The sequence below is a fragment of the Mesoplodon densirostris genome, chromosome 5 (genome assembly GCF_025265405.1).
Source record: "Mesoplodon densirostris isolate mMesDen1 chromosome 5, mMesDen1 primary haplotype, whole genome shotgun sequence".
NCBI lineage: Eukaryota > Metazoa > Chordata > Mammalia > Artiodactyla > Ziphiidae > Mesoplodon > Mesoplodon densirostris.
Window position 1 is genome coordinate 85,670,650 of NC_082665.1, and position 144,179 is coordinate 85,814,828.

The 144,179-nt window shown below is 38.2% G+C and overlaps 1 protein-coding gene and 1 pseudogene across 1 annotated transcript; both read left to right on the top strand.

The window, feature by feature from the left end:
- Positions 1-883: 883 nt before the first annotated feature.
- LOC132490481 (small ribosomal subunit protein uS2-like) lies at positions 884-19,637 on the top strand (annotated as a pseudogene).
- A 2,009-nt stretch (positions 19,638-21,646) lies between these two features.
- On the top strand, positions 21,647-64,835 carry NMD3 (NMD3 ribosome export adaptor). Its single transcript, XM_060100014.1, has 16 exons — positions 21,647-21,746; positions 22,299-22,355; positions 23,460-23,594; positions 25,743-25,839; positions 29,869-29,949; positions 30,709-30,837; positions 31,111-31,201; positions 38,742-38,820; positions 39,508-39,604; positions 42,685-42,802; positions 49,036-49,181; positions 55,368-55,480; positions 56,289-56,361; positions 62,040-62,146; positions 63,075-63,145; positions 63,465-64,835. The coding sequence occupies exons 2-16, from the start codon at positions 22,312-22,314 to the stop codon at positions 63,593-63,595; spliced, it is 1,512 nt and encodes a 503-aa protein (XP_059955997.1). The 5' UTR covers positions 21,647-21,746; positions 22,299-22,311; the 3' UTR covers positions 63,596-64,835.
- The last annotated feature ends 79,344 nt before the right edge of the window (positions 64,836-144,179 follow it).

Below are 144,179 nucleotides of genomic sequence, written 5' to 3' on the forward strand. Positions count from 1 at the left end.
AGTCTAATGGCTTCCTTGTTTAATTAATTTAACTTTACAAAGAAGAGGGGTATCCCTCTTACATAACCACAGTGCTGTTATCAACTTTAGTACACTTAACACTGATATAATTATATTTCCTAAATCTACCATTCACATTCCAATTTTGTTAATTGACCCAATAATATATTTATAGCAATTTTATCGTTTCCAGCAGAGGATCCAATCTAGGATCAGGTATCATATAGCAGACCCTTGAATAACATGGGTTTGAACCGCATGGGTCCACTTATACAGGGATTTCTTTCACTAAATACATATACAGCAACGGTCCCCAATCGTTTTGGCACCAGAGACTGGTTTTGTGGAAGACAATTTTTCCACAGACAGGAGGGTGGGGGATGGTTTCAGGATGATTCAAGCACATTACATTTATTGTGCACTTTATTTCTATTATTATTACATCGTAATATATAATGAAATAATTATACAACTCACCATAATGCAAAATCAGTGGGAGCCCTGAGCTTGTTTTCACTCACTGATGGGCTTTTGATATGAGTCTGCAAGCAATTGATTTATTATGGTCTCTGTGCAGTCAAACCTCTCTGCTAATGATAATCTGTATTTGCAGCCACTCCCCAGCACTAACATCACCGCCTCAGCTCTACCTCAGATCATCAGGCATCAGATTCTCATAAGGAGTGCGCAACCTAGATCCCTCGCACATGCAGTTCACAGTAGGGTTCACCCTCCTATGAGAATCTAATGCCGCCGCTGATCTGACAGGAGGCGGAGCTCAGGCAGTAATGCGAGCGATGCGGAGCGGCTGTAAATACAGGTGAAGCTTCGCTCGCTCGCCTGCCACTCACCTCCTGCTGTGCGACCCGGTTCCTAACAGGGCATGGACGGGTACCAGTCTGTGCATGGCCTGGGGGTCAGGGACCCCTGTACTACAGTACTACATGATCCGCAGTTGGTTGAATCCGAGGATACTGAACTGCAGATATGCATGGCCCACTGTAAAGTTATATGCAGATCTTCGACTGTGGGGAATGTTGTTCCCCTAACTCCCTCATTGTTCAAGGGTCAACTGTACTTAGTTGTCTCTTTAGTCTCTTTTAATATGGAACATTTCCTTGGCTTTTCATTGTTTTTTATGACATTGACATTTTGGGAAAAAATAGTCCATTTTAAAAAAACAAGTAGAATACGTCTTATTTTGAGCTTGTCTAATATTGTCTCATCATTAGTTTCAGATTATGCATCCTGGCTAGAATAGTACATTAGTGGCGTTGCATCCTCAGGAGACCACACCTGGAGGCACACAATATGTGTGCGATCTGACCCTCATTTGTGGTGTTAATTTTCATCTTCTGGTCAAGGTGTTGTTCACATAGTTAGCCGATTTTTTTTTTTTTCTCGTTACCAATAAGCAACCTGTGAGAAGAATTATGTGCAGTAGCACACCTTTGGTGGATATCAGAATCTAGTCCTGTTAATTGTTTGAGGTTTTGTTATATACCTGTAAACTGGGCTGTATCCTGAATTCTTCTAATTTCCTCAAGTATCTGGCTCCAAACTAACTTCTAATTTCTTCCATCCTTCTGACTTGAAGTCACTAAGAACAAAGGCTGCCCTTTTCTCTTCAAAGTGAAGCTGGACAACTTGATATAAACTTCAGAAAAATCACTGCAACAGCTTATGTATGGACAACCTTTATGCCTACTACTGTATGGGCCACGCATAAGGTTCCCTGGAACACCTGATAAAATCACCAGAAAGATTCAAACCACAAAATATTCTGCAAGCCCAACATCTTGAAATCACTGGCTGCCCTCAGAACTCAGAAACTGGACTCACAGTCTGCTCTAATCATTAACCTTTCTTTTTATTTTGTTTCCATAGAAATACCTCTTATTAAATACCTGGTTGCTTGAACCATATAAGCCTAACTTTGGGAGCCCACCTGTATCACTGCTATAAGTGTTCAGAATTTGTCACCCCAAAATGTGCCATGTTAGTATATTGATTATTTTGAACTAACGTTACTTGAGAAACAACTGGTACAAGAAGGACACTCTGACCCTCCTTTGTCCCCCTAAAAGTAGGAGATAAATCTCCCATGAAAGGTACCCCCCCTGTACCAGGAGGGTAGAAGGCATTCTTATCAACAGAGATAGGGAATTTAGGGCCAAGAAGGCTGTGTAAACAAACGTTGCTACTTCATCATTTTACTAACCCAAGCCCAAACCCTCTTGTCTTGTCAATCTTCACAAATTATTGTTTCTTTGTCTAAAATGTATAAAACCACCCTGCTTTGTTTACTTCTTTGTGGGGCTCCCATATAATTACATTTGTTTATCTCCTATTAATCTTTTTATTACGGGTGGGTCTCAGCCAAGAACCTAGAAGGGTAGAGGAGAAATTATTTTTCCTCCCTTACACCGCCTCCTGAAATGAGACACAACTCTTTAACCGAACTGACCTATTCTCAGTACGAAGAGACTGGTTCAGTAAGATGGAGGAATCTACCAACTTCACAAGGGCTGTGAAACTTAGCAGGGAAGTTTCAAAGGCAGGAATGAAAAATAGCAGAATATGCCCCACTAAAATATACCTCTTTGGCATAAGGTTTATTCTGAGCTGATTATTTTTTTTTTTAAAGTAGACACAGGAGAAGCTCCGAAAACAGAGTTGAATTTACCCCTTTTTAAGGGAAATCTCCATTGGTTAGGATGTCTCCCTCTCTGTACCAGGAAGAGAAGAATGACTCTAAATCACAAAAGACTCATGCATGAAGAAGGTGCTGGCTTAAATCTGCATAACAACCTTACCCTGTTTACTGTGTCTTTCCTGATAACCTCCCATAACTGCCCCCTCTACTCCCCCATATCTTTCTTTTGTCTTTAGCTGAAGATAGTACTTAAAGTGATGGCTTGGGCCATTTCGGGGCTTTTTACTCAGTTTTCCTGGATATCTCCCATGTATACATGAGGTATTTGTGTTAATAAACTTCTGTGTGTTTTTCGCTTATTAATCTGTCTTTTATTACAGGGTGTCTTATCACAGAACCTAGAAGGGTAGAGGGAAATTTGTTTGAAAAGGGCTTTTTTTTTGTGGAAAAGAGGAGGATAAAGAAGAATGACAGTTAGTTCCAAAGATAATTTCATAATAGTAACAGTTATTAATGCTAGAGCTGTTAATGAAAAAGATAGTGTGCGTGTTTCTAAGAGTTCTTTTAATATGAGGATCATTCACAACTTTCTCTTTAGGGTCAGGAGTAGTTAAAAGGTAATATGACAACATTAAGCAAAGTATTAGCTGCTGTTGTTCATTTTTACAAAAGACCAAATGGAGTAAAGACACCCTCTAGTGGAAGGTTAGGTCCTTTCTACAATCAAACTGAAAGAACAGAAAATCTATCCGCAGTTAACATTGCAATTGCGATGTGGGGATTTTGCTTTCTTCTGAACAATAGAATCAATAACAGAATTAAGAAATGAATTCCCTTATGTAAGAAATTAATTCTCATTCATATGTTCTTTTTTTAAATAAATTTAATTAATTAATTAATTTTTGTCTGCGTTGGGTCTTCGTTGCTGCGCATAGGCTTTCTCTAGTTGCCACAGCAGGACCTACTCTTTGTTGCGGGGCGCGGGCTTCTCATTGTGATGGCTTCTCTTGTTGCATAGCACAGGCTCTAGGCACGTGGGCTTCAGTAGTTGTGGTGCACGGGCTTAGTTGTTCTGTGTCATGTGGGATCTTCGCAGACCAGGGCTTGAACCCGTGTCCCCTGCACTGGCAGGTGGATTTTTAACCACTGTGCCACCAGGGAAGTCCCATATGTTCTTCCTGAATGAACTTTATTTATTTTAATTACTTTTAGGGTGCATTATCCTGTAAGTAGGAATAACCAAATTGTCATGGTCCAGGAAATCTGTTGTTTTCTATTTTGAAAAAAACTGTTAGTCACTCTGTATTGACAAATAAATCGACTCTCTCTCACAAGTTTATACAAATAAATATTGACTTGTTCAATAGATAATCTGAATGTGTTATCAAAATTTGCTTTAATTTTATAAAAGAAATTAATATTTGAAAGAGAATAGTTTGCAAAGTTATCAAAAGATCTAATAATAAATATCTAGAAAAATAAGATGTTGACAGAAATGTTTAGTTTATGACTTTCAGTGTCAAGGTGCTTGAGAAAGAGAAAAGAATGAAGGGACTGAGTGTGTAGAGCTGGTGGGGGTGGTGGGCAGGAGATTATACTCTCAGAGTCTAGCCCAGGGTCTTGTTCACAGTGGAAATCAATAAACATTGTTGACTGGAGGTGAGAAAAGTTGTACCCTAACCAACTGAAATAAAATCTCTTCTGGATGAATTGCTAAGATGATTGCAGTGGTTAAATATCTGTAAAATGAAAAAATCCATTGTTTCATGATTTAAAACTGTCCTGTAAGACTTACGTGTTGACATTCCCTTGGTTTTGACAAAAGAAATACTGAAATACAATGGTGGAAAGATGGTCTTTTCAACGAATGGTTCTGGGCCTATTGGATAGCCATCTGGACAAAAAAGATAAATCTTAGCTTCTACCTCACACCATAAAGAAAAATCAATTCCAAGTGGATTGCAGATCTAAATGAGAAAGGTAAAACAGCAAAGCTTCTAGAAGAAAACACAGGCACCTCAGGGACAGCAAATATTTCTCAAACTGGACATGAACAGCACTAACCACAAAGGAAAAGGTTGATAGGTTGTACTAACTGAAAATTAAGTACTTCTCTACATAGGGCTTCCCTGGTGGTGCAGTGGTAAGAATCCGCCTGCCAAGGCAGGGGACATGGGTTCAAGCCCTGGTCCAGGAAGATCCCACATGCTGCGGAGCAACGAAGCCCATGCGCCACAACTACTGACCCTGTGCTCTAGAGCCCATGAGCCACAACTACTGAGCTCACGTGCCACAACTACTGAAGTCCACGTGCCTAGAGCCTGTGCTCTGCAACAGGAGAAGCCACCACAATGAGAAGCCTGCGCACCACAACAAAGTAGCTCCTGCTTGCCGCAACTAGAGAAAGCCCGTGCGCAGCAACAAAGACCCAATGCAGACAAAAATAAATAAATCAAATAAATAAATTTAAAAAAGAACTTCTCTACATAAAAAACACCACTAGAAGACATTTGCAATACATATAGTCAATAAAGGACTTTTATCAAGAATACGTAAAGAAGGGACTTCCCTGGTGGCACAGTGGTTAAGACTCTGCGCTCCCAATGCAGGGGGCCTGGGTTTGATCCCTGGTCAGGGAACTAGATCCCACATGCATGCCGCAACTAAGAGTTCGCATACTGCAACTAAGGAGCCCACATGCTGCAACTAAGGAGCCTGACTGCCACAACTAAGACCTGGCACAACCAAATAAATAAATAAATAAATATTTTAAAAAAAGAATACGTAAAGAATTCCTACAAATCAGGGGCTTCCCTGGTGGTGCAGTGGTTGAGTGTCCGCCTGCCGATGCAGGGGACACGGGTTCGTGCCCCGGTCTGGGAAGATCCCACATGCCGCGGAGCGGCTAGGCCCGTGAGCCATGGCCGCTGAGACTGCGCGTCCAGAGCCTGTGCTCCGCAATGGGAGAGGCCACAACAGTGAGAGGCCCGCGTACTGCAAAAAAAAAAAAAAAAAAAAAAGAATTCCTACAAATCAATAAGAAAATGAACACAGTAGAAAAATGACCAAAAGACTTAATAGGGACTTTATAAAAAAAAGACATTCTATTGATTGATAAACTTATGAAAATGTGTTCAACTTTCTTAGTCATCAGGGAAAGAAAACTTAAATCACAGTGTGACAGCACTATGACTAACGGTATCCTGGTAAATATTCGACAATTGGCTTTCCAGAGGGTCAAAAAAGTGTGTATGTGTGTGTATCACAAATTGACAAATAATAATAAAATATACAACATAATATATACTCTTTATTGTAAATTCCATATAGCCAATTAATTCTAACAGAATGCTTCTGTTGATTTTTGGTGAACTTCTGTATCCTTATCTACAGTTGTAATTCAACCATGCTTCGATAATTTTTTTTAGCTATTCACAAGATATCAACTACAAACATGACACTTTTAAGTTTAACCTGCATTATTAACGTTTCCCCCATCCCTATCTTAAGCCTATATAAATCATCAGAACAATAAATCAAGCTCTGATTAGTAGCAATTCCTAGTTTCCATAGTGTAAATACTCCACTGTGGTCAATTTCAAACTACCTAGAGGATATCGCTGAAGAGATGCATATAGTATTATGCACTATATAGTATTTCCACCATACAGATACACTTACTGTAAATAACCTTAATAGCATAGATGATAGTCAAATGTAGTAAAATAATTAAGAGGTGGTGAATTTTGAATACTTATTATTTTTGTTTTAATATAACATTTATATTTATGTAAGTTAATTTTTTAATAATGGTTGTGTTTAATAATGAGCTCTCAAAATTACTACAAATTTAACCTTTGGCCCCTGAGAGACGATCTGAGCCAACTCCAACAAAGGTGAACACAAGGTAGGTTCACCTTTGAACCTACCAGAATGAAAAGATAGCCAATACCACATGAGGCCCTATGACCTGACAATTCCTAGATATATCCCCAACAGAAATGAACACATATGTTCACCAAAGACATGTACAAGAATGTTCACAGCAGTACTATTCATAGTAGCCCTGAACAAAAAGCAACCCCAAAGTCTATCAACAGTAGTGCAGATAAGTAAATCATACTATATTCAATGAGAATGAACAGACTATTGTTACATGTGCCAGCATGGATGAATTTCATAAATGTAATGTTGAGTGAAATAAGCCAGACCCAAAGGTATACATGCTGTTTGTTTCCATTTATATAAAGTTCAAAAGCAGACAAAAGTAGTCTACAGTGTCAAATCAGGAGAGTGGCTACCTCTTGGGGTCAGGGCATAAGGGAGACAACCGGGGGTCTGGTCTTTTTCTCAGCTAGCACTGTTTCCACAGGTGTGTCCGGTTTGTGAAAATTCATTAAACTGTACAGCTTAAGATCTGTGAGATTTTCTGTGGATGTTGCATTTCAGAGTTTTAAACATTTTTAAAAACCCACTCCCTAGATTTAAAAAAGTAAAACTGACCTAACTGATAATTCCAAGGTAAAATTAAGTTGGCTAATTTAATTATCCATAACTAAAGGAGTAGGGGAGTAGAAACCAGAAGGTTACGTCATGGAGTCCCATTGTCTCACCATGAGACCCTGTGAAAGGATTTTTATTCCTTTTGTGACTCAATCCTTTCTACTGCAAAAAAGCAGTGAATTACAAAAACCAGAAAATTACTGAAAGACAGAGCTTACCAAATCTCTATACTAATCTTAAAAATAGTTAAACTCTTTATGAAGCTGGATTATGTCAGAGAGTAATATATCCTAAAAAAATCTACATTGTCCTTAAAAATATGACTCTAATGTTGAGAGTGATATAGTCTTTTAAAGGGTTTTCAAAGATATAATAACCTTGTTCATTTTTTTCCTTTGGCCTGGATCCACAGACAGAAAACAGGTGCAATCTAATAAAATAAAAAATGAAAGGAGTACTTCCCAGTAAAAGATATGGGTAAATGGTTAAATGAATATTGGAAATGGAGTGAGGGCTCCATCAGCCATAAGCCCAGTGGAAGGCAAGGAGCAGCTCTCTGCTGAGTACAAGTTAATTTAACATTATATGTTGCAGATAAATATGTTTGCCAGAGATTATTAATCCCTATAGATCTATACCTAGATCTTCAAATTATTATCAAATTACTTTTGAAGGTTTTCTCCTTCCATACATAGCATATCAAAATATTACATACAAAAAGACATTACACTCTGTTGCTACATAAAGACCCTCCTTCTAGAAGTTTTACTGGTATAGCACATTTCACATTTCATGAATTTTCATGTCTGTTTTGCCCTAGACTTTCCTTTCTATGTGAGTTACTTAGCAGAACTTAGTTTAAGAATATGTGATATGTCTAAAAGAGGAATCATTTTAGATGGATGTGATAGAAAGAGATCCTTTCTTGAAGGTTTGTTCCTGTGAGCCTTACATTTTGTTCAAGGATAAGAACCATCACTAGAGCATCAGTTTCACCATAAATCTACCCATCTCCTTTGAAAAGAGTCTATAACCAGCAATCAAAGATCTTAGAATTATTCTAGTCATTTGGCTCTGCACACACACCGACTTGACAGATGTGAATAATAGGCTCAGACTGACTGGACAACCAGAAGAAGACAACATTTGGGTAAATCAAACAAGGTTTACATATTTAAAGGTGCAGCATGAAGTCAGAACAGGTAGGCCGTGCACGAGAGAGATCAGCTCTCATTTCCTATTAATGGACAGAAGTCCTTTCACTTGAGGACCCCTCAAAGGGGCCACACCAGCAGATACACAGTTGGGGGTGGTAAGTTTGAGCAAATGAGGCTCACATCAGACCTTGCAAAGATCAGCTGCCTCCTTCAGACCTAGTCTTGCATACACAGTGCTAAAGCAGTCCAAGATGTGGTCTTGGTCTTGCCTGGGTACACACTGGAGACAACTGCACCCTGGCCAGGTGTACTGCATCTATCAGGGAGTCATAGTACACACCCCAGGTTTGCAGGAGTACATAGGGCTCCATTGGACTGGATATAATACTGAATTCTATTCCATGGAGCTAGAGTAAGGATTTGTCACCCATATGGCCCTGGGAGTCATGCTAATGTACCCTTGGACCAGTTTTAGGATCTAATCTACAAGTCCAGACTTATGTTGACAAGGAATCATGAGATTGAAGAAGGAAAAAAAAGACTGCAAAATATATGCCCCAACCATAGACGGTCCAATTATGTAGTCACTAAGCATTGTAAGATAACTTTTCTACATCATAATGTTTTACATGTGTTTTTATTTTGCTTATTTGTTTTTGCCTTCTAAACCTACACACTGAGATATGAGAAGGTTTCTATCTAGCCATCCTTCATCATCTGGGGGCATCCTTTCAACAGGTGGAACATCCTTTTGCTTTGGATGGTGTCCTTCCTTTCAACTCAGTTTTGAATGATAGGATGCCAAATTGCAGCGTCACAATGAAATCCCTGCAATTTGGGCTTAATCCATGACATTTTAATTAGGGAAGAATTACTAGATGTTACACGTCTCTGCCTAAAGCTTAATCTATCTTAACTGCTCCTTTATGCTGAAACCCTTACTCACCCTGGATCATTCTGCTGAGGCAGAGAGCTGATTTAGATCAGGAGCCAGGCTCAAACCCTGGCTTTACCATCTACTAGGCTTGTGATCTTCAGTAAGTCCCATAGACCTCGAGCTTTGCTTTCCTCATCAGTGAAGTGGGATTTTAATCTACCTCATGAGTTTGTAGCGACAGTTCAGAGAATGTTTGTAACCTTGCCTTGAACGGTGCTTGACAGCCTGTGCTCAATAAATATAAATTGAGTCTAAATCTGACAGTTCAGTATTTGAAATATCTCACGTGTAAAAATTCTTTATTGTCTATAATTTTTACTGACATGCATGGGTTTTACTGAAAAGTCTCTAAATTTCAGCAATAAAATAATTGCTAGGATTTTAGAGGATGAGTTTGTTGTGCTCTGAACAGACATTAAAGTGCTTGCAGCTAAAAGCATTTCCTTGTATGTGAACTTAAGGCTTGCGACTACATGCCAAGCAACTCACGAATCAATATCATATTCTGGGGCACCACTTACCCTCTTGGAAGCTTTTTCAGAAAATTAGTAAGTGTAACCAAGAATTTGTTGAACTCAAGCAAATTTTCACTGAGCTGTTTGATTGCTCAGTCTTTTAGACGGATTTAAAGGTTATTAGAGAAGGGCTGTGGTTGACAGTGCTGCTGATGGACCAGGAAGCAATAAGCCTGCACAGTAATGAAGAGAAGGAAAATCATGCCATGCAGGGATTAAGATTTTAATTGGTTTCTCAAGGCACTTGCAGACTCTGTTCAGGAGCTAATTCTGAATTTTAAAAGAATACTGAAAGAGTGCAATCATGACCATTTAGGGCTTTCTGTTTTACATTTATAAATATTAATTGAATGCATCAGTACTGTCTAAAAATAGCCCAGTAAACATTTACCAAGAACATCTGGCTATTAGACTTCTTAATGCATCCAACCATGTTAATTTTGGCAATGAATGTGCAAATTGCTAAGCTTGTTTAGGGATTCTAAACTTGGAAGGGGCAAAGGTTGGGGCGTAGGAGGTAGTTCTTTGAAAATTAGCAAGAAAGGGACTGGACTGTAGTGGTCAGTGGCTCAAACTCTGACTCAACCTCTAGTTACTGCCCCATCTCCTTCATCTGCCCACATGATCTAGGCTCTGCTGATTACAGGTGCCAGCTCTGAACTTCTGAGTTAATGATGCAAAGAATCAGGACTGCAGGAAGCCTTATGGTAGCCACACAGAGTTCCTAGGGAAGCAGGGACTGAGGTTCTAGCAGCAGTAGCTGTGTCTGCAGGGCAGGCTGCAGTGTGTATCCTGTGGGAGTGATGTCTGTGTGGTTTTGACTGGATGAGTTGTGTGATTTTGAGTGGTGTTCCTGGCTGCATGACTCTGAGTCTTGTCCTCCACCTTCCTTTGGATTCTGAGGCCTACCAAGAGCATGTCACAAATTCCTTTCTGCTAACTAAGCCACAGTCAGTTTCTCATGCTTGTATTTGAGAATATTATACGAGAAAGCAATTCATTCAATTTTTTAAAAGCCAATGTTAGACATTGTCAAAAATTCCCATGCATTGGATTTGCTGTAGTACACCACTTTGAGTCCTCCCTTCTAAATTATAAGCTCCTGGGAATTCCCGGGTGGTCCAGTGGTTTGGACTCTGCTCTGTCACTGCCATGGCCTGGGTTCAATCCGTGGTCAGGGAACTAAGATCCCACAAGCCACATGGTATGGCTAAATAAATAAATAAATAAATAAATTGTAGGCTTCTTCATAAATAAAGTGGGAGAAGAGAAAATATGAAGAGAATTCATACAAGTTGGGTTTCTTCATTTTCCCCCTCATTATCAAAGTAATACATCATCCTATTTTTTTTTTTTTTTTTTTGCAGTACGCGGGCCTCTCATTGTTGTGGCCTCTACTGTTGCGGAGCACAGGCTCTGGACGCGCAGGCCCAGCGACCACGGCTCATGGGCCCAGCCGCTCTGCGGCATGTGGGATCTTCCCAGACTGGGGCACGAACCTGTGTCCCCTGCATCGGCAGGCGGACTCTCAACCACTGTGCCACCAGGGAAGCCCCACATCATTCTATCTTTTTAAAACAGTATTTTTAACAGAGTAATAATTATAAAGTAATTCTTTAACAAATTTATAGGATCAAAGAAAAGGCAAAGGTTAGGGGGAAAATGGCTGGGTCATAGGGCACATCTAGTTTGCCTGAGTCCTTGACATACCATGCTGACAGGAAAATGCATATTCCATAATGTTTAGAACAATGGGGTAGCCTGGTGAGAAAGACAAAGGAGGCTTTTCCCTTTCCTTCTTTTAACACATGCCAATTAGTAAATGTTGTTTACTTTGGGCAAAACATTGTGCTAGCAATCTGAAGAAACTCAAAGAAGTATGAATCACCTGACTGCCCTTCAAGGAAACTCATTCATTCACTCATTCATTCATTCATCTTTCAAATGTTTATTAGACTCTCCTATATTAGACCTGATGGATATAAAGGCCTACAAGGTATAGTCCTTGTCTATTGAGGCTTATGGTTAATAGGTATAATCATCCACATGACTAGAGACCTGTGTGGCCTTGTGACACACAGGCACCTATTAGATATATTTATATATATATATATATATATATATATATTTTTTTTTAGCTTATTTATTTTTGGTTAACATTTTAAGCATGTACAACCAATTATCATAACCTGTGGTGTTTTTTTTGAAATTGATATTCATTGCATATCTTGAGTTTACAGATTTAAGCAGTATATAATCAGAAAAGTTATAAATAAACTCAGATTATACAGGCAAAGGTATGTTCCCAAAGGTGACACGTACAAGTACATTATTAAAAGCAGGCATCTAAAATTGTGACCGAGCTCTTTTTAAAATGCAGAAATGTAAAATTACACTTTTTTTTTTAAATGAAGAGATTATATATACACTTTAAAAATCAAATGTGGCTTATATCAGAGACGGATGACAGCTATAGGATTGAACTCATCAAAGCCAATTACCTAAGATTTTTCTTGTTACCTAAACAATAGCAATGGCATTAGAAGAAAATTACACCTGCATTTTAATTGCCAATCTAGCATTAAGCTAGTTCTGCAAAAAGGTAATGCAAACAAAAGACTTCCAAACTCCAAATTAAAAATCTGCTAGGCCCAGATTAAATTATGGAATGTTGCAGATGAAAAATAAAGATAAAATTGGATTATTGAATGGAATAAAAAATTGCTGACATTTCTCTGAACCTTGGAACTACTAAATTTCATTTCTTTAAATATGTCCATTATTTTTTCTTAGTGGTGTGAGCTATCTCAAATAGCTTACAAAGTTATTCTCTACAAAGCACTTTTGTTTGCTGCTGTTCAGATAGAACAAAAACTGTTCTGCATTAACTTAACAATATATGTATATTTGTTACAAGATTTTATCATGATGGATATCTAATAGTTTTTCCATTAAGACAAAACAGTAAAATATTTTTGTTCCATTAGCACTGAATCTTAAAAATGTTAACATTAAATACAAAGAACCATTATCTTATTTGGCTATTAGATATTGAGTTGGAAAAACCTACAGTTCTGTGTTTCTCCTTTACTCTCACACTACTGCCACACTCATAACACTTCTGACACTTCCGGTCACCAAATGTTTGCGTTTTTTTTTTTTCCCACACCAAGCAATTCTCCAGGAAGCCAGCTGGGTTTATGATTTAATTGAATTCTGGCACTGTCTACCTGGAGATAGAGTCAGATTCCACAGGTTAAGGGTTCAATCCCACAAAACTGCTCCCGTCCCACTTCAGATGTCAGTTTCAAGTACTAGGTCCCTAGGTTACCGACATCTATGAAGTGGGGTGTGTCAACCTCTGGTATGGTATGTGGATGTTCACCCACCTGGAAGCTTTGTGAACCCCTAACTATTGAGATTTTATGAAGGCTTCCTCACATAGGGATGGTCAATTATTAACTCCATTTCCAGTCCCTCTCCCCTCTCTGGAGGACGGGTGGTGAGGCTGAAAATTCCAAAATTCTAATCATGGTTTGGTCTTTCAGTTGACCACCCTTCATGCAGAAGCCAGCCAGAAGCCTACCCAGAGTCTCCTGAATGGAATGAAAGATGCTTCTAGTGCTCTTACCACTTAGGAATTTACAAGAGTTTTAGAAGCCCTGGGTCAGGGATTGGAGATGAAGACCAAATATATATTTCTTATTATAAATCACAATATCACAGATATATTTTAAATCTCTTACTAGAGAGAAAGCCTATGAAGAAAATGCAGAATATCTTGAAGTTTAAAGGTTGAAGAACCCCCAAAGGCAAAATCCAATCAAGTGGTTTAGCAGCCTAGAAGGAGGTTAAAGACACTTAAATATCTTAAGACCTGGGTCAGAATGGGCTTCTTCTCTCTCTAGGTATTGTACTGATGATAAATTGAAATTATAGTGGAGTGATCACAGTTCAGGTATACAAAAATGGGGTTGGGCAGCCATGGAGGTTCTGGTCTCAGACATATTCCTGAACCAATGAGAACTGAACATTCTTTAAACTGTACCAGATCCAAGGACACAACCAGCTGTATTCAGAACAATACCTACCAAGTGCAACTTTATGTTCTCAAGGTCTCCCCTTATAACTATGAAACCATTTCAGACCCCAACCATTCCTTACTTAACAATCACCCTTACTTCTTGCCAGCTCCAATTATAATTCTTGATAAACAACTCATGTAATTAACTGTAACCTTGTGGTTTTTGCCTTTATAAGCCTCTCCCATTTTGTAGACTGGTGGAACACAATTCAAGTGCTTCTTGGATCTGTGCCTCATGGGATGCAGTCCTAACAAACCTCAAACGAACACCTTTTTATTTCAATCAGGTCTCCATTTCATAGGATTGTTGTGAAAATTAAACAGTGAGTGTCAGGTGTCTGGCTTATAGGAGGTAACTTAAATACTTACTCATTTTTCTTTTCTCTAGGAGCTTAAGATCTAGTTGGGATGATAAGCTGTAAACCCCTGAAGAGGTAAAGAAAAATCCAAGATTTAAGCCACAATTCACATGCAGTGAGGTGGCTGGAGAAGATGATTTTTAATGTCATGTCCAGCTCTAAACATCGATTATTCTATGACAGCTGTATGAGAAGTGTCATGGGGCAGTGCATGATGAATTGGCAGTTGGGAGGTGCAGACAGTAAGTGCTATGAGGTCAAAGAAGGGAGCAACTGCCTTGGGCTGGGATGGTTTAGGAAGACTATTAAAAAATTCTGAGCTGTCTGAGCTAGAACAAAAGTCCAATTCAATTAGGAGAGTGACTGGCAAGGGTCTGTTTATAATACAAATTTAGCCCAAGCTGAGGAGAATAAGAAACATGAGGAAAAGGCAGTATCAGCAATTTGGTTTCTGAAACACACAGAGAATATAAAGCAGCTATCTTGTTTTTCATCCTTATAATAGTCTTATAATAGGTGAAGTGTATCAGCCCTGCTGAGAATCTCCTGAGTAAGGAATCTGTTAGAAGTGTGTTTGGTTACAAATAATAGAAAACCTGGCCAATGGTGGCTTACACAAATAAAGTGTTTTGTTTTTTTTTTTCTCCTTCAAGAGAAAGAACTCCAGGGTTGGTGCCACCACATAATAACACAGCCAAGACACAGGCTCTTTCTATCTCTCTTCTGCCTCACCATACTCTGCTTGATAGCATTTGCCCTTTTTGCTCTTTGCCTTATGGTCAGGAAATGGCTGCTGTGCCTCCAGGCATCACATTTGCATTCCAGACAAGAGGCAGACAAAAGGGCAAAGGAACGGAGTGAGGGCAAAATGGCTTACCCACTGAGTCTGTGCCTTTTTATTAAGAAAGCTAAAGTTTTCTGGAAGATTGCCCAATAGATTTCTCCTTGTAAACTGCTGGCCAAAACTGTGTCTTGTGGTTGCTCCTAGTGGTAAAGAGACTGGGGAGAAGGGGAATGTGGATGGGGTTAAGTCAGCCAACTGACCATGAAGAAAAAAGTGTTGAAGCCTTGTGAAAAAAATTACTACAAATTCAATTTTCTTAGTAGTTATCAGGTTATTCAAACTATCTACTTCATTTTGTGTGAGTTGTGGTAGTTTGTGCTTTTTGAGGAATTGGTCTATTACACCTAAGTTTTCAAATTTTTGCGTGGAAATTTTTTCGTAGTATTCCCTTATCAATATCCAACTATTTCCCAGATGTCTAACTCTTCAAGATATTCAGAAACATTGTATATGTCATCGATTTTTAGTTTCTTGTAGAGATCTCTCTCAGAGCCATCTGATTGCTCCAATCCAGATGAAGCTCCCTTTGTGTAGCATATAAGTATCCCCTTGGGATTTTACTTAACTTTTCTCATGTTTCCTGAGTCCTGTATCTTCCTTTTTCTTGGTTTACATCTGTCAGTAACTTCCTCAGAAGGGTGAAACTAAGAATATCTTTATTCAATCCTCACACTTTATTGACAGTTTGGTCTAGGATAGAATTCAAGGTTGGAAATAATTTTTCTTCAAAATTTTCAAAGTATTTCTTCATTGCTTTCTTGTTTCTGTTGTTGCTGTTGAGAAGTCTGAAGGTATTCTGATCCTGATCCTCTGTATGTGACCTGTTTTTTTCTACTTGGAAACTTCAAGGATCTTTTCATCACTAGTGTTCTAAGCCTCATGACAATGATCTCTGGTGTGTACCAATTTTTTCCATTTTGATGAGAATATGGTGGATTCTTTCAATCTGTACATTCTTGTCCTTATGTGCTGCAAAAATATTTCTTGTATTATTTCTTCAATAATAATAATTTTTATAATAATTTGGGAAGTTTATTAGGAGGTCATGGTTCGACTAACTGAAAAGTATCCTAAAGTAAATCAGCTACAGAGCCAGACATTTTAGAAAGTGCTTTTTTCTGACATCCAAATTTGCTTACATACACTCCCTGTACATCCTTGGCAACTCCCCTGAAACTCAACTTCAGGTGTTATAAAATGCTGACATAGGCAAAGTAAGTTTATTTCTAAACAGTTTTGGCAGGAAAATTCTCCCCATCACCTCCAGACAAGTACAGTTTTGTGTGTCTTTTCCATTCTTGCTACAGGAGTGAAATAAAAAACAGAGCACCAAGCATCTTTGAGATCATCTGAGAGGAAGAGGTGAGCAGGCTTTTAGACCACTGAGACACCGACATGGTAGCAAGTACTGAAAAGAAGGATCAGAGCAAAAATGTCAGTTTCATATCCCCCAATTCTTAGTTCATTGGGACCCAGTGCATATACAGTTTTATTCTTTAATTTTTTAATTTTTATTGGAGTATAGTTGATTTACAATGTTGTGTTACTTTCTGCTGTACAGCAAAGTGAATCAGTTATACATATGCATATATCAACTTTTTTTTAGATTCTTTTCCATATAGGTCACTATCGAGTACTGAACTGTACTGTGCTATACAGTAGTCCTTATTAGTTATCTGTTTTATATATAGTAGTTTTATTGTTGAAAGTTATTTTGGTGCATCTAAATTTGTTCATGTTTTTTTCTTTGTTCATCTTCTCTTTTAAAATACCTATAAAATTTATTTTTGTAAAATATTTCCTCATCTACTACTATAGTAGTTCTCTCCCATCACTAACATCTAAAGCGAGAAGTCAGTGATTACATCTTTGAAAAACTACAGAACATTACAAATTTAATCTCCAATATTTTGCAATTTGAAAAAGTGGGGAAATTTCTCAAGTACTATTATAGTAATTTTATTATTTTATTTTTTCTGTTTTATTTACTGAGATTCTATGTGAGAGTTTATTTGTATTTTTAAAACTTTTTGTTAAGTATAATACACATGCAGACATATGCACGGATGTTATAGGTGAATGAATTTCACAAAATGAACACTCAAATTTTATTTTGTTTATAATTTCTTTATCTGTAAATTAAGAGTGAAGCAAGATCACAAGTGTGATGTTTCAAATTCTATACACTGGATGTATCAAATACTAACCATTCCTTGCCATTTAACTCAATTGCTGTTAAGGAGCTTCACCTGAGAATAACATAACTCTGTCCATAACAGCTTTTTATAGTTTACTAAGCACTTCTTTTTGCAGCTTACTAACATTTCTACATACCTTATCTCAATCATTTCTCACAATACTTTATGAGGAACAGATTATCACATAGTTTTAGAAAGAAGGAACCAACAAGGGCCTACTGTATAGCACAGGGAACTATACTCAATATCTTGTAATAACCTATAATGGAAAAGAATCTGAAAAAGAATCTATATATATGTTTATATGAATAACTGAATCACTTTGCTGTCCACCTGAAACTAACACAAAATTGTAAATCAACTACAATATATTTCAATAAAAATTAAAAAAAAAAGAAGGAAACTAAGGCTCAGAGAGGTGAAGCAACCCCTTGGGGGCAGAGGGTCTATAAGTCGCAAGTCATGGACAGGAAGCAAGGCCCTGAGAGTCCAGGTCTAGTATCAATTCTATAGATAAACTGCTTTTGTGTGGTGCATCCCAGATCCCCTTTCAGGAATGAAGGACTTATTCCTCTGAATGACTTATTCCTTATGCCTGCTGCCGGCAGAAAGCTCTAAGTCTCACCCACTTCTGGGACTGCCTTGGCTGAAGAGGGAAACCTCACCTGAGGTTACGCCTCCTTCCTTGAGCGGTCACATCCAATGACTCATCAATGAACAATGGCCCAGCCCCCTCAAGAAAACTCTCAAGTCATCTCAGCTTCAGAACTTCCGGCATTATGGTTGCTGAGGCCTCCATCAGACTGCAAGGCACCTCGGCTTCTCCCTCTACCCACTTGTGGTTCCCCTCCTTCCTTTGCACAGGTATTGATTCTAAGTGAACTCCCTAATAAACCTCTCCTGCGCTAATCTCCAGCCAATGAGATCTTGATATCCCACACGTGCTATCACATTTGATGGTGTGAAAAAAACCACACTCTGCATCTGAAAGTTCTGTGTAGAATTTCAGTGATTAACAGATATGAATGGAGCATTTACTACTTGCTAGGTATTGAAGATATTTAAAATTAATAAAACTCTACTTTTAAAACACTTATTCAGTCTGTCTCCAAGAAAATTATGTTGTAATCTAAAACAAAACAGATGAAAATCAATATTTATATTTACCTTAATTGGTTGAGAAAGAGATTTTATGGATTCTGATCTAACCTTTTTTTTTTTTTTAACGAGTTTGTGGGTGATGAATCTGGTGAAACTGTAACTTCCTAGGAGGTCTGAATTTAAGTTTATAAAAACAAATGAAAACTAAGATTCGAATAAGGACAGATATCCTCACTGAAAGGACTATGGTACAAGAGAACACATTTTTTCAAGGTGAGATTTGAGGATTAAATAAAAAGTACAAAATGAGTTTCTCTCAGGTGTAATTTGCCTATATTATCCCACTGTGAGACCAGTCCTAGCAAGGTCATCCTGGTTTGTGGCAGACATTTAACAGCAAGCACTTCTCACATCTGGAGATCTTAGTACTGAGGGGTGGGAAGTGGGAGGAGAGATATAGGTATGTATTTCATTTATCAAAAGCCTGTGAATCAACTATACTCCAAAAAGAAAAACAAGCCTGTGGCCTTTCTGCATTAACCAGAGAGGGGTCCAGATGGCGGCGTTGTTCTGGGCTCCCCCTTGTAACTTACAGGGAAATTTTCATAATATCCAGAGCCCTTGATGTCCTGCAAATGAAGGAGGAGGGTGTCCTCAAATCCCTCACAGCAGAGCCCACTTAGGTGGCACCAACCTGACTTCCAAATGGAACAGCACATCTACAAAAGGAAAAGTGATGGCGTTACCTCATAAATCTGAAGAGAACCCGGGAGAAGCTTCTGCCAGCAGCTCGTGCCATATTCGACATTGAAAACCCAGCAGGTGCCAGTGTCATACCCTCCAGGAATGCGAGCCAGCGATCTGTGCTGAAGTTTGCTGCCGCCACGGGAGCCTCTCTATTGCAGGTGCTCCATCCACTCCTGGCAGCTTCCCTAACCGGATCCAGGCAGCCTTCCGCTGTGTGTTGTGCGGTTATCAGGGGTGACCACCAGCCTCACAGAGGCGTCTTATGGTAACCCGCCTACTGTTGCTCCATGTCACACAGACTCTCCCCTTGTGCTTTGTGGACGCTGCCATCCCTGCAGCACGAGGGGAGCTCCCGGCAGGTCTGATGTGGTGGTGCTGGCCTGGGGATTGTGCGCCTGCGCGGCTCCATCTCCGGTGCGCGCTCGTGGGAGGTCAGGTCGTGTTTCTGCTTCTACAGGGATCCTGAAGAGACTGAAAAGGAAGAGCAGGCGGCTGCTGAAAAGGCTGAGACCCTGCAGGAATTTCGGGGTGAATGAGCTGCTCCAGGTCCCGAACTTATTGCTACTCAACCCGAAGTTGCAGACGGGTCTGAAGGCGCAGGTGGCCTCAGCATCTTCCAGCAGCTCCTCCGGAAGGACCGCGGCGCGCAGCCAGCCTCTGAAGGCCGGTCTGCCGCCGCTGCTCAGACCACTAAATGGGGAGAAACAACCAGAGTGGTCTCAAAGCTGCTCTTCCACAGACTCTTTTTTTTTTTGCGGTACGCGGGCCTCTCACCGTTGTGGTCTCTCCCGTTGCGGAGCACAGGCTCCGGACGCGCAGGCTCAGCGGCCATGGCTCACAGGCCTAGCCGCTCCACGGCATGTGGGATCTTCCCGGACTGGGGCACGAACCCGTGTCCCCTGCATCGGCAGGCGGACTCTCAACCACTGCGCCACCAGGGAAGCCCTTCCACAGACTCTTAAACAGAAGATGGAAATAAGGTCGATGGAAAATAAAGTTTCTTTAAAAAAAAACGAAAAAAAGCCCACGAATAGGAATAGCTGACCCGAGCCTCAGAAGGCTGGCAGCCTGGTACGCTGGTACATGTACACAGAGTTAGACAGACTGTTGCTCACGTCCTGGTTCTGCCACTTACTTGCTACAGAACTCTGAGCAAATTACCTAGTTTTTTGGAATATCAGCCTCATCTGTAAAACATAAGCTCCATCAGGGCAGGGACCATGTCTGTGTTGATCCAGTGCCTAACAAGACTGGCACTGTGGCACTTGGTGCCAAATCAAACAGGGTATGGAAGGAGTGTATTGAGAAAGAAAAAAGGAACAGCCCCAGACATTCAGAAGCTGGCCTGTACTCACAGGTAGGCCAGCAAAGGAAGATTAGTTCCTGCAGAACCTGCCAGTTGGTTTGAAAGGCTGTGTGCTTAGGAATGTGACAGGTTACGTCAGGGTCAGATCCTGAAGGGTCTTTTTTCTATGCAGAGAAACTGGAAATAATCCAGAGTGGAGACCACTGAAGGATTAGAAGCAGGGGAGAGTAACAAAATCAAATTTGCATTTTAGAAGGATGGATTGGAGTGTGGAAATAAGGAGAAGGAATGGGAGACTACTTAAGTACTCTACGCAAGAAATGGGAGGCCTTCTTTAATGACCTTCTATAAGGCAACCTTGCTTATTCCTTGAAATTTGGGGTGAGAAAACAGAAAAAGAATATGGTTGCACTCTTCAAATATTTGAAATTCTGTCATAAGAAAGAGTGATTAGACTCTTTCTGAGCTGCTCTAGGATCAAGGTATAAAGTCATAAGGAAATATTAAGTGCACTATGGGGAAACACATTCTAATAATTAGAGTGGTCTGAAAATAACAGACTTCTTCACAAATAGTTATTTCTTACATTTCTTTCTTTCGTCTATTCAACAACTATTCCTTGGAGCAGTTAGGATGTGGCAGGCATTAGGCATATAACGGTGAACAAAATAGACAAAGGCACTTGCCCTCGATGAAGGTTACTGTAATTTTTGTCCAATGTGGTACCGTTTATAGATAACTTTTATATAATCATTTAACCAAGAAGCAAGCTCCCAATAGGGGTATCTGAAAAGTGGCTCTGAGTGAACTCTGGCCAAGAAGATCGGGAAGGACGACAACCAAATACAAGAGTTGTAAGGTCTGTGTGAGTCTCAGGCGCCATTGGACGACAAAGCCAGAGAGCCCGCTGCTTTCTCTCCCTGATCTTTTCCACCGGCCAGGCCTCCTCTCCGCTCCGCCCCGCCCTCTCCGCCCGCCGCTCGCCAGCACCCTCCCCTTTCTCGGTTCCCCACCCGCCGCTGTGATTCGCGCTGTCGGCCCGCGAGATTTCGAGCTCTTCTCTCGCGAGATCTTCAGCATACTGGAGTCAGCTGTGGTGGGCCGCTGTGATTCGCGCTGTCGGCCCGCGAGATTTCGAGCTCTTCTCTCGCGAGATCTTCAGCATACTGGAGTCAGCTGTGGTGGGCCGCTGTGATCCGCGCTGTCGGCCCGCGAGATTTCGAGCTCTTCTCTCGCGAGATCTTCAGCATACTGGAGTCAGCTGTGGTGGCCGCTAACTGGGCGGTAGAAGCTCGTCTTGCTGCAGTTTTTCGGCCCATCTGAGTCTGCCCCAGAGGCGGTAAGTAGGTTCTGGGGGCCAAGACCCGGCTTGCAGTCGTGCGGGGTCCCTAAGGAGAGAGGGCGACGGACTCTCTGGGCTCGGGCGACCTCGGGCCGCTTGCGCGCAGCGTGTGTGCCGCCGGCGGGAGCCCGCGTGAGGTCTCGCCCGCGGGGTGCGGGGTCGGGGTGGGGTGGGGTTGGTGGGTGGCCCACAGGTGCGGTGACACCGCCCGCGGACTCTTACAGTGAGGTTCGAGGCACGCCTGCGGCAGGGGTGAGGGCGTGAGGTGTCCGGTGCGGCCCCGGCCCCCTTTGGCCCCTCCTTGGGTTCGCCGGGTTGGCGTCCAGGTGCCGCCTGAGGTCAGCGCGCAGTTTAGTGGCTCGAGGGTCTTGCAGACTGGAATTCGCTTCATTCTGTTATCAGAGAAATTACTTCTTCCAAAGGTTCCAGGTGGAATTGGTTTTTCTTATTTGCGGCTTTACGAGGCTTGTCTGCCTTGTTCAGAGAGGCAGAAGGAAGATGAGTAACAAATGCCTTAAATCTTACTATTCTCTCTCTTTTTAAAATCAGGATATACAGAAAAATGGAGTATATGACAGAACCCGTGAAGCACACACCTGGACACATGTGAGTCACGTCCCTTTTCCCCCATCCCCCTTAAGTTTAAAAATGTTAAAAGTGACTCTTTGAAACTTACTGTGGGGAAAGCTTTTCTTTGCGGGGTGGGGTCGGGGGGATTCCTTTGTCTTAAGTGGGAAAAATGAAAAGCCTTGTTTCCTGAGAAAAACGAGTTCATTTTTCGCTGGGAAGTTTGTGGTAGTAAATACTGGTTTAAGAATGTTAAAATATTCACTGTACATTCTTCTAGGTTGGCACCAGCCATTGACTTTTAAGTTTAGGGTAATTAAAATGTAATAAAATTAAGTATTCAGTTGTTCCGTCTACTACCCACATTTCAAGTCCTCCGTAGTCACATGTGCCTGGTGGTTACCATAGTGGACATCAGAGGTTATAGAACTTTCATTTTGGGTAACGTCAATGGTTCTTAAATATTTTGTGTTCCCAGTACACCTAGGGTTATGACATTCCTATCATAGTGAGTCACTAGACATGATAGTCTTTCCATCCTCTAAAAATTTTTCTCCTTTGGGTAAATGTTTACATTTTGGCAGTCCCTGTGCTATACTGAGGCTTAAAAAAAATTTGCCTTTGGACTATAAAGCTGTCTGATGATTACTATTAGCAGTTATTTTGCCTCTCTAGACCCTTTGTACATTGGCCATATTTTGAGGTTTTTTGGAATTGCGGCCATCCTTGGTTTTTTTTCGCCTCAATAATCCAAGGTTTTTTAATCTACTGCATCTTTGAAGTCAGTTTTTTAAAAAGGGCAGAGATATTATGGCCTAACTTGAAGGCTTTGGTTTGTTTGTTTTTTATTTTTTTATTATTATTTTTTGTTGAAGTGTAGTTAATTTTTCAATGTTGTGTTAGTTTCTGGTGTACAGCAATGTAATTCAGTTTTATATATATATATATATTTTATATTCTTTTCCATTATTGTTTATTACAGGATATTGAATATAGTTACCTGTGCTATACAGTGGGACCTTGTTGTTTATTTTATATATAGTATTATAGTTTGTATCTGCTACTCCCTGTTTGATAGTTTTTTAATTTAACCTGTGCACTTATGAAATCTAATTTGAAAAACGTATGCTTTGTTTATTTAAGCTTGTGCTGCGATTGCGGTGTCCCGATCAGTCCAAATCCTGCCAATATTTGTGTGGCTTGTCTGCGAAGTAAAGTAGATATCAGCCAAGGCATTCCGAAACAAGTCTCTGTATCTTTCTGCAAACAGTGCCAAAGGTACGGTGTGGTACTATTTTATCCTGCTTAAAGTTGAGATTTGTATGTGGGAGAGCCACCAGGATATACTGACAATATTTTAAGAGTGTTAAGATATTCACTGTATATTCTTCTAGATTGGCATCAGCCATCGGCCATACGTGGCTTTTTAAGTTTAAAGTAATTAAAATGTAATAAAATTAAGTATTCAGTTCTGTCTGCTACCCAGATTTCAAGTCCTCAGTAGTCACATGTGCCTGGTGGTTACCATAGTGGACATCAGAGATTATAGAACTTTCATTTTGTATAATGGCAATGATTCTTAAACATTTTGTGTTCCCAGTACACCTAGGGTTATGACACTCCCATCATAGTGAGTCACTAGACAACGATAGTCTTTCCATCCTCTAAAAATATATGCAATAAGATACATGTAATAAAGTGCATGTAATTGAGATTTAAGTTTTATTTATGTTGGCCTAGCTAGAGATTTTAGAATTTGCAATTTTGTAGTGTTCTTTTCTAGTTTTCTCTGCTAATTTGGTAAAGTTAGTGCAAAGGTATTTGAATCTGTTCTTTTTCTGTTAAGGGATTAATAGGTTTGATGTATACAATTAATAGATACAAGTTGATGTTTTTAAGGGTGAGAGCAGATTTTAAAGACATATTGCTATCAATTACCATGAAGCTTTTGTTTTCCGCTTCAATCATATAGAAGCCATGTATGATAAAAAGCACCTTATTTTTTAAGTAATTTAGTGGTGTGTTTTAAATAAAACATCATGTATTAATGTTCCCATGTAACTAAAATGACTATAGCTGATGGAAAAACAGCTCAGTATATCATATCTAGGATGGTCTGAAATGAAGACTGGATTTTAAGGCAGACTTCTTCTGAAAGTTAATGTTTTATTCCTTTTATGTTTTCTTTAGTTGTTGGCATAAACAGCTCATGTCTAGGAGGCCACTGAGTAATACAAAACTACCCATTGAAACTATCCATAAAATTACATACCTGTGATTTCCCAAATGGGTTAGGACTCTAGTGGCTCTTAACTTTTTTGGGAGGGAGGGGTTCATGAATCCCTTTAAGAATTTAAAAACTGCGTCTTCCCAGAAAAATACATAAAACAAAGACATGAAACTTGTGTACTGTTTCAGGGAGTTTATAGTTTGTAAGCTTGGCAGGTGTGAGGATTAATCTATAATAAATATTTGCTATTCTTAAGAGCGTCGGTGGAGTGAAAAAAACACTGGACAAAGAATCAGGAGACCCAGTTTATCATGGATTTCTCACAAACTAGCTCTTTGATACTCTTGGCCAGTTCACCTCTCTAAGCCTTAATTTCCTCATCAGAATGAAGGGGCTTTATTAGATGATATACGAAGCCCTTTCTAACTCCAAAAACATGCTTATAACAAAGGGACCTATATAAATATTTTTTTTCAGTGAAACTTTAAAAGTGAAAATTAGAATATTTACTTAACAAGTAAGGGGAAAAAAAAGCATTCACATAATACATTTAGAAGTATTATGTATTTAACAAACATTTATTGAGCATTTACTGTATGCTAGGCACTGTCCTAAGTCCTGAGCTGACTGGGCTAAAAAACTTAAAGTACATACATAAGGGATTTAAATTTTAATTTAGTCAGGTTTTATATAAGATTTTAAATTTTACAATTTAAAATTTGAAAAGGGACTTTGAAGTAGATAAATAGTCTGAGCTATTATTGATACATAGTATTAGGTACTAATTTACCTTTTCTGTGTGTGAGAAATAAGCAGTTCTTAAGCATTTTAGATGTACATTATAAACCATTTTAATGCTATTTGGAGGTGATATTTTCACCTGTGTTTCAAAGTATAGCTTCAAGGAACACTGGGGCATTTTGTCATCCTCACTGGAATGCTTACTGGTGCTTGAAGTAATAAGACCTTTTAATAAGTTATTTCAGATTGACTTTCTCAAATACTCAGAATTTTATTTAACTAAATTACTTGTCTAACTGAAAGTTTTCTGGAACTTTTAAAATATATTTTGATTAAGTGCCTCAGATCAACCTTGGGTATTATTATATTTGATTAATAATCATTGTTATGTCTGCATATTCACATGGAAAATTTTTTTTCTGAGAGATCCTGAATTTCAATATATTTTCTCTCAGATATTTCCAGCCACCAGGAACTTGGGTACAATGTGCATTAGAATCTAGGGAACTTCTTGCTTTGTGTTTGAAAAAAATCAAAGCCCCTCTGAGTAAGGTAGGTCAAATAGCTAAAATCAGTTTTTGTGTGGGGGGGGTTCTGTGTGTGTGTGTGTGTGTGTCTAATCTCTCATTTTCAGATAATCCTTGTTTGAGTAGATTTTCCAAAATAACTATTAAATGCTACTATTGGTAAGCACACTACTACAAATGCTGTTTTCATTTTTAAAGTTGTATAAATTCTTTTTTAATAGAAATGAAAATCTTTTTGCTTTAAAAGATTTAGTATAGAATCAAATTTTTTTCATTCATTATATGAGAACCTCTTATGTGCAATAATCTTTTTCTGAAAATGTTTATATAAAGCCATTGCTAAACATAATTTGGAGGCTATAGTATTAGGGCTATGGTATTCGGTTTTAAAAAATTTTTCATTACTGCTCTGGAAAGAAAATATTTGTGCCTTTTACTTAAAGTCAGTGTTTAAACATCTTCAAAAAATAAATAGGGTTTGTTAGTGTAGTTAGCCTCTCTACATAACACTTTCAGTTTTCTTTATGCTAAACTTTATGACTTATTTCCACCAGGTATGTTTGTAATTGAAATGGCTCTTTTGGTTTGAAGAGCTTCAGATTCTCTTAAAACTCTGATAAAATTACCTGTAAGAGTTCTTTGAAGTTTCTCCCTTTATTTTCTTTGTTATGCTCCTTGGAATTTGTATCAGTCAAATGTTGGCCCTAGTAGCTGAAAACTTTGCCTTTTTGCCCTTGTATTGTTTTTAATCTTTTTTTTCCTGTGTTCCTGACAGTTTCCTTTATCTTCCAATTTTTGTATTAATTTTCTTGCAGTAGTAATATTTTAAGTTTAGAGTTTTTAATGTTCTTGATACAGTCTGTTGAATATTTCTGAAGGTTTAAAAATATGCTGTTATTGTTTTTTACTTTCCTTCTGTTCCCTGATTTGTCTTAGGTTTTTTTTTTTTTTCTGGAGTCAGTTTTTGTGTAATTTGGTCTTTTGTTTTCATACTTCCGGCTTTTGTCAGATGTTCATTAATAATTCATTAGCATTCAACAGACGTTTATTAACTCAACTCTGTGCCAATCTACTTTTGGTGTTAGGGATATGGAAGTAAATGAGAGAGACGAAATCCCTGTCTTAGAGCGCTTTTATTTTAGTTGAAGGGGAGGGTGTGGAGTAGTCAATGAACAAAATAAATAGGTATATTAAGAGGTATAAATTCTGTGGAGGAAAAAGCCAGAACTGTGCAGGGAAGAGTTGCAATTTAAAATAGAATGGTTAGGGGAGGCCTCATTGATGAGGTGATACTTGAATAAACATTAAAGGCAGTAGGGGAGGGAGCCATAATCTGGAGGAGAAGAGCTGTATGGGTAGACAAAACTAGTGTAGAGGCCAAAGGCAGGAGAATACCTGTGTGGTTAGAGTGGAGTGGGGAGGGAAAAGTAATTGGGGATGAAGCCAGGGAAGGCATGGAAAGTCAGTAGGTCAGGCCTTGTAAGCCCTCTTGAGGCCTGGTTTTTATTCTGAGTATAGTGGGTGTAGAGCAGGGGTCCCCAACCCTCAGGTTGTGGACAGGTACTGATCAGTGGCCTGTTAGGAACTGAGCCGCACAGCAGGAGGTGAGCAGCGGGGGTGGGTGAGCGAGCAAAGCTTCATCTGCTGCTCCCCGTTGCTCCCCATTGCTGGCATTCCTGCCTGAACAACCCCCCCACCCCCGTCTGTGGAAAAATTTCCTTCCGCAAAACCAGTGCCTGGTGCCAAAAAGGTTGGAAGGTTGGGGACCGCTGGTATACAGGGTATAGGGCAGAATAGTGAGATGAATGATTTACAGTTTATCAGCTTCCCTCTGGCTGTGTTTAGAATAGATGTGAGGGGCATGGGCACCTTTAGGAAGCGATTGTAGTAATCATGAGAAGTGATATTTGGATCAGTAGTAGAGGAAGTGAGAAGTGGACAGGTTCTGGCTGTATTTTGAAGGTAGTCAGTAGGATTTACTCATGAAGCTGGATGTATGTTTATGAGTTGGAATAGTCAAGGGTGACTTCCATGGTTCTTGACTTGATCAATCAGAGGAGGGAGTTACTGATAGTGAAGTAGGAAAGGCTTTAAGAGGAGCAGGTCAGGGGACTTCCCTGGTGGTCCAGTGGGTAAGACTCCTTGCTCCCAATGCAAGGGGCCCAGGTTTGATCCCTGGTCGGGGAACTAGGTCCCGCATGCGTGCGGCAACTAAGAGTCCACATGCCACAGCTAAGACCTGGCACAGCCAAAATAAATAATAAATAAATAAAAATTTTAAAAAAAGGAGCAGGTCAGGTGGGAGAGATCAAAGCTCATCTCAAAGTGGTACTTAGATGTCCATTAGACATGGAAGTAGAAATAGTGGGGAGCTGGATAAATGAGCAAGGGAGTGGTCCAGACCAGAGATAATAAATTTGGGGTGTGATGGTATTTAAAGCTGTAATATTAGATGAGATTTCCTAGAGAGTTTAGAGAAAGGAAGAAATTTCAGGACTGAATCCTGGGATCCTTTAATGATAAAAGTTTGAGAAGATGAGAAAAAAACATCAGTCATTACTTCTAATTAGCTGCAGGGAGAGCAATATGTATAATCGGGAGATCTAGAAGGTGAAGGGAATGTTCAGGAAAGAGATTGAGGATTTTGGAGGTTTTGTTGTTAGTGAATGTTGAATTCCAGATGCCAGTAAAAGGTTTTCGGGATTTGGGTAGGAGTGTTAGATGGGATAGAAAAGGGCATATGTGGAACCATATGGAGATCGGAGTGTGGGAGATGAGGGAGTGACTGAGGTAATGGTAAAGAAGGATTAAAGGGCTCGATAAGATGGATTAGTCCTGGTTGTCTGAGGACAGATGGTGTGGTGAGGCTGAGGAATGGGGAATGCAGATGGAGGCTGAGGGAATAAGAAGCTCTCTGTCACACTCTGTACCTGGTGTCGCTTGTTGACTACTAGGCTTTGCTTTAGGGAAGCCACTCGAATGAGCAGGGTTTTACTCTGGACTGCTGTACCTATACTAGCTTATCTAGTTCTCACCAGAAAGGTCTTGATAAAATTATATGCCTGCTCATGTCTTCCAAATCTGTTATCTACAGCTCCGATTTCTCCATAGAGCTCCAGACCAAATATATATCTCACTAACCATTGAACAGCTTCACTTGGATATCTTAGATAAATCCTCTTAAACTTAAATGTCTGAAACCAAATATAGCACATTCCTCCCCATTTAATCTGTTTTTTATTTGTGTCAGAAAAATAGTGTTACCTAGATGCCCAAGCTGGATACTTGACCATCATTCTAGAATCTTCTTTTCTTCCTTCCCATATCCAGTTATTACTAAATCCTATAGATTTTATCTCCTAAATAGCTCTTGGCTTGGATCTTTCTGCTGCTGTTATTTCCAACCCCTCAGTTCAGGTCACCTACAACTCTTGCCCAAATTATTGAAACAACCTCCATTTTTGTTCTCCCACCCCCTTCCTCAGAACACCCATTTTAGCCATATTGAGCTACATTCAGTTTGTCACATATGGCAAACTGTTTCTGGCCTCTGCTGATTTAGCAGTGAGTTACCATTGTTGATTCAGTATTCAGTGCATGAGACTCCCTGTAATGAATGTTCATTCTTTTTTTTTATTTAAGCCACATACATATTATAGTGAGAATAATGAAAGTAGAAACCTTTGTTCATGAGATTTCTAGTAGATGATGAGGTCATCAGGTCTTTCTTTTCTTCTAAAAAGTGTAATTTCCATTCAAAAAACTGTATACTGTTTTTAGGGGAAAGGAGTTTTTTTCTATGCAAGTATTTTAATTTTTGCTTGAATTATACCAGTTTCATTAATATAGTCATTAGATTTTCCCTTTATTTGCTGTTTTTGTTGCCATACCTCTGATGATAAATCTTTTTTTTTTTTTTAAACTGGTGATGTTGGGTAGATTAATCATGGATTCCTTAAGCATCTATGAAATCTGTTTATTAATGAGTTATTCTCTCATCTCTTTTCTCCTCAGATGGGAACTTACATTTCTTTTTGTTTGTGTTTTGTTGAAGGTACGGCTTGTAGATGCAAGCTTTGTTTGGACTGAGCCCCATTCTAAGAGACTTAAAGTTAAACTAACTATTCAGAAAGAGGTAAGCTATACATAATTTTCTCAGCATGGTTTAAAGTATAGTTAGGAGAATGAGGGGCTATTGGTAAATTATATTATGACTTGAACAGCTTAAAAGGAAACAAATGCATTCTTAATTTTAACCCTTTGTTTTCTTTTGGATCATCTGCACAGATGATCAGGTTGATAGTAAGAGCAGCCATTGTTCATGATTAGTGGGCTAAGTTAATCTTCTCAAAGTCATTTTTATTTGGAATAAGATTGAAGTAAAAACATGAGCTAAGGCAGTGCTTCTCAAACTTGGCTGATCATTTGACTCACAGTGACTGAATCAAACTGGATTCAACTGGATGTAAGATCCAGGAATCTATTAAAGCTTCCCAGGTGATTTCTGATGATTGCCTATGTTTGGGGACAATTAAATTAAGGAATATCTTCTTTTTTGAGAGTTTTATTGGTCTCCTAAGGAAGAACTTTATACACACACACGCATATACATGTATATATAGTTATAAAAATTCTTCAAAGAATATCCTTACAACACTTCAACTAAAGGTAAATTTGAAATGTTAATCTAATAAATCCTATGAATTAAACCTATATATCTTTCTTGAAATAGTATGACATAGGATTTTAAATGTAACTCATTTGTTGTTGATTTCCTCAAAGCATTCATAGAAGAAGATTTTAAGTTAAATATTGAAGGATCTTCTTTTAAGAAAACTATTTGTTATTAAACAGAAAGGAAAGAATGAAGGAGTGTGATTGTTTTCTTCATCAGGTGATGAATGGTGCTATCCTTCAGCAAGTGTTTGTGGTGGATTATGTTGTTCAGCCTCAGATGTGTGGAGATTGCCATAGAGTGGAAGCTAAGGATTTCTGGAAAGCTGTGGTTCAAGTCAGGCAAAAGGTAATGAGAGAAAGATGATGTGTGAATCCTCCATCTTGTATCTTTGTCGGTTATAAATAGCGAGTAAAACCTTTCTCCTTTCCCGTCTTTCCAAATCTTTCAGGCACTAGGGATATTCCAGGTCTCTGGGGCATTCACCTTTAGAAAGAGATCACTGCCACATTTTAGATAATCTTTAAAGATTGTTTTTGTTTTAAAAATCAGTGTCCTATATCTGTAGATGGCTTTTTTTTTGCATTTCATTTATTAATCTAATAATGCATTTATGTTTAGACTTTGCACAAAAAAACTTTCTACTATCTGGAACAGTTGATTTTGAAATATGGCATGCACCAGAATACACTTCGTATCAAAGACATTCATGGTGAGTTAAAATTTAAAGCATTTGAAATGATGTCAGAATTTTATTTCAGCTATCCTAAGGAGTCTTTTATCTTTACTGATAGTATCTAGAATAGTACTGTCCAAAAGAAATTTCTGTTAGGAAGAAAAAAATCTTAGCTCTTTATCTGCACTGTCCAACCAGTATGGTAGCCTCTAGCCATATGTAGCTATTGAATATTTGAAATGTGGTTAGTGAACCTGGGGAGCTGAATTTTTAATTTTTTTCTATTTTAATTGAAATTTACACTAAATAGCTAACAGATGAGTAAACCAGTAACTACATTAATAGAATGTAAAGTGGTATGATAGAAATTCATCAAAAACTTATTTTATGTAGAGGTCAGTTTCTGATTGAAAGAAAATTATTTTTGAGATCTGTAAGTTGTAATATTTTTGTTTTTCATATGCCTAGCGGCATTTGTGCTGGATACATTAAATCAAAAGGCTAAACTCAGTAATAATAAATAGTGATATACAAATGATATAATTAGATTTCTTGAAGATGGAATTTAAAAATGTTTGTGTAATTTCATAATGGCTCCTCAGAGCGTGTCCTGTCTTAGCACTTACTATTGATGTAGCATACTTTTATATACTAGCTGATGGATGAATATTTCTTTAATAATAGAAAAAATAAATATTCTTTAGCAAACGCTTAAGTCTCTTGCTAAAAGTTAATATTTTTAGTTGTAGGAGATGTGTATAATTTTTCTGGTTGTTAAAGTACAGGTTTAGAGATAGCTATTCTTGAAGGAATGACCAAATTCTTGTACTACTTATTTCAAAAGTGTAAGTTCCTCTGTTACTGATCTGTTAGTCATTTATCTCATATGTCTTGAGGAAAGTAATTAGAAGTGTGATTTTGGGTCCTTACATGGGAAGAAGTGAATATCAGTTATGTCACCTGGAGAAAATCTTTTAAGCTTTGTATCTGATTTGAGTGCATTACCAGTATAAGGTTAACAGTCTAAATCTGTAAAACATAGCTTACTGAATACTTATCGTGGGGAAGGTACTTTGCAGCCTGTTTAACATGGTGCCTGGCTATTTGTGGCTAGCCATCAGGCAAAAATACACCTTTGTCCTGAGTAACTTTGTTTTGAGTAACTTTTGGGGATTAGGGGATCCTAATATTCTAGCAAAGGAAACAGAAAACTGATTATCGTTCATCACCAGGGCAGAAATGTCCTTACACAGAATTTTTTGTAGCAAAAGACTTGGATACATTCTGGTACATGCCTTTGCTGTCACTTTAAAAATCAAAAATGCTGGAAGTTTAACAATGCTTTTTTTCATCTAGAGGAATTAATCTATTTTTTCCCCCTACTGGTTCTTGGTTTGATGTAAATGAATCTTTTGTTTGATTGCTTGTTTGTTTGTAACTTTGTTTTTAAAATCATAACAATTGTAAAAATTTAAACAAGTATATATGAATGAAGGACCTCTGTCCCATTTATCCACTTGTTATTCCCAGATGTAGCCCCTTAAAACAAGGTATTACAATATGTACTCTGTATATAAATTGTGATAGCATTGGTTTCCCCTCATACATGAGACTGTTCTGTAATATTCTGTGACTTGCCATCTTAATATATTTAGAAACGTTTCCAAGTCATTGCATATAATCCTATTTTATTATTTTTAACCACTATGGTTGTGTATTTGTTAATCAGTATGTTTTTAATTATTTAGTTGTTTCCTATTAACTGGTTTACAAGATGCTCTAGTTTTTTTGCTGCTACAAACAGTACTGTAATAAACATCCTTACGTTTGTGCATAGTGGTTTTTCTGTGGGACTGAGTTCAGGAATTGAAATTACTAGGCAAAAGTATACAAATGTTAAATTTTATATATGTGCTGCTAGATTGTTTTCCAAAATGGTGCCAGCTTACAGTCCAATCACTTGTGAGAATTCCTCTTTTTCCAAACACTTGCCAACACTGCATAAGATTGTATTGGACTTTCTAATTTTTGCTGTTCTGATGAAGAGAATAAAAGCATCTTGTTTTTATTTTCATTTCCTTGATTACTAATGAGGGTTAACATTTTCATATGTACTGGCCATTTATGTTTATCTAATGTGAATTGTCCTGCATATATCTGTTTTTTCCTTATATATTTTGTGTCTGTTATTCAGGATATGAATCTCATTACGTGTGTGTATTATTATATATATATATAGAGGAGCATGCAGAGCATGTGTTTGAGTGTGAACCTGAGAGAGCAGATACTTTCTTAAAATGTCTCATGTCTTTTATCATCTAAATTTTTCATTTTTTAGTTTTATATAGCTATGGCTTTTGACTTTCTGTCTTGCATAGGAAAGTTTTTTATACTCCAAAAATTAGTTTTAGAAAGTAAATTTTTGTTTTACTTTTGGATCTTTAATCTTACCTGGTAAGAGTTTTTCCCAGAAAGTTAACTTGCATTGTCTCAATACTTACCTACCAAGTAGTCTGTCCTTTCCCCACTGATTTGAAATATCTCCTTTCTTATATATACTAAATTCCTTTGTACACATGGCTCAGTTCTGACTTATTTTGTCCCACTGCTTTTATTACAATATGTAAATTTACTTTACAGTATGTGCCCTTTTATTAATTCTTTTGTAAACCTTGGTTGATAGTGAGTAAGAGCATGGGTTTTGGAACCAGATTTTGTGAATTTGAATCTCTCTTCCACCAGTTTTTTGCTGTGTGACCTTAGGCAAGTTATCTAACTTACCTGAGCCTCAGTTTTCCCATTAATAGAATAGAGAGGATGATAATAACCCTACCTCATAGGATTATAGTGAGGATTAAATAATTTGTGTAAATCACTTAGAACTGTGCCTGGTGCATAATCATGTTTATTTAGTTCTTTTCTGTATTTCAGTGACATGTTATTGTTTTCTTCATCAAGATTTTGAATGTTTCTAGTTTTTTTAAGACTATTCTATGCTTTTTGTTATTGTGGATGGCAACTTTTTTCATTATATTTTCTAAGTGATTATTGCTAGTATTTTGGAAAACTGTTGATTTTGTATGTTGATCTTTCTGAAATTTCTTAATCACTAATAGTTTACATTATATTCTTGTGTCATATATATGATAATTTACTAGGTAAATTATTATCTGTACACAATGATAGTTTTATTTCTTCCTTTGCAGTATTATTCCCTCTTTTTTTCCCCTTTGGCTAGGAGTGGAGAATAGCATTGAGTGGTAATGTATCAGGCATTACCATCTTTCTGTGTTTCACCCCTAAATAGAATATTTGTTGAGATTTCTATCTGATACATATGCATATATAGTTATATTTGAACTGTTCTGTCCCATCATGCTATCAGTTACGTTAGTGACATTGAAACAGTCGGAGTTTTTCCCTCTTTCTGCATACTGTTAATCAACATGTTGAAGTTTTGTAAGAACCTGCCCATTAAGCCATCCAGTTTGGTATGAGGAAAGGGGGTAAAGGCTTTTCAACTCCTTTTATTAAGACGTTAGTCCTTCAGGTATTATACTGCTTCTTGAATCAATTTTAATAGCATTTTCCAAGGAAATTCACCATTTCGTCTAGCTTTGCACATACTTGGCATAAAATTGAACATGGTATATATATCATAGTGTTAAATCTCATCCATAACTATCGTTGTCTTCTTTATTGTTGCTAATGTTGTTTGTCTTTTTTCATCTCCCTTCACTTCCTCTCTCTCCCTGTTCCCATCAGATTTGCCAAAGTTTTGTCTATTCTAGTTTTTTCAAAGAGTTAGCTTTAGTTTTATCAAAAAAGTCTTACTTTTTCTTAATTTTTGCTTTTGTTACTAATCCTTCTATTTAAAATTTTTTTTAATTGAGATAGAATTGTAGAATTCACATAAAACATTATATTAGTTTCAGGTATACAACATATTGATTGAATATTTGTGTATATTGCTGAATGGTCACCCTATTAAGTCCAGTTAACGTACATCACCATACATAGTTATACAATTTTTGTTTGAATTAATTGAAAGCTTAGTTTATTTTCAATTTCTAATATGTAGACTTAATAAATTTTCTGAGTATCATATTGGCTCTGTAGCTGGTACTTAAAGCAGTCTTTTTCCACTACCCATTGCATATTTCTTTTTTTTCTCAGCAAGTATCTCAGCTATTTGATTCTCTTGAGTACATACCTAGGTGTAGAATTGCTGAGTCATATGGCAAATTTATATTTATCTTTTTAAGAAACTACCAAAGTGTTAAAGTGGCTGTATCATTTTATATTCCCATCAGCAGTGTTTGAGGGTTCTAGTTTCTGCATATCCTCATCAACACTTGCTATTGTTTCTTTTTATAAATAGCCATTCTAGAGGATAATTTGAAGTGGTATCTCATTGTGGTTTTAATTTGCATTTCCCAAATGACTAATGTTGTTGATTATCTTTTCATGAGCTTATTAGCCATTTCTGTATCTTTTTTGGTGAAATGGCTGTTTAAGTATTTTGCCCAGTTTTTGATTGGGTTGTCTGAAGTTGTAAGAGTTATTAAAATATACACTGGATACAAGCCCCTTATCACATATGATTTGTAAATATTTTCTCCTAGTTTATCTTTTCATTTTCTTAATGGGGTCTTTTTTAAAAATTGTGAAATCTACCCTCTTAAGTTTTTAAGTGTATAATACATTATAGTTGACTGTAAGTACAGTGTTGTACAGCATATCTCTAGAGCTTAATCTCTTGCTTAACTGAAACTTTATGCCAATTAACTAGTCACTCCTCATTTCCCCCTCCTCTCTGGCAACCATCATTGCACCGTTTAATTCAATGAATTTGACTATTTTAGATATCTCATATGAGTAGAATCATGCAGTATTTGTCTTTCTGTGACTGGCTTATTTCACTTCGCATAATGTCCTCAAAGTTAGTCCATGTTTTTTAATTTTTTTAATTTTTTTAATTTTTTGCTTTATAACAAATTTAATCAGTTATACATATACATATGTTTCCATATCCCCTCCCTTTTGCGTCTCCCTCCCACCCTCCCTATCCCACCCCTCCAGGCGGTCACAAAGCACCGAGCTGATCTCCCTGTGCTATGCGGCTGCTTCCCACTAGCTATCTACCTTACGTTTGGTAGTGTATTTATGTCCATGCCGCTCTTTCACTTTGTCACAGCTTACCCATCCCCCTCCCCATATCCTCAAGTCCATTCTCTAGTAGGTCTGTGTCTTTATTCCTGTCTTACCCCTTAGTCCATGTTTTTGTACATTGTAGAATTTCCTTCCTTTTTAAGGCTGAATAATGTTCCATTGGAGGTATATATCACATTTTAACCATTCATCTGTTGTGGAAACAACCTAAATGTCCATCATCTTGGCTGTAGTGAATAGTGCCGCAGTAAACATGGGAGATCTTGATTTCACTTCTTTTGGATAAATACCTAGAAATAGGATTACTGGATTATATGGTAGTTCTATTTTTAATTTTTTGAAGAACATCTGGACTATCTTCCATAGTGGCTGCACAGTTTTAAAGGGTTCCAGTATCTCCATGTTCTCTCCAGTACTTATTGTCTTTTGTGGGGTTTTTTGGTAATAGCCATCCTGACAGGTGTGAAATGTAAACTCATTGTGGTTTGGATTTGCATTTCCCTGACGATTAACAACATTGTGCTTTTTTCATATACCTATTTGCCATTTGCACATATTCTTTGGAGAAATGTCTTGTTCCTCTGCCTGTTGCTTAATTGGGTTATTAGGGGTTTTTTTTGCTGTTGAGCTTTAGGAATTCCTAATAGATTTTGGAGATTAACCCCTTTGCAGATACATGGTCTGCAAATATTTTCTCCAATTCTGTAGGTTGCCCTTTCATTGTGGTGATTGTTTCTTTTGCTGTGTGGAAGCTTTTTGAGTTTGATGTAGTCTCAGTTGTTTATTTTTGTTTTTGTTTTGGTGTCATCTGTGAAATCATTGCCAAGACCAGTGTCATGAAGCTTTTTTTGTATGTTTTCTTGTAGAAGTTCTATAGTTTCAGGTCTTACATTTGAGTCTTTTAAATCTGTTTTGAGTTGATTTTTGTAAGACGAGTTCAGTTCATTCTTTTGCATGTGGATAGCCAGTTTTCCCAATGCTGTTTGTTGAAGAGACTATCATTTCCCCACCGTGTATTTGTGGCACACTTGTTGAAGATCAGTTAACTGTGTATGTGTGGATTGATTCTATAGACTTGTCTTTTTGTTGATACCATACTGTTCTGATTACTGTAACTTTGTAATATATTTTGAAATTAGGATGTGTGATGCCTGCATGAAATGGTGTCTTTTGAATTGTGAAACTTCTAAATTTTGAAGTCTAATTTATCATTTTTTAAATAGCATGCTTTTGGTGTCATGTTTAAGAACTCTTGTCTAATTGATATCAGAAAGATTTTCTCCTGTTTCTTTCAAATGTTTTATAATTTTAGCTCTTACATTTAAGTCTAATCCTTTTGAGTTAATATTTATGCATGGTGTAAGGGTCTAAATTCATGTTTCCCCATGTGGATAGCCTGTTTTCCTAGTGAAAAGACTATTCTTTTCCCAATGAATTGCCTTGGATGCTCTGTCAAGGATTTATTGACTATAAATGTAAGGGCTTATTTCTGGATTCTCAAGTCTGTTCCATAGATCTATATAATTTATCCTTAATATACTAGTACCTCACTGTCTTGACTACCTAAAGTTATTGAGTTTTGAAATTGGGAAGTGTAAATTCCTGACAACTTTGGTCACTTTCAAAATTGTTTGGCTATTCTAAGTTATTTTAGTCTTCCTAGTTAGCTGAGTTGTTTGGAAGAATATCTCTAAACATTTCTTAGCAGGTAGTTTGCTTTTAGTTATCTCTTTGCTGCTGATTTTTAATGGTACTGCATTGTGATCAGATAACATTGTAGTAATTTCTGCTGTTTGGAATTTATTGAATTTTTTTTATTCTTAGTATGTGATTATTTTATGAATATTCTATGAATTTTTGAAAATAACAGTCTTTCTTGGGACCATGTTCTACAATGTCAATTAAATCAACCTTGATACTTGGTTTTTCAAGTTCTGTGTATCCTCCCTATTTTTGGTCAGTTTGGTCATTTTGGTTTTGATAGTCTTATATACTGGTCTCCCACAATGATTGCACATGTGTTAACATTTGTTAATTTTATTCTTTTTAATAGTTTTTGTTTTCTGCATCTCAGTGCTGTGTTATTAGATGAATTCCTATTGTCTTCTTGGTAGATTGTTTCATTTATTACATAAAATATCCTTCTGTTTAATATTGTTTTCTTTTAACCTTGATTTTATTTTGTTTGAAATTTAAATTGGGCATCTTGTTTTGTTTTGTTAGCATTTATCGGATTTGTCTATCCTTTTGTCAAACAAGTCTTTAAGTGATAACGGTATTCCTACTGTGCTATGGCTAGAATATTATAATTGTTTAATATGCATTGAATTTTTGGTATAGTCATGTTAGTAGAGGAAAATCTTACTTTGTGGTATTATTTTAACATGGCTTATTTCTTTAAAAGATGGTCTGGATTTCTATTATTCCTCAAAACAACATGCTCAGAAGATGGTAGAATTTCTTCAGTGTACGGTTCCCACTAGGTATGTTTTGAACGTACATGTGATTAAATCCCGGGAACTGGGAATGAACTTAGATCAAATCCATTCTTCAGGCTTTAGCATCCTATCTTAAAATGCTTAAATTATAGTAGGAATACTTACACAGTTAGTAAGCATTTATTGGATTAGGCATTTTAAGGGAAGTATTAGCCAAAGAGCATTAACAATCTCTTTGGGGAGCTAGACCTCACCCCACAATAGTAAGCACTGTAGTACTGAACCACTGATTGAATATGTTTAAATAAGCGAGAAGAAAAATGGGGGTAGAGGACTTTGGGGAGAAACTTCATGAAAGAGGAAGAACTTAAGCTCATAAAATGGGGAAATTTTCAAAAGTAGAGTTTGTATTGAAAAGTGAGATTAGTGTGAACAATGACTTGGGGCAGGCATTAGTGTGGCTTTTAATGGATGCTATATGTAGACTAGATTGGTCTAAGCCAAGGGCATGTTTTGGAGGTTTTCAGTAGGTAAAGCTGAAAATAGGTAGGGTGCAGTCAGATTGGTGAAGGTTTTTAAATGAAGTGGACGAAATGAGGGTTCACCATAGCAGGCATCTGCTGTTTCAGACCTTGGACAGTAATGATTTGATTTGATGAAAATTTATATTCTCGAGACTATACAAGTAAGGACCTTTGTTTTTTTATTACGATTAACTTTTTCTCTTAACAGATACAAAGCCTCACAGAGACTGATCTCTCAGGATGTCCATAGTAACACATACAATTACAAAAGCACTTTTTCTGTGGAAATTGTTCCAATATGCAAGGTACTTTTTCTCATTTAATTAATCCATGTCCTTCTTTCTTTTTTTTTTTGCGGTATGCGGGCCTCTCACTGTTGTGGCCTCTCCCGTTGCGGAGCACAGGCTCCGGACGCACAGGCTCAGCAGCCATAGCTCACGGGCCCAGCTGCACCGCGGTATGTGGGATCTTCCCGGACAGGGGCACGAACCCGTGTCCCCTGCATCGGCAGGCGGACTCTCAACCACTGCGCCACCAGCGAAGCCCAAATTAACCCATGTCCTTCTTAATTGGTTTATATGTAATTATTAGGTCCTGGTTTCCTTCTGGGATTGGTTAAATATTTAGAAAACTTCCTTAATGATTTCTGACACATTTCAGCCATGTTAAAAAGATGTTTAAAAGTAATCATGCTTAAAATTATAAATTTTTGGTGTACTAATTAAAAGGCCTGGTAGCAGTGTTTATGGTGCGAATTCCTTAAACTTTGCAATCCTAGTGGACACTTGATAGTTCTGTGAAACTTTGAATACAGGAAATTACTTTAAAATAATTATCAGTGAACCACTTTGTGGAATATATGCAAACTGGATTTTGGCATGATAGAATTAAACAGTATTGTGGAAAGGAGATCATAGAATTATTTTTGTGATTTTTAAAAAAAATTATTTATTTATTTTTGGCTGTGTTGGGTCTCCATTGCTGCACGTGGGCTTTCTCTGGTTGTGGCGAGCGGGGGGCTGCTCTTTGTTGCGGTGCGTGAGCTTCTCATGGCAGTAGCTTCTCTTGTTGTGGAGCATGGATCCTAGGCACGCAGGCTTCAGTAGTTGTGGCTCACGGGCTTTAGAGCGCAGACTCAGTAGTTGTGGCACAAGGGCTTAGTTGCTCTGCAGCAGGTGGGATCTTCTTGGACCAGGGCTCGAACCCATGTTGCCTGCATTGGCAGGTGGATTCTTAATCACTTGGCCACCAGGGAAATCCCTGTGATTTTAAAAATATAATCTGAATAACACTTAAGACATAGGTTATCATTTCATTGATTGTACTAAGGTAAAACTCTGCTTTAAAAATATAAATGAATTAAAATTCAACAAATAGTTATTGAGGATCTATTGTATAGAAGGCTGTGTGTTAAGGATTATGTAGTAGAGGTCACTGCCACGTAGGAACTTGCATGTCCATGTTTAAATCACTAATAATAAATGCCATAATTTATTGTGAGCATTCTACATAAAGCTGTTATCTCTTATACTTATTATTATAAGTATATTTCACCTCTTCAAGTCTCATAACAACGGGAGTAAATCATATCATCATTTGAAGATGAGGAAGTTGAAGCTTGGGGAGGTTAGATGACTTGCCCAAAGTTACATAACTACAAAATGATTAAGTCAGGATTTGTGTCTAGGTCTGTGACTTTGAGGCTTTAAAGTTATTACTAATTTATGGTGTAGCACAGTACCAGGGATGAAATGATGGCTTAAAACCGAGTCAGCAAATTTTTTCTGTAAAGGGCCAGATAGTAAATATTTTCAGCTTTTAGGCTATATAATTGGTTTTGCAACTACTCAACTGTGCTGTTGTTGCACAAAAGTAGCCATAGTTAACAGGTAAATGAAGGGCTGAGGCTGTGTTCCAGCAAAACTTTATTTACAAAAATTTGGTCTGAGGATCTTATTTGCAGACTCCTAGTTTAAAACAGTGAACATTTTCCTGGTGCAAAACTGGGGAAATATGAATCTAGGTGTGAGGGCGTATTTAGGCCATGTGTATTAAGTGCTTTGAGTGACTCACACAGGTATCTGGATAAATACACAGTGTAAAGAAGTTTTTTCATTAATCTTTGGAGACTCTTACTAAGTTAAAAAAAAAAGAAAAAGGACTGAAGTAGGTGCCATTAGGGAGGCACAGAATGTTCCTTCAGTGGGGGAGCCTTGTAAATAGATACAGCTTAAAATATAACCCAGATCCTTTTTATATTTTAATAACGGCTTAAAAACAGATAACCACATTGGTGGTAGTATCTCCTGATGCACACATAGTCATATGTGCTTTTAAGGGGGCATTAGATCTTTGATTTCATATTGGTACATGTAGACAAGAAGGAGGAACACGTGGCTCCTCTGAAATTAATTTTTTCATAAATAATGGTTATTTATTTTTTTAAAAATTATTTTTAGCTGTGTAGGGTCCTCATTGCTGCATGAGGGCTTTATCTAGTTGTGGTGAACGGGGGCTACTCTTTCGTTGCGGTGTGTAGGCTTTTCATTGCGGTGGCTTCTCTTGTTGCAGAGCGTGGGTTCTGGGCGCGGGCTTCAGTAGTTGTGGCACGCAGGCCCTAGAGTACAGGTTGTGGCGCACAGGCTTAGTTGCTCCGCGGCATGTGGGACCTTCGCGGACTACAGGTCGAACCCGTGTCCCCTGCATTGGCAGGTGGATTCTTAACCACTGCGCCACCAGGGAAGTCCCTGAAATTAATTTTTTTTTTTTTTTTTTTTTTTTTTTTTTTTTTCTTTTTGCGGTATGCGGGCCTCTCACTGTTGTGGCCTCTCCCGTTGCGGAGCACAGGCTCCGGATGCGCAGGCCCAGCGGCCATGGCTCACGGGCCCATATGGGATCCTCCCAGACCGGGGCACGAACCCGTATCCCCTGCATCGGCAGGCGGACTCTTAACCACTGCGCCACCAGGGAGGCCCTGAAATTAATTTTTATAGAGATTAAATGAAGGCACAAATAGATTAGAAAATCACTCTTCTTCTGGTGTTTATAATACTTTGCTTGGAATTTAAACTATATTAACATAGAGTAAAAAGGCATTCACACTTGAATAAAATTGAAACAAACTTAATAGTTTGGTGACTAGGATCTGGAAAATATTTTTTAAAGCATTTTTATTAAGACATATTTCCATCTTAAGAAGGTGTAGCTTATTTTCTGTTTCTTTAAGGTCTGATTCTTTTTTTTTAGGCCCTTTGTTGATACATAGAATTAAAAATGACATTTTGGTTTGGGCAAATGCACTTGGATCAGCTTTACATTGATGAGTGTTTACTGGAGACTGTTACTTAGGATTTCCTTCACACTAAATGTTAGTTCTTATGCCTAGGATAATGTTGTTTGTCTGTCTCCAAAACTGGCACAAAGCCTGGGAAACATGAACCAGATTTGTGTGTGTATTCGAGTAACCAGCGTCATCCATCTCATAGATCCAAATACCCTACAAGGTAAGTTTTCGAAACTATTTGCCTTGACAGTTCTTTCCAGCAAGCAGTAATAATTTGTTAATGTTGTTAATTTTATCAAGCATTCTTAGTAACATTGTTTTAAAAAACTACTGTACAATGGTTAAATTTTTACCATACAGTGTTTTAAAATACTGGTATTTTTAAAGCTTTTAATAAGTTATCCTTGTATTTTTTTGTTTGAAGAAAGATTTCTGTGAACTTTAACATTTTTATTAGTTGTTTTCCATTTAGAGTATAATTGCTTTACAATGGTGTGTTAGTTTCTGCTTTATAACAAACTGAATCAGCTATACATATACATATATCCCCATGTCTCCTCCCTCTTGCATCTCCCTCACACCCTCCCTATCCCACCCCTCTATGTAGTCACAAAGCACCGAGCTGATATCCCTGTGCTATGCGGCTGCTGCCCACTAACTATGTATTTTACATTTGGTAGTGTGTATATGTCCATGGCACTCTCTCACTTTGTCCCAGCTTACCGTCCCCCTCCCTGTGTCCTCATGTCCATTTTCTATGTCTGCGTCTTTATTCCTGTCCTGCTCCTAGGTTCTTCAGGACCATTTTTTTTTTTAGATTCCATATACATGTGTTAGCATACGGTATTTATTTTTCTCTTTCTGACTTACTTCACTCTGTATGACAGACTCTAGGTCCATCCACGTCACTACAAATAACTCAATTTCATTTCTGTTTATGGTTGAGTAATATTCCATTGTATATATGTGCCACACCTTCTTTATCCATTCATCTGTTGATGGACACTTAGGTTGCTTCCATGTCCTGGCTATTGTAAATAGAGCTGCAGTGAATATTGTGGTACATGACTCTTATTGAATTATGGTTTTCTCAGGGTATATGCCCAGTAGTGGGATTGCTGGGTCATATGTAGTTCTATTTTTAGTTTTTTAAGAAACCTCCGTACTGTTCTCCATAGTGGCTGTATCAATTTACATTCCCACCAACAGTGCAAGAGGGTTCCCTTTTCTCCACACCCTCTCCAGCATTTATTGTTTGTAGATGTTTTGATGATGGCCATTCTGACCAGTGTGAAATGATGACTCATTGTAGTTTTGATTTGCATTTCTAGTGGTGTTGAGCATCCTTTCATGTGTTTGTTGGCAGTCTGTATATCTTCTTTGGAGAAATGTCTATTTAACTCTTCTGCCCATTTTTGGATTGGGTTGTTTGTTTTTTTGATATTGAGCTGCATGAGCTGCTTGTAAATTTTGGAGATTAATCCTTTGTCCCTTGCTTCATTTGCAAATATTTTCTCCCATTCTGAGGGTTGTCTTTTGGTCCTGTTTATGGTTTCCTATGCTGTGCAAAGGCTTTTAAGTTTCATTAGGTCAAATTTGTTTATTTTTGTTGTTATTTCCCTTTCTGTAGGAGGTGGGTCAAAAAGGATCTTGCTATGATTTATGTCATAGAGTGTTCTGCCTATGTTTTCCTCAAAGATTTTGATAGTGTCTGGCCTTACATTTAGGTCTTTAATCCACTTTGAGTTTATTTTTGTGTATGGTGTTAGGGAGTGTTCTAATTTCATACTTTTACATGTAGCTGTCCAGTTTTCCCAGCACCAGTTATTGAAGAGGCTGTCTTTTCTCCACTGTTTATTCTTGCCTCCTTTACCAAAGATAAGGTGACCATATGTGCGTGGGTTTGTGTCTGGGCTTTCTATCCTGTTCCATTGATCTATATTTCTGTTTTTGTGCCAGTACCATACTGTCTTGATTACTGTAGCTTTGTAGTATAGTCTGAAGTCAGGGAGTTGGTTACTCCAGCTCCATTTTTCGTTCTCACGATTGCTTTGGCTATTCAGGGTCCTTTGCGTTTCCATACAAATTGTGAAATTTTTTGTTCTAGTTCTGTGAAAAATGCCATTGGTAGTTTGATAGGGATTGCATTGAATCTGTAGATTGCTTTGGGTAGTATAGTCATTTTCACAATGTTGATTCTTCCAATCCAAGAACATGGTACATCTCTCCATCTATTTGTATCATCTTTAATTTCTTTCATCAGTGTCTTATAATTTTCTGCATACAGGTCTTTTGTCTCCTTAGGTTTATTCCTAGATATTTTATTGTTTCTGTTGCAGTGGTAAATGGGAGTGTTTTCTTTTTTTTTTTTTTTTTGCGGTATGCGGGCCTCTCACTGTTGTGGCCTCTCCCGTTGCGGAGCACAGGCTCCGGACGTGCAGGCTCAGTGGCCATGGCTCACGGGCCTAGCCGCTCCGCGGCATGTGGAATCTTCCCAGACCGGGGCATGAACCCATGTCCCCTGCATCGGCAGGCGGATTCTCAACCACTGCGCCACCAGGGAAGCCCTGGGAGTGTTTTCTTAATTTCACTTTCAGATTTTTCATCATTAGTGTATTGGAATGCCAGAGATTTCCATGCATTAGTTTTGTATCCTGCTACTTTACCAAATTCATTGATTAGCTCTAGTAGTTTTCTGGTAGCATCTTTAGGATTCTGTATGTATAGTATCATGTCATCTGCAAACAGTGACAGCTTTACTTCTTTCCTATTTGGATTCCTTTTGTTTCTTTCTCTTCCCTGATTGCTGTGGCTAAAACTTCCAAAACTATGTTGAATAATTGTGGTGAGAGTGGGCAACCTTGTCTTGTTCCTGATCTTAGTGGAAATGGTTTCAGTTTTTCACCATTGAGAACGATGTTAGCTGTGGGTTTGTCATATATGGCCTTTATTATGTTGAGGAAAGTTCCGTCTGTGCCTACTTTCTGCAGGGTTTTTATCATAAATGGGTGTTGAATTTTGTGGAAGGCTTTCTCTTTATCGATTGAGATGATCATATGTTTTTTCTCCTTTAATTTGTTAATATGGTGTATCACATTGGTTGATTTGCATATATTGAAGAATCCTTGCATTCCTGGAATAAACCCCACTTGATCATGGTGTATGATCCTTTTGATTTGCTGTTGGGTTCTGTTTGCTAGTATTTTGTTGAGGATTTCTGCATCTGTTCATCAGTGATATTGGCCTGTAGTTTTCTTTTTTGTGTGACATCTTTGTCTGGTTTGGTATCAGGGTGATGGTGGCCTTGTAGAATGAGTTTGGGAGTGTTCCTCCCTCTGCTGTATTTTGGAAGAGTTTGAGAAGGATGGGTGTTAACTCTTCTCTAAATGTTTGATAGAATTCGCCTGTGAAGCCATGTGGTCCTGGGCTTTTGTTTGTTGGAAGATTTTTAATCACAGTTTTAATTTCATTGCTTGTGATTGGTGTGTTCACATTTTCTATTTCTTCCTGATTCAGTCTTGGCAGGTTGTGCATTTCTAAGAATTTGTCCATTTCTTCCAGGTTGTCCATTTTATTGGCATAGAGTTGCTTGTAGTAATCTCTCATGATCTTTTGTATTTCTGCAGTGTCAGTTGTTACCTCTCCTTTTTCATTTCTAATTCTATTGATTTGAGTCTTCTCCCTTTTTTTCTTGATGTGTCTGTTTAATGGTTTCTCAATTTTGTTTATCTTCTCAAAGAACCTGCTTGTAGTTTTATTGATGTTTGCTATCGTTTCCTTCATTTCTTTTTCATTTATTTCTGATCTGATCTTTATGATTTTGTTCCTTCTGCTAACTTTGGGGTTTTTTTGTTCTTCTTTCTCTAATTGCTTTAGGTGTAATGTTAGGTTATTTGAGATGTTTCTTGTTTCTTATGGTAGGATCATATTGTTATAAACTTCCCTCTTATAACTGCTTTTGCTGCATCCCATAGGTTTTGGGTTGTTGTGTTTTCATTGTCATTTGTTTGTAGGTATTTTTTGATTTCTTCCTTGACTTCTTCAGTGATCTCTTGGTTATTAAGTAGTGTATTGTTTAGCTTCCATGTGTTTGTATTTTTTACAGATTTTTTCCTGTAATTGATATCTAGTCTCATAGCATTGTGGTCAGAAAAGATACTTGATACAATTTCAATTTTCTTAAATTTACCAAGGCTTGATTTGTGACCCAAGATATGATCCATCCTGGAGAATGTTCCATGAACACTTGAGACAAATGTGTATTCTGTTGTTTTGGATGGAATGTCCTATAAATATCAAGTCCATGTTGTTTAATGTATCATTTAAAGCTTGTGTCTCCTTATTTATTTTTATTTTGTGTGATCTGTCCATTGGTGGAAGCAGGGTTTTAAAGTCCCCTGCTATGATTGTGTTACTGTCAGTTTCCCCTTTTATGGCTGTTAGCATTTGCCTTATGTATTGCGGTGCTCCTTCATTGGGTACATAAATATTTACAATTGGTATATCTTCTCCTTGGATTGATCCCTTGATCATCATGTAGTGTTCTTCTTTGTCTCTTCTAATAGTCTTTATTTTAAAGTCTATTTTGTGAGATATAAGAATTGCTACTCCAGCTTTCTTTTGATTTCCATTTTGCATGGAATATCTTTTTCCATCCCTCACTTTCAGTCTGTATGTGTCCCTAGGTCTGAAGTGGGTCTCTTGTAGACAGCATATATATGGGTCTTGTTTTTGTATCCTTTCAGCCAGTGTATGTCTTTTGGTTGGAGCGTTTAATCTGTTTACATTTAAGTTAATTATTGATATGTATATTCCTAATGCCACTTTCTTAATTGTTTTGGGTTTGTTATTTAAGGTGTTTTACTTCTCTTGTGTTTCCTGTGCAGAGAAGTTCCTTAGCATTTGTTGTAAAGCTGGTTTGGTGGTGCTGAATTCTCTTAGCTTTTGCTTGTCTGTAAAGGTTTTAATTTCTCCATCGAATCTGAGATCCTTCCTGGGTATAGTAATCTTGGTTGTAGGTTTTTCTCTTTCATCACTTAAAATATGTCCTGCCACTCCCTTCTGGCTTGCACAGTTTCTGCTGAAAGATCAGCTGTTAACCTTATGAGGATTTCGTATGTTAGTTGTTGTTTTTCCCTTGGTGCTTTTAATATTTTTTCTTTGTATTTAATTTTTGATAGTTTGATTAATATGCGTCTTGGCGTGTCTCTCCTTGGATTTATCCTATATGGGACCCTCTGCATTTCCTGGACTTGATTAACTATTTCTTTTCCCATATTAGGGAAGTTTTCAACTATAATCTCTTCAAATATTTTCTCAGTCCCTTTCTTTTTCTCTTCTTCTTCTGGGACCTCTATAATTCGAATGTTGGTGAGTTTAATGTTGTCCCAGAGGTCTCTGAGACTGTCCTCAATTCTTTTCATTCTTTTTTCTTTATTCTGCTTTGCAGTAGTTATTTCCACTATTTTATCTTCCAGGTCACTTATCCGTTCCTTTGCCTCAGTTTTTCTGCTATTGATGCCTTGTAGAGAATTTTTAATTTCATTTATTGTGTTGTTCATCATTGTTTGTGTGCTCTTTAGTTCTTCTAGGTCCTTGTTAAAATTTCTTGTATTTTCTCCATTCTGTTTCCAAGATTTTGGATCATCTTTACTATCATTATTCTGAATTTTTTATTCAGCTAGACTGTCTATTTCCTCTTCATTTGTTTGGTCTGGTGGGTTTTTACCTTGCTCCTTCATCTGCTGTGTGTTTCTCTGTCTTCTCATTTTGCTTAACTTACTGTGTTTGGGGTCTCCTTTTCGCAAGCTGCAGGTTTGTAGTTCCCGGTTTTTGGTGTCTGCCCCCAGTGGCTGTGGTTGGTCCAGTGGGTTGTGTAGGCTTCCTGATGGAGGGCACTGGTGCCTGTGTTCTGGTGGATGAGGCTGGGTATTGTCCTTCTGGTGGGCAGTACTGCGTGTGGGGTGTGTTTTGCGGTGCCTGTTACCCTATTATGGTTTTAGGCAGCCTCTCTGCTAATGGGTGGGGTTGTGTTCCTGTCTTGCTAGTTGTTTCGCATTGGATGTCCAGCACTGTAGCTTGCTGGTCGTTGAGTCGAGCTGGGTCTTAGCATTGAGATGGAGATCTCTGGGAGAGTTTTTGCATTTTGATATTATGTCGAGTCGGGAGGTTTCTGCTGGACCAGTGTCCTGAACTTGGCTCTCCTACCTCAGAGTTACAGATTTGACACCCGGCTAGAGCACCAGGACCCTGTCAGCCACATGGCTTTTGGGGCCGCCAATGTAGATGAAAGTATAGGTGGAGTCTGAGTATCTGAAATCTGCCTGCTGGGTTGCTGCTGCTGAAACCCTGGAAGCCGGCTCGGATGCTCTGGGCCTTCACCCGGGACAGCATTTGATGGCTTTTGAAATACTTCAGTTCTTTTGTTCTTTAATGTTCTTTGTTTATTCTTAGTTGCAGATATTGATGGCAACACTTTTTGGAGTCACCCTTTCAATAGTTTATGCCATCCCAAACAGCTAGAAGAGTTTATTGTTATGGAATGTAGCATAGTCCAAGATCTAAAACGCAATGCAGGTGCTGGAATGATATCAAAAAAGGTAAGTTCCATCCTGCTTTCCTCCTCCTAGCCTCCAACTTACTGTTTTTGTGTTTCTCTCTCTCTCTCTCTCTTTTTTTTGTATCTTTGTTTTTTTAAAATTTGTTGGTAATTCCAAAATGTGGTTCCAAATAAGCTAACAGCTCATTCAGTTAAAAATGCATTGTGTGTTTGTGTAACATTTGCTTTTAACGTGTGGTCATTGTGATGAAAACTGTCAGACTTATACTATCTAGTAGGTTAACTTATTCTGTTTAATACTGGAAAAATTAAAAAAATATTACTATGAAAGAGCATTTCCTTTCCTTTTGTACAGAAGGACCAAATGACAAGCTTAACCCTCTTTTGCTTTTAAAAAAATTTCAAACATGTTGAATTAAATATATATATATTATCACTAAATTCTGAATGCTTCAATAATCATCTCTAAAACATAGAAGCATTTTCTGTATAATCAAAGTACTATCATACATATAAACTGCATATTTTGCCAGATTTCCTTATTTGTCCCAAAGTGCCTTTTATGGTTCGTTCAAACCAGTGTCTAGTTGGGGACTGTATATTGAATGTGAATATTGTACCTCTTAAATATTTAATAACAGCCCCCTCCTTTTCTTCTCATTCATTTTTTTATGATAACAACTTCCTAATGCAACTAGGGCATTTATTTATCTTGTGGATCTAGTTTTATTGTTTCCTCATGATGTCACATTTTTTTAAACTTATTTATTTATTTTTGTCTGTGTTGGGTCTTTGTTTCTGTGCGAGGGCTTTCTCCAGTTTTGGCAAGTGGGGGCCGCTCTTCATCACGGTGCGCAGGCCTCTCACTGTCGCAGCCTCTCTCTTTGCGGAGCACAGGCTCCAGACGCACAGGCTCAGTAGATGTGGCTCATGGGCCCAGTTGCTCTGCGGCATATGGGTTCATCCCAGACCAGGGCTTGAACCCGTGTCCCCTGCATTAGCAGGAGGATTCTCAACCACTGCGCCACCAGGGAAGCCCCTCATGATGTCATTTAACTTTCTTCCTAATCTCTTATATTTCCTTTAAACTGGAAAATGGTTCTAAAGTCCTATTTAAGTTTAGGTTAATTTTTTTTTGGCAGAACATTTCGGAGGTGATGCTATGTACCTTTTATGATATATCAAGAGACAAGTAATGTTTGGCTGTTTATCTGATAGCCAGGTCTCTCCATTGTAATTGAAGAATTTTTTCCCTTTGCTACTACCCTCCCTCCCTCCCTCCCTCTCAGATCACCTCAAATGTAGCCAGTAGGAGCCCCTTCAGAATAATTTCTATTTCCTTCAGAAAATTTTTTTTTAATGACTTACTTTTTTTAGAGCACTTTTAGGTTCACAGCAAAATTAAGAGGAGGTAAAAGATTTCCTGTATACGCCTTGCCTCCACACATGCATAGCCTCCGCCATTATCAAATGCCCTTCTTCTGCCAAACGAGTGGTACATTTGTTACAATTGATGAATCTACATCGACACATTATAATCACCCATTGTCCATATTTTACATTAGGATTCCCTCTTGGTATTGTACTTTCTATGGGTTTGGACAAATGTATAGTGACATGTATCCATCACTATAGTATCATGCCGGATATTTTCACTGCCCTTAAAATCCTCCGTGCTCTGCCTGTTCATCCTTCCCTCACTCCTAACCCCTGGCAATCACTGATTTTGTTTTTTTTAATACTGTCTGTATAGTTTTGCCTTTTCCAGAGTGTCATATAATTGGACTCATACAGTCTTTTCATATTGGCTTCTTTCACTTAGTAATGTGCATTTAAATTTTCTCCATGTATTTTCACAGCTTAATAGCTCTTTTTTTTTAAAGTGCCAGATAATATTGTTTTGATATACCACAGTTTACTCATTCACCTACTGAAGAACATATTGGTTGCTTCCAAGTTTTGGCAGTTATCAATAAAGTTGCTATAAACATTCTTTTGCATGTTTTTGTGTGGACATGAGCTTTCAGCTTCTTTGTGTAAATACCAAGGAGCATGTTTGTTGGATCATTTGGTAAGAGTATGTTTAGTTTTGTAAGAAACTGCCAAACTGTCTTCAATAGTGTTGGTGTCATCTTGCATTCCCACCAGTAATGTATGAGAGTTCCTGTTGCTCCACATCTTCACCAACATTTGATGTCAGGAGTTTGGATTTGTCAGTGTTTCGGGCCTTCCTAATAGGTATATAGTAGTATCTCATTGTCATTTTAATTTGTATTTCCCTGATGACACATGATGAGGAGTATTTTCTCATGCTTATTTGCCATCTGTATGTCTTTTTTGGTGAGGTGTCTGTTAAGGTCTTTGGCCCATTTTTTAATCAGGTTGTTTGTTTTCTTATTTTTGAGTTTTAAGAGTTATTTGTGTATTTTGGTTAAAAGTCCTTTGTTAGATATGTTTTTTGCAAATGTTTTCTCCCAGTGTGGTTTATCATCTTATTCTCTTGACATTGTCTTTCATAGAGCAGAAGTTTCTAATTTTAATGAAGTCCAGGTTATCTACTATTCTTTCATGGATCCTGCCTTTGTTATTGTATTGAAAAAGTAATTGCCAAACCCAAGGTCAGCTAGATTTTCTCCTTTGTTATCTTCTAGGAGTTTCATAGTTGTGTGTTGTACACTTAGGTCTATGATCCATTTTGAGTTAATTTTTGTGAAGGGTGTAAGGTTTGTGTCCAGATTGACTTTTTTTTTTTTTTGCATGTTAATGTCCAATTATTCTAGCACCATTAGTTGAAAAGACTGTCTTTGTTCCATTGTATTGCCTTTGCTCCCTTGTCAAAGATCAGTTGACTGTATTTATTTGGGCATATTTCTGGGCTCTTTTATTTTGTTCCATTGATGTATAATATTTGTTTATTCTTTTGTCAGTACCACACTGTCATGATTACTGTAGCATTATAGTAAGTCTTCAAGTTGGATAGTGTCAGTCCTACAGCTTTGTTCTTCTCCTTTAAAATTGTGTTGACTGTTCAGGATCTTTTGTCTTGGTATAACTTTATTTTTTTTTTTTATTTTTTATTTTTATTTTTTTGCGGTATGCGGGCCTCTCACTGTTGTGGCCCCCCCCGTTGCGGAGCACAGGCTCCGGATGCGCAGGCCCAGCGGCCATGGCTCACGGGCCCAGCCGCTCTGTGGCACATGGGATCCTCCCAGACCGGGGCACGAACCCGTATCCCCTGCATCGGCAGGCGGACTCTCAACCACTGCGCCACCAGGGAGGCCCTTGGTATAACTTTAAAAGCAGTTGTTGATATCCACAAAATATCTTATTGGAAATTTTTTTTTAATTGAAACATAGTTGACATACAACAGTATGTTATTTTTAGGTGTACTACACAAGTGATTTGATATTTTCATGCATTATGAAATGATCACCATGATAAGTCTAGTTACCATCTGTCCCCATACAAAGTTATTACAGTATTACTGACCATATTCCTTATGCTGTATATTATGCCTCTGTGGCTAAACTTGTTGGGATTTTGATTCGAATTGCATGAATCTGTAGGTCAAGTTGGGCAGAACTTACATCTTGACAATATTGAGTTTTCCTGTCCATGAACATGGAACGTCTCTCTGTTTTAGTTCTTTGATTTTGTTCATCAGTTTTGTAGTTTTCCTCATACAGATCTTATACATATTTTGTTAGACTTACACCTAAGTATTTCATTTTTGGGGGGGTGCTAATGTAAATGGTATTTTTAAAATTCAAATTCCACTTTCTTATGTTGGTATATAGGAAAGTGACTTTCATTTATAACCTTGTATCCTATAACCTTGCTATATTCTGGGAGCTCTTTGGTCCATTTAAATTTTCTATGTAGATGACCATGTCATCTGCAAAGATAAGTTTATTTTTACCTTTCCAATTTATATACCTTTCATTTCCTTTTCTTATCTTTTGTATTAGCTAGGGTTTCCAGTAGGATATTGAAAATGAGTAGTGAGAGGGAACATTCTTGCCTTGTACCTGATCTTAGTGGGAAAGCTGCACGTTTCTCACCATTAAGTATAATGTTAGGTTTAAGGGTTTTTTTTAATAGATATTCTCTATCGGGTAGAGGAAGTTCCCCTCTATTTCTAGTTTACTGAGAGGTTTTTTTTTTTTATCATGAATGGGTGTTGGATTTTGTCAAATGCTTTTTCTTTATTGATATCATCATGTGATTTTTTTTCCTTTTTAACCTGTTGATTTGATTAATGGGCTACATTAATTTGATTTTCACATGTTGAACCAGCATTGCATACATGGGTTAAATCCCACTTGGTAATGGTGTACAGTTCTTTTATGTTTTGTTGAGGATTTCTGAATCTGTGTTCATGAGAGATTGGTCTGTAGATTGCTTTCCTTGTAATGTCTTTGTCTGGTATTGGTTATAAGGTAGTGTTGACCTTGTAAATGAGTTAGGAAGTATTCCCTCTGTTTCTGCCTTTGGGAAAAGATTCTAGAGGAATGGTATAATTTCTACCTTAAATGTTAGCTAGAATTCACCAGTGAATCCATCAGGGCCTGGAGCTTTTTATTTTGGAAGATTACTAATATTGACTCAATTTCTTTAATAGATATAGGTCTATTCTTTTGTCCTTTTGACATGACTTTCCTAGTCTTTGAAAGCATCCTTACTTGGTGGGACAACACCACAACATTTAGGTGTTCCAAAATCACATTGTATAATTCCTACCCCATATCTGAAATCAGGTGTTTCTTCAAGGATGTAAGTCTGATTTCTTCTACTATACAGTAGTATTTAGAGGCCCCCCCAAACTGTATAGTAACAGTGCTCATTTCTATTGAGGTAATATTGTGTCTTGAGACAAAAATAACTTCCAGTAACTTGAGAAAATCAATGGGAATGGAAGAATTACTTTTCATATTTTTCTTTAAAATAAAAAATTTGATAATATGATTAAGAACAAACGTTTAGGGCTTCCCTGGTGGCGCATTGGTTAAGAATCTGCCAGTGCAGGGGACACGGGTTCGAGCCCTGGCCCAGGAAGATCCCACATGCTGCGGAGCAACTGAGCCTGCGCTCTAGAGCTTGTGCTCTGCAACAAGAGAAGCCAAGACAATGAGAAGCCTGCGCACCGCAATGAAGAGTAAGCCCCCCGCTTGCCTCAACTAGAGAAAGCCCATGAGCAACAACAAAGACCCAATACAGCCAAAAATAAAAACAAATTAATAAATAAATTTATAAAAAAATAAAGAAATGTTTATCATTTAAGTACCACCACTTCCCCTCAGGCATATATGAAACTACTTTCTTTGCTTTCAAAAAATGCATTTAGCTAGAATTTAGTGTTTCCCTGGTAATTTGATTTTTTTCCCATTTTTTCCCTAAATCTGGGACCTGTCTGTTATTTCAGTTTCTTCCTCTCTCTCTACCTCTTCTTTTCACCTCTTTGAGATTCCTTAATTCTATCTATAATTCTTATTATTTTGCTCTTGATCCCATTTTACTTTGTTCTGTTTTTGTTAGTGAAAGGTATTGGCACATGCTATACTTCATTCAGCTGGGAAGTTTGAAATGTCAGTTACAATTGCTTGTAAAATTCCATGTTTGGAAAGGGACATTAATGGTTTTCTGCTTTAAAAGTTCAAACTTGAGATGATGTTTCCATGGTATATAGTTTAAAAAAAAGTTATACCTCAAAATAGTAGACCTTCAAAAAACTGATGAAGATTTGGGTTCTGTTGTGGTAGTGGTGCCGCTGGGATTGCTAGATTATTTTCTCTGAAGCCTGTTTTTTTTAACCTTATGTGTAAAACAAGGGGTTGCTTAAGATATTTTCTGGATTTAAGATTCCCCTACTTTTTTAGTTATTCTTTTTACTCAGTCTGTGTTGGCCCATCTCCCTGTGAGAACATTTCTTTTGAAAATCCTACATATGTGTCTGTTTTTAGGTGACAATGTTAATGTTTTATTAAAGCCTTGAATAAAATCTTAACAAAATATTTATTTTATGAATTACTTATGAGTCTTTTTCTGTACTCATAATTCAGTAATTTGTTAATTTTGACAGTGATTCAGAGATCTGGAAAATAAAACAATTTCTGTCTTTAGAATGAAAATCAGAAAACCAAAATCAACATTGTATTTAACTTTTCTATGAGATGCTTTTTAAGTTATGCCTAGATTATTGAAGAGTTCATTTTCTTTCCTGTTAAGCATACCCTTGGGGAAGTCTGGGTACAGAAAACATCTGAAATGAATACAGATAAACAGTATTTTTGTCGCACTCATTTGGGACATCTTCTAAATCCTGGAGACCTGGTGTTGGGGTTTGTATTATTTTATAGTATTTTAAACTGCCGACTAACATTGTAGATTTTCTCTGGGAGCCAGCAAAGCTATCTAAAATAAAGTTGTTTATCCTAAAAAGAATTTAAGAGTTCTTAGGAGCCATATAGCTCACTTTATTATTGATAACTAAATGAAATTATTGATTGGACAGAAGCCCATAGTTATTCCATTTTGGCCATCATCTTAAAGAGTCATTTATTATAAGATTTTGAGTAATTGAACCCTGAAGTAGTATGATTAGATTATGTTTGTAGTTTTTGGGGGGAGCAGGTAGTATTTTATTATGCATATGCTGTTGTTAAAATATTTCACTTTTAAAATATGGCAGCTATATATGTAAAGGGTCTTTATAGGCATAGGATAGTCCATTCTGATACAGAGCTTATAAGCATGCCTTAAACATTATTTTTGCTCTTAGGGTTTCAGTTCCTTTTACTAGAGAATGAGGGGTGTTTAGCTTTTGTTGTCTATAAATTGAATGGAACCATGTAACTGAATCCTAATGTTAGACTGATATATAAGTCTGTTTTGCTTCTTTTACAAGAGTATAGTAAGGTGGACAATAATGGATGACATGTGAAACTGAGAGATAGAGTGCATTATTATCTTTACCAGGATCTGTAGAAGCCTGTTCACTGTATAGTACACTGCAAAACTTCTGAAGTGGGAAAGTGTATTAAATGTTTGATCTTAGGAGGAACTGTTAGGTGATCATCTATAAAATAAAAAGTTACATGGAAAGAGTAAGTGTTTTTGTTATTAAGTGTTTCATTGTTTTCATTTCAGGTTTGATTTGGCCAACTGTAACTTAAATGATGAGCATGTCAACAAAATGAAATCAGATAGAGTCCCAGATGTGGTAAGGCTTTAGATTTTCTTCTTTTTCATGTGTTGAAGATGATTGATGAAACTCTTATGGGTAAGATGCATGAGTTCACATTTTGTTTGTTTGTTTGTTTGTTTGTTTGTTTTGCGGTATGAGGGCCTCTCACTGTTGTGGCCTCTCCCGTTGCGGAGCACAGGCTCCGGACGCGCAGGCTCAGTGGCCGTGGCTCACGGGCCCAGCTGCTCCGCAGCATGTGGGATCTTCCCGGACCGGGGCACGAACCCGTGTCCCCTGCATCGGCAGGCGGACTCTCAACCACTGCGCCACCAGGGAAGCCCGAGTTCACATTTTTGAAAGTAATCAATTTAGAGGTTTCTTTTGAAATTGCAGTTAAGGTATAATAGCAAAACTTTCATTTAAGATAATTATTCTTAGTGGATAAAACCCAAGATTTATTGAGTTTTTTGGTTGCTCTTACAATCAAATTTTCATTCTGTCAAAATACTTGATAGTATCTGTAGAGTAAAAATAAATTTGCAGCTAGAAATGATGACCTTTAGAATTTATTCCTGTTCATTCTTTTAGGCTCAGCTTATTTCATGTATTGTTAAGAAGGCATTTATAGTTAAAACCATCATTCAGGTTTGAATATAATTGTAGTTGAAAATAATCTTCACAGTGTTAAGTCTTAGAGAAAGAATGTTACTTCTGAAAAAAATCTGTTAAATTCTTTTTTTTATTTTTTTTATTTTTGCTTTATAACAAATTTAATCAGTTATACATATACACATGTTTCCATATCCCCTCCCTTTTGCGTCTCCTTCCCACCCACCCTCCCTATCCCACCCCTCCAGGCGGTCACAAAGCACCGAGCTGATCTCCCACTAGCTATCTACCTTACGTTTGGTAGTGTATATATGTCCATGCCGCTCTTTCACTTTGTCACAGCTTACCCTTCCCCCTCCCCATAAATTCTAACATGAGTTTATTAGAATCCTGAGCAACAGTGAATGTGAAATGTGAAAGACCCTATCTCCTGTTTGCTTTACTTAATCTTTTAAAATAAACATTGATCTCTTTAGCTGTGGGCAAAAATAAAGTCATGGTATAAGAAGGGCTCCCCTCCTCACCACCCAGTTGTGCTTTTATTAATTAATAAATTAGGAAATAGAAGCATGGTTTTGGTGTAAGTCTAAATAAGTATTTTTCAAAAAGGTCATAAGAGAATATCAAATGGTCTTACATAGATTTTGTATTATAAAGTTATTTTCATTTATTCCACACTTTATTAAATTGTTCTAGGATATACAGTTGTGAAAATATATATAATTCTATAAGTGCTTATTAGTAGGAATGAAAGGGAGAAAAATGTCTGCCTATGATAATGTTTCAGAGTGATTTATGTGAATGGTAGCTGAAAACTGAACTTTGGTATAAAGGAAGAAAAAAAACCCCCAGAAACATGAAATTTTTGGTAGAAAAAAATTTTAATTTTCAGTCACTGGAAAATTTCAGTTAGTAAATTTTAACAGTTATACAAATAATGGCTAAATGCATTCTCATAAAATATTAAGTACATTAATAAAAATGTTAAAAGTTCTCTTGACACCAATTATTTTTTTTAATTTTTATTATTTTTTTTTATTTTTTGCTTTATAACAAATTTAATCAGTTATACATATACATATGTTCCCATATCCCCTCCCTTTTGCATCTCCCTCCCACCCTCCCTATCCCACACCTCCAGGCAGTCACAAAGCACCGAGCTGATCTCCCTGTGCTATGCGGCTGCTTCCCACTAGCTATCTACCTTACATTTGGTAGTGTATATATGTCCATGCTGCTCTTTCACTTTGTCACAGCTTACCCTTCCCCCTCCCCATATCCTCAAGTCCATTCTCTAGTAGGTCTGTGTCTTTATTCTTGTCTTACCCCTATGTTCTTCATGACATTTTTTTTTTCTTAAATTCCATATATATGTGTCAGCATACAGTATTTGTCTTTCTCTTTCTGACTTACTTCACCCTGTATGACAGACTCTAGGTCCATCTACCTCATTACAAATAGCTCAATTTCATTTCTTTTTATGGCTGAGTAATATTCCATTGTATATATGTGCCACATCTTCTTTACCCATTCATCCGATGATGGACACTTAGGTTGTTTCCATCTCCGGGCTATTGTAAATAGGGCTGCTATGAACATTTTGGTACATGTCTCTTTTTGAATTATGGTTTTCTCAGGGTATATGCCCAGTAGTGGGATTGCTGGGTCATATGGTAGTTCTATTTGTAGTTTTTTAAGGAACCTCCATACCGTTCTCCATAGTGGCTGTACCAATTCACATTCCCACCAGCAGTGCAAGAGTGTTCCCTTTTTTCCACACCCTCTCCAGCATTTATTGTTTCTAGATTTTTTGATGATGGCCATTCTGACTGGTGTGAGATGATATCTCATTGTAGTTTTGATTTGCATTTCTCTAATGAGTAAAGATGTTGAGCATCCTTTCATGTGTTTGTTGGCAGTCTGTATATCTTCTGTGGAGAAATGTCTATTTAGGTCTTCTGCCCATTTTTGGATTGGGTTGTTTGTTTTTTTGTTACTGAGCTGCATGAGCTGCTTATAAATTTTGGAGATTAATCCTTTGTCAGTTGCTTCATTGGCAGATATTTTCTCCCATTCTGAGGGTTGTCTTTTGGTCTTGTTTATGGTTTCCTTTGCTGTGCAAAAGCTTTTAAGTTTCATTAGGTCCCATGTGTTTATTTTTGTCTTTATTTCCATTTCTTTAGGAGGTGGGTCAAAAAGGATCTTGCTATGATTTATGTCATAGAGTGTTCTGCCTATGTTTTCCTCTAAGAGTTTGATAGTTTCTGGCCTTACATTTAAGTCTTTAATCCATTTTGAGCTTATTTTTGTGCATGGTGTTAGGGAGTGATCTAATCTCATACTTTTACATGTCCCTATCCAGTTTTCCCAGCACCACTTATTGAAGAGACTGTCCTTTCTCCACTGTACATTCCTGCCTTCTTTATCAAAGATAAGGTGACCATATGTCCGTGGGTTTATCTCTGGGCTTTCTATCCTGTTCCCTTGATCTATCTTTCTGTTTTTGTGCCAGTACCATACTGTCTTGATTACTGTAGCTTTGTAGTATAGTCTGAAGTCAGGGAGTTGGTTACTCCAGCTCCATTTTTCGTTCTCAAGATTGCTTTGGCTATTCGGGGTCTTTTGGTGTTTCCATTCAAATTGTGAAATTTTTTGTTCTAGTTCTGTGAAAAATGCCAGTGGTAGTTTGATAGGTATTGCATTGAATCTGTAGATTGCTTTGGGTAGTAGAGTCATTTTCACAATGTTGATTCTTCCAATCCAAGAACATGGTACATCTCTCCATCTATTTGTATCATCTTTAATTTCTTTCATCAGTGTCTTATAATTTTCTGCATACAGGTCTTTTGTCTCCTTAGGTAGGTTTATTCCTAGATATTTTATTCTTTTTGTTGCAATGGTAAATGGGAGTGTTTCCTTGATTTCACTTTCAGATTTTTCATCATTAGTATATAGGAATGCCAGAGATTTCTGTGCATTAATTTTGTATCCTGCTACTTTACCAAATTCATTGATTAGCTCTAGTAGTTTTCTGGTAGCATCTTTAGGATGCTCTATGTATAGTATCATGTCATCTGCAAAGAGTGACAGCTTTACTTCTTCTTTTCCCATTTGGATTCCTTTTATTTCCTTTTCTTCTCTGATTGCTGTGGCTAAAGCTTCCAAAACTATGTTGAATAAGAGTGGTGAGAGTGGGCAACCTTATCTTGTTCCTGATCTTAGTGGAAATGGTTTCAGTTTTTCACCATTGAGGACGATGCTGGCTGTGGGTTTGTCATATATGGCCTTTATTATGTTGAGGAAAGTTCCGTCTGTGCCTACTTTCTGCAGGGTTTTTATCATAAATGGGTGTTGAATTTTGTCGAAAGCTTTCTCTGCATCTATTGAGATGATCATATGGTTTTTCTCCTTCAATTTGTTAATATGGTGTATCACGTTGATTGATTTGCGTATATTGAAGAATCCTTGCATTCCTGGAATAAACCCCACTTGATCATGGTGTATGATCCTTTTAATGTGCTGTTGGATTCTGTTTGCTAGTATTTTGTTGAGGATTTTTGCATCTATGTTCATCAGTGATATTGGCCTGTAGTTTTCTTTCTTTGTGACATCCTTGTCTGGTTTTGGTATCAAGGTGATGGTGGCCTCGTAGAATAAGTTTGGGAGTGTTCCTCCCTCTGCTATATTTTGCAAGAGTTTGAGAAGGATAGGTGTTAGCTCTTCTCTAAATGCTTGATAGAATTCGCCTGTGAAGCCAGCTGGTCCTGGGCTTTTGTTTGTTGGAAGATTTTTTATCACAGTTTCAATTTCAGTGCTTGTGATTGGTCTATTCATATTTTCTGTTTCTTCCTGATTCAGTCTTGGCAGGTTGTGCATTTCTAAGAATTTGTCCATTTCTTCCAGGTTGTCCATTTTATTGGCATAGAGTTGCTTATAGTAATCTCATGATCTTTTGTATTTCTGCAGTGTCAGTTGTTACTTCTCCTTTTTCATTTCTAATTCTATTGATTTGAGTCTTCTCCCTTTTTTTCTTGATGAGTCTGGCTAATGGTTTATCAATTTTGTTTATCTTCTCAAAGAACCAGCTTTTAGTTTTATTGATCTTTGCTATCGTTTCCTTCATTTCTTTTTCATTTATTTCTGATCTGATTTTTATGATTTCTTTCCTTCTGCTAACTTTGGGATGTTTTTGTTCTTCTTTCTCTAGTTGCTTTAGGTGCAAGGTTAGGTTGTTTATTCGAGATGTTTCCTGTTTCTTAAGGTGGGATTGTATTGCTATAAATTTCCCTCTTAGAACTGCTTTTGCTGCATCCCATAGGTTTTGGGTCGTCGTGTCTCCATTGTCATTTGTTTCTAGGTATTTTTTAATTTCCTCTTTGATTTCTTCAGTGATCACTTCGTTATTAAGTAGTGTATTGTTTAGCCTCCATGTGTTTGTATTTTTTACAGCTCTTTTTCTGTAATTGATATCTAGTCTCATAGCATTGTGGTCGGAAAAGATACATGTAGTCCATTTACATTTAAGGTAATTATCGATATGTATGTTCCTATTCCCATTTTCTTAATTGTTTTGGGTTCGTTATTGTAGTTCTTTTCCTTCTGTTGTGTTTCTTGCCTAGAGAAGTTCCTTTAGCATTTGTTGTAAAGCTGGTTTGGTGGTGCTGAACTCTCTCAGCTTTTGCTTGTCTGTAAAGGTTTTAATTTCTCCGTGAAATCTGAATGAGATCCTTGCTGGGTAGAGTAATCTTGGTTGCAGGTTTTTCTCCTTCATCACTTTAATTATGTCCTGCCACTCCCTTCTGGCTTGTAGAGTTTCTGCTGAGAGATCAGCTGTTATCCTGATGGGGATTCCCTTGTGTGTTACTTGTTGTTTTTCCCTTGCTGCTTTTAATATGATTTCTTTGTGTTTAATTTTTGACAGTTTGATTAATATGTTGACACCAATTCTTGATCCCTACTCCTTTCCCTTAAGGTATAACCACTGTCATTAGTTTAGTGTCTTCCTGGCATTCCTGTAAGCTTTCATTTTAAAAATTTTGTTGGATTTTGAGGTCCTGTTACCTAGTTCCCATTTTTTGTACCTTGCAAATATTTCTTACTTCTAGGTGTTAATCAAGAAGAGCTATGACCGTACCAAACGTCAGCGTCGTAGAAACTGGAAACTGAAAGAGCTTGCAAGAGATAGAGAAAACATGGATACAGATGATGAAAGGTCCCACTTTCTTTATATTTTATATGTTGTCTCAAAGGAAATTCTTATGATAAATCTTTATTGTTTTTTTTTATCATAAAGAAATAGTCACCACACACTTGCTCCTTGCACTCAGTATTAATTTTCTATTATCAGTATGTTGTTTGGATCAGTATGAACAGGTGTAATGACATTTAACACAGATTTAGTTATTATTTCCTGGGTTATGACTTGACAATTGCAGTGTTATTATTGATGATTCATTTGAAAATATAATGAGCAATTACCTTGTGGATATCACAAATAGCAAATGAGTACTTATGATTTAGTATAAAAAGAAAATAGCACATTGATATCAAATATGCTGTTTTTCATACAACTTAAGGAGAAATGAAGATACTGTGTTCTAGAAAAGTTTATTGGATGATTAGAAAAGTGTCCTTAATGATGACATTAATGACGCTGATGTATAAAAAAATGAAAAGTTTAAATAAAGTTGTGTCATGAAATGTGAGTGGGAAACAGCAATATTTCTAAAATATAGTCTCATAGTATAACTTAAAATACGTATATATAAGTATATAATGTTAAATAGATATTGTAAGTACATATTTGACTATTTCATCTATAGTCTTAAAGTGTGTGTATTTCAACTTGACCATACATTTGTTTGGGGGGAGGGTAAAGTATGAAGGGGTCTTGTTATTGTCTTATATTTAATGTCACCTATATTCAGGTGTGTATTTTTTTTAATAATGTAATTTTGAAAGAAAAGAATTTTTAGAAACCTGTCAGTATTTAATTAACATCCTTACTTGACCTTCGGTTAACTATTTTAAAAGATTTTAATACTTGGAACACACTTATAATGCTGAAAATGAAGAAAACATTAACTTCATACCTTCTTGGTAAAGGTGAAATACTTAAATGTTTCTTTATGCTTCGGTAGGCAATACCAAGATTTCCTTGAAGATCTTGAAGAGGATGAGGCAATTAGAAAAAATGTGAACATTTATAGAGGTTGGTCAATTAGGAGTCTTTGATTTAAGTTGTAGCTTCTGTAAATAAATATATTAACCCAGTATGAGTATTTTGGTATCTTAAACTCTGATTCTATAAATGACTTTTATCACGTGTTTTTAAAACTACTCTAAACATTTACCCACCCCCCCCAAAAAAAATCCCAAACGTGCACAACATTAAAACTTATTAAAATGTTGTTTACTATACCACATTTGATATCATTTGCATCCTAGCATGATCCCTTAATTTGCTAACCCCTGTACAAATATATTTGTACATTTCCATAGTTGTATTTGAAATCCTCTTTGTACTTTAGATTCAACCATTCCTGTGGAAGGTGACACAGATGATGAAGGAGCACCTCGAATTAGTCTGGCTGAGATGCTTGAAGACCTTCACATTTCCCAAGATGCTACTGGTGAAGAAGGTGAATCGATGATGACATAATGAGATCATGTTGTAGATGGTTTCCACATCCGTAGGCTCAGGATGTTGGACAAAATAATTTTTACTGTCTATTCTGTCTGTGCCTTCATATTGAGAGAAGAGAAGTTTAGTTTTAAACCTGAATAAATATGACTATTTTGATTGTTCACTTGAAGCACTGATAAAGGTTGATGGCTTTGAAGTTTTAGATAAAAAAATGCAGAATGTAATTATTACTGATATTTAGGCCATTTTACGTATGGAATTTTATTGGTTTGTTTTTTTATCAGACACTAGTATTTTCATATACTATAGCTCTGGGTTTAAAAGCTCACAAGTTCTGATTCCTTGGAGGTTACCTAAATCTTCAAGCAGAAAACAAGTTTCATATTCTTTTTATATTGATTGCTTTAGTAGAAGAGCATATGAAGAATCATTTTTAATAAGAACTTGCCATGCACTTAGTCCACTTCAGATCATTTTTATGTCCTTGGGATAGAAAACTTGGGGTTCAGTTTATCGTTAGACATTCAGTAGGAAAGCTGTCTTTTTTATTTGTAATATTTACATCTTCAAAAGCTGTTAAGCTGGGTATTATCTTAATTTTCATTGCAGAAGAAGGTCTATTTAAAATATTTGTAGCAAACAATATTTAAAGGTTAAATAACAATTTGTACCTTTGTTTTGGCTTGTGCCAGCAGCTTAGTGAAGTAGCTGCTTATGTCATAAAAATGTCTTCCTATCACTTCAGGGATTTTACTTTTAAAATTTTGGTTTACAAATTGAGAAGGAATTCTCTTTTTATAAGTTTCTATCACTGAACACATCACTATCAAAAAGAATATTAGAATCCAGCATATAGTTGATGAAGTAATGAAAATGATCTTCATGCTTTATAAAACCACGAATCCGATTTGAATGAGGAATGCCTTCCACATCCTTGAAGGAAAAGCATTGGCTTGGGTTTTAAAGTGTTCTGAAAATGAAGTATTAAGATCCTATTTCTATAAGCAAGATCAGACTTACTAAGTGCTAATTCATAAATTCTATATATACCACTATATAAGGAAATTGAGTAAGTGCTGAATGGAACATTTTCCTTTTTTTAAGATCAGACTCCCTAATTCTAAAGTTTTGAATAAAGGCCTGTGCTTTCTAAAGTGGCTTCTGTCTGCATATTTAAAGTTTTACCTGTGGTCTGTGTTTACCTCTTCTATGTCAAGACTTTAAAAAGCATGAAAATAAAAACGTTCTCCCCCTTTTTTGTGTCCTTGAAGTGATTATGTGGGTGTCATATTTAAATTTCATGCAGGTTTCTGAAGTAGAATTAATGTTATTTAAGTACTTGTCATATGACTTTCCCACTGAAAAATGTAATTTCTCACTAACCTTATTTAGTCTTGTTTTCATGTTGTGTCTTTATGAGTAATGAAATCTATTGGTTGAAAGAAGGTTGTGACAAGATGAGGGAATATAGCTGAAAGAAAAGCTGTTAGCCAAGAGTGCACACAGTTATATAGCCTTGATAAATCTACCATTTTAGAGGATAATTTCCAGGCTTATGTCCCAGAGTTGATACAACTTGAGGATGCTGGTATTAATCAAAATAACAGGAACCTGATTTATAACCCAATTTATAAATATTCTAAGTCAGTATGATTGATTATTTTTTTGTGGCCAAATCTGCATTTGAAGCTGCTGTTTTATTGGCAAGAGGCACTTGATGAGCAAGGAAACAGTTGAGGGGAGAGAGTTGCTTGTGTGGTTAGATGTTTAACAGCATCAAGCTAATTCCTTGCCTCAGTGGAACCCAGAATTCCAGACTTTGTGCTAGAGCACACTTCTCTGATCAGTTCTGAGTAAGTGCCAGGAGCTTTCCCATGACTCTTAAAATTTTAGTAAATGTGTTCATGTTGAGTCTTATCCTTTATTTTTTAAAAAAATAAGTTTATTTATTTATTTTACTTATTTATTTTTGGCTGCGTTGGGTTCATTGTTGCGCGTGGGCTTTCTCTAGTGGTGGCGAGCGGGGGCTGCTCTTCTTTGCGGTGCGTGGGCTTCTCATTGCGATGGCTTCTCTTGTTGTGAGCATGGGCTCTAGATGAGCGGGCTCAGTAATTGTGGCTTCCGGGCTCTAGAGCTCAGGCTCAGTAGTTGTGGCGCACGGGCTTAGCTGCTCCGCGACATGTGGGATCTTCCCGGACCAGGGATCAAACCTGTGTCCCCTTCATTGGCAGGTGGATTCTTAACCACTGTGCCACCAGGGAAGTCCGATTCCCATCCTTTAGATAACTTGATCTGGTATTTTTAGCCCAGAGGACGTTTACTTTAAAAAATAATTTATTTTTAATTTTGGCATAATTTCAGACAAAAATTGCAAAATAGTACAGAGAATTCCTTGATACCCTTCACTCGGATTTGCCAAATGTGAACATAACCTTATTTTCTTTCTTCCTCTTTTTAGTTGTTTTTTTCCGGAGCCATTTAAGAGTAACCCCCTAAATATTTGGTTTTTCCCCTCCAAAACAAGGAATTTTCTTACATAATCACAGTGCAATGATCAAAATCAGAAAATTAACATTGACACAATACTGTTATCCAATTGATTGACCACATTGAGATTTTGTCAGTTATCCCAACCATAAAGTCCTTTATGGAAAAAATAAATATCTAAGATTGTATGTTGCATTGGGTTCTCTTATGTCTTTAGACTTCTTTCATTTGGATCCATTCCTGAGTTTTTTTTAAATGTAATTGACATTTTTGAAGAGTCCAAACCAGTTGTTTTGTAGAGTGACCTCAGCTTAGACTTGTCTGACTTTCCTCATGATTAAATTTATGTCAAGCCCTTTTAGCAGGACTTCCCCAGACGTAATGCTAAATTCTCAATGCATTGCATCAGAAGACATATGCTGTCGATTAGTCCAGATGTTCCCAAATGTTTTGGGGTTATATTATTTGGTTTTCTGTTTGAAGGGATTAAAGGATTTAATCCTTTGCAATTGTTATTTTAACTTGATTTTTCTTTTTAAATTCATTAACTTATAGATGGTGAAGCTTATGCTTTGATTTACAGTTCTTTGAATTTTAACGTGTATATTCATGGAATTGCCACTACAATTAAAATACAAAAAATTTCTGTCATCCTCCCCAGTCCCCCTAAATTCCCTTTGCTACCCCTTTGTTTTCAAACCCTTCACCCATCCTTAACTCCTGCCAACTTCCAATCTGTTTTCTAACCTTATGGTTTGCTTTTTCCAAAATATGTAAATGCAGTCATACAGTATGTGAACATTTGAGTCTGTTTTTTTTTCACTTAGCGTGGTACACTTGAGATTCATCTAAGGTGTGGTATATATCAAGAGTTTGTTACTTTTTATTTTGAATAATATTGCATTGTATGGATGCAATCATTTATTCATTTATTCATTTCTCTGGTGAGGCACATTTGAATTTCCAGGTTTTGATGATTAGGAGTAAAGCTGCTTTGAATATTTGTATACAGGTTTCATTTTACTTGGATAAATAACTAGGGATGCGATTGTTGGATCCTTATAGTATTTGTATATTTAATTGTTTTCCAAGTGGTTCGTGCCTTTTTGCTTTCCGACCAGCAGTGTATCAACATCTCAGTAACTGTGCATCCTCGCCACCACTTGATGTTGTCATTTTTTAAAAACCTTCCTAATAGGTGGTTAGTTGTGTCCTTTGTGGTTTTAATTTACATTTCCCTAATGGCTTATCATGTTGAGCATCTTTTCATATGCTTATTTGTTATTCGTATATCTTCACTGGTAAAATGGCCGTTCAGAACCTTTGCCTACTTTTAAATACCAGATTGTTTGTTTTCTTTTTGTTAATCTTTTCTTTTGTCGCTCACATTATCCCAGAATTGGCTAGTGGGTGCCCCATCAGTGTGGCTCCTGTGTCCTTTTGCCAGGTTCTTCTCCATATATTTGAGTTTATTCGTGGATGCTGATAATGTAACTCTTTGAGTAGGTTTTGGATTTCCCTTGTTCAGGACATGTGTGCAGTCTCCTCTTGGCTTATTTTCATGATGGGACCAATTTTCCTAAAAATACACCAATTTTCTTAAAAATAAGCCAGCCTTAGTTGAGTCATCCTGTGAATTAAGGAATCATGAAATAGCATCATAAGAAACACAGATATAGGCTATCCATTCTCAGTTTATCAATTCTGTCACATGTTAAAATAGCTTGAGCAGTAGGGTGGCGAGCCTTGATGAAGGCAAGAAATCAGTCTCAATATCTCTTTGAACTTAACAGTAGTATAAGGAGAATAATTGATTTGATACATTTTGAAAGAACCGCCTTATTGCCTAGGAAAGAGGCATGCTTGAGGATGCCTCCTGGTAAAACAAGATCTAAATATTTAAAAGTTATTAGAAGTAGGTTTGGCAGTCACTGTGTTTCTGTACCAATGCTGCTTGTACAGATGCTCACTGACTTACCATAGTTCAACTTAGGATTTTTCACCTTTAACATGGTGTAAAAGTGACATGCATTCAATAGAAACCATACTTTGAATTTTTATCTTTTTTTTTTTCTCTTTTTTTTCCTCCTTTGGCCGCGCCACGTGGCATGCAGGATCTTAGTTCCCCGACCAGGGATTGAACCTGTGCTCCCTGCAGTGGAAACACGGGGTCTTAACCACTGGACCACCAGGGCAGTCCTTGAATTTTTATCTTTTCCCAGGCTAGGAATATGCAGTACGATATTCTCCTGTGATGTTGGTCAGCGGCAGAGAGCATAGCTCCCAGTGCCATGAGGGAGTAAACAGTCAATGTACTTATTGTCATTCGGTACACATATAACCGTTCTGTTTTTCACTTTCAGTACAGTGTTAATTAAATTACATGAGATGTTCAACACTTTATTATAAAATAGGCTTTGTGTTAGATGATTTTGTCCACTATAGGCTAATTAAGTATTATGAGCATTAAGGTAGGCTAGGCTAGTCTGTGATGTTTGATAGGTTGTGTATTTAAATGCATTTTCAACTTGATATTTTCAATTTATGATGGGTTTATCAGGACTTAAACCCATTGTTTTATCTGATGGAGGTTTTGTTTTGTCTTTGGTGGAATTGGCACTGCAATGGTGCCTGTCACATTTTTCTTCTAACACAGTTTCACATAAATACGGTTATTTAAAACTCACTTCAGGGCCTCCCTGGTGGCGCAAGTGGTTGAGAGTCCGCCTGCCGATGCAGGGGATACGGGTTCGTGCCCCGGTCTGGGAGGATCCCATATGCCGCGGAGCGGCTGGGCCCGTGAGCCATGGCCGCTGAGCCTGCGCGTCCGGAGCCTGTGCTCCGCAACGGGAGAGGCCACAACAGTGAGAGGCCCGCATACCGAAAAAAAAAAAAAAAAAAAAAACTCACTTCATAGTGTTGTTGTGAAGTACTTTAAGATAATATATGGCACTAGTGAACGAATAATTCTAGGGAAGCTATATTATCTAAAAATAAAAGCATGTTTGAAGTCAGCTTATCTGCCATCTGTTAGCTCTATGGCCTAAAATTTCTGAACCTCTAGTTCCTTATCTTTTAAAAAGGCACAGTGGTGTTCTTTTAAAACGGAAGAGTAGTGTTCACAGAGTACTGTTAAAATTTCTTAGCAGGGCTTCCCTGGTGGCGGTTGACAGTCCGCCTGCCGATGCAGGGGACACGGGTTCATGCCCCGGTGCGGGAAGATCACACATGCCGAGGAGCGGCTGGGCCCGTGAGCCATGGCTGCTGAGCCTGCACGTCCGGAGCCTGTGCTCCGCCACGGGAGAGGCCACAACAGTGAGAGGCCCGCGTACCGCAAAAAAAAAAAAAAAAAAAAAAATTCTTAGCACAATCAGTATGCAACAAATTGTAATTATTCAATAAATAGTATCTGCTTTTAAAATTTATAATTACGGTTCTAGTGTTTAGTATTTAAGTTGAGCAAACAAATCTTGTATGCTTATACGTTTTAGAGCAACATAGAGCTTATTCTAGAAAATGTGTATGGCACAGAGAACTATAAAGACAAATCATAAATTGCCCATATTTCCAATAGAGTGAGATCTGTCATTTAACACTTGGCTGTTTTTTCTTTTTTAATAGACTTTAATTTTTAATAGTTTCAGATCTTCAGAAAAAGTGAGAAGATAGTACTGAGTATATCACACCCAGCTTCTCCTGTTTTTAACATTTTACATTTTAACATTTTATATACTTTGTTATACTTAATAAGCCAATATTGATATATTGTTATTAGCTAAGTCCATAGTTGATTTGATTTCCTTAGTTCTTATGTAATGTACTTGTTCTTTTCCGAAATCCTATCCAGGATACCACGTTACATTTGGTTGTCCTGTTTCCTTAGGCTCCTCTTGGCAGGGGCAATTTCTCTGAATTCCTTTTTTTTGATGAACTTAACAGTTTTGAGGAGTACTGGGCACGGATTTTGTAGGATGCCCCACTATTGAGGTTGTCTGATGTTTTTCTCTTGATAAGAATGGGGTTATGGGTTATTGGGAGGAAGACCACATGCAAAGTGCTATTTCCATGACATTATATCAAGGGTATATACTGTTAGCATGATTTATCACTGTTGATGTTGGTCATGGTCACCTGACTGAGATAGTGTTTGTCAGGTTTCTCCACTGTAGAGTTACTCTTATTTTTCCCCTTTGCATAATGAACACTTTGGAAGGAAGTCACTATGCACACTCCACACCTACGAAGTAGTGAGTCATGCTGCTTTTTCTTGAGGGTGGGATATCTACATAAATTATTCTGAATTCCTCTATAGGAGATTTGTCTCTTTTTTTCCCATTTGCAGTCATCCCCCCATATCTTTGGGTTCTGCATCCACGATTTAACCAACCTCAGATTAAAAATATTTGGGGAAAAAAAGAATGTATTACGTGTATAATTGAATCAGTTGCTGCACAACAGAAATTAACATTGTAAATCAACTATACTTCAATTAAAAAAATATTTGGGACAAAAGTTCCAGTAAGTTCCAAAAAAAGCAAAACTTGAATTTGCCAAATGCCAGCAACTATTTACATTGTATTTGTAACTATTTACATAGCATTTACATTATATTAGGTATTTTAAGTAATCTAGAGATGATTTTTGAAGTATATAGCAGCGTGTGTCCAATATGCAAATACTGTGCCCTTTTACATAAGGGGCTTGAGCATCCTCAGATTTTGGTACTTATGAGGGGTCCTGGAACTAATCTCCTGCAGACTCTGAGGGACAACTGTACTAGTTTGTTCAATCATTTATTTAAAGCAACATGGACTCATGAGTACTTATTTTATATTTTGGGTTATTAGCTAATACTATTTTACTTTGCTCTTTGAATTGTTCTAGCTTTGGTCATTTGGAGCTCTTTTGGTTGGCTCCTGTGCTCCTTTGACATAACCCTATTGGGCTTGTGTATGTAGATTTTCTTTTTTCTTTTCCTCCCCTTCCTCTTCTTCCTCCTCCTCCTTCCCTCTCCTCTCTTACCCTTCCCTCTTTCCTACACCCCTCCTCTCCCCTTGTCTCCCTCTCCCTTCACATTCACCTTTGCATTTCCTTATTCTCTGCCACCATAATTATGGCACTACAGAGTCATTTTGTATATTTACTACCTTAGAATCAGCCATTTTGCCCAGAAATTCTGCTTCCATTTATTGGAGAATGGTTTTAGAAACCAATATCTAGGCACAAGGAATGCTTGTTGCTCCTGTGTGTCATTTCTTTTAGGCCCTCTTAGCTGACAGGCTGAAAAAAATGCTTTTATACTAACCTATATATTTACACATATTTATAAGTATTTCTATATGTAACCATCTCTGTCTACATTAAGCTAAACATGAGTTCATACTGTCTTCAACTCTTAATTCATTACATCATGGATCAGTCTAACTTCCCTCGTTTATCTGTAAACTCCCACTCCAATAGTAAAAAAATAAAAATAAAAAAAATAAAAACCCTGATCCCCATCACCGCCATTCATTTACTTAATTATTCATTTCTGGTGTACATGTATGGCTGTATCATTATTGTTAACCTCTTCCCATTACAACATTATTTATTACAGTAAGTGCTTATGTGCAGTTCCTTTTGCCTTTAGTCTTACAGACTGCAGTCATTTCCAGAGTTATTTAGTGACCTAAATAAACCCCCCCACCTCCTTCAGTGAGGTTGTTTTTATATATTTGTAATACAGTTAGAATCTCTTGTCACAGTCTGCATTTAATCCCCTAACCTCCTAAATGATTTTTTTAAATGTGCATGGATTAGGTTAAGGTTCATTTTGTGCTATAAAGTTACATGGGTTTTGACAAATGCATCATGTCTTGTATTCACCATTACAGTATCATACAGAATAGTTTTACTTTCCTAAAAGTCCCCTGTACTTCACCTATTCATCATGAGCCCCATACCCTTGGCAACCACTAATCATTTTACTATCTCTATAGTTTAGTCTTTTCCAGTATCATACATGTGATATACATATCATATATACATATCATATGTACATATCATATGATATGTAACCTTTCATACTGCCTTCTTTGACTTAGCAATATGCCTTTAATGTTATTCTATCTTTTGTGGCTTGTTAGTGCATTTATTTTTATTGAGTAATATTCCATAGTATAGGTGTACCATACTTGGTTTATTCGTTCACGTGTCAAAACATATCTTGGTTATTTCCAGCTTTTGGTGATGATTAATATATCTGTTATAAACTTCCATATGCAGGTTTTTGTGTTGATAAAGGTTTTCACATCAATTGGTTGAATACCTAGGGACATTGATGGCTCTTATGGTAACACTATGTTTAGCTTTGGAAGAGACTACCAAACTGTCTTCCAAAGTGGCTGTGCCATTCTACATTCCCACCAGCAATGTGTAAGAGTTCCTGTTGCTTTGCATCCTTGCCAGCATTTGGTATTGTTTGCTTTTTTGATTTTAGCTGTTCTAATAGGTGCGTAGTGGTATTTCATTGTTGTAATTTGCAATTCCCTGTTGACAAAGGATGATAAGCATTTTTTCATATACTTAATTGCTATCTGTATATGTTCTGTAATGAGGTGTCTGTTCAGATCTTTGGCCCTTTTCTTAAAAAATTGAAGTAATAATTGATTTACAATGTTGTGTTAGTTTCAGGCGTACAGCAAAGTGATTCAGTTACACATACATGTATACCTATTTTTTTCAGATTCTTTTCCCTTATATAGGTTATACAAAATATTGAGTATAGTTCCCTGTGCTATATAGTAGGTCCTTGTTGGTTATCTATTTTATATGTAGTAGTGTGTGTATATGTTAATCACAAACTCCTAATTTATGCCCTCCCCTTTCCCTTTGGTAACCATGTTTATTTTCTATGTCTGTGGGTCTATTTCTGTTTTGTATATAAGTTCACTTGTATCATTTTTGTTTTGGATTCTACATACAAAGGATATCATGATATTTGTCTTTGGCAGCCCATTTTTATTTTTTTATTACCATTTTTAAATTAATTAATTATTTTTGGCTGCATTGGATCTTTGTTGCTGTCCGCGGCTTTCTCTAGTTGCGGCAAGTGGGGGCTACTCTTTGTTGCGGTGCGCGGGCTTCTCATTGCGGTGGCTTCTCTTGTTGCAGAGCTTGGGCTCTAGGCGCGCGGGCTTCAGTAGTTGTGGCTCCTGGGCTCTAGAGCGCAGGCTCAGTAGTTGCGGCGCACGGGCTGTTACTCCACGGCATGTGGGATCTTCCTGGACCAGGGCTCGAACCCTGTGTCCCCTGCATTGGCAGGCGGATTCTTAACCACTGCGCCACCAGGAAGCCCTGGCGGCCCATTTTTAAATTGAGGTTTTTTTCTTCCAGTTTTACTGAGATATAATTGACATGCAGCACCATATATATGTGTAAGGTATACAACATAATGATATACATCATGAAATGATTACCACAATAAGTTTATTGAACACCGATTATCTCATATAGATACAGAATTAAAGAAATAGAAAAAAACATTTTTCCTTGTGATGAGAACTCTTAGGATTTACTCTCTTAACAACTTTCATATATAACATACAGCAGTGTTAATTATATTCTTATTGAGTTTTAGCAGTTCTTTGTGTATTTTGGATACAGGTCCTTTATCAGGTACCTGTTTTGAAAATATATTCTTTATTTGTGGCTTGCCTTTAAAAATATATATGAAAATAATATATGTATATGAATTATTTATATGTAATATATGTAATTTACTTATGATTATGTAGAGGTGAGATCATACTGCCTGTTTATTTTTGTACCTTCTTTTCTCTTTAACATTATTTTATAAACCTTCTCTAAACCGTTAAAGTTTTTTAAACATATTTAATAATAAAACAATATTCCACTGGTAGATTGCAGAAATAGCCCCAATTCTTTACTCTTCACTGTGTCCATTCCCTTTACTGTGATTTTACGATAAGACTAAATAATAAACATTTAAGGATTTTCAGGTCATATGGTCTCTGTCACAACTGTTCTGCTGTTGTAGGCTGAAAGATCCATAGAAAATATGTAAATGAAAGGAAGTGTCTATATTCTAATAAAACTTTATTTTTTAAAAAAAGGCAGTAGGTCACATTTTGCCTGTAGCCTATAGTTTGTTGACCCCAGATGTAACTTTGTAGTGCCCTTATACTCTTCTCTGGGTTTTGGTGATTAGAATGAGGTGGAAGTTCTGAGTTTAGGGCTCAGGAGGGCTTGCACCTCTGTCGTAACTGTGAAAACATGCCTGGTTGAGTGTTGGAGGAAGAGATACAGGTGGCACAGACCAAGTTGCCCCATTGCCCTGTATGAAGCCAGCCAACCCTCAGACATTGAGCAAGCCCAGCTAAGATCAGCAGAACTGCTGAGCTGACCCCTGACTAACCCCAGACACGTGAGTAGTAAACTTACATGCCCCTGAAGGTTTGTGTTCACCTCATAGCATTGTTGTGGCATTAGACAGTTGGTAGACTGTTGTGCCAGCATTTAATTATCCAATTTCTAAAGTTGGTCGTTGCCAGGTTTTTTTCATTTTTTCCTTTTCTTATAAAAATCTGTCCATTTTGCTCATTATTTTCTTAGGAGTGAAAGTACTGTCAAAGAGCATGTATGAATCTCAGGACACATAACAGAAATCCTTTCCAGGGCTTCCCTGGTGGCGCAGTGGTTGAGAGTCCGCCTGCTGATGCAGGGGACATGGGTTCGTGCCCCGGTCTGGGAAGATCCCACATGCCGCGGAGCGGTTGGGCCTGTGAGCCATGGCCGCTGAGCCTGTGCGTCCGGAGCCTGTGCTCTGCAACGGGAGGGGCTGTGACAGTGAGAGGCCCGCATACTGCAAAAAAAAAAAAAAAAAAGTCCTTTCCAGAAAGATGCTTTCCATGTGGTAGAATTTTTAGGAGTGTCTCTTTTACAGTCTTGCTATTCTTGATGATTGACATGTTTCTCTTTTCACTTAATATTTTCTGGGCTTAAGTAGGTGAGGCCCAGTCCACAGTGATCTGTTTGCTGAACTTCTGTAGCAGTTACTGTCTGTTCTGCTTGGTTAGTTTTTGTATGCCTCCTGAGTTATCATTACTATTTTTATGTGTATTTGTCTTTCTCTCTAACTAGACTGCATTTCCTTAAGGCAACAAATATAATGCATAAGTCCTCAAACATATAGGTAGTAGTATGATTTGACTGAAGTCAGTATTTTGAAAAATGGATATAGTTTTGTTTTAAATAATTCCTTACGAGTCTGGTCATGAAATAAGAAATCAAGCAGATCTTACTGGCGTTAGGCAGTAAGTGGGATTTGTAGGGAGAGTTGTTCATGTTGGTCAAGACTTCATTTTACTTAATAAAAACAAAACCTGCATCTAATTGTAAGCTTGGTAAATTTTATGGGAGTGTGCTAATTATTATTAATTAACCACAGAAGTCATATGTTGTAGTATTAACACAAACTGTTCAGTGTAACAGTGTAACTGTTCAGTAAATAGTTTTCTTACTTTAGGGTACTTTATTTTATATAATAGCACAAATGGTATTTGTAAATGATCATGTGGACAGAGAAGTACAAATGACCTACGCAGAGAAGGTAGCTTGTAATCAGAACGGTAAACTCTTGGGCAGTATTCAAGAAGTATGAAATATGTCTGGTAGTTTTCCTGTGTTTATGCATTTGGATCAGAATAATGTTGATGTGCTGACTACTTGACAGAGGCTGAGATAAATCAGCGTTCATTTGGGTTCTAGAGTGTCAGCATAAGCAAATGCTATAGAAGTCTCCGCGGAGTGTTGCGAGACAGATTCCTGGGTTGGTGACACTCTGAATAGTCTGGAATGTGGAATTCTGTGTTTCTGAGAGGATCTTAAAAATATCTGTGTTCTGATTGTAGAGTTCCATTTTGGCATTTTTCCTTTTTATTTTTATTGGAGAATAGTTGGTTTACAATGCTGTGTTAGTTTTTGCTGTACAGCAAAGTGAATCAGTTATACATATACACATATCCACTCTTTTTTAGATTCTTTTCCCATATATATATATATATATATATAGGCCATTAGAGTATTGAGTAGAGTTCCCTGTGCTATACAGTAGGTCCTTATTAGTTATCTGTTTTATATATAGTAATGTGTATATGTCAGTCCCAATTTCCCAATTTATCCCCCCCCCCCCAGCCTTCCCTCCTGGTAACCATGTTTGTTTTCTACATCTGTGACTATTTCTGTGGCATTTTGCCTTTTATTTTGTGAGAATACATAGACTCTGATCCTAGGTAAATTTGTAATTTGAAATAAGTTTGTTTGGGGTTGTTCCCCCAGTCCCTTACTCTGCCTTCCCTAGTCATGTTTGCCTTTTCTTCTTTTCATAGGAAATGGTTTGATATTCATAGTAAGGGATAGAATAAATAGTTATGGAGTAAAGTGTTACTCCTGGGAGTATTTTCATTTTTGTTAGGGACCTAAGCAAAGGCACGTTCAAATGGAGGAAATATATTTTGGGAGATAGCAGATCTTCTGAGTGTGGTAGATTGAATTGTTGGTCACAATTCTTAATTCCTCTGTAAGTAACCAATAGCCTTATATTGCCCCAGTCCATATGGTGGTGGAGTGTATTTCTTTGTCCCTTAACTTTAGATTTGGCTGTGTGACTTCCTTTGGCAGTGGGGTGTTAGTGGATATGGTAAGAAGATTAAAATGCCTTTGCTTATTTGCATTTGTGTTCCTGTCTTTCTGCCTTCACTACGAGAAGGAATGCCCTGGATAGTCACTGCCTCATCTGGGCTCAGAATGGAACATTTGAAGCAGTGTCACTCTAAACAACTCTTGAGTGTAAGAATAAATGATTAGTTGTTAAGCCTTTGAGTTTTGGGGTGGTTTCTTATGTAGTATCATTGGCAATAGCTAACTGATAGTCTCTTCATCTTTAAAATTTATTTCATTAAGTAGTTGTCAATGGATACCTTCTCGGATTGTAGAAATAGCCAATCTCCCTTCCCCCATTCATTGGATAGGGTTAAAGTTAAGATGATAGTGGATATACTCCTGTAGAGTCCCTTAAAGCAGCCTGGCTTTTACTGCTGCTTTCACTGTTGTGAACAAGTACAAAAATTTTTTTGGGTTCATTCCCATGCATTCTCCTTTCTGTCTGTATTATAGGCTTTACTGGTTTAAATAATGGTACCTTGGGCAGATGGGGGAGGCCAAGAAGACCTAGCTCCATTTGTTCCCAACTCTGCTTCAGGCAAGCAGCTTCACTTTTATTTCGATATTTGGTTTTCATGTAAGATTTTGTTAGGAAAAAAAGGTATTTTTTAGAAAATTTTAAAATTGCTTATAAACAAACTTGTACATTCATACCATGGGATATTATTCATCAATAAAAAGGAATGAACTATTGATACACACACCTTGGATGAATCTCAAGGGAATTATGCTGAGTGGAAAGAATTAATCTCAAAAGGTTATATATTGTGTCATTCCATTTATATAACATTCTTGAAACAACAAATTTATAGATAGAGAATGGCTTAGTGATTGCCAGGGTTTAGGGATGGGTGTGTGTGTGGAGGTTGGGTGTGGCTATAACAGGGTAGCACAAGGGAGGTTTTTTTTTTTTTTTTTTTTTATTATTATTTTTTTATTTTACAAATTTAATCAGTTATACATATACATATGTTCCCATATTCCCTCCCTTTTGCGTCTCCCTCCCACCCTCCACAAGGGAGGTTTTTGAGGATGGAACAGTTCTGAGGTTTGACTGTGGTGATGATCACATGAAACTACACAGGTGATAAAATTGCACAGACAGGCAGATACACATACACATGCTTGTAAAACTAATAAGATCTGAATAAGCTCTGTGGATTGTCTCAGTGTCAGTTTCTTGGTTTTGGTCCTGTATTCTAGTTATGCAAGATGTTACTCTGGTAGGAGGATAGGTGGAGAATGCACAGGACCTCCTGGTACATTTTTTTTTTTTAATTTCTTGTGAGTATATGATTATTTCAGAATTAAAAAGGGAATTAAAGGCATTGCCATGTGTAAGAGCTAATATTAGAGGAAAAGAAATAATTTTTCCTCTAATAAATCAAATAATAAATCATAATAAAAATAAATGATTTATTTGAAAGAAATTTAAGTGAATATTGATACATTTTATTGGCAAGTTATTCATTTCTGATAATCTAAGATGTTCCTTAGAGAAAAGTTAATGTGACAGAAGAGAGGGTGCATGTGTGTATGTGTGTGTGTTTATTCAGTTCTGTCAAGTGGAATTTATAGGAGTCCCACAAAAGGACCCATTGTTATTGCTGATATTAACAAAAGGAAAGAGTAGGATATTAAGTAAGGGAAAAGAGAAGAGAGGGTCTACATTTTATGAGGCAGAAGGCAACTAACAGAGGACTAGCAATTCTCAGTTTTGGCAAACCAGGGAGACCTTTGTGTTAGGAAACTAAAAGCAGTTTTCTTTCCATTAGAAAGGTTCAAAGCTGTAAATGTTCACAGTAACATGCTCCCTTGCTGTCACATATTTAGGAATAAAATGAAGTTCACAGGAGTTGGGTTGAGGCTTAATGGTTTGAGAATAAAATCACCTAACAGCCCCTAGCTTTGGACTCTAATCTAATTCAGTGATGTTAACATCACCAATGTCCTATACAAATTTCCCCATTGTTCTGTGATTTGAGAATTTCCAGTGCAAGCAAAAAAATAGAAATGCTTTTTTAAAAAAGAATTTTAAAGATTGTGATATGATTTGTCTTAGTAATTCTTTTAGTTATTTAAAAAAATAGTTTATGATGCAAAACAATCTAACACGGGTTACGGGTCTGATAATATGTTTACCCAGTCTGGTGCTTCCCACTGACTAAACCATGGAAAGTTGAGCATCAGACCTGTAGTATGAAATATGGAACCATATTTACCCCAAGCATATGAATGAATATCAAGAAGGAAGGGAGGTCAGTCATATCCTTTATTGTATAACTGCTTTTTCATATTTTCCTTTTTCTAGGGTATGAGGATACAAAATAAAAGGTGCACAGGTGGTACTCGGCTGTCTTTACCGTACAGTCACATTTTCTTTTTTTATATGGCATCATACAGTAATACAGTTTTACTCTACTTATATGTGTGCGAAAGGAAGTGCGGAATATAGTTAAGTGCATAGGCTCAAGAGCCAAATGTCCTGAGTTCAGATCCCAGCTGTGATCCTCAGGCAAGTACTTCCCTTCTTTGACTCAATGTACTTATCTGTAAAATGGGAATTCAGTTGTTTAAAATTGTGGTGTCCCATTATTGTGAGGGTAATAGAAATGCAGTATTTTTCAGATGATCTGTACTGTCTCTACTCACATAAAGGGGCTGGAAGTGCAAAAAAGGAAAACAAGTGGGCCTGGAGCAGTAAAAAGGATGATGAAGGGGTGATACCCAGAGATAGAAGTGCAGATGCTGCCGCCCTTGAGTTGACTGCTGCTGTACTCTTGAAGGCACAGAGGCAGGCCTGGATCTACTGAAGAGGTGTCACTTAACCAAAGGCTGCTGCTTCTGCCCTGGCTGCTCATCTGGAATCCATTTCCATAGCAGCAAGAGTGTCTGCCAGCAACTGTCACACATTGGGAGCCAGGACCTTTCTCTTTCTTCAGCTTCCTCAGTTCCCTTCAGTGCCTAACAGGAAGCTACCTGGCAAGAGAGCTTAGAAATATAGTTTGATGTTTCCCAGCCCCAGATGTTCAGAGTTGCATATAGAAGGGTAGGGTAGGTGGGGTGAAAAATAACAGGTAACTAACCTGTGCAAAGACTATGTATATGCACATATCTTCTATAATCAGTAACTGTGTCTCTAGGAAGGAGAACTTGGGGGCTTGAGCACAGCAGTGGAGGGATGCATTCATTTTATTCCTTGTCTTTGGGGTTTTGTTTTTAATGCCTTTAGATCCACAGAATTAAGTTGATTTTATTCATTTCATAGCATGTTGATTTTTGTTCATGCAATGCATCATGCCATTCCTTTTTCCCATTGTCACTTATGCCATGTTTGTCCACCTTCCATACTTTTATATAGATATATTGAAATTCTTGAAAGAGATTGGGTTGGCGAAAAGGTTCATTAGGTTTTTTTCTGTAAGATGGCTCTAGTAGCACTTAGTTGTCTTTAACTTCATTCAGAACAATTTTGTTAGATTGTATGCGACAGCTCTGTCATTATTAGCGTGCCTTTAAAAAAAGACCAAAATTGGTGAATTTTTGTGTAGCCATTTTAATACTGAAGATGGAAGGAAAACAACATTTTTGGCATATAATGCTTTATTATTTCAAGAAAGGTAAAAGTGCAGCTGAAACACAAAGATTTCTGCAGTGTACAGAGACAGTGCTGTGACTGATCGAACGTGTCAAATGTGGTTTGCCAAGTTTCGCACTGGAGATTTCCCGCTGGATGATGCTCCACGGTCGGGTAGACCAGTTGAAGTTGATAGTGATCAAACTGAGACATTGAGAACAATCAGTGTTATACCACGTGGGAGAGAGCCGACATACTCACAATATCCAAATCAAGCGTTGAAAATCATTTGCACCAGCTTGGTTATGTTCATCACTTTGATGTTTGGGTTCCACGTAAGTTAAGCGAAAAAAACCTTCTTGACCATATTTCTGCATGTAGTTCTCAGAAAGAAAACGTTCTGTTTTTAAAATAAATTGTGACGGGTGATGAAAAGTGGATACTGTACAATAATGTGGAATGGAAGAGATTGTGGGGCAAGCGAAATGAACCACCACCAACCACACTAAAGGCTGGTCTTCATCCCAAGAAGGTGATGTTGTGTATATGGTAGGATTGGAAGGCAGTCCCCTATTGTGAGCTCCTTCCAGAAAATCAAACAATTAATTCCAACAAGTACTGCTCCCAATTAGACCAACTGAAAGCAGCGCTCAATGAAAAGCGTCCGGAGTTAGTCAACAGGAAACGCATAATCTTCCATCAGGATAACGCAAGACCACATGTTTCTTTGATGACCAGGCAAAAACTGTTACAGCTTGGCTGGGAAGTTCTGATTCATCTGCCGTATTCACCAGACATTGCACCTTCAGATTTCCATTTATTCTGGTATTTACAAAGTTCTCTTAATAGAAGAAAATTCAATTGCTGGAGGACTGTAAAAGGCACCTGGACCAGTTCTTTGCTCAAAAAGATAAAAAGTTTTGGGAAGATGGAATTACGAAGTTGTCTGAAAAATGGCAGAAGGTAGTGGAACAAAAGGGTGAATACGTTGTTCAATGAAGTTCTTGGTAAAAATGGAAAATGTGTCTTTTATTTTTACTTAAAAACCAAAGGCAATTTTTGACCAACCCAATATGTAATGTTATTCATGGGTTAAATTTAAATAAATGCTGTTGTGCTAAAAATTTTATTCTTTATTACTTTTTTACACTTAGCATTAGGTTTCTGAAATGGATCCATGTTGCTGTATATAAATTTGGTTCACTATTTTTTGTTGCATGATATTTTACCATATGCATTTATCACCCTTTCTCTTCTCATCTGTTTTCCCATAGATGGGCATTTAAGTTGCCTGCAATTATCTTGCATACAATACTGCAATGAGCAGCTTCATCCCTGTTTTATTTACTTTATATTGATCTGTTGAGTTTCTGCGGAATATATTCAGTGCGGCAGGCAGCCTAAAAATAGCTCCCAATGATCCTTGCCTCCTAATATTCACACCTTGTTTAATCTTCTCCCCTTTCATGTGGACTGACCCTAGCGATTCTCTTCTAGTGAATAGTATCTGGCAATAGTGATGAGATGTCACTTCCAAGATTAGATTTTTAAAGATCTGTGACTTCTGTCTTACTTGCCATTTCTCATTCTCTCTTCTTTGGGGGAAGCAAGTTGCTATGTTAGGGGTCCATGTAGCAGGGAACTTAAGTCTCTGACCAACAGCCAACAAGCCTCTGAGATCTGGCAACAGCTTTGTGAGTGAGCTTGGAAGCAGATGCTTCCCAAGTTACCCTTGAGGTAACTGCGGCCCCAGCTGACTCTTGATTGCAACCTTTTGAGAGACCCTACTCAGGCACCCGACTAAACCACATCTGGATTCCTGACCCACAGAAACTTTGATATAATAATCTTGGGTAATTTGTTGCACAGCAATAGGTAACTAATATACCCAGAAGTATGATTGTTGGGCTGTGGGATATATGCATACTTAAGTACTGTCAGATTTCTTGTCAGCAATACTTGAGGCTTTTGTTTTCTCACACTTCGCTAGCACTTGCTAGTATCGGGTGTTTCTATAAATAATTTTTTGCAAACCTGATAGGTGTAAAGTGATATTTCATTTTAATTATATTTATTTGATAACATACTGAATATCCAGTCATATACCTTTTGGTCAGTGCTTATTTATATTCTTTGCTCTTCTTTAATTTTTCTGTCTTGTGTTGATTTGATGAAATGTCTTATAATAGCCCTTACTGGTTTCAGAAATTGCAAGTATCTTCTCATTTTATTAGTTGTTAAATTTGCAAATAATGTCCTTCATTAAACAGAAGTACTTAACTTTGATGTAGTTATAACAAGAAATTCTTTCTCCTTAAGGTTTGTGCTTCTCTGGTTCTTGTTCAAGCAGGACCACTAATATCTATAATGTAGATTTTCTGAATAAATAAAAGTCTTCTCACTAAAAACTGTTGGATGAATTGAAGCAGGTTTAAAGATATGGACAAACACTATTCTCTGTTGTTGCCCATTTCATTTGAATTTGCTTTGCAACATCACTGCAAGTACTTACCTTACATATAATGTGGTAACTTAACCCATTCATAAATCTGGATAAAGATGAGATGTGGCCGTGTTGCAAGTGACTTGAGTTAGGTTAATAGAACCTCGTGGGAGTGAATTAATGCATTGGTCCCCAAGTTATGGAAACTATAAGATAAAGTATGTTGCAAAATAATAAAAGGTATTTTTCTACTTTCTTTTTAAGTTAGAGGAGAAAGCCCCAAACTCTTTTAAGTAATACTTTTAGCTTTAGTTTAAAAATGTCCACCAGATGGCACCAGTGCATGATAAGTACTTAATGAAGATCAGAAGCATTATTCTCACACTTATCTTAAAATCTGTTGAAATAAGAATGTATTGACAGTGTAATTATGGAGATAATTTTGGCTCCCTATTAATTAGTCTTCAGGAAACCCTTTCTGGGGCTCCAGGTTGGGTGAGGTATCTTCTGTAATTATTTACTAGAGTCTATTTCTTTCACTTGAGGTAGAGATCAGGACATTTTTAGCCTCACTAGGCCATGAATAGTGGGACTTTTATTTTCTAGTAATCATTAGGTTATGAGTTAAAGCCAGTTTTGGGAGAAGTGAAACCTAAAATATAGACTTTCTAATTTAAACATATATTTCAACGTGTATAAAACCTGCAGGTTGGGAAAATCATGGAAATAAACATTGCATTGCTTTAATTTTATATAATGAAAAAAATAGGCAAGATTATCCACCTCATTCACTGGACTGATCTACAAATACCATTTCCTTTTGGGAAGTAAGCATAGAGAAATTTGTAGACTTTGAAAAATAAACATTAATATATCCAAGGGCCATAAGAGTAACTTCCAAGCAACAATCTGTACTCCAAGTGTAAAACTTTGATACCATTTATTCTGAATGGTACTGATGACTCAGGCTCTGTGTCTGGGTCCAAACATCCTAGAAAAGTTTCTATGAGCTCCCTCTCTCGTCCTTTGGAGACATGATATCTTTTCTGTATTACTGATACATTGAGAGGCCCAGCCAAGCATCAGGCTTTCCATCCCTGATATCTCCAGAACCTTCTTACTGCTGTTCACTTGCGGCAGGTACTCAGTATGTTTTCACTATTGAATTCACTTTTAAAAAATGAGCAATGCCAATATTTCCCAAAGTGTGATTAGTGAAACAATAATCTTTCCAGAAGCTACTTGGAAGGTGTTCTGTGGTTAAGCAAACTTTTTTCTCAGCACTGCTCACATTATCATGTTAAAGATTCTCTGAAGCCTTTTAGCCATGATTCTCAGTAGAGTGGTACTGCCCCCTAGGAGGCATTTTATAAGTTATAAATTTGTGGGAGTGTTCTCGTCACACCAGTTGGCCCAGATGTCATGGACAGTAGATAGTGTGCAGTGCACAGTCTGTCCTGTAAAAACAAGAGTTCTCCCTCACCCCCTGGGACTTACTTTTGTCCTTGTAGCTTTAAAATCTGTTTATAATTAAGCTTAGGACCTAACTCTGATAGGCATTCTCATTCTGTAAATGAAACAGAAGAAAGAATTCAGGTGACTCATCGTAGGTCACTCAGAGGCCTGTGCCAGAGCTAGGATGAGAGGCCTGATTCCCAGATCCATGCCCTTTTAGCACAGACTTCTCTCAATTCCTCTGTGCTTCTATAACCAGGGAGTAAGTAGGCAGGGAAGAGGTTGAACCCTGCGACAGAGCAGCGTTGGGGCAGGTGAAGCATTCCCCCAGTAAGGGGCTGTCTGTCCAGTCTGAAATGCACCAGTTTCTTTCTTATTTCCCTATTCCTACTTGTTGCTTGCCTTTCAAGTTCATCACCCTTCTTATGTCTCTAGATCAAAAGGGTGATCAAGGGAAGGGAAAGAGAATGAAATCGCAGCTAACTAGTTAAAACTACCAGATGGAGTGTGGAATCTGTGATTTAGCACTGCTTTGTATTACTTTGTTTTCTCATTATCTTTTGTTCTTCCTGGGGCTTGTGGTTGGCATTTGCATAACCAACTCTAGTTGTGATTAGAGACCTATAGGATGTCTTTATTCTTAGGAAGAAATAATAGCAAACAGTGTGTACTACAAGTCAGACATTGTTCTAAGTGCCTTATGTAAATACATTAATTCATGTAATCCTTACAAAGACTTTATGAGGTAGGTAATAGTGTTATCTTTATTCAGATGAGGAAACTGAGGCAAAAGAGGGTTAAATTGTGTACTCAGGGTTACACAGCTAGTAAGTGGTGGAGAAGGGACAGTATTTTGCCCCAAGTCATACAGTGGCAGAACCCAGAGTTGAACCTGGGGAGTCTGGCTTCAGAGAAAAGCTTATAAGATTACCAAAGAGAAACAGGCTAGGGTATACTCAGAACAAGACACATGGAATCTTGTGGTTCTCTTTTAGGATGAGTATTGCAAGAACGTTTATTGAAGACTTAGTTGACTGAAGAAAAACATACAACCCAAAAGTTGCGACTTATGTTTTATTCAGGGAGCTTACTGAGGACTGTAGCCTGGGAGACAGCCCTCAGATAGCTCTGAGGAACTATTCCAAAGAGGTAAGGGAGGAGCCAGGATATATAGGAGTTTTTGCTGGGGAAAGAAAAAAGTGTAGTCAAACATCAAAAGATTACTGCTAATCACAAAAAATATACATCTCAAGTTAATGGTTTTAGTGCTTTCCTATGTATGGGAAGGTGCAAGAGTCTGGGCTCACTGAAGTTATTCCTTAGGTACGCATCTTATCTAGGACCTGTGTCCTGTTTTTCTCTAGCCTGAATTCCCTCTCAGGGGACACTAGTGGGGGTGGTTGCTGTGGCTGAGGGCTTGATGGCGGGCAATATTTACTGGAATGGCAGGCAGCGTTTTTTGTCTGCAACTCATTACCAAGTTTGAGCTTTGTTTTGAAATCTAAAAGGGTGTCATGGTATAAGAAGTCTTAGAAGGAACTTCCTACCTCTAAATCTCTCCATTCAGTTGTCATAGTCTCTTAAATTCTATCCATAAAGTGTCAGACCTTTGAGTGTTCTTTGGGTTCAACTGTTAGAAAGATGTATTCTTAAAAGTAACATATTACATGAATTGACAGATAAGTATCAGTTACTTAGTAGTTTTGAGCAAAGCTGCAGAGGTGAGGCTAGAGCCTCCTGTCCAGCTTGCTTGCTTGCTTGCTTGCTTGCTTTCTCTCTTTCTTTCTTTCTTTCTCTTTCTTTCTTTCTTTCTTTCTTTCTTTCTTTCTTTCTTTCTTTCTTTCTTTCTTTCTTTCTTTCTTTCTTTCCTCTCTCTCTCTCCTCTCTTCTCTCTTTCTTTTCTTCCTCCCTCCCTTCCCTGTTTCCTTCCTCTGTCCTTTGGCTTTGTTTATAACTGCAATCTGAGTAATATCAACAGCAAATATCAGCAAAAATAGATGTAAAATGAGCAGGACATTTTTATTTGATGCTTGCTGTCAAGTTTTATTAAGCTTTTTTACTGGACTATCGTATTTGTCCCTCTGTGAGTTTGGTGTAAATGTATTACCCATCCAACATGTGGGCCAATGCTCTTTTTCAAGCTTGTGCTAATTAATGATAGAGACCAGAGCTGGAACTCAGACAAGGCAAATCTACAAGTGGAACACTGGATGGGGAAGCAGGTGCATATCCTGTCTTGAGGTGGTGGTGAGCATGTGGGTGACTAGAGGCGAGGTGCAGTGGGACCAGCCTGGGAAAGATGGGGGACCAGTGGGTGTGCACCAAGGGAGTGCCTGCTTGCTCAGGGTTGGGCCCTGGGCACTTTCCATACAATGGCAAACAGGTAAAAGACTTCACTGGCATCCTTTCTGGTTCCTGAATTCAGAGTTTAAAATAAGGGAGGGGCTTCCCTGGTGGCACAGTGGTTAAGAATCCACCTGCCAATGCAGGGGACACGGGTTCGAGCCCTGGTCCGGGAAGATCCCACATGCTGGGGAGCAGCGACGCCTGTGTGCCACAACTACTGAGCCTGCGCTCTGGAGCCTGCTAGCCACAACTACTGAAGCCCACATGCCTAGAACCCATGCTCTGCAACAAGAGAAGCTACTGCAGTGAGAAGCCCACACACCACAACGAAGAGTAACCCCCGCTAGCCGCAACTAGAGAAAGCCTGCACGCAGCAACGAAGACCCAATGCAGCCATAAATAAATTAATTAATTAAAAACAAAATAAAGGGAATATGTGGAGACTTTAAAGTCTCAGTTGTGATGAAATTTTCCTCAACTCCTTAGCAGCACATCTTATCTACCTTAAAATAGTTATCCAAATTGTGATTTTAGATATTTAAAAGCCTGATATAAAGCTAGTTTTACATTCCTTTTACTACATGCCAAAGGTAACATGCATCATAAAGAAAAGATAGATGAGAATGATTTTGCTTCAAACACTACTATGAACCCTTTTCGTAAAGTATGTAATAGGTATTAAGAACTAAGGTGCTTTGAATCCTGAACAGTCAGCTACAGAGCAGCTCGTCACCAGAGCAACTCAGATGGAAAGCGTCTGACAGATGAAATCTGGAAATGGCTAAATAAAATGAGTGGATCACAGTGGTATTCCTGGTGGCCATATTTGGCCAGGATTAGGAAACCACAGGATTGGGAATTAGCCTTCTTGGGCTTGCCTCCTGTTTTACTGTGGAACCATGGGAGGTGCAGTTAACCTCTCTGTTAGTGTCTTACCTGCCTACTTCATCAGGGATTATTAGCACCATATACATCGATGAATGGGAAAGTATCTTAAAAACTGAAACTTCTGTACCAATTAATATATTGTCATTACTCGTTAATCCTAGTTCATAATGCAAATAATTTAAATGAGGCTCATTTTTCCTTAGCAAATGGATTCGTTTCTGTTATAATATTCTATTGATAACACTTATTTAAGTAACAAACATCAGGCAAACAGTAAGTAGCAGTGCTGTAGCTGGAGCCCTGATGACGTTTGGGGGGATATATCAATATCCTGATTCATCCTGGGGTGTTTCTTTAGGGTCTTTAGGTCACCTGCATTCAGTGCTACATGGACCACTGGCTGATCTTGGTGGAGAGCTGTGGTTGTCATAAGTTCCCAATATATGTCCTCAGGGTTCTTCTAGGACATCTCTAGTACGTCCTAGGCTTCCTGTGATAGAGACTTCTGTCAACAGTTAGCTCTGTCTGCCAGAGGGGCACTAGCAGCCCTGAACTCACTCTGTTCTCAGGCTGGGCTGTTCTTCACATAGTCCTCACTGTGTGGTCAATTTCATTCTTGTCATTATAAGTTCCCCTGAGATGCTTCCTGTTTCAAGGCCCAGCTCAAATGGCCCTCCCCCCCCACCGTAGGCTTCCAACTTTAATAGAATAAATTACTCCATAAAGTGCTATCTATGCTCATAGTTATTTATCTGTAACTCTAGTGAAACAACACACAGGCGTCTAAAATGTGTCTGCCTTTATGCTTAAAGGGAGCTGTAAACTTCTTGAGAGAAAAGATTACATGTAACTCATTTCATCTGTTCATATATTTGCAAGGCCTTGCACCATGATTGGAACAATACATGTTTATTGACTTAAATTCCTTTAAAGGACAATAAGATGGAGATCAAAGATAGTACCACTCTTTTCCTAATTAATTATTTCAACAAATTTGTTGAGAACCTACTCACATATTAGACACTGGCATGCCCTGAAGAGGCAATTATGAATAAGACACATAATTCTTACCTCTAGGGAGCTTATAGTCTTCTCTACTCTCGTGCCTTGGTCTCTCAGTTTAGTGATAAATCAATTGTTGCTTCTGGTGGTGGTGAGCTGAGCCAGACCACTCCTTCTCACACACCCAGGACATGGAAAAGTGCTGTTGCTGGTGGTGGTAGAAGCACACAGCATGGCAGAATTGTGCCGTCCTGACTATACTCATGATTATTGTAGCAGGTCCAACCATCATGTACTGTTTCCCACTTCTTCCCAAGCAGATGCCAGATAAGCATCTGGATAATGACTAATTTGGTCTGGGAGCCTAGGCTTGATCTCCTGGAGCAGATACTCAGGATGGATGAGCCAGGAAATGAGGGGGTCAAATCAGAGAAGCCAAGTCCATTTCAGATCCAAAGGACAAGCATGGGATGGACAGTGGGGGACAATGTTCAAAGTTTACAGGCAGTATTGGACAGGAATAAATCTGGGAATTATAGGAATGGAGCTGGAGGTTAAGAGGTAGTTGATGGATCCAAGAATTTTGTGGTAAATAAAGCTGGGATGTCCACATTTTTCCATTCATGAATTTCTCAGCTTGCTGCAAGATACAGGGCTGAGCTGTTTGGGGAGTGATGTCAGCCATATGGCTGAATAAGACATCACTCGTTTGTGGCCTTCCCCCAACAACAATTTTGCATCCATCCAGGGACAAAAGTGCCCTGTGGGAGCTGTGGGATCCAGCCCCATAGGCCAGGGGGTCCAGGAAGAGTCTTGCCCACTAATGTGTCAGATAATAGGAAAATGAACCTTGGTCCTGGCTCTGGACCCTGCAATGACCTGTGAACTGGCTTCAGTCCCTCTTGGCTACAGTCCAGGAGCCCCTGGAAAACACTGTCTTAGTCATCCATGAGCAAGAGAGCCTTTGTGGAAGTCAAAATTTCCAGTGGAGAAATCCTAGCACACCACTGAAACAAAAACATGAGTTTGGATGCAATGGAGTGGGTAAGAGGAACAGTTTGACTTTACCTGCATCACCCCATCCCCAAGACGGCACTGCTTAGGGCCAAGACAGATCTTCTTAGCCTGTGATTTCTCCTGTGGGGGAAATGAGAGTGTGTGAATGAGCACTTGGATTCCCCATTGTGTGGGACACTCCAAGAGGCTCATTTCTCTCACCCATCCAGGGTACTGAGTTGTGAGCTGCATGACTGGGCAGGTGCAAGGGAAGACTGGGAGGGCTCCAGATTGGACTCTTGGAGGGCATGAAAGGGACACAGATCCTCCTGTGTCACAGACTCCATCAAGAAGTTTGCCCATGAGCTGCTGGGGGCACCTTGCCAGCAGATCCCCCCAACCGGCCTATGGGTACCCCCAGTGTTCTGTGTGCTTCATCCCCACCCCCTACCCCCCGCCTACTGTGGTGGCTCCCTGTACATGCTCCCACTGGTGGCAGCAAGAGTGAGCTTTGGCAAATGGCTAGTGAGCATGTACAGAAAATCGACCTGAATCTGCGGACCAGGGAGAACCTACAAACTTGAGTTTTAGTGCTACTTTTGTAAAAACAAAAAGGAGGCCATCAGTACTCAGCCTGGTTTGTTGCGAAATCAAGAGAAGGTATACAGGCCTATCCTTTTTTAAAAAACATCTTTATTGGAGTATAATTGCTTTACAATGGTGTGTTAGTTTCTGCTTTATAACAAAGTGAGTCAGCTATACATATACACATATCCCCATATCTACTCCCTCTTGCGTCTCCCTCCCACCCTCCCTATCCCACCTCTCTAGGTGGTCACAAAGCACGGAGCTAATCTCCCTGTGCTATGCGGCTGCTTCCCACTAGCTATCTGTTTTACATTTGGTAGTGTGTATATATATATATCTTATTTTTATTGTGCATATCTTTACTGCACTTTGCAGGTTATTGCATTCTTTACAAATTGAAGGTTTGTGGCAACCCTGTGTTGAGCAAGTCTATTGGTGCCATTTTGCCAACAAAATTTGCTCACTTTGTGTCTCTGTGTCACATTTTGGTAATTCTCACAATATTTCAAACTTTTTCATTATAATTATATTTGTCATGGTGATCTGTGATCAGTGATCTTTGATGTTACTATTGTAATTGTTTTGGGGTGCCACAAACTATGCCCATATAAGATAGTGAACTTAATCGATTGTTGAAATGACAACAAAGGATTTAGAATATTACATATATTACATAAACTTAGTTGATAAAGCAACGGCAGGGTTTGAGAGGATTGATTCCAATTTTAGAAAAAGTTCTATTGTGGGTAAAATGCTATCAAACAGCATTGCATGCTAAAGAGAATCATTTGTAAAAGCAGGAATCGATGTGGCAAACTTCATTGCTGTCTTATTTTAGGAAATCGCCACAGCCATCCCACCCTTCAGCAACCACCTGCCTGACAAGTCAGCAGCCATCAACATCGAGGCAAGACCCTCCACCAGCAAAAAACATTGCAACTTGCTGAAGCCTCAGATGATGGTTAGTATTTTTTGGCAATAAAGTATTTTTTAATTAAGATATGTACATTTTTTAGACATAATGCTATTAGACACTTACTAGACTACAGTATAGTGTAGACATAACTTTTATATGCACTGGGAAACCAAAAACATCATGTGACTTTCTTTATTGCAGTATTCACTTTATTGTGGTGGTTTGGAACTGAACCTGCGATATCTTCAAGGTATGCCTATAAATTAGGAATTCTTCCACAAGAGGGAGCAAGAAGCTTGGAGCAGGTATACCCATAGAAAGCCTCAGAATCACTAGCAGGGCTGATGCAAGGTATTTCTTTCTCAAGGAGGTTAATAAAGACTAAAGGAAGAGACTGTTACTTCAAATGAGAAGATGGCAGCACAAAAGTTCAAGGACATGAAAAAAATCAAGGAAACAGGACATCACCAAAGGATTATAATTATTTTCCAGTAACTGATCTCAAAGACATGAAAATCTGTACTTTACATGATAAAGATTTCAAAATAGTTGTTTTAAGGAAACTTAATGAGCTACAAGAAAATACATTTCAAAAAAATCAGGAAAACAATACATAAACAAAATGAAAAGTTTAACAAAGAGACAGAAATCATAAAGAAGTGAATAAAAATTCTGGAGCTGAAGAATACAAGGAATGAAATGAAAAATGAAATGGAGAGCATCAACATCAGAATGGATCAAGCCAAAGGAAAAATCTGTGAGTTAGAAGATAGGAACTTTGAAGGTATCCAGTCAGAGAACAAAGGAAAAAGAATGAAAAAGAATGAAGGAAGCCTATGTGATTTATGGGATACCATGAAAAAAAATACTTTGTGAATTATTGGAGTTCCAGTAGCAAGAGAGGGAGAGAAAGGGGGCAGAAAGCTTATTTAAGGAAATAACAGCCAAGAACTTCTCAAATTTGGACAGAGATTTGGATATCCAAATTTATGGATCTCATAGGTCACCAAACAAACTCAGCTTTAAGAAATTCTCTTCAAGACACATTATACTAAAACTGTTAAAATTTAAAAACAAAGGGAGAATCTTAAAAGCAGTAAGAGAAAAGAAGCTTGTAAATTACAAGGGAACCCCCATAAGGCTACCAGTGGATTTCTCAGTGTAAACCTTACATCAGAAGAGAGTGGGATGATATGTTCAAAGTGCTAAGAGAAAAAACACTGCCAACCAAGAATACTGTATCTGGCAAAGTTATATTTTAGAAATGAAGGAGAGATAATGACTTTCCCAGAAAAGCAAAAACTGAGAGAGTTCAGCACTACTAAAAATACCTTACAAGAAATGCTGAAAGGAGTTCTTCCAGCAGAAATGTAAGGATGCTAATTAGTAACCTAAAAAATATACAACACACTCTTAAATGATATAAAAAATAAACTCAAAATAGATTAAAGACTTAAATATAAGACCTGAAACCAAAAATCCTAGAAGAAAACAAAGGCAATAAGCTCTTTGACGTCAGTTTTAGCAACTTTTTTTTTTTGCATGTCACCACAGGCAAGTGTAAGAACAGCAAAAATAAACAAATGGGACTACATCAAGCTAAAAAGCTTTTTCACAGTGAAGGAAACCATCAATAAAATGAAAAGGCAACTGACTGAATGGGAGAAGATACTTGCAAATGATGTATCTGGTAAGGGGTTGATATCCAAAATATATAAAGAGCTCAGAGAACTCAATATCTAAAAAACAAACAACCTGATTAAAAAATGGGCAGAGGAGCTGAAGAGATATTTTTCCAAAGAAGACATACAGATGGTTAACAAACACATAAAAAGATGCTCAACATTACTAATCATCAGGGAAATGCCAATCAAAACCACAATGAGAACTCCCAACAAACAAAAGTCCAGGACTAGATGGCTTCATGGGTGAATTCTACCAAACATTTAAAAAAGAGTTAACATCTATCCTTCTCAAATTATTCCAAAAACTTGCAGAGGAAGGAATGCTTCCAGACTCATTTTACAAGGCCAGTATCACCCAGATAACAAAACTAGACAAAGACACTATAAAAAAAATAAAATTACAGGTCAATGTCACTGATGGTCATGGATGCAAAAATTCTCAACAAAATACTAGCAAACTGAAGTTGACCATACATTAAAAGGATCATAAACCATGATCAAGTGGGGTTTATCCCAGGGATGCAAGGATGGTTTAATGTCTGCAAATCAATAAATGTGATACACCACATTAACAAACTGAAGAATAAAAACCTTATGATTATCTCAATAGATGCAGAAAAAGCTTCTGAAAAAATTCAACATCCATTTATGATAAAAACTTTGAACAAAGTGGGTATAGAGAGAACATACCTCAACATAATAAAGGCCATATCTGACAAACCCACAGCTAACATCATACTCAAAGGTGACAAGCTGAAAGCATTTCTTCTAAAATCAGGAACAAGACAAGGATTCCACTCTAGCCGCTTTTATTCAACATAGTATTGGAAGTCCTGATCACAGCAATCAGATGAGAAAAAGAAAGAAAGGGCATCCAAATTGGAAAGGAATAAATAAAACTGTCACTGTTTGCAGATGACATGATACTATACATAGAAAATCCTAAAGATGCCATCACAAAGATATTAGAACTCATCAAGGAATTCAGTAAAGTTGTAAGATATGAAGTTAATATACAGAAATCTGTTGCATTTCTATGCACTAACAACACTATCAGAAAGAGAAATTAGGAGAACAATCCCATTTACAATTGCATCAAAAAGAATAAAATACCTAGTAATAAATCTAACCAAGGAGGTAAAAGGCCTATACTCAAAAAAACTGTAAGACACTGATGAAAGAAATTGAAGATGACACAAACAAATGGAAAGATAACCCATGCTCCTGGATTGGAAGAATTAATATTGTTAAAATTACCATACTACCCAAGGCAATCTACAGATTCAATATAATACCTATCAAAATACCAGTGGCACTTTTCACAGAATTAGAACAAATAATTCTAAAGTTTATATGGAAACATGAAAGGCCCTGAACAGACAAATATATCTTGAGGAAGAACAAAGCTGGAGGTATCACCCTCCTTGATTTCAAACTATACTACAAAGCTACAGTAATAGTAAGGAAACTATCAACAAAATGAAAAGGCAACCTATGGAGTGGGAGAAGATACTAGCAAATGATATATTTGATATGTATCTGAAATATATAAAAAAGTCAACATCAAAAAAAACAGACAATACAATTTAAAAAATGGGCAGAGGATCTGAATAAACAGTTTTCCAAAGAAGACATGCAGATGGCCAACAAACACATTTGGTGCAGCTGCTACTCGAAACTGTATGGAGATTCCTCAAAAAATTAAAAATATAACTACCACACAATCCAGCAATTCTACTCCTAGTTATTTATCTGCAGAAAATGAAAAACAGTAATTTAAAGAATTATATAAACTTCTATGTTCATTGTGGCATTATTTAAAACAGCCTAGACATGGAAGCAACCTAAACTCTCACGGATAGACGAATGGAAAAAGAAGATGTGGTATATATATATCCATATGTCTATCAATGAGCAATATTCGTATATAGATATATACATATCTATATATACTCTGCCATAAAAAAGAATGAAATCTTGCCATTTGTGACAACATGGTTGGACCTAGAGGGCATTATGCTAAGTGAAGTAAGACAAAGACAAATACCATATAATTTCACTCATATGTAGAATCTAAAAAACAACACAAATGAACAAACAAAGCAAAACAAAAAAGACTCATAGAGGGAGTTCCCTGGTGGCCTAGTGGTTAGGATTCTGGGCTTTCACCACCGTGGCCCGGATGCAATCCCTGGTTGGGGAACTGAGATCCTGCAAGCCATGTGGCATAGCCAAAAAAAAAAAAAAGACTCATAGATACAGAGAACAAACTGATGGCTGCCAGAGGGAAGCGGGTGGGGAAGAGGGTGAAGGAGGTTAATAAGTACAAACTTCCAGCTAGAAAATAAATAAATCATAGGGATATAATATACAACATAGGAAATATAGTCAATAATATTATAATAACTGTATGGTGACAGATGGTAACTAGACTTATCATGGTAATCATTTAAACATCAAATCACTATGTTGTACACCTGAAACTAACATAATATTATATGTCAATTATAATTCAATAAAAAGAAAGTGTAGAATATACTGGTAAAGGTAAGTTTATAGTTAAATTCAGAATACTCTAATACCTGTAATGTGGTGGTGTGTTAGCCACTTAAGTGTAGTGTAAAAGTTAAAGAACAAGAGTATTAAAAATAACTATAGGTACCTTAATTTGTTAACAAATACACAATGCAAAAAGAGGTAATTGTGACATCAAAAACAAAAAAGGACGAGGAGTAAAAGGGTGGAGCTTTTATATGTGATTGGAGTTGCTATCAACTTAAAATGGACTGTTTTAACTATAAGATGTTTTATGTAAGCCTCATGGTAACCCAAAAAGCAAAAACCTTTAGTAGACTCATAAAAAATAGAGAGGGAAATCAGAGTATACCACCATGGAAAATCACCAATTCACAAAGTTAGGCAGAAAGAGAGGAAAAAGGGAACAATGGAACTACAAAACATCCAGAAAGCAATGAATAAGATGACATTAGTATGTCCTTAATTGTCAATAATTACTCTAAATGTAAATGGATTGAATTCAACAATCAAAAGGCAGAGGGGCTGGATGGATTAAAAAACAAGACCCAACTATATGCTGCCTATAAGAGACTCACTTCAGCCTTAAGGACACACACAGGCTCAAAGTGAAGAGATGGAAAAAAATATTTCATACAAGTGGAAAAGAAAAGAGAGCAGGGGTATACTATACTTATATCAGACAAAATAGACTTTAAACCAAAAAGGGTAACAAGAGACAAGCACAGCTTCATTCACAGCCAGCAATCCATGCCACACAGTTCTCTCTCAGTGAGATCTGTGTTCAGGCCACGATTTACATGACAACAGGTAAGGACAACAACAGAATGGCCAGAATTGCAGCCTAGTCAATCAACCTTCTTTTTCTGAAAACCTTATGAAGAATATCTCATGGAAGTATTCCTGGCTCTCGTACTTCAGCCATCGGAAAGTTAAGAGTACCCCCAAACTCTTTTGTTTGACCAAAGAGTGGTGTATAGTAATGGCTGCTCCTTTGAGGTTGGCTTTCTACCACATGTGGATGACATGGATCAATCTGCCTTTGGGACTGGGAGAGTTGCCCAGCTTCACCTGGAGCTTGACTCACCTTGTTGCCTTCTGTTGCCCTTTCTGTGGCATGTTTTCCGTTCTGCTAGATTGCCCTTCAGTGACTGAAAGACGGCCAGTCACCACTTAGGCCTGTGCAGTCATGTAAGTCTTAGTACTAAGTGGGAGCCCCATGTGTCTTGATGTCTCTCCCCAAGTTCTGCACTTAACACTTGCCTTTGTCTTAGGAAATACAGAATTTTGAGTTCCTCTGAGGCATGAAATAAGATGTCTCATTAATAACCGGCTTTCCTGTCCTTGCTTTGCCGTTAGGAGAGAACTGGATAGTAAAACCTATGATTTATTTGGACTGGCTCCATTAAGAACTGACAGAGTGATGACTTAATTCCAATAATGCTTTATTCTTACTCTGCATTTTGACAATTCCCTCTAGCTGTTCCTCTGCTGGAAGTGACTCTTAGTCACTAATTCTAAACTCACTCCAAGAGTATAAAACAGTACACGTCACCTAAAATTTCAGTGGAGTAACCTTTGTCACTATAAAATTTTGTAAGCCTTTCAAAGTCTTTCTCAAATTATTATCAGAAGATGGAAAAGTCCAGACAATTTACAGGTTCTCTTTTTGACTGACTGACTTGCCCTTACAGATGTTTCAAAAGGACCCTGCAGTTGGTTGTACAGTGATGAATGTGTTGGTTAGTTCATTCATCATGGGTTTATTGGGTGTCTGTTCTCTGTCATGCTCTGTTGTAGGTGTTGGTAATGGTTCAGTGAATAAAACAGAAACCTGCCCTCATTTAGTGATGGAAGATAGACAAAAAAACAGAGGAAATGAAGTAATTGGTTATCTGAGCATGAGAAGAGCTCATGAGAAGGAGAGAAATGAATTGGGGAAGGAGATGTAGCTTACTGGTTTGATGGAGACAGGTAGGGAAAGCATTTCAGTTTTAAATATTGTTGTCTGGAAAGGCCTCACCGAGAAAGTGACATTAGAGCAAAGGTTTGAAGGAGAGAAAGGAGTGAGTCATCTGGATAATGGGGGGAAATGTTGTCCCTGGCAGAGGGAGCAGTGAGGACAGGGGTCCTGAGGTAGGAAGTGTCTATTATATTCCAAACCAGGCTGATGATAACAGCACACAGACACAGTGCTTCCTGCATGCCCCACACTGTTCTGAAGGCTTTATATCCATTATCTCATTCAGTCTTCCATATTTCCCCAGTCCTGATTTATAGATGAAGAAACTGAGGCACAAACAGCTTAAATAACTTGCCCAAGATTACTCAGCTAGAAAGTGGTGGAACCCAGGCAGTCTGGCTCCGGAGTCTGTGTGCTCAACCACTGTGCTTTGCTGCCTGGTGTTTAATCATTTGGAGATGCAGAGGGTACTGCTCATCACACTGCACTGTGCCCCTTTGCTTTCAGAAGGAAATATTTTCCTGATCTTAATATTGGCATTAGTTGTGCTTGTCTTGAGCCGCTGGTTTATTTCAATCTACTGAACACTGATCTGTGATGATTACTGATCATGAACTTACGTCAGCCATTGAATACTTACCACTCATTTCTTTTTCTTTTTTACTTCATGTTGTTATATTTTGTCTATCATTGTAAACTCCCTTATATCCCTTTAGATATAGGGAATGATGAATGAATAGAAGTACATTTAAAAAGAAGACTCAGAGTCCTTAGAAGTTTGGAACTAGGTGGCAAGCAGCCCTGGCTCTGGGAAGAGCCACCCTCCAGCTTGGCCTTGCGTGACTAGGATTCCCATTTCTCTATTCTGGCTATGGCCCTTCTCCTTTTGCTCATACTCGGGGCTCCCACAGGAACTGACAGAAAGGGACAGAAGCAGGCTTCTCTTTGAAACTCCAGCCTGACTACTACAGTCCATGTGTCAGTTAGGAGCATGGACTGAGATCGGACAAACAATTCATACCCTGACCGCCACCTGTCTGGAGTCTGAGACCTCACATCTTCATCTGTAAAATGAAGGTAAAAATAGTGCCTACCTCCTAGAGTCATGAGGATTAAGTAGGATAATGTTCACAAACAAAGTACACAGCACAGAGCTGATGCATATAAACACTATGGAAATCTTAGCTGTTATTATCGTTAGTTACTCTTCTTTAACAACAAACAGAACAAACTACTGTCTTTAAAAACAAACAAAAACCCCTGGGCTTGGTTGAAATCTGGCTCTCCACATTATCCTGCCAGATGCCCTGTGGGGCTTCTCTGTGGTACTGATCCCTCACATCTTGGCTCCCAAAATGGATATGGCCTATTGGAAACAGAATAAAACAGGTATGAAGAGTGAATAAAACCAACGAGCATAGCCAGGTTCCAACTTACTAAAAGACTCAGTCACGCTAAAGATAGGGTTTCTCAGAGATGCTGTGAGAGAGAGGACAAGTACCTCTTCTTTGTCAGCCTGTCCTCCTCCCCACAACACCTTCTAATTGCTCAAGAACAGTCTAGGCTTCTTACAAAATTGGCATTGACTTTTTAAGGATTACTTCAAGTTATGCAAGAAGAAAATGATCCTGCAAAAGAAGCTCACAAAGTTCAGTTAAATATATTTTAATGAATTGTGTTAGAATGAAAGAAAGCCTTTTTCAAAAAGCTTATATGTTTAATAATTTTTTTTCCATCCTGTAAAAATGTTGAACCCTGACCTTGGAGTGGAATGGCCCGGTACTGTGGAAAAAATGTGTGTTGAACCCAACTCTCGGCTCTGCATTTGGAGGCTGTAGGAAGTTCCATCAAGACCACCGTGTCCTCATCTGTACAATGGGAATAACACCTACCTCACAAGGCTGTTGAGAGGATTAAGTGGCATGGCTCTAGGAACTTTCCTGGCAGGTAACAGATTTTCAATGATGTTAATCTGATTTTTTGAAGCTTTTTCTTCAGTTATTTTACTTACTGCCACATCATTAGAACTGCTTAATTATTCAGGATTTTTTACATCCAGTTTATGGATTATCAAAGCCCTTTGCTAATAAGTCTGCCTCCTGCTGACTTTTATTTATTTATTTTTAACATCTTTTTTGGAGTATAATTGTTTTACAGTGGTGTGTTAGTTTCTGCTGTATAACAAAGTGAATGAGCTATACATAAACATATATCCCCATATCTCCCCGGTCTTGTATCTCCCTCACACCCTCCCTATCCCACCCCTCTAGGTGGACACAAAGCACTGAACTAATCTCCCTGTGCTATGTGGCTGCTTCCCACTAGCTATCTGTTTTACATTTGGTAGTGTATATATGTCCATGCCACTCTCTCACTTCGTCCCAGCTTACCCTTCCCTCTCCCTGTGTCCTCAAGTCAATTCTCTACGTCTGCGTCTTTATTCCTCCTGCTGACTTTTAAAATTGCAGTGTAACTGCCTATCAGCCTGTCAATTATGAGAAATAGCAGATGATTCAACATCAGTATTGCTGAATGCCTTGGTAAAATGGTTTTATGAAAAAGTTTGAAGCTATAGTTAAAAGGGAGCTTTATTTATTTGTTTATCTATGGACAGATTTTACAAGTTGATAGTTTTCTCATTTTTAAAATTTATTTTTTCTATTTTGTGCAGTTATCACAAAAATGTGAAGGTCAGAATAAAATCACTCATTATTCTATTGCCCAGAAATAACCACTATTAACTTTTAATTTTTTTCCTTTTTATATTCATAGTTCTTTATATGACTTTTTCCACCTAAAAGTCTATCATAAATACTGTATCATATTGCTAACATTTGAATTACTTTCATACTGGTTATACTGCGACCTACATAATCATTTTTCCTAATTTAGTCATTAACATTCTTCGAAACTTCTCTGCAAGAAATGTTTGGGTGTAAGCCTTTGCCTGCGTTCCTGATTAGTGCCTGAGGATACATTTCTAGAAGCAAAATTATTGGATCAATATCAGGTCAATATTCTGTGTAACATGTCCTCCAAACTTAAAACCTAGTCACTTAAAACTTAAAATAGCAATCATTCATTTGCTTGCAATCTGGGGACAATTTGTCTTTGCTCCACATGTTAGCTGGCTGGGGTGGCTTGACTGGGGCTAGAGGATCCACTTCCGAGGTAACTTTCACATGACTGACAAGTTGGTGCTGGCTGTTGGCTGGGGCCTCAGTTCCCCTCCAAGGTGGGTGTCTCCACTGGGTTCAGAGAGGGAGGAGGTGGAAGCTGCCAGTCCTCTTAAAGGTTAGGGGCCTGGAACTGGAACAGAGTCTCTTTCACCATGCTCTCTCGGTCAAAGCAGTCACAGGTCAGATTCCAGAGGTGGAGGAAGTGACAAGGAATTTGTGGCCATATTTAATCTACCATAGTCAAAGAGCATATTGGGACTTCCCTGGTGGCGCCGTGGTTAAGAATCTGCCTGCCAATGCAGGAGACACGGGTTCCAGCCCTAGTCCGGGAAGATCCCACATGCCACGGAGCAACTAAGCCTGGGCGCCACAACTCCTGAGCCTGTGCTGTAGAGCCCACGTGCCACAACTACTGAAGCCCGTGCACCTAGAGCCTGTGCTCTGCAACAAGAGAAGCCACCGCAATGAGAAGCCCGCTCACCGCAACAAAAGAGTAGCCCCCACTCGCCGCAACTAGAGAAAACCACGCACAGCAACAAAGACCCAACGCAGCCAAAAATAAATAAATAAAATAAATTTTAAAAAAAAGAAGAGCATATTGTTGAAGGATCTTTATACACATCACCAAGTCACTTTCCAGAAAGGTGCTGATATGCAGTTCTACCAGCAGTTCATGAGAATGCACACTTACCAACATTAAATATTAAAAAGTTAAAAATCTTTACTTATTCAACATATGAAATGTGGGATATCATTGTTTCACTTTGAATTTACTTCATTATTCGTGAGCTTCCATATGTTTGATAAAAATTTATATTTCTTCCTTTGTGAACTGTCTGCTCCTTTTAGGGGCAATTTGTTTATGTGTTAAACAAACTTATAGAATTACATGAGTTTATTACTGACATTAAGAATGGGCCATGTTTGTTGTAAATATTCCTTTCATTTCTCAGTTAAAAATCAAAAGCCTTTCTCTGTTATTTGAGAAAAAAGTTAGACAAAACTACTTTCTATTAAACTCACATGATTTTCATAAGAGTCTGGCAGCCATACATTGGTCTCAAAATATTGATATATATTATAATAAAATATTTTGGATAAATGTCAGTTTTACTCACCTAACATGTCAAGAGAAACCCAGGAGATAATCTGATTTATTAATTATCTTCATTTTGGAGGGACTGAACCAAAAAAGAGTTTAGATATCTTTACTGGAACAGAACTGGAGGAGCAAAATTGTGTCAGTATACCTTAATTTTCTCTTTATCCCTTTAGCTCTCTGGTAGGCAAGCCCCTTAACCTCTCTGAGCCTCAACTTTCTTAACTGTAAAATGCACATAATAGCAGGTATGCTCTGAGGCTTAGAGAAGATGTTTTTAAGGGGCCTAGCACAGGCAGGGCCTGGTGTGTGGCGGGCACCATCAATTGTTTGCCTCTTATGTTCTGCCTTGTGAATCAAGAAAGACCTTACTAGGTCTGAATCTCAGTAAGTTCTCTGAATGTCTTTCCAGGCCAGGACTTGGATTATGTGAATGCCATTATTCAGCTCATCTCTGTCCATTAGTCATGGGTAGGTGTTACTACACAGTGCGTTGCACTGTGGTGCAAATCAGGTGCTTTCTTCCAAATAGCACATCACGATTGTCAGGCCACAGCTGGAGCAAATGTCTGTGTTGTCGTATGGTATACTCCTTGAGAATGACCCTTGGGGGAGCTTCTCAGAGCAATCTGGTGTCCAATCTTACCACTCTGAGAGTTCCATGCTAGTATTATGACTAATAATACCTTTTACTTGTATGGCACTAGAGAGTTTTCACAGGACTTTCATGTGTTTTGTCTCCTCTGATCTTCATAGCCATCCTGGGAGGCCTGCAGGTCAAGGAATATTATTTCCCTTATATGTGTACGAAAGTCAAGGCTTGGAGGCATTATGACATGCCCAAAGTTACAAAGCTAGTAGGTGCCAGACCCGGTACCAGAGGGCTCCCACAGGCCCCATCCAGAATTTTTCTATTGGATCATATGCTGCCTAACTCCACCACCAAGGACACTACAGCAGGTGACCCTAGGATGAGGAGATGTATAGGATGGATTTTTTTTTTCTGTCTTCCATTAAAATGGGTGGGTGAGTGTAGTGGTCAATATGGACTCTGGAGTCATTATCTACATTTGGATCCTGGTTCCATCTCTTGTTAGTTGTGTGTCCTTGAGGAAATTATTTAACCTCTCTGTACCTCAGTTTCTTCATATATACAATGAGAATACTGGTACATAACTTATTGGACTGTTGGGGGTTTAAATGAGACCATCTGAGAAACACTAGCACAATGCCTGGCATCTAAGTAAACACTAACTAAAGCCCCTGTTCTTACTTGGTGTGATCTGAGAAACTGAAAGCTTACTTCCCTTTAAAACGTCTGCACTGCAGGCCTTTCACTGAGCCTTGGGCTTCAGGCACTGGTTTCAGGAAGCCTCTGTTTGTAAGAGAGCCATCGTCTGTGGGAGAGGCAGCTGTCCGCACTATGCTGCACTGCACTGAGTGTCCTCCACCACTTATCGCAGTTTATCAGATTGTCCCTGAGGCGATGGAGCACAGGACAGGTAAACATTGATTGTTTTAAAAAAAAAAAGCACCCATTTACCACTGTTAACATTTTGGTGTATTCTTTGCCCACCTTATACAACCTTTAAAAATTTTGACTTGAAGGAAAGTAGAATATGCTACCCTGAAATATGCCATTTTGGTGTATCGATTACTTTGGATTAAAGTTACCTAAGAAACAGCTGGTGCAAGAACACTCTGACCCTCCTTTGTACCCCTGAAAGCAGGAAATAAATATCCTATGTGAAAGGAACCCTCCTGGTACCAGGAGGCTAGAAGGCATCCTTATCACCAGAGACAGGGAATTTAGGGCTGAGAAGGCTATATAAACAAACCTTGTTACTTCTTCGCTAATTTACTACTCCAGGCCCAAACTCCTTTATCTTGTCAATTCTTTACAAATTTATTTTTTCCTTGTCAAGCAGGTATAAAAGCTGCCTGCTTTGGTCACTTCTTTGAGTCTTATAATTTTATTGGGCTCCTGTACTTATGAAATTAAATTTGTTTTTCTCCTGTTAATCTGTCTTATGTCAATTTAATTATTAGGCCAGGCAAAGAAACTAGAAGGGAAGAAGGGAAAAGTTTTCTGCCCCTGCAGAATCATATTGTATAAAGACTTTTTGTGATTTGCTTTCTTCACTTCATATTTACATTGTCTTTCCATCTCCTTAGTAATCCTGAAAAACCAGCTTTCATGGTTGCATTGGATTCCATAGGTGGAGACACTGTTATTTATTACCAATTTGGTATGTGAGATAGTTAGTTTTATTTTTATATTATAAATAATGCTACAGTAAACATCCTTTTACACATATTTTTGAGATCTTCTCTGATTATATCCTTAAAATAAATTCCTAGAAGTGGGATTGTTAAATCAAAGGTTATATGCATTTTGAGAAATACTGCCAAACTGCTCACTAGAAAGCTGTATAAATTTACTACTCCCACCAACAGTGTATCAGGGATGAAATCATTCAAGGCCTTCCACATTTTTCCTGACTTTTCTTTCCACCTAAATTATTCCAAATATATTCCTGTATAAAACCTTTACTTCAGATCTGCCCTCAGTTACAGCTACATTGTTTTGATCTCAAACATCGTTCCATGGGTACCATCTCAGGGCCTTTCCCATGCCTTTCTGGAAATGTCTTCATCCATCTCTGAATCATATGTCCTTAACTCAAATCCCCACCCCATCTGCAAAGCCTTTCCTGATTGTCGAATTTAGTAAACTACCCTCCCTTCCCTGAAGTCCTTCCATCCTCTATTGTCTGTGCCACCTGCATGTCAGTTGTCACATGCTGCCTAATCTTGTGAATTGTTTTTTTTTAATGTATGCTTGCACTGTTTCCTGAAGGACTCGTATAGTACAAAATTACACTTAAAAATGCCTTATATTACTCATTACATACACAAATATAGCTTTGTATATGTAATTATATTGTAATCCATATAATGTATATAATAATATATAGTATAAAACTCCAGTGAGGGATCATAGTGAAAACTTAAGTCACCTTTTGGGTAACTGTCCCACCAGATCAAATCCTCCCCATTGTTTTAGTCACCAGCAAAAAACAGGTATCCCTGTTGGGCCTGTCCCAGACATCCGGGAGGCTCGGACCCCAGCCTCTTTGAATTTAAACTTCCTTTGTACTGTGCTTATCTAAATTAAAAATGATAGGGGCTCTTTTAGATCATAAAATTATGAAAAGAACAATCTGTTTAATGTCTAGAATCAGGAATCAAAGTCAATTTGACAAAGGATGTATGCATATTGCAACAAAAAACCTTTAACCTGAATGATATAGGAAGTCTAGATACTGTTAGTGGTCAGAAATGATAGCTCTTTCAAGAAATACTAAGATTGAAAACATCTTAATTAAGTCACATTATATAAATAATTAGTTACATAATGTGAACATACCACAAGAATCTGAAAATTCTATAATTTCATGTTGCATTTAGATATAATGAGTGCTTCTTCATCATAACTAGATCATCATAACTAGATCACTAATGATCTAGTTAACTTTCCTGGCAATCTTAGAAGACAAGGTATATGAGAAAATAGTTAAAACTGATATTCATAATACTTTATAGAGTCCATCATCCTGCTGGAGTAGCATGACCATACTTTCAGAGAGGCATTAATTGTACAAATGAAGAATCGGAGACCTGAGGAGATTAAAACCTTGGTTAAAGCCATACAACCATAAGTGAGGTTCCCAGGTCTCACACCCAGGTCTGCCTGCACTTAGTCTAGTTTACACTCAAGAATTTCTTTGCCTTTTAATTTGCTTTATTTTCCTCAAAGCACTTTCCAGCCTCTGATAATATTATATATTTACTTGCTAACACTCACATGTAAGCTCTTCAAGGACAGGAGTAAAAATTCCTAATAAAACTTGCTCTGGGGGAGTTCCCCAGTGGCGCGGTGGTTAAGAATCTGCCTGCCAATGCAGGGGACACAGGTTCGATCCCTGGTCTGGGAAGATCCCACATGCTGCGGAGCAACTAAGCCCATGCACCATAACTACTGAGCCTGTGCCCTAGAGCCCACGAGCCACAACTACTGAGCACACGTGCCACAACTACTGAAGCCTGTGCGTCTGCAGCCCGTGCTCAGCAACAAAGAGAAGCCACCACAATGACAAGCCTGCACACTGCAACGAAGAGTAGCCCCCAATCACCACAACTAGAGAAAAGCCTGCAAGCAGCAATGAAGACCCAATGCAGCCAAAACTAACTAACTGACTAACTAACTAATTGCTCTGTTTCCTGCTCTATCCCAGACCTAGAGCAATGGCTGGCATCTAGAAGACAATCAATAAATATTTGTAAAATGTATACAAATTGAAAAATAAATCCATGTAATTTCAAGTTTGAATTGATAGCAGTAAGATTGGCTTCTATGGCAGCAGTCTGAATGGCCTGCCTGATTCCTAGATCCGAGTTCTTCATTCATTCACCCATTCACTCTGCTTTGATTTTCTTCACATACCTTATCACACCTGAAACTTTAATATACACTTATTTATTGTCTCCTTCCTTTATTTTAATACAAGCTCCAAGAAAGAAGGGTTTTGCCTGCCTTGTAAAGTGCTATATCTCCATGTAGAAAACAGTATCTGGCACATAACAGGTGTTTGAGAAATATCCCTTATCATGAATTAATAAGTGTATTCATGTAAGAAACATTTGTTGAGTGCCTACTACATGGCTGGAACAATTTATCTTTAGTCTCATGAGGGAGAAAGACAAGTCAACAGAGAATTTTGACACAGGTAAGATTTACTGTAGAAGAAGGAAACACAGAGAGACCCTAACCTGACTATGATGGGTCACAGAGAACTTTCCAGGTAGGATTTATCCTGAGTCAAGCTTGAAGGGTGACAGCATATGCAAAGGCACTGGGCCAAGTGAGACTATGGCAAAGTGTTGGACGTGCAAATATTTTGATATGAAACTGGGAGTTAGGATTGGAGAAGGGGACAGAGAAAGTTGGAAAGCCAAGGAGCTTGTATGATATGCTGGGATGTTGGACTTTATTCTGAGGTCAATGGAAGATTTTAAGCAGGAATTTGACATGAGCAGATTCTCTTTATTATCTCACTGTAAGCTTGAGAGGAAGGACAAGGCAGCAAAATCGATCCTCATATCAGCTCCACAAAGTCATCAAGTTTGACATGACAACTGAGCTCTTCAGTTTGTCAAGCACAGGCATGAGATGGAACTGTACAGCCCTATTAGCCTCCTGCCTGGTTGGTGAAGAAAGCTGGTTATAGGCTCAGCCTTCCATGAGTGGGAGGCTGGGGTGTGCCATGGCTCCATGAAGATGGTCTAATTCCAGTACATCTTCTGGTGACAGTTTATGGGTATTTTTGAAATGCCTGCCAGGAGATTTCTCCCTAGTGTAAAACTTAGAATTAAGTAAAAATCTAAATATCTAAAAATCTTGATAAGCTAGTAATTAATACTCTAACTCTAGAGTGCCAGTGCCCTAAGACCTCAGCTTTTATCAGAACCTCATGCCAGCCCAGGAATGCAGGAAATCACACTGTTGTCCTGTCTGTCCTGTAGCTTGGAACAGGGCGGGAGTTGACTACTAACCCTGGTCCCCCATACCATGAGATCAAAAAGTCATCTCCGCATTTGAAAGAGATATGGAGTGTGTTCATGGGGGCAGTGGCTCAGCAAATCAGGTTTACTGGAGTCATGGGGTAGGTGGAGCAGGCTGGTCTCACCTCCTTCCCAACTTACCACTGATGTACCAGCCCACTGGCTCTCGTGGGTAAGCTCTCGACAGCCACCCAACATATGCCATAGTCCTACACTCTTGCCGTCCTCCATCCATGTTGTGTGAAAGGACTGTTTTTAATAAATGAGCAAGTGTCCTAAGTGACATTTTCCAGAGATTGTCCTTTCCATCCTCAAATCCTGTGACTGGGATCACTCAACAGCACTGTGATGTATTATTTTCAATGAGGTGCCTCTCTTAACTGTCCAAATGCTGCCTTGTTTGGCCCCTAAATCAATAAAGTGTGTTAAAAATTGTTAAAAAAAAAAAGTTGGTGACCTGTGGCCTTTTGGAAAGGCCACAGGTCACCAACTCCATGAAGTAGCGAATTGGTCCTTGTTTTGGAAAATCCTCCAGGTATTTATCCAGAAATATATGTTCATGAAATTCTGAAACATCATCATCAAAACCTGCTTCATTGTTAATTGGGAACTCCCACAATTTCCCCTCTTTTGTCCACTGGATCATCTCTTCAAAACCATTCTGAAAGTGTTGTTCATTGACTGCTGCTTACTGCTTAGCAAATTTTTTTTTTCATTTTGAAAAAACTATTTACTTTTTTCCAAATATTCCAAATACATGTTTTACAGACCACTATGGGTCAGAAACATTCTATAAAAGAAAGCATTTTGATAGACATTGGAAATAATTTTAATAGAAGAAAAAGCTCATATTTATCTAGATGTGGCTATGTTACACAGGAAGATTTCAGCATCCAAAGTGCAAAGACAAAATGACTGTGGCTTTTCTTGCCACTCAAAATATAGACAATCTTCCCTTATAGCCTACTCTTAATTGTTAGTTGGGTGCCAAAGAGAGAGTACACTGACCTTTAGAAGCAGGGTTTCTAAATGGACAAGGGGGTGGGGGGTGTCAAGCATCAGAATGAATTCAACTTAGGAACAACCTGGCTTTGACCCCAACCAAACCCAAAGTCCAGCCAGAGGCCCATTAGAAATAAATATAAACTTTAGTATCACTTTTACAAGGTTGTGCCACTTAACGCTATTAAACCTAATCAATCCAAATTAAAGCTAAGCACACTCGCATTATTAGTTCAGTCCTCACCGTAAAGGAAGATAAAAACTCTCCTTTCCCCACTTTAATCATGCATACAATTTTAAGTAATAATACAAATATTACATTTAATACTTGGAGATTTTTTAAAAATAAGGTGGGTAAGCAGAAAGTCAAAGTGATAATATGAATTAACTTTGACTGAATCTCCAGTTTCTTGAGAGCCTATGCCAGTCTGTGTCAGCAAAGCCTACTTCCACCTGTGTGTAATAGGGAGGTAGATAATAGGGGGCCTGTGAATGTATGTTGGGATAGAGGGATCTGTGCCTCTGGGGGAAAACTCCCAGCCTATTGAGAGAAAATGCTTGGTGAAGAGAGTGTCCGTTTACCCAGCTCACCTGTAGTTGGCCCTATGTATGAAAAGTATGATGTTAACTATATACCTACAGTAATCAATGCTGGATGGTATTAAACAGACCCACATAAATATGTTCAACTTTAAAAAAAAATTGAGGTCAAATTCCTATAACATAAAATTAACATTTTAAAGTGACATTTAGTGCATTCACAATGTTTTGCAACCACTGTCTCTATCTAGTTCCAAAACATTTTTATCACCCCAGAGGAAACCCTGTACCTATTAAGCAGTTGCTCTCAATTTCTCCTCTCCCCTGCTCCTGGGCTCTACCAATCTGCATTCCCACTCTATGAATTTACCTTTTCAGGGTATTTCATATAAATGGAATCACACAATACGTGACCTCTTGTGTCTGCCTTCTTTCACTTATATAATGTTTAGAGGTTCATCCACCTTGTAGCATGTATCAGTACTTCATTCCTTTTTATGGCTAAATAATATTCCATTATATATATGTATATGTATATATGTGTATATATATATATATATATATATATATATATATGTATACACGCTAAAAGTAGTGATAATACCAAATGCTAGAGAGAATGCCGAGAAATTGGATTCCTCATATATCGCTGGTGGGAATGGCATAGACACTCTGGAAAGATAGCTTGGCAGTTTTTTATAAAACTGAACATGCACTTACCATAATGACCCAGCAGTTGCACTCTTGGGCATTTATCCCAGATAAAGGAAAACTTATGTTCACACAAACATCTATACATGAATGTTTATAGCAGCTTTATTTGTAATACCTCCAAACCGGAAACAAACTCTGGTACATTCATACCTTGGAATACTACTCAGCAATAAAAATGAATGAACTAGGGCCTCCCTGGTGGCGCAGTGGTTGAGAGTCCGCCTGCCGATGCAGGGGATACGGGTTCGTGCCCCGGTCTGGGAGGATCCCATATGCCGCGGAGCGGCTGGGCCCGTGAGCCATGGCCGCTGGGCCTGCGCATCTGGAGCCTGTGCTCCGCAACGGGAGAGGCCACAACAGTGAGAGGCCCACATAATGCAAAAAAAAAAAAAAAAAAAAAAGGAAAAAAAAAATGAATGAACTATTGATACACAAAACAACCTGGGTGGATCTCAAGGGCATTATGCTGAAAAAAGTCGACATCAAGAGGTTTTATACTTTAAAACCTTTAAAGGTTTTATACATACTTTATAATTTCATTTGCATAACGTTCTCAAAATGGTAAACTATAGTTGGAGAACAGATTACTGGTTGCCATGGGGCAGGGATAGATGTTGGGGAGATGTGAAGATAAATGGAGAGTATGAGCAGGATCCTTTGTGATGATGGAACAGCTCTGTATCTTGACTGTGGCTACATAAATGTATATACATGGGATTGCATATGCATATAGTGCATAGAAACACATACAAATGAGTGCATGTAAAAATTGATGAACATTGAACACGGTCTGTAGTCTAGTTAAGAGTATTGTACCAATGTCAGTTTCCTGTTTTGATCTTGTGTTCAACATGTTGCCACTGGGGGAAGCTGGATGAAGGGTATTATAAATGTTTTAAAATAAAAAAGTTTAAAAAAACCCTAGGTAGTGAGTAAAAATGCTTATAAAAACATAGAAGTATCTGTATTTTATTAATAGCTTGAAAAAAAAGGCAATAATGACTTTGAACATAAGAACAGAAGTGTGATTTTAGGTCTTGCTGAACCTTCTGGGTGAGTTAGAGGGAGTCCTTGCACTCTAGTGCTTACAGGCAGTGGGGAAGATAGTTCAGTGAATGGCACATTGTCTACTGGGAGGTGGGCATGTAAACAACCATATATAATCTCTGAGTCAAATAAATTGAATAATTACAAGCAAAGTGTGGCAGGAATTGAGAGGAAGTAAATTTTAAAGTGGTCTGAGGAGCTGGGGGGAAATTTATTGGAGGAGGTGATTTCTGAAGTGAAGCTTGAAGGATGGATCTGATTCTGAAGTTACAGAAGAGAGTAAGGAAAATTTTTTTTATGTATATCCTAGACTTTTTGGTTAGTATTTTCTTATTCAAACGTCTACTTTTTCTCCAAACATATTCTTTCATGCCTTTAGCCTATGAAATTAGATGTGTTTATATATGGTAAAAATTCACCATGGGGACTAGCTTGAGATGTTCTTTTTTTGAAGCCCAAAGAGCATTTAGAGTGACTTTGTGGTTCTTCAAAGAGAAATACTTTGAGAGAGAACTTGAAGTCCTGGGTTCTATTGCCATTTGCCTGGAGGTACCAACCTGAAGTCATGTAGCTGGGAACCCTGCTAGAATAAAAGAGTATTTCTTCCACCCTCATAGCTTTTTCTCTTTTTTTTTTTAGATCAGGAAGAACTTGAAAAATGAATTGAAATTGAAAACTAAGTACTGCTGACAATAAAGAATATTGCCCCAGATAGGGACACAACAAATCATTGCAGTTAATAGAGTTTTGATTATACATATATATATATATGTATGTATATATGTATATATATATATATATATATATATACATATATACATACATACATATATATAGTGTGTGTGTGTGTGTGTTTACTTAAATTCAAGCTCCAGCCCAGAGGAGCCAAATTCCTAAGGAAAGCTAAATGCCAGATATAAATAGATCTGGAGCACAGGCAGTTTATTTCATCATTTATTGAAATGAGGGATTTACATTTTACTTGGGCCGACCTTATCTTATTGGCAAGTGTTAACTGTATTATTTACCTAGTGAAGTTTTACTCTATTTTGGCAGACACGAATTTTTACTCTAGGAGAAGATTGAAAGAGCCCTTTAAACTATCTGTAGAGAAAAGATGCCCTTGCAGAGCTAACAATTAGAGTGCTCGTGCAATTATAGAAAGAACCCTGGATGTTTGGCTGAAATGAGCCCTGAAGATCACCTTATTCAATAGCTTTATTTCACAGGTGAGGAAACTGAGACCAGAAGAAAATGCTCCTTCTTCCTCAGAGAATAACTGGTTTTCAAGGTATTCATTCATTCGTTTGTTTGTTCAGTACCTTCTGAGCACCTAAGAGCCACATATTGTTCTGGGTGTTGGGGCTATAGAGACCTGCACCAGGGAGCTTACCTAAGTGTGTTTGTGAAGGAGGGACTAGATCATTTTTAAAAAGTAAACAAATGAACTGCCCATTTCATCACAGAGTTAGGTGTTGTAAAGAAAAGAAGTCCAAGGAGAGGGACTTTCTGACGGGGGTGGGAGGAGCTCAGGGAGGGCCTTTTTGAGGAGATGACATTTAAGCTGAGGCTTGAATGATGAGAAGGAGCCATCTGTGTTAAGGCATTGGGGGAGATTGTTACAGGTTAGAGGAATTGCCGAGGCCCTGAGGCAGGAAGGCAGGTTCAAAGAGTCCAAAGCAGACCAGTGTATAGGGAAGGAGATGTGCTGTTAGGTGAAGAGCTTGAGGGCTGGACCCTTCAGGCCTTGTGGGTCTAGGGGGAGACTTTTGAGGCCATTGAGGGTTTAAACACAGGAGCTGTGGGAGCTGATTTATATTTTAAAAATATTTTGTTGAGTGTGATGTGGAATGGTAGAGAGGCAAGAGCAGAGGTAGGGAGGCTAGCACTGCAGGTCAGACCAGGCAAGAAAGTTCTGGCCCAACTAGATGGTGGTGGCAGAGGCGATCAAGAGAAGTGAATGGATTTAGGATATATATTTGGAGACAGAACCCTTCGGACTGCAGTTCCTTTGGATGTGGGTTTGAGGACAAATGAGAAGGACTCAGAAGAACTGAGGTTTTTGGCTTAAGTGATTGGGTAGGACTGTCTCCTGAGATGGGCAGGTCTGGAGAGGAGCAGGTTGGGAACAGTGTGGGTGGGGTGAGAAATCATTTATCAGAAAAAATCAGTAGGTATTGAGATTGAGAAAAACAGGAGTAGATCCATTTTGGCAGAGCAGTTAATAAAGGCCTCATTCAGAAGTTGACATTTAAGGTGAGATATGAAAAGTACGAAGAGCCAGCAGAGAGAACATTCCAGATAGAGGGAACCATAGGTGCACAGGCACAAAGGGAGGAAACAGCAAGTCAGAGGTAAGCAACAGGAACTATTGTGGCTTCAGAGTGGGGAGTGAGGTAATCAAAAGTGTGGTTTCTGTTTTTCATATTGCTCAGGGACAAGTTTAACACTGTAACTTAGATGTGCAAAAAGAAATATCGCTTTTTCTCTCTCTAGAGCTGACCTGAATTTTCTCACAGCTGCCACCCTGAATGGGAGTTGAGACTGAAAGAAGGGACCAGAAATTTAAACCTGTCAGTTTGTGGTATGTTCATCACTTTCAGGTGACTCCATTGTCTTTGCAAGGTGGCGGGGAAGAGAGGCCCCAGGTCCACACACCAGTTGTCTGCTGCCCTCTGGCTCCTCCTGTCTCCATCTTGACAGGTGGAGCCAGAGCTCTGGTCTTGCCCTTGTCCATCCAGTCAAGTGATGGGGTTGGGGGCACTTTGTTTACCTGTCTCTGGAGAACTCTCAGTCTGTTCTCTGGGCTCAGTTGGTCCAGAAGTCTTTCCTGCAGACTCACCCTACTTCCATTTTCTCTGATGCCACAGTTTCTTCCCCTAAGGACGCCTGTGATTCCCAATTTAAAACACTTCAGAGTGACCTCATCATTGCTCTGTGGTACCTTTGCTATCAGCAACATCATCTTCTTACATCCTTCATGAGATATGCAGAAACCTCTAAATTTCTTCTGTGCCACAAGGAAGGCTCTGGGTAATTGATGCTCTCATTACCTAACTGGGCTGGGCTGCCATTTTCACTTTGTTGCATCATTCATTGTTTTTTTTTTTTTTTTTTTTTTTTTCTTTTTTTCTTTTTGCGGTATGTGGGCCTCTCACTGTTGTGGCCTCTCCCGTTGCGGAGCACAGGCTCCAGATGCGCAGGCCCAGCGGCCATGGCTCACAGGCCCAGCCGCTCCGCGGCATATGGGATCCTCCCAGACCGGGGCACGAACCCGTATCCCCTGCATCGGCAGGCGGACTCTTAACCACTGCGCCACCAGGGAGGCCCGCATCATTCATTGTTGATGCCTTATGTGGTGATGTCTTCCCAGAATTGTGAATGGGAAGTGGTTGAGGCTTCTCTACTTTTGGCTTTCTTCTTGACTCTTTACTGTCTGATACCAGCCGCTCAGATCTTATGGTCTGGGGAGGTGTGGTGGTGATCCCTAGCACATATGCATCTGACAATTTGCTTCCCCTACCTCTCTTCTCTTTCAAGTAAATTCTCTGAGCTGGAAGGAGTACGTGTCCTTCTTCCTTATGGTGGTTGTGAAACGTGTCTGCAAATTCCTTGATGCTCTTTTCATCAAGAGGTGGAGTCTGTGTCACTTTTTGTGAACCTGGGTGGACATTTGTGACTTGCTTAATGAAAAGAATATGGCAGAAGCAACGCAGTATGACATGAGGCTAGATTAGAAAATGCCATGCCATTTCTGCCAGTTTCTCTTGGGACTTGCTCTGGGAGCCTTCAGCCCCCATGTGAGAAGTCCAGCTATCCTGAGGCAACCATTTGGGGCGAGCATGTGGAGATGGGAGAAAGAGTTAGAGAGGGAGGAAGGGAGGGAGGAGTGGGGGGGGGCAGAGAGAGAGAGATATGAGGAGCTTGAGCTGTTAGCTGTTCAAGTGTGCCCAACCCAGGTGCTGACATGCAAGTTAAGAAGACTTCAAGATGGTATCAGTTTCAATCACTGTCTGACTACAACCTCAAGAGACACCCTGAGAAAGAAACACCCAGCTAAGCCCATTCAATGCTCAGATTAATGAGCAAAAGAAATGATTGCTCATATTTTAAGTCACTCTTTTGGGGTGGTTTGTTCATAGATGACTGAAGCACTCACTCCTTCTGGAGCTCACATTCTTACCAGTCTTTCTCTTTTATCTTAAATAATCTCTACACTATGGCTCATAACTAAACTGTAGGTCCAGAACTCTAAGTGGAGTGACTGATTACCCTGATTTGGGACTGAGGGGGTTCCTGGGGTATGGGAGGGACTCTCAGTACTAAAACTGGGAACATCCTGGGCAAATCAAGATGCGTTGGTCAAGGTTTGCTTTTGTTATATAAAGGAAGCTGAAAGAATTTAGAGATTTTAAAATTGGTGATTACTATTTTTTTTTAATAAGAATTTTAATAAGAAGCAGTTTTGGACATGGATGCTGACCCTTTGTTAGAGATGGTATCTGCCCTCCCAAAGGAATGGATGCTTCAGAGTCAGAGTGGGCTACCATAGTCAAGGATAATTGTAGGATATGAAAATGTTTTTAAAATGTCTCATAATATACAGATTGTATATAAATCCAGACCAGGTCACTGACTTTCCCAAGGGCTAATAGTGACTAGGTCATGATTGGGTTGCAGATATTTGAACTTCAGTCCAGGGCTCTTACCCCCATATTATGTCATTTCCAATCCTTATCAATATTTACCACGTGAGTATGGTATAATAGTGAACCCTGGAAAATAATTAGGCTGAGGGAGAGGTGTCTTTACCAGTAAGATGGCTCACATCTTCAGCTCTAGGCAGCAGTGATTAGACTAAAATCTAATCTCAGCCATACCTGGACAAACTAAGAACCAGAAAATACATCTGGCTTTAAAACAAAACCCTAAGCCAACTTCAGATCTGGTTTGAAATGAAGTGTTTAACAATCTCATTAAATGTTAGTGAAAAATTGTTGGCTCTGATGCTGCTGTCCCAGAAGAAGCCAGGTTAACTTTGGGCCCTGATTTTAGGGCCCAAACGTGAAGTATGGGAGGCTTCCAGCTGGCAGCACAGCCGGTGTAACTGGGTATGGGCTGATGAGCCTTCCTGAGTGTATCTTTTGGCAAAGAAACCCAGACTGCTTTCACTAATAAATAGGAGGCTAGTAACTATCTGCACTGCCTAGAGCTGAAGATGGCAAACTAGGTGGGAAGGAGGGTGGAGGAGGACAGCATTACTGACTTGGCAGGAAACGGACATCATGGTGCTTGCCCCACCTCTGTTTAGAAAGTATACGTAGTGTGCTTGGGTGTGGGCTCTGTGTGTACCTAACAATCAGAGTAGAGCTTTTATCAAAGAACGCAAATTGCTCATTGATATGACTCTAATGACTTGGCTACCAAGAGCCAGCCTCATCCTGTCCAAGGGAACCAGGAGGAAACTGTTCTGACGAGCAAGGCAACATGGTAACTCGGCCATGAATCACAGACAGATTAGATTCAGCTGATGTGAGCAGGCATGAGTGCATTTCATGTAATGATTACAAGAAAAAGCCCTATGATTTTGCACAACCCTTGGACTCATTCGTGAGAAACTAAAAGTTTTTTAAAAAATGAGTTAAAGCTCTTGGGATGGGATACTATTCTGAGATTTTTAAACTTTGCTTTTCTTCTGTGTTTCCTCCTTTTTCTTCCTTCCGTTGAAGCAGAGTAAAGTCTGTTCTTTGCTTCTGTGGAGGGATATGGTTGGGAGAAAATAAAGCATAGTCTACATGTTTTCCTGGCTCTGTGGGCAGAGGTGGGGATGGTATGGGTCAGAAACAACATATTGGCCAGACACCCCAAAAAATAAAAACTTCTCTGATACTAGAGAGAGATTTTCCAGGGCTGGAGATAGGGAACATGAGGAAAGCAGAGAGCTCTGAAGTCCTGGGACAAAGAAGGAACATGCACTGAATCTTTCAACATTCATTCATTCTTTAACTTCTGTATACACCATGTTTTAAGGCACCATGTTTTAAGGTCTAAGAGCAGTGAACAAATACACAAAGATCCTTGCCCTCATGGAGATTACATTTTAGTGAATATCCAAATGTGTGGGATTCTGGTATGCCAGACACTATTCTAAGTGCATGGCATGTATTTACTTCTTACAACCTGTTGAGTTAGATACTATTGTTATATTCCCAGCTTACAAATGAAGAAATTGAGACATAGAGAGGTTACATAATTTGCTGATCTCATAGCTAGTAGGTATCAGAGCTGAATATTGAACCCAGAAAGCTGGTTTTGTTTTTCTTAACTGCTTGCTTAATTTCTAGGCAGGGCTTTGGGAGGGTGGAAAGACTCTAGATTTGAGAAAGCTGCTTGGGGCAGTTTCATGGAGACTCCCAGGCCTCAGCTAGGTTAGGCAGCAGTGGGAAAACTCTGAAATTCCAAGGCCTGCTGCCTCTATGTTGGATGTCTCCAAGTCTGTCTTTCCGTGACTGCCTTCCACTGCCCAAGATTCTGGGACCCCAGCATGACCAGAGGGGAGGAACCATGGCTTGAGGCTGGGTTTCCTCCCTGCCCAGCATGATGGGAACCCAAAACAGAAATTAAGCTGAATTAAAAGAATAAAGAATAAAATAGAAAGAATGAGGGAATTCCCTGGCAGTCCAGTGGTTATGCCTCCATGCTCTCACTGCCAAGGGCCCGGGGTCAGTCCCTGGTCAGGGAACTAAGATCCCACAAGCCTCTCGGCATAGCCAAAAAAAAAAAAAGAAAAGAAAGGAATGACAAAAATAATAAGAATAAATATTTTTTTGTAATCCTGAGTTTGTGGGCTAAGATCCAGCTCCATATTCTGGGAAGCGTGGAATTAGAAAGAACTAAGCGCAGCCAGTGGGAGGAGTTAAAAATCTGAATCTCCATCTCACATTTACCCTCTGATATTGGGGCCTTGTAAAAGGAGGAACTAGGATTTCATGATTGCTAAAGATGGAGACCTAATCAAGTCAGAATATTCACTCATTTTTTCAGAGTGGGTGTGGTCTACTCTGTGTCTATCAACATTCCATTAAGAAAATAAATGAACAATATGCAATATAATTATTCTATAATCAGTACAAATGCATTAGATTATTTAATTTTCTCACAGAACACAAACCAGGATCTGTAGTAAAGTTTGGGAATGAACCCTCTGTAATCAGTGCCCTCAGCTTCCCACACTGGGAAAAGATTTTCAAATCTACCCTACCTGTTATAATCCAGAGACATAAAGAGATGTAGGTCCTGTCCACATAGGGGAAGCATGTTCAATTTCTCTCTGTTTAAAAAAAAAATTAGAAGTCACTACTAATGCATTGTTTTTTAAAGCCAACTTTTCTTAAGGTATGAGGCCATATCCCTTGAATAACTTTTGCTAATTCATTCAGGTGGTCTAAACTCTCTACATTATTTTTTTTATCAAGTTGGATTACTGCAGATAATATATTCTGACTCAATTTGTCTTGCTCCTACAAAACTTGCTGTCCCTGGGCTGTAATTGAAGAGTATGCTCTTGTTTTCTTGAGGTTTTAAGAATGTCTCTATAAAACTGCTGCTTGAAGACATTATCTGTTATGTTATAAATTTCCCTTTATATAAGAATCCAGTGCTTTGTTCTTTCTAGAATTTATGGACAGACAAATTTGTTTCCTTTTACGACAAGCAGTATGAACTCATGGTCCACACTCACTGGCTGTCTGATTTCCTCATCTCCCGATTGTGAATCAGCCCTCTAAAAGTAGGCTTTCTGCTCAGTACTCGCCCCACTCAAAGGACCAGTGACTTTCAATTTTCTGTATTCCTCCTTCAACTCTTATCACACATGCTGAGTGGATATCTTGCTCTTCCTCATGTGTGCTCATGCAGAAACTTGCATCACACTGCCTTGTCTGTTCCTAAATGAGCCTAAGGCATAAGGTGGTCTGCAGTGTCAAAGGGGAAAGAGGACAAAGATGTTTGTATTAGTTTCCTATTGCCGTTATAACGAATTACCACAAACTGAGTGCCTTAAAACAGCAAAACTCTGTCTTGCACAGTTCTGGAGGTCAGAAGTCCCAAATCAGTTTCATTGAGCTAAAGTCAAGGTGTTGGCAGGGCTGGTTCCTTCTGGCAGCTCTTTGGGGAGAATCCATTTCCTTGCTCCTTGCAGTTTCTATGGCCACCTTCCTTGGCTTTCTTGCCTTGTGACCCGTCCCTCATCTTAAAGTTCATCACTACAAACTCTGTTTCTGATATCACATTACCTTCTCTCTGACTCTGACCTCTCCTGCCTCCCTCTGATAAGGACCATTGTGATTATATCAGGCCAAACTGGATAATACAGGATTATCTTCTTACTTCAAGATCCTTAACTTAATCACAACTGTAAAGCCCCTTTTGCATGTAAGATAGTGTATTCACAGGGTCTGAGGCTTAGCATATGGATATATTTGGGGGACCATTATTCAGCCTACCACAAAAGGTTGGTAGTGAACCTGCCAAACTGGGGGTCCCTCCAGCCCCCCGTACATCCAAGTCTGGGAGGTTCAGCAGCCCTCCCTCAGTGAGAACACTGCTCAGTGTTGTTCGGGAACTCCCAGCAGCTCTACTGCCCACTGTGATCTGTGATGCAACAACAGCTCAACACACCTGGTCATCTTGTCTTCCCTTCAGGATTGAGCAGTGCTGCTCCCTGCTGCTGCTTCCTCTGTGTGTGTCCACATTCACCCTTCCCAAGGGCATTAGCCAGGGTTCGCCAGAGAAACAGAACAATAGGATATCTGTATATATAGATATAGATATAGATATAACCAATAGGATATCTATCTGTCTATCTATCTATCATGTCTATGTCTATACCTATATCTATCTATATCTATAACTATAAGAATTGGTTCACACAATGATGGAGACTGAGAAGTCCCATAATCTGTTGTCTGAAAGGTGGAGACCCAGGAAAGCCAGTGGTGTAATTTAGTCCAAGTTCAAAGGTCTGAGAACCAGGGAAGCTGATGGTGTAAATCCCAATGAGGACTGGAGAAGATGAATGAGGTGTCCCAGCTCAAGCAGTGAGGCAGGGAAGAAAGGGGCAGATTCTTCCTTCTTCCACCTTTTGTTCTGTTCAGACCTTCAATGGGTTGGATGATGCTCACCCATATTGGGGAGGGCAATCTACTTTACTGAGTCCACTGATTCAAATGCTCATCTCATCTGGAAACATCTTCAAAGATACACCTAGAAATAATGTTTAATCTGGGCACCCGTGGCCAGTCAAACTGACACATAAAATTAACCATCACATTGAGGGGGAGGCTGTGCCTGCATGGACTTGTCACCATCCATCATGAAGTGCCCCTACTGGGCATGCCTGAGTTCTTATTGATCAAATTCCCTTTAGGTTGAATTGATCCAAATGTCAATTAGTGATGCACAGTCTTAAAACTGCAGGTTGTGTGAACTGCTCTTGAATAAAGCTGCATGGCCCATGTTTTATATTTTATATAGCCCAGAATATGTGTTTATTTTTCTAGGTACATATCCAGCCATTTTGAATTGAATGGATTTTGAACTTGAGACACTGCAAATACATGTCACTTTCCAAAGAGGAAACAGTTAAAATTTTACACAGATTGCTTGTGTTTATTACTACAAACTACACTTGTTTTCTCACCTGAAATCCCAAGTATTCTTTTGTATGTGTTATCCTCTAGTTAGGGCATCTAGTGCATGGAAACCCCTGTTTGTGAATTCAGTCCTAGGTAGTCACCTGCTTCTCCTTCAGGAGAGGGAATACTCCTGACTTCAGAAAGTGCTCCTGGAACATCCTGTACATATTTCAATTGCTAAATTTAATTCATTCCATTGTCATCATTATGTCTGTCTACCCTACTGGATGCTGGGCTCTTCAGGTCATTGTTATATTGTCTTTCTTTATATCTGCACAGCGAGCATGGTATCTGAGGCATTGTGAGTCCTCCACAAATATTTGTTAAGTGGATTTGTTTATTGAAGGAAGAACTCATGTACTTTATTTGATTACCTGATGGGAGCTTTGCATCATTTTCTGGTTTTCTTTTCCCTTGCATGCCAGAAAACTTCAAGCCAGATTTTATGCTCTGTTGTGATAATAAGTACCTTATCCCAATTCTAAAAGACTTCTGCTTTTTTTCTTTAAATTAGCCTGACTACATATTTTTATTATAAGTGATGTCAAATGCATTTTAGAACTACAAATAACAAAAATTATAAAGATATTTGGCAAATTTTGGCTCATCTCTGATTCATGTTTAAGGAAAATTAATGCCTTTAGCCATAGTGAAGCTAATCGCTGTGATGGTAACATTAAGAAAAATCAAGGAGCAATAACTATTAGATAAACGTGGGAAGGTGGTATGTATTATGCTTATAATAGGAAGGAAAAATGAGGATCATTCCAAGAATTGACTTCTGATGTATAAACTATAAATACATATATTTATATGAGAGAGTTGCTGAAGTTAACTTGGTGTGGATGGATATTATGTAGCTGGAAGAACCATGTGTTGAAAAAAGTATTTTACCTTTAGTTATTTAATCTTTTTTTTATATCTAAGAGAAGGAGAAAAGGACATAGAAAATCCAAAGAATTTCTCAGAGGAAAAGGAATATCATAAACCTGGTGAGAAAGCTGCACAGTGGTCCAATTACAAGAAAGGCAGGTATAAGATATATGTACTAAGGTCAGACAGCACAGTCTGAAAGGTGTATTTCTATCACAATGAGAGAAAAACAGTATTAGATTTTGGATTGGGGAATGGTTGCCTTGGCTATTTACAGCGACATAAATCAACAAGAATATTACTTTGGGAAGCGAGGAGGATAGTCTTTGTCAAATTTCTCTTGGTTTTGTTATGGGCTAACCAAAAGGCCTAGGGCCAGAGTGAAATGGGAAAACAAGAAACAATAGGAGAGAAAAGAAAAATCAAAATGCTTGATGACAAGCCAGAGCTTTATTTATTAAAGTTTTACTTTGGAAAATTTGAGGAAGTAAAGTAGTCCAGCATTTTCTTGAGCTGAAAACAGACCATTGGTCCTAATTCTAAAGCAAACAACACTTTCTAAATGAAAACAAATAAGTGAAAGAATCAACAAAGAAGCAGTCATCTCACCAAGAAATGAGTCAATATTTGCTCTTTATGGTAACCAGAAATATCTGGGTTTGTTTTTTAAACCTGATGCTATAACATTTTAGAAATCTTACTAAAGTTTAAAAAAGGTACATAGTCCAACCTTTAGTAAAAAATTGGAAAGAACTTTCTAACAGTAGGAGAGGTTTGCTCTTACAAATGAACTCCAGTTTTAGAATAAAAAGTGTACTCATTTAAAGTGTTTTTGTTTGTCAAAGTTGATAGAAATGTCTAGACATTGGGAGGTGGGAAAGGAACATGCCTGTGGAAAGTGCTGGGGTGGGAAAGGAATCTCTGAGGGGGTTGGCTGAGCTTGGCTTGTAGTGAGAGCTCTCATCCTTGACAGTTGCTCTCAAAGGGCACAAAACATTTAGGCCTCATTATATTTGAAATTTCCTATATTCATTTTTAACACTTAATCATGAAATTTCACATGCAAATCCACATTTCTGATTTCTCTTGAAAAATCTGATAGCATTCCACAATAGTAGCTCTCACTGAGTAAGACTGAATAGTGGCTGCTCATTTGGGAAAGAGCCAGTTCCCCACTGTCCATTCCCCTCTGACCCTTTTATTTTCTCCAGACGTGGAGGCTGAATGTCAATTGTAATCCATCCATCCATGTGATGGTTATTTGTCTGATGGTAGAATTAACAGAATATTAGAATATGTCCAATAACCTCATTTGTGTCAAAAAGCATGATGCAGACCAAGATGCCATATGATTCAAGAACAATGAGAGAAAGCATATTTCCTTGTGGAAGTGAGAGTATCCTAGGGATTCATATACATTTAAATAGATCTCTACAGAAATCACCTGCATGTTTTGCTCATTTACTCACTTAGAGACTTTGTGTTTAAGATACCCAGTTTAGCTTTTGTACCTGTGATCTTATCTTCAGGCACAGATCATCCCTGAGGCTGAAATAATATGTTTATTATTCCAAGAGACATTCCCCTTTTCTTTCTTTTCAATGAGACTCTGAGATTTTTTATGGTGGCAAGGTGTGTATAGCTGGGTCTATGCCTAAATTTTTAATCACATTCCTGTATTTCTCAGCTTCCCTTGTTTCTAGCCATGTAACCCAGTTCTAACCAATGAGATGTAGGCAGAGGATGCTGATGAGCTGGGGAATATTTTATTTCTCTATAAAAGATGACAGGCACAGTTGGTTTGGCCCTTGACCATTCCTCCTTTCTTCCTGCTTTGAAATGAACAAGTTCTCTGGAGATGCAAAAGTTACCTTGTTCCCATGGGGAGATAGCCATGGGAGAAAAAGCCAATCTGTGAAGAATACTGAGCAGAAATAAAGCAAGAGTCTTGGCCCTTGGGTGCGACTGAGTAGCTAAACCAATTGCCAGTACCTGTTTAGTTTTAGTTATACAAGAAAAATAAATTCTTCACTGTTTAATTCATGGTTGTTCAGCTTTTCTGTTACTTGCAGACAAAGGCATTCCTAGTCGATACATTCCTTTTCCCTCTCCTCCACTCATGTATGCACAATGCTTCCCACCATTCCTGTATATCCCACATTTGCAAAATTATGCCAACACCCCAGTTCAGTTCCTACTGGACAATATTTGCAAGGCATGGCACTTGGAGTGAGGGTTCTATGAAGATAAGACAAATTCTTTGTCTTTAAATAGCTTGTTATCTAGAAGGGAAAATTAGATACATGCACACATAATTGCAACACAAAGTAGAAAAGGACAGTGTTATGGAAGTGCAGGTTGTTGTGGTGTGTTTGGGGTGGGGGGTGACATAAGTGCATTTTTTGGTTCACAGCCTTCTTGAGAGCTTCCTGGGTGTAATCTGAAACTGGCTCCCATACATAGGGGGCAGCAAGAGACTCAAGAAAGAGGCAAATCACTCCACATTGGTAGGTAGCAAATTAAATAAGGGTAGGAACAAACCTACAATGCTTGTTTTGGGTGGCCACAAGATGAGTAGATTTCCGTACCGCCCACCAGAATCTTAAAATGGAGGGCAGCTTTTATTATTAGAGACCTTTCAGGGTTCAGTAAAGATAGGCCTTGATGGCTTTCACTGAAGTCTTGCTGGGTGAATTTAGTAAGGACTTCTATGTGTGCTATAATGTCCTCCAGGCCAATAGAGGGAACAAACGGTGGCCAAATGATTGTACCAGTGGAAAACAGAACATGCCCCTCTGGCCTTCAAGAGAGGGAGGTTGGCAGCTTTAGGAAACTGACCTGGTTGTGCACACCATACATGCTGGCTGGGGAGGCAGCAATTTCAGGCACAGGGAGATGGACTGTGGGTGAGATATACCAGACCAGGGCCCCCACCTTCTCCCTTCTTTCAATGGTGTGTGTTCCCTTCCAAGTATAATGTGTTTCAACAGGTCCAGCTTGCAGCAGGAAAATGGGATCCCTGAGGAGATTGCAGTTTCCTTTCACCCAGGTGTGCAAAGTCTCTGATCTGGGTGAGACGTCCTATTGCGAATTCCAGGAGACAATTCCCAGGTGTGATGGGGCCCGATGTTCTCAATAGCATAGCAGGTTGATCCATGGTGAGAGTTGGGGTAATGGCTTTTTCCTGCCATTTCCATACCTCTACAGTATTGGGTGCCTTGGCAGAGGTCCCTAGTCTGGCATATGGGACAACAGGCCATACTGGTTGATCACTCAAATATATTAAAGCCTAAGACAATACTTTAGTTCACCCTGCCAAGGTGATTTTACTTGATAGTAATTTAATCTGTTGTCTTAATATTCCATTTTTCCTTCCTACCAGCCCTGTTGCTTGCAGATTGTAGGGGAGATGGAACCTCTATTTAATGTCATGTTCTCTTGCCCAGTCTTGCACATCTTGACTTTTGTAATGTGATCACTGATCACTATCACTGATATTCAAAAAGAGTATCCATACATGGTACTCAGCTTCTCTAATCCCCTAACAGTGGTAGCCTGGTTTATGTGGCTTAGGTTAAACCAGACCCAGTGTCCACACAAACCAAGACATGTTTAAACCCTCACTTGCAGGGAAGGGGCCAATATAATCAATTTTCCAATCCCTCCCCAGTTGGGAACTACAGTGGATGGGTCCAATCATCCATAATGTTGCCTTGCGCATTGCTTAGAACACACAGGACATGTTGTTACTGCCATTAACCAAGTCACTGTATTTCAAGGGCAATTTGACATCCTTGGCAATATGCCATCCTACCCAAGCATTGTGGTGGCTGCTCCTTTTATACACCCAAATCTGCTGTATCTACTAAGGGGTCAGTTGCTAGGGCTTGTATCTGAGCTGGAGCATCAGCTTCCTGATTGCCAGGGGGTGTCAGTGCCTTACTAGCTGGGATGTGGAAAAGAATGAGGATTGCCTCAGGCTCTTGGAGGCAAACCCAAATGTCCCTCCACACATCCTGACCAACAAGGACACACTCATGAATCATATGCCCTTGTTTCCCATTGTCCAGAGCTGGGACCAAAATCCGAGGGGCACTCTCCCCTCTGTTGTCTCTGTCACAGTGCCTGACCCATACCTTCTGGAGTCACAGACGCCTCTAACCCAAATGCTAGTTCTGCTTGGTAGATGTGCAGAAGGCAAAAGCCTTCTCAAAGGAGGCTTGCTGCTCTGATCCCCAGTCCCAAATGTACCCTTTCTTTACCAGGTGGAGACAATGTGCTGGGTAGGGAATAAAAGTCCTCCAAAACCCTAAAATCCCTACAAAGGCTGGCATCTCTTTCACATTCTTAGGGGTTGGATAGGCTTGCATCTTAAACACAGCTTCTGGGACAGCACATGTCTTACCTGACTGAACGACTCCCCCAAAAGCTTTGCGGTGGTGCCTGGGCCTGGACTTTTCTGTAAGTTCACTGCTCATCTTCTCCCTTGCAGATGTTCTAGTAAAGCCTGCAGAGTGACCTGCAGCAGAGGCAATCATCAATGTAATGGGCCATTTTACTAATGTGGGGAAGGAGAACAGGGACAGGTCTTGGCTACCATCCGTGACATATTGTGGGGCTGTGCAGGTAGACTTGGGGAAGCACTTGAAAGGTCCATTATTGCCGCTCCTATATGAAGGCAAATTGATCTTAGTTATCAGAAACCTGTACTTGTCAAAATCTTTTCCATGAATCTCCTCGAAGATAAAGCACTTTTTCAGTAAGTTTGTCAAAGCATCAGAGTAAAACAATAACTGCCTGCAAATGACAAAAGACAAAAAATAGCCATGGTTAAAGATCTGATTAGAGTTCTTTATAATGCAGTTGTCAAGAGAATTTGGTTATTTTTGTGACATACATTTTAAAATTATGACTGATAACATTATACCAGGACATATCAGGTTTTTAGGAATTTCATACAAGTATGCCCTAAAGAAAGTATACCACTTCTTAAATTTGACAATGCTTCCCATGAAATTTAACATATACAAAAATTTATATGGTTGTAAAACACTTAATTTCTTTAATAGAGAAGGCTCAGGTTTCTTAAGTAATCAAGGACCTGATAAAGACAAAACACAAAATCTTTGTTTTCTAGACAGATTACATTAAAGGCAAAGGAAAACTTTTATTTATAATTTCTTACTAGAGCAAACCAATAATCTAAGAAAACGTTGTCCTTTTAACAGAGAGAAAACCAAATTCTAATTTTGCAGTGTACTTTTGATATTAAAACTCTCCTTGTTTTCTTTTTAACTTAAATCTATTTCAACTTTAGCTTGACTACACATAACATTTCTTTCTCAATATTTTTTTCTGCAAAACTGCAACTTTCTATATCCATTCAGCTTTTGTCTTTTTTTTTTTTTCAATCTTGGAACAATCATTTTACTTTAGGACAAAATTGCTTTCTTTTTTTCTTTACCAAAACAAATAAACAATGTCCTTTATCTAAAAAAAAACACATTTTATTTTTTTTACCTACTTTTCTTATATAGTCATTTTCTTCCACCCTTATTATTTCTAATAGATTTGTAAAATACCTTATCTCTTTTACAAATAAATTTTGGTAATACCCTCTACAGGTAGAAAAACATCACACATTCACAATACACATCTATAGACATATTACATAAACATACAGACAGACACAAATGGAAACTCCATGGCTTTCATTCCAAAACTTAAGCCATGAATCAGGTACCCACTCACATGGCTAAAGCTTTTTACTGATATTTGTGATCTTATGGAGGCTGTGGACTAGATTTTTGGGCAAAGGAACTTCTACAGCAGTCTGTATTTTAAAAAAGCCTCTTTCCCTGCCTTTTTTTTTTTTTTTTTTTTTTAGTGGTATGCGGGCCTCTCACTGTTGTGGCCTCTCCTTTTGCGGAGCACAGGCTACGGACGCGCAGGCTCAGCGGCCATGGCTCACGGGCCCAGCCACTCCGCGGCATGTGGGATCTTCCCAGACCGGGGCACGAACCCGTGTCCCCTGCATCGGCAGGCGGACTCTCAACCACTGCACCACCAGGGAAGCCCCCCTCTGCCTATTTTTTAATCAGGTTGATTTTTTGTTGTTGAGTTGTGTGATTTCTTTATATATTTTGGATATTAACCCCTTATCTGATATACAATTTGCAAATATCTTCTTCCATTCAGTAGTTTGCCTTTTCATTTTGTTGATTGTTTCCTTCACTATGCAGAAGCTTTTTAGTTTGATGTAGTCCCATTTGTTTATTTTTGGTTTTGTTTCCCTTGTCTGAGGAGACATATTCCAAAAAATATTGCTAAAATTGATGTCAAAGAACATACTGCCTATGTTTTCTTGTAGCAGTTTTACAATTTCAGGTCTCTAATCCACTTTGAGTTTATTTTTGTACATGGTGTGAGAAAGTAATCCAGTTTGATTCTCTTGTATGTAACTGTCCAGTTTTCCCAACACCATTTATTTATTTTTTTTTTTTTTATTTTTTATTTTTTTTTACTTTTTTTTTTTTTTTTTTTTTTTTTTACAAATTTAATCAGTTATACATATACATATGTTCCCATATCCCCTCCCTTTTGCGTCTCCCTCCCACCCTCCCTATCCCACCCCTCCAGGCGGTCACAAAGAACCGAGCTGATCTCCCTGCCCAACACCATTTATTGAAGAGGCTTTCTTCCATTGTATGTTCTTGCCTCCTTTATTAGATTAATTGCCCATATAAGTGTAGGTTCTTTTCCAGGCTTCCTATTCTGTTCCATTGATCTGTGTGTCTGTTTTTGTGTCAGTGCTGTAATGTTTTTGATTACTATAGCTTTGTAGTATAGTTTGAAATCAGGGAGTGTGATACTTCCAGCTCTGTTCTTCTTTCTCAAGACTTTTTTGGCTATTCACGTTTTTTGTGGTTCCATAAAAATTTTAGAATTATTTGCTCTAGTTCTGTGAAATATGCCATTGGAATTTTGATAGGTATTACATTGAATCGGTAGACTGCTTTGGATAGAATGGACATTTTAGCAATTAATTATTCCAATCCATGAACACAGAATATTATTCCATTTATTTGTATCATCTTCAGTTTCTTTCATCAGTGTCTTACAGTCTTCAGTGTTTAGGTCTTTCACCTCCTTGGTTAAATTTATTCCTAGGTACTTCATTATTTTTTGACACAGTTATAAATGGAATTGCTTTCTTAATTTCTCTTTCTGATAGTTATTTTGTTTTGTTTTAATATTTATTTATTTATTTATTTGGTTGTGCTGGGTCTTAGTTGCAGCAGGTGGGCGCCATAGTTGCGGCTCACAGGCTCCTTAGTTGCAGCTCATGGGCTCCTTAGTTGTGACATGCATGTGGGATCTAGTTCCCTGACCAGGGATTGAACCCGGGGCTCCCTGCATTGGGAGCATGGAGTCTTAACCACTGCACCACCAGGAACTGCGGGATCTTTCGTTGAAGCACACTGGCTCCTTGTTGTGGCACGCAGACTTCTCTCTAGTTGTGTTGTGTGGGCTCCATAGAGCATGGACTCTGTAGTTTGTGGCATGCAGGCTCTCTAGTTGAGGTGCACGGGCTCAGTAGTTGTGGTGTGTGGACTTGGTTGCCCCATGGCATGTGGTATCTTAGTCCCCCGACCAGGGATTGAACCCATATCCCCTGCACTGGAAGGTGGATTCTTTACCACTGGACCACCAGGGAAGTACCTCTGATAGTTTGTTTTTAGTGTATAGAAAAGCCACAGATTTCTGTATATTGGTTTTGTATCCTGAAACTTTACTGAATTCATTTATTAGTTCTAATAGATTTTTTAGTGAAGTTTTTAGGGTTTTCTATATATAATATCATGTCTATATATAATAATAAATAGTGACAGTTTTACTTCTTCCTTCCCAATTTGGATTCCCTTTCTTTCTTCTTCTTCTTCTTTTTTTGCCTAATTTCTGCTGCTAGGACTTCCAATATTATGTGGGATAAAAGTGGTGAGAGTGGGCATCCTTGTCTTATTCCTGATCTTAAAGGGAAAGCTTTCAGCTTTTTACTGTATGGTGTTAGCTGTGGGTTTGTCATATATGGCCCTTATTATGTTGAGGTATATTACCTCTATACCAACTTTGTTGAGGGTTTTTATCATAAGTGGATGTTGAATTTTGTCAAGAGATTTTTTTGCATCTATTGAGATGATCAAATGGTTTTTATTATTCAGTTTGTTAATGTGGTGTATCACACTGATTGATTTGCAGATACTGAACCATCCTTGTATCCCTAGAATAAATCCCACTTGATCATGGTGTATTATCTTTTTAATGTATTGTTGAATTCAGTTTGCTATTATTTTGTTGAGATTTTTTGCACCTATGATCATCAGAGTTATTGGCCTGCAATTTTCTTTTTGTGTGTGATGTCTTGTCTGGTTTTGGTATCTGGGTGATGCTGGCCTCATAGAATGAGTTTGGAAGTGTTCCTTCCTCTGCAATTTTTGGAATAGTTTGAGAATGATAGGTGTTAACTGTTCCCTAAATGTTTGATAGAATTCACCTGTGAAGCCATCTGGTCCTGGACTTTTTTGGGAGTTCTTATTGTGGTTTTGATTTGCATTTCCCTGATAATTAGTGATGTTGAGCATCTTTTCATGTGTCTATTGGCCATCTGTATGTCTTCTTTGGAAAAATATCTATTCAAATCCTCTGCTCACCTTTTAATTGGGTTGTTTATGTTTTTGATACTGAGTTGTATGAATTCTTTATACATATTTGGATATCAACCCCTTATTGAATATGTCATTTGCATATATATCTCTCATTCAGTAGGTTGCCTTGTCATTTTGTTGATGGTTTCCTTTGCTGTGCAAAAACTTTTTAGTTTGGTGTAGTCCCATTTGCTTATTTTTGCTATTGTTGCCCTTGCCTGAGGAGATATATCCAAAAAATATTGTTAAAACTGATGTCAAAGAGCTAACTGCCTATGTTTCTTTCTAGAATTTTTATGCTTTCAATCTTAATTTAAGTCTTTAATCCAGTTTATTTTTATACATAGTTTAAGAGTGTGTTGTATATTTTCATGTTACTAATTAGCATCCTCTTATTTCAGCTGGAAGAACTCCTTTCAGTATGTCTTACTACCATTTCAGTAAGGTAGGTCTACTGGTGATGAACTCCCTCAACTTTCATTTGTCTGGGAAAGTCTTTATCCTCCTTCGTTTCTGATGGATAACTTTGACAAATACAGTATTCTCAGTTGGCAGTATATTTCTTTCAGCATTTTGAATATATCATCCTACTGTCTCCTGGCCTTTAAGGTTTATGCTGAGAAATCCACTGATAGCCTTATGGGGAGCTCCCTAACAAGCTGTTTTCTCTTGTTGCTTTTAGGATTCTCTCTTTATCCTTAACTTTTACCACATTAATTATAATGTTTCAGGTGTGTGTCTCTGGGCTTATCTTATTCAGAACTCTCTAGGCTTCCTAGACCTGGATGTCTGTTTCCTTCTCCAGATTAGAGAAGTTTTCAGCCAGTATTTCTTCAAGTAATTTTTCTGGCCCTTTTTTGTTCTCTTCTCCTGGGATCCCTATAATGTAAATGTTATTCCACTTGATTTTGTCTCAAAATCCCTTGAGGTATCTTCACTTTTTAAAATTCTTTTTTCATTTTCCTGTACTGTGTGGGTGAGTTCAATTGTTTTGTCTTCCAGCTTGCTGATTTATTTTTCTACCTCATCCAGTCTGCTGTTGAACCCCTGTAGCATATTTTTCAGTTCTGTATAACTTATGTTTGATACCTTCTTGTATTTTCTATCTCTTTGTTGAAGTTCTCACTGTGTTCATCCATTCTTCTTCTGAGTTTGGTCAACATCTTTATGACCGTTACTTTGAACTCTTTATCAAGGAGACTGCTTATCTCCATTTTGTTTAGTTCTTTTTCTGAGGTTTTATCTTGTTCTTTCAACTGGAACATATTCCTCTGTCTCCTCATTTTGCCTAATTCCTTGTGCTTATTTCTATGTATTAGGTAAATCACCTATCTCTCCTAGTCTTGAAGGAGTGACCTTATTTAGGAGATGTCCCGTGGGGCTCAGAAGTGCAATCCCACCTGTCCACCAGAGCCAGGAGCTCAAGGGGTGTTCCCTGTGTGGCCTATGTGCACCTTCCTGTTGTGGTGGGACCACAGCTGCTGTGGTGTGCTGATGGGCTGGGCTATTGCCACACTCCCCCAACTGTTAGGCACAGCTGAGGTGTAGGGATGGGCAGGGCTCTCAATGGCCGTGCCTACTGGTGCTAAAAGGTTAGAGGGAGAATTCCAAAACAGCGCCCTCCAGTGCTGGCATTAGTAAGGTAGCCTGAGATAAAAAAAAGGGCTCCCATCAGTGTCTCAGTCCCTGAGGAGTGTCCCAACTGGTTCTTGCCTCTCCAGCAAAAGCATTAAGATTAGTAAGTCCCCTTCACCTGTGGTCCATGTGCTTTTCAGTCTGGTGTTTTTGTGCTGGATTGTGGGTCAAGTTAGCCTGCACATGAGCTCTATGAGAGTGGATTTTCTGTTACCTGCAGTTCTGTAGTTTTCCTGGGCATATTTTCCATTGGTTTTCAAAGTCAAATATTTTGGGGGTTAATTTCTCTTGTGCAGGATCTAGGTGCTGGGGTGCCTGATGTGGAGCTCAAATCTCTCATTCCTCAGGGAAAAGATCCATACCTTTGTGATCCCTCTTAATAGTGGATCACTGTGGCTGGGATGTGCATTTTTTCTTGGTGAGACCGTATCTCTGCCTCTCCTCCGTGTCTTGATGTGGTCCTTTTACCTTTTGTTGTGGAACTCCATTCATCCAGTTTTCAGGTTCCTTTCCAAGGGACTTATTCTATATGTAGTCATAGATATGTTGTGTTTGTGGGAGGAGGTGAGTCAGGATCTTCCTATGCTGCCATCTTGAGCACATCCCCATGTGGGATTTTTTTTAATGTTTATATTCTGTTGAAAATATTGATATTCAAAAAAGTAGTTTTGGATATGTTCTAAAAATTTAGATGTCACCAATAAATTAAAATCAGAAGTGTGGTTTTATTGTTAAAAGAAATATTCATTTTTATAAGACTTAACTGAGACTTAATTTCTACCTAAATGATTGCTTGCTAAACAAAGTATCAAATATGAATTGTAGTGTAGCAAGAAAATAAATGGGCATAAATAATTATTTACACAGCAAAGGAAACAATCAACAAAGTGAAGAGGTAACCTACAGAATGGGAAAAAATATTTGCAAACCGTATATCCAAGAGGATGGTTCATATACAAAATATATAAAAAACTCATTCAACTCAATAGCAAAACAAACAAATAATCCAACTTTAAAAATGGGCAAAAAACCCCAATAGACATTTTTTTCAAAGAAAATATAGGAATGACCAACAGGTACATGAAAAGATGCTCAACTTTATTAGTCATTAGGGAAATGCAAATCAAAACCACAATGAGATACTACCTCACTCCTGTTAGAATGACCATCATCAAAAAGAGAAGAGATAAAAAATGCTTGTGAGGATCTGGAGAAAAGGGAACCCTTGTGCACTACTGTTGGTGGGATTGTAAACTGGTACAGCCACGATGGAAAACAGTATGGAAGATCTTCAAAAAATTAAAAATAGAACTGCCATATGATCCAACAATTCCACTTCTGGGAATATATTGAAAGAAAACAAAAACAGTAACTGGAAAAGTTATCTTCACCCCTATTTTCATAGCAGCATTATTTACAATATTCAAGACAGGGAAACAACCTAAGTGTTCATCAGTGGATGAATAGATAAAGAAGTTATGGTATACAAGTAATAGAATATTATTCAGCCATTCCTGCTATTTGCAGCAACTTGGATGGACCTTGAGGCATTATCCTAAGTGAAACATGTCAGATGGAGATATACAAATACCATATTATTTTAGTCATATGTGGAATCTTAAAACAAAACAAAACAAACTCATAGAAAAAGAGATCATATTTGTGGTTACCAGAGGTGGGGTGGGAGAAAGTAGAATTGGAAGAAGGTGGTCAAAAGGTACAAACTTCTAGTAATAAGTAAGTCCTAGGGATGTAATGTATAATATGATGACTATAGTTAACAGTGCTGCCTGATATATATGAAAATTATTAACAGAGTAAATTCTAAAAGTTCTCATCACCAGAAAAAAATTTTTTTCTTTTTTTCCTTTTTAAACAATTGTGTCTATATGAGATGGTGGATACTACATAAATTTATTGTGGTCATCATTTCACAGTATATGTAAATCAAACCATTATGCTATACACCTTAAACTTATACATGTATCAATTACATCTCAATAAAACTGGAAAAAAAGAAAAAATAATTAACCAGTAGCAATAATCCAGACTACCTTTTCATGAATTTTGGATACACAAAGAATGGGAAAATATTGTCATAAGATTTTGCAGCATACAAAAGCATTTGATCCTAATTCATCATCGTTAATACTCCTGTCTTCTTCAGTAGTGATGGACCTAAGTTATCTTCTGCCAATTTATTTTATTTTTTGTTTATTTTATTTTATTTTTTTTTCTGGCCATGCCACCATGCCTTGCAGGATCTTAGATCCCTACCAGAGATTGAACCCGGGCCCTCGGCAGTGAGAGTGCAGAGTCCTAACCACTGGACAGCCAGGGAATTCCCTCATTAGGTTTATTACATGAACCATAATGCAGGCATATGTGAAGGATAGGTCTTGAATGCCAACGTCTTCCATAGGCTGCTTTAGTGAAACAGGACTTCACTGTTGATTTCATTTACTAGGCATATCCTTTTCCTCTGAGATGTATCATGCTACCCTTCTGGGGTTTTTTTCTTCAGGAGGTATGAATGAGCTGCAAGGTAGACAAGTAATGTACTTAACTACTAGAACAGGCAATAAGCAAAGCAAGGCAGAAGAGAAAGCCATTCTGGCACTGTGAACTCTGAGGGGCTGGGATGGCTCAGGATACACTGGAAGCAGCACCTTTCCCACGCAGGCCATGTTCTCTAGCACTTCTTCAGAGTACCTTTACCTTTAGTTGAAACTGCCAGTTCTGCATCAGCCTTGGTTGCCTCAGTCTTAGCTGGGCCATTCTGTTGCCTGTGGTTGTAGCTTGTTCATTTTCTTTGCTGTATAGCATTCCATCGTTTGAAACTGCCACAATTTTTTTTTTTATAAATTTATTTTATTTATTGTTTTTGGCTACGTTGGGTCTTCGTTGCTGTGTGCGGGCTTTCTCTAGTTGTGGCGAGTGGGGGCTACTCTTCGTTGCGGTGCGCGGGGCTTCTCATTGCGGTGGCTTCTCTTGTTGCAGAGCCTGGGCTCTAGGCACGCGGGCTTCAGTAGTTGTGGCTTGTGGGCTCTAGAGCGCAGGCTCAGTAGTTATGGCACACGGGCTTAGGTGCTCCGTGGCATGTGGGATCTTCCCGGACCAGGGCTTGAACCAGTGTCCCCTGCATTGGCAGGCGGATTCCCAACCACTGCGCCACCAGGGAAGCCCCACAATTTATTTATCTATTTTAATGTTGATAAATTCTTTCTTAACATCTGTCATTCCCCTAGGCCGCATGGCCATACAGAGTTCAATAGATTTTTGTTGGATAAATGGATACTAAGTAGGTGATGTGAAATAATACTGGAAAGCTATTTGAGGCCATAATGTAGAGAACCTACAAGTCTAATAAGAAGTGTGCCCTAGTTTCTTGGACAAACAAGCTTCAGGGAGGAGAGGTTAAAACGATGGACTATGGAGCAGACTATTTGGATTTGACAGCCAGTTCTACTTACTAACATTTACTGTCTATATAACTTGGGGCAACTTACCTAATATCTCTGTGCCTCAGTTTCCTTATCTAAAACAAATGGGTATCATAGGGCAATTGTAAAGATTAAATGAGTTAATATTTATAAATTGCTTAGACCAGTACCCAGCACTTAGTATGTTTTACAGCAGCAATTGCTAAGTAAAATGGGCATCCACTCTAAGTTTTTGAACAGGGAAGTGGCATTTTTGGTTCAGAGTGAAAGGCTAATAAAGGGAGGGCCAGCAGTCCAGTTACAGCTACTGTTTTTGTCAGGAGGCTGACTCTCATTGACCCAAGGAATATTGCCTGAATAAGAAACACTAGTGAGCAACTCACATGCAGGGAAAAAACTTGAAATTTAGAATGAGAAATTTACATTTCAAAGATTCCATCCTTTGCCTCCACAGACAAATTGTGAATGGGTGGTTTGGAATTATAACCTGTAATTAGAAAATTTTCATCTTTTATAACCATCAGTTAGTGAGCAAACTATAGTTGTTACAGCAGTGGAATTTCAGACCAGCAGGAGAGGGATTTCTTTTCATTTCACTGAAATAGCACAAAGTAAGAATTGCCCTCTTGCCTAAGCATCTGACTGGTTTGGTGAGATTTGCAGAAATTTCCACTGGAAGTTTCCTGCAGTGAACTTGTCTATGTTGTGCTGGGTTATCTCATGGAGCCAAACTATGGAACAGCGAATATAACGGAGTCTGGGAAGAAACATGCTGCACTCCAACAGCATAATTTGAAAATAATTTAAGAAAAGGACCACTTATGAAGTTAAGAAAAACAACAAAGGATAGTGCAGAATCTTAGACTAGAAACCCTGGGAAGACCTGACCACCCTAGGCTGAAGGGGAAGTGGGAGGAAGTGTTTACCAGAACCCGGAGAGGGCTGAGGACAGAAGCCATGGGCTTTGGTTGAGGAGGCATCCAACCAATGGCTCCCTGGTAAGGAGGGAGCTGTGAGAATGAACATGGGATAAATAGCAGACTTTCCTCTTACCCCACCTCCCAGTCTCCTGCCAGCACACCCATTGGCTGAACCTGTCTGGAAGCTGGAAGGCGTGGGGGTCCATTGATGCAGTTCAGAAGGGTGAGCCTTCCTAAGGCTCAGAGCACGTGGAGAAGGCAGAGGCGTGGACATGAAGGGGCAAATAACGAACGTCCAACAGAAACAGAGAACAATGGCATGGGCCAGGTAGCCCATTTGGCTATTTCCAGAGTCAACCTAATCTCATAAAACATCTGTAATTAATATTAGTAGTAATAACTGGTATAGTAAAAATGTGGCTTTTATCTATTGGGCATCCCCTATGGGCCAGGCAGTGTACTCAGAAAGTTGCATACTTTATTTTATTTAATCCTCACAATATTCCCATAGCTAGTATCACTGCTATCTTGCAGAATAGAAAAACTGAGGTTTAGAGAAGTTAGGTGATTTGCCCCAAATCCCATAGCTCGTAGAAACAGGAAAATTAGTTTAGTCCCATGTTTTCTAATGCCAAAGTCCATGCCCTTTTTACCACTTCAGTGGTAATCAGTAAAGTAATTTACTGATTACTTTTATTTGTGCATTCACTTGAAGTATTTTCTACTCAAGTGAACTTATTTGTATAAAAATAGAAACAATGCAGAAATTATAGATTCAAAAGTTCAGTTTCATCTCTGTTCCTCAAAACATGTCCCTCCTCAGGAGATTTCACTGTTAATGGTAGATTATGTCTCCTTCTCCCGGAATCTTTTTTCCTATGTATTTACAAATTTGAATATATGTAAGCACCTACATAGCTATTCTATTTTACATAAATAGGGTCATTTTGTTTATAATTTGTTCAACTTCTTACTCTGGCCTTTTTTTCCCCCCTCTTTGGACCCCTCCCTACCATAGTGACTTATGTTATTATCCTGTGGCTTAAATACATACAGTTATATAATTAGATATAAAATTCCTAATTTTGTGCTTCTAGGTGGTACACAACTATAAAACCCAAATAAAGAACCGACAAAATTTCAAAATAAAAAATTAAATTATCAATGTTAATGTAATGCAGTTTAATGTAATTGAATTTAAATTGTCGGTTCAGTTTAGTAATAGGAAGATGTTTTATCTTTTACTTGTTGACTTGATCCTTTTGATTTTAAGCATGATGGGCCATTATTTATGGCATCAGCATTATCATTTTATTATTTTTCCTTTTAAACAATAAACAATACACTCTCTTTTGATCCTTTGAGCAATTAATGTAATAGTGCATGCCCAAATATACTGAAAAATTTTAAAAGGACCATTTAACAAAAACATTTTCCATGTATCTCTATAATTATGTGTTCTGGTAGTGAACTTTTGCCAGCTAATTAGATCAGAGGGAGATACATACAAAGAATCCACTTTCTTGCTGAATGGTATTAACAATTATACTGCTATATCTGGATTAATGTCTATAGTATGACACAACTCTCCAACAAATGTTTCTCTCCTCAAACTATTGTTAAGCTTTTAGGTAGGACAAAATGAGGTAATTTTTGGCCTCCAGTTGACTTTGGTGCCTTATTTCCATTCTAGGTCTGCCTCAATTCTTTCCTCATTAGGAGGAAATCAATCAATTCTTTCCTCATTATGTTCCAATAAAGTATGCTACTGAACACTGTCATTTTCATGATGTATAGCAAAATCCCAATTTATTAAGTTACTTAAGAAACTAAAGTTTTAGTCCATGAAAATGTCTTTCAATTTTGAGTATCACTGCAAATCTCAGGATTTATCTTTATAATTGGTTAAACTAAATGACCTAAGTATAACAGCAGATATAGAATGTTGTCATTTGGATATTAGGACATGTCAGCTCAAATGCATTCAGTTACGCCTATTAGCACATAGAAGTTAAATGCTACCTCTTCAAATGATCAGTTGATAATGACCTGATTATAAACCACTGTGCAAAAATGAGAACACTGGAATTAATATCTGTTTGTGGGTATTGAGTGGTCATCCTGATTGACCCAGAATATACCTATGTTATTTTTTTCCAAGAGTTTCAATCAATCATATGAGAATAAAGAATTATAATAATCTCAAGGTATTTGTGGATATGGCTTCCCCCGCCCCTACCCTGGTGTAAATGAGTGCTTCCCAATTTGAGAATCACTGTGTACTATGTTCTACTTTCCTGCATGGGGTACAGAGGCCATCAGGTTTGGTGGCAGTTACCACTCTGCTAGTTTGTACTGTGGCTTTGAGGCCCTTTTTTCCTCTTTCAAGATATACTCACTTACTCTAAAAGATAAGAGGGAAAGTCATAATGGTAGTTATACTGGTATGTAATGACCTCAGAAATGTATTATCCTGCTGTGTAACTCATCCAGGTGGCATGACTGCCAGAAATGTGTTTTGTTTCTAGATCTTTCCTTGGTATTCAATATGGGAATATCTCATTGAAAAGAAAGTGTCCTCTTAAAATGCTACTTGTTTTCAAAGTTACTGATAGTTAAGAAAAAGACACAAAAGGTTAATTTTCCTTTCTTTCCGCTCCCTCCCTGCTTTCCCTCTTTTCCTTTCTCCCCTCCTCCTCCTCTTACAACTTCTTTTTTTTCTGAAAAATATACTTTAGGCTACCTCCTTTGACTTGAAAGTATAAAACAGACATATTCCCAAGTTGATAAAGCTTGTTAGGGGCAGAACTGTTACTAGACTAGGATCTCCAAGCCTCCCAGGACTGTGCTCTACATACTAGACATCTGCTGAAGAGCATAATCAATAATATATTAAGAAACATGCAGCCTTACACAATTCCAATTAATATAGTAGGAATGAGGGAACTATAAAACCACCATTTGGCAAATACCACAGCAATAATTGTTGCAGGCAAGATCCACTGATGGATAAAATCAGTGGGTGAAAGATAGGGTAGAAATAGCATAATAGCAAAATCTCAAAAAAATCTCCCCCCCCAGGGAGAATGATAACTTGTAATAATAATTTGCAATGAAGAAACCCAACAGATGCCATAATGACCAAGTGTTCAAGGTCAATGTCCCTGGTACTGAGACATATCAGTATCTCATACCTCTTGATATCATGCACTGAGAAGTACACAAGATCACTTTTGCAGTAATCGTGCCAGAAAAGGCACAAACTTCTCTTTAATCATGAGAAAACATCACATAAACCCAAACTGAGCAACATTCTACAAAATACCTGTCTACTACGCATTAAAAGTATCAAAGTCATGAAAGATAAGGAAAGACTGAGGAATTGTCACAGACTGGAGGAGACTAAGGAGACAACCAAATGCAATGTGGGATCCTAAATTGATCCTGGAACACTAAAAGGACATTAAGAGAAATACTAGAGAAATTCAAATAAGATCTGTAGTTCAGTCAATAGTATTGACTGAATATTGGCATATTAATTTCCTGGTTTTGATACATGTTAACTTAGAAGAAGCTAAGTAAAGGGTATATGGAAACCCTTTGTACTGTTTTTGAAACTTTTAAATTATTTCAAAATAGAAAGTTTAAAAAAGTAAAGAAAAGGTAGAATTGGTTCAAGATGGTCAGGGTAGAAGGACGTGTGCTCACTCCCTCTTGCAAGAGCACCAGAATCACAATAAACTACTGAACAGTCATGGACAGGAAGACACTGGAATTCACCAAAAAAGATATCCCACATCCAAAGACAAAGGAGAAGCTGCAGTGAGATGGTAGGAGGGGCACAATCACAATAAAATCAAATCCCATAACCTCTGGGTGTGTGACTCACAAACTGGAGGACAGTTATACCACAGAAGTCCACCCACTGGAATGAAAGTTCTGAGCCCCATGTCAGGCTTCCTAACCTGGGCGTCTGGTAATGGGAGGAGGAATTCCCAGAGAATCAGACTTTGAAGGCAAGCGGGATTTGATTGCAGGATTTTGACAGGACTGGGGAAAACAGAGACTCCACTCTTAGAGGGCACACACAAAGTAGTGTGTGCATCAGGACCCAGGGTGAAGGAGCAGTGACCCCATAGGAGACTGAACCAGACCTACCTGCTAGTGTTGGAGGGTCTTCTGCAGAGGCTGGGTGTGCTGTGGCTCACCACAGGGACAAGGACACTGGCAGCAGAAGTTCTGGGAACGACTCCTTGACATGAGTGCTCCTGAGTCCGCCATTAGCCCCACCAAAAAGTCTATAGGCTCCACTGCTGGGTTGCCTCAGGCCAAACTACCAACAGAGAGGGAACTCAGCCCCACCCATCAGCAGACAAGTGGATTAAAGTTTTACTGAGCTCTGCTCACCAGAGCAACACCCAGCTATACCCACCACAAGTCCCTCCCATCAGAAAGATTGCACAAGCCCCTTAGATAGCCTCATCCATCAAAGGGCAGACAGCAGAAGCAAGAAGAAGTACAATTCTGCAGCCTGTGGAAGGAAAACCACATTCACAGAAAGATAGACAAAATGAAAAGGCAGAGGACTATGTACCAGGTGAAGGAACAAGATAAAACTACAGAAAACATGCTGAGACACATAGTAATCAAACTGACAAAAATTAAAGGCAAAGAAAAATTATTAAAGGAAACAAGGGAAAAACGACAAAGAATGTACAAGGGAACTCCCATAAGGTTGACAGCTGATTTCTCAGCAGAAACTCTACAAGCCACAAAGGAGTGGCACGATATATTTAAAGAAATAAAAGGGAAGAACCTACAACCAAGATTGCTCTACTTGGCAAGGATCTCATTCAGATTGGAAGGAGAAATCAAAAGCTCTACAGACAAGCAAAAGCTAAGAGAATTCAGCATTACCAAACCAGCTCTACAGCAAATGCTAAAGGAACTTCTCTAAGTGGGAAACACAGAGAAGAAAAGGACCTACAAAAACAAACCCAAAACAATTAAGAAAATGGTAATTGGAATATACATATCAATAATTACCTTACATGCGAATGGATTAAATGCTCCAACCAAAAGACACAGCCTTGCTGAATGGATACAAAAAAAGACCCATATATATGCTGTCTATAAGAGACACACTTCAGACCTAGGGACACCTACAAACTGAAAGTGAGGGGATGGAAAAAGATATTCCATGCAAATGGAAATCAAAAGTAAGCTGGAGTAGCAATACTCATTTCAGATAAAATAGACTTTAAAATAAAGAATGTTACAAGAGACAAGGAAGGACACTACATAATGATCAAGGGATCAATCCAAGAAGAAGATATAATAATTAAAAAAATATATGCACCCAACATAGGAGCACTCAATACATAAGGCAAATGCTAACAGCTATAAAAGAGGAAATCGACAGTAACACAATAATAGTGGGGGACGTTAACACCTCAGTTACACCAATGGACAGATCATCCAGACAGAAAATCAATAGGAAACATGAGCTTTAAATGACACAATAGACCAGATAGATTTAATTGATATTTGTAGAACTTTCTATCTGAAAACACCAGACTACACTTTCTTCTCAAGTGCACATGGAACATTCTCCAGGATAGATCACATCTTGGGTCACAAATCAAGCCTCAGTAAATTTAAGAAAATTGAAGTCATATCAAGCATCTTTTCTGACCACTACACTATGAGATCAGAAGTCAATTACAGGGAAAAAACCATAAAAAACAAACACACAGAGGCTAAACAATACGTTACTAAATAACCAAGAGCCCACTGAAGAAATAAAAGAGGAAATCAAAAAATACATAGAGACAAATGACAACAAAAACATGATGATCCAAAAACTATGGAATGCAGCAAAAGCAGTTTTAAGAGGGAAGTTTATAGCAATACAATCCTACCTCAAGAAACAAGACAAGTCTCAAGTAAACAATCTACCCTTACACCTAAAGGAACTAGAGAAAGAAGAACAAACAAAACCTAAAGTTAGAAGGAAAGAAATCATAAAGATTAGAGCAGAAATAAATGAAATAGAAACAGAGAAGATAGCAAAGATCAATACAACTAAATTCTGGTTCTTTGAGAAGGTAAACAAAATTGATAAACCATTAGCCAGACTCATCAAGAAAAAGAGACTCAAATCAATAAAATTAGAAATGAAAAAGGAGAATTTACAATGGACACTGCAGAAATACAAAGCATCGTAAGAGACTACTACAAGCAACTCTATGCCAAAAACTGACAACCTGGAAGAAATGGACAAATTCTTAGAAAGGTATAACCTTCCAAGACTGAACCAGGAGGAAACAGAAAATATGAACAGACCAATCACAAGTAATGAAATTGAAACTGTGATTAAAAATCTTCCAACAAACAAAAGTCCAGGGTCAGATGGCTTCACAAGTGAATTCTATGAAACATTTAGAGAGGAGCTAACACCCATCCTTCTCAAACTCTTCCAAAAAATTGCAGAGGAAGGAACACTCCCAAACTCATTCTATGAGGCCACCATCACCCTGATACCAAAACTAGACAAAGATACTACAAAAAAAGAAAATTACAGATCAATATCACTGATGAATATATATGCAAAAATCCTCAACAAAATACTAGCAAACAGAATCTAACAACAGATTAAAAGGATCATACACCATGATCAAGTGGGATTTATCCCAGGGATGCAAGGATTCTTCAATATACACAAATCAGTCCATGTGATACACCATATTAACAAATTGAAGAAGAAAAACCATATGATAATCCCAATAGATGCAGAAAAAGCTTTGACAAAATTCAACACCCATTTATGATAAAAATTCTCCAGAGAGTGGGCATAGAGGGAACTTACCTCAACATAATAAAAGCAATATACAACAAACCCACAGCAAACATCATTCTCAATGGTGAAAAACTGAAAGCATTTCCTCTAAGGTCAGGATCAAGACAAGGATGTCCACTCTTGTTGCTGTTATTCAACATAGATTTTGAAGTCCTAGCCATGGCAATCAGAGAAGGAAAAGAAATAAAAGGAATACAAATTGGAAAAGAAGAAGTAAAACTGTCACTGTTTGCAGATGACATGATACTATACATAGAGAATCCTAAAGATGCCACCAGAAGACTACTAGAGCTAATTAATGAATTTGGTAAAGTTGCAGGATACAAAATTAATGCACAGGATACAAAATGCAGGATACAAAATTTTGCACATTAATGCAAAATTAATGCACAAATCTCTTGCATTCCTATACACTAACAACAAAAGATCAGAAAGAGAAATTAAGGAAACAATCCCATTCACCACTGCAACAAAAGGAATAAAATACTTAGAAATAAACCTACCTAAGGAGGTAAGACCAGAAAGACCAGAAAACTATAAGACACTGATGAAAGAAATCACTGTTGACACAAACAGATGGAGAGATATACCATGTTCGTGGATTGGAAGAATGAATATTGTGAAAATGACTATGCTACCCAAAGCAATCTTCAGATTCATCACAATCCGTATTACATTACCAATGGCATTTTTGACACAACAAGAACAAAAAAATCTTAAAATTTTTATGGAGACACGAAAGACCCCAAATAGCCAAAGCAATCTTGAGGGAAAAAAATGGAGCTGGTGGATTCAGACTCCCTGACTTCAGACTATACTACAAAGCTACAGTAATCAAGAGAATATGGTACTGGCACAAAAACAGAAATATAGATCAATGGAACAGGATAGAAAGCCCAGAGATAAACCCATGCACCTATGGTCAACTAATCTATGATGAAGGAGGCAAAGATATACAATGGAGAAAGGACAGTCTCTTCAATAAGTGTTGCTGAGACACCTGGACAGCTACATATAAAAGAATGAAATTAGAGCACTCCCTAACACCATACACAGAAATAAACTCCAAATGGATCAAAGACCTAAATGTAAGGCCAGACACTATAAAACTCTTAGAGGAAAACCTAGGAAGAACACTCTCTTGACATAAATCACAGCAAGATCTTTTTTGATCCACTTCCTAGAGTAATGGAAATAAAAACAAAAATAAACAAATGGGACCTAATGAAACTTAAATGCTTTTGCACAGTAAAGGAAACAATACGAAAAGATAACCCTCAGAATGGGAGAAAATATTTGCAAATGAATCAATGGACAAAGGATTAATCTCCAAAATATACAAACAGCTCATGTAGCTCAATATTAAAAAAACAAACAACCCAATCAAAAGATGGGCAGAAGACCTAAATAGACATTTCTCCAAAGAAGACATACAGGTGGCCAAGAAGCACATGAAAAGCTGCTCAACATCACTAATTATTAGAGAAATGCAAATCAAAACTACAATGAGGTATCACCTCACACCAGTTAGAATGGGCATCATCAGAAAATCTACAAACAACAAATGCTGGAGAGGGTGTGGAGAAAAGGGAACCCTCTTGCACTGTTGGTGGGAATGTAAATTGATACAGCCACTGTGGAGAACAGTATGGAGGTT

Excerpts from the sequence above, each read along its gene's own strand:
- NMD3 (XM_060100014.1), top strand. The coding sequence starts at position 22,312 with ATGGAGTATATGACAGAACCCGTGAAGCACACACCTGGACACAT. Across the intron at positions 31,202-38,741 it reads TCGTATCAAAGACATTCATG|ATGGTCTGGATTTCTATTAT; the intron begins GTGAGTTAAAAT and ends TTTCTTTAAAAG. Across the intron at positions 38,821-39,507 it reads CAGTGTACGGTTCCCACTAG|ATACAAAGCCTCACAGAGAC; the intron begins GTATGTTTTGAA and ends TTCTCTTAACAG.